General features: G+C 32.7%; 14 protein-coding genes across 16 annotated transcripts; 8 read left to right on the top strand and 6 right to left on the bottom strand.

Annotated features, from left to right (window-relative positions):
• Positions 1-32,118: 32,118 nt before the first annotated feature.
• On the bottom strand, positions 32,119-35,956 carry LOC106717793 (toll-like receptor 3). Its single transcript, XM_045678987.1, has 2 exons — positions 33,003-35,956; positions 32,119-32,222 (listed from the first exon to the last, which is right to left on the bottom strand). Exon 1 carries the CDS (start codon positions 35,551-35,553, stop codon positions 33,064-33,066), a length of 2,490 nt encoding a protein of 829 aa, XP_045534943.1. The 5' UTR covers positions 35,554-35,956; the 3' UTR covers positions 32,119-32,222; positions 33,003-33,063.
• A 16,789-nt stretch (positions 35,957-52,745) lies between these two features.
• On the top strand, positions 52,746-57,765 carry LOC106717906 (juvenile hormone esterase). The gene is made up of 4 exons (XM_014511869.2): positions 52,746-52,807; positions 53,152-53,320; positions 55,978-57,260; positions 57,495-57,765. Exons 2-4 carry the CDS (start codon positions 53,171-53,173, stop codon positions 57,706-57,708), a joined length of 1,647 nt encoding a protein of 548 aa, XP_014367355.2. The 5' UTR covers positions 52,746-52,807; positions 53,152-53,170; the 3' UTR covers positions 57,709-57,765.
• Positions 57,766-60,809: 3,044 nt separating this feature from the next.
• On the bottom strand, positions 60,810-65,502 carry LOC106717841 (importin subunit alpha-7). The gene is made up of 11 exons (XM_014511772.2): positions 65,369-65,502; positions 64,512-64,689; positions 64,202-64,414; positions 63,841-64,064; positions 63,398-63,507; positions 63,136-63,289; positions 62,765-62,969; positions 62,111-62,238; positions 61,769-61,932; positions 61,303-61,507; positions 60,810-61,057 (listed from the first exon to the last, which is right to left on the bottom strand). Exons 2-10 carry the CDS (start codon positions 64,683-64,685, stop codon positions 61,323-61,325), a joined length of 1,557 nt encoding a protein of 518 aa, XP_014367258.2. The 5' UTR covers positions 64,686-64,689; positions 65,369-65,502; the 3' UTR covers positions 60,810-61,057; positions 61,303-61,322.
• Positions 65,503-69,229: 3,727 nt separating this feature from the next.
• Positions 69,230-69,999, top strand: LOC106718105 (UPF0389 protein CG9231). The gene is made up of 2 exons (XM_014512112.2): positions 69,230-69,557; positions 69,665-69,999. The coding sequence occupies exons 1-2, from the start codon at positions 69,352-69,354 to the stop codon at positions 69,876-69,878; spliced, it is 420 nt and encodes a 139-aa protein (XP_014367598.2). The 5' UTR covers positions 69,230-69,351; the 3' UTR covers positions 69,879-69,999.
• A 242-nt stretch (positions 70,000-70,241) lies between these two features.
• LOC106718114 (protein MIX23) lies at positions 70,242-71,315 on the bottom strand. Its single transcript, XM_014512123.2, has 3 exons — positions 71,164-71,315; positions 70,769-71,041; positions 70,242-70,437 (listed from the first exon to the last, which is right to left on the bottom strand). Exons 1-3 carry the CDS (start codon positions 71,191-71,193, stop codon positions 70,330-70,332), a joined length of 411 nt encoding a protein of 136 aa, XP_014367609.2. The 5' UTR covers positions 71,194-71,315; the 3' UTR covers positions 70,242-70,329.
• Positions 71,316-71,878: 563 nt separating this feature from the next.
• On the top strand, positions 71,879-73,856 carry LOC106718173 (60S ribosomal protein L24). The gene is made up of 5 exons (XM_014512188.2): positions 71,879-71,957; positions 72,081-72,156; positions 72,633-72,718; positions 73,042-73,203; positions 73,682-73,856. Exons 1-5 carry the CDS (start codon positions 71,953-71,955, stop codon positions 73,818-73,820), a joined length of 468 nt encoding a protein of 155 aa, XP_014367674.1. The 5' UTR covers positions 71,879-71,952; the 3' UTR covers positions 73,821-73,856.
• Positions 73,857-74,976: 1,120 nt separating this feature from the next.
• On the bottom strand, positions 74,977-76,819 carry LOC106717804 (ATP synthase subunit beta, mitochondrial). Its single transcript, XM_014511726.2, has one exon. The coding sequence runs from the start codon at positions 76,686-76,688 to the stop codon at positions 75,144-75,146; it is 1,545 nt and encodes a 514-aa protein (XP_014367212.1). The 5' UTR covers positions 76,689-76,819; the 3' UTR covers positions 74,977-75,143.
• Positions 76,820-77,065: 246 nt separating this feature from the next.
• Positions 77,066-81,815, top strand: LOC106717921 (60S ribosomal export protein NMD3). The gene is made up of 9 exons (XM_014511889.2): positions 77,066-77,277; positions 77,379-77,513; positions 77,714-77,864; positions 78,184-78,427; positions 79,003-79,296; positions 79,392-79,501; positions 79,641-79,798; positions 80,164-80,346; positions 81,584-81,815. The coding sequence occupies exons 1-9, from the start codon at positions 77,228-77,230 to the stop codon at positions 81,768-81,770; spliced, it is 1,512 nt and encodes a 503-aa protein (XP_014367375.1). The 5' UTR covers positions 77,066-77,227; the 3' UTR covers positions 81,771-81,815.
• A 559-nt stretch (positions 81,816-82,374) lies between these two features.
• Positions 82,375-88,888, top strand: LOC106719026 (sphingomyelin phosphodiesterase 1). 2 transcript variants are annotated; one of them, XM_045679110.1, is made up of 11 exons: positions 82,375-82,691; positions 83,596-83,738; positions 84,028-84,130; positions 85,418-85,476; positions 86,067-86,225; positions 86,549-86,926; positions 87,098-87,270; positions 87,401-87,595; positions 87,717-87,887; positions 88,062-88,242; positions 88,509-88,888. In XM_045679110.1, the coding sequence occupies exons 1-11, from the start codon at positions 82,628-82,630 to the stop codon at positions 88,848-88,850; spliced, it is 1,968 nt and encodes a 655-aa protein (XP_045535066.1). In that variant the 5' UTR covers positions 82,375-82,627; the 3' UTR covers positions 88,851-88,888. The 2 variants fall into 2 exon arrangements, with proteins under 2 accessions (XP_045535066.1, XP_045535065.1); XM_045679109.1 differs by having other exon boundaries at positions 82,376-82,691; positions 84,028-84,126; positions 85,414-85,476; positions 88,509-88,887.
• LOC106719032 (ubiquinol-cytochrome-c reductase complex assembly factor 1) lies at positions 88,846-91,118 on the bottom strand. Its single transcript, XM_014513277.2, has 5 exons — positions 90,946-91,118; positions 90,706-90,867; positions 90,147-90,425; positions 89,305-89,499; positions 88,846-88,998 (listed from the first exon to the last, which is right to left on the bottom strand). Exons 1-5 carry the CDS (start codon positions 90,970-90,972, stop codon positions 88,918-88,920), a joined length of 744 nt encoding a protein of 247 aa, XP_014368763.2. The 5' UTR covers positions 90,973-91,118; the 3' UTR covers positions 88,846-88,917.
• A 347-nt stretch (positions 91,119-91,465) lies between these two features.
• Positions 91,466-93,177, top strand: LOC106717811 (ATP synthase subunit beta, mitochondrial). Its single transcript, XM_014511736.2, has one exon. The coding sequence runs from the start codon at positions 91,568-91,570 to the stop codon at positions 93,116-93,118; it is 1,551 nt and encodes a 516-aa protein (XP_014367222.1). The 5' UTR covers positions 91,466-91,567; the 3' UTR covers positions 93,119-93,177.
• A 1,143-nt stretch (positions 93,178-94,320) lies between these two features.
• LOC106719016 lies at positions 94,321-100,599 on the bottom strand. The gene is made up of 10 exons (XM_014513252.2): positions 100,449-100,599; positions 99,750-99,936; positions 99,518-99,679; positions 99,160-99,441; positions 98,091-98,265; positions 97,729-97,876; positions 97,216-97,381; positions 96,574-96,802; positions 95,746-96,444; positions 94,321-95,674 (listed from the first exon to the last, which is right to left on the bottom strand). Exons 2-10 carry the CDS (start codon positions 99,933-99,935, stop codon positions 94,473-94,475), a joined length of 3,249 nt encoding a protein of 1,082 aa, XP_014368738.2. The 5' UTR covers position 99,936; positions 100,449-100,599; the 3' UTR covers positions 94,321-94,472.
• A 712-nt stretch (positions 100,600-101,311) lies between these two features.
• Positions 101,312-108,635, top strand: LOC106718095 (NEDD8-activating enzyme E1 catalytic subunit). Of its 2 annotated transcripts, XM_014512101.2 has the most exons (7): positions 101,312-101,368; positions 101,498-101,926; positions 102,188-102,348; positions 102,499-102,667; positions 102,774-103,023; positions 107,762-107,981; positions 108,367-108,635. In XM_014512101.2, the coding sequence occupies exons 2-7, from the start codon at positions 101,592-101,594 to the stop codon at positions 108,579-108,581; spliced, it is 1,350 nt and encodes a 449-aa protein (XP_014367587.2). In that variant the 5' UTR covers positions 101,312-101,368; positions 101,498-101,591; the 3' UTR covers positions 108,582-108,635. The 2 variants fall into 2 exon arrangements, with proteins under 2 accessions (XP_014367587.2, XP_045534793.1); XM_045678837.1 differs by lacking the exon at positions 101,312-101,368 and having other exon boundaries at positions 101,408-101,926.
• A 446-nt stretch (positions 108,636-109,081) lies between these two features.
• Positions 109,082-110,494, top strand: LOC106718362 (signal peptidase complex catalytic subunit SEC11A). Its single transcript, XM_014512437.2, has 4 exons — positions 109,082-109,249; positions 109,323-109,582; positions 109,833-110,010; positions 110,347-110,494. Exons 1-4 carry the CDS (start codon positions 109,202-109,204, stop codon positions 110,395-110,397), a joined length of 537 nt encoding a protein of 178 aa, XP_014367923.1. The 5' UTR covers positions 109,082-109,201; the 3' UTR covers positions 110,398-110,494.
• Positions 110,495-144,179: the final 33,685 nt, after the last annotated feature.

The raw sequence follows: 144,179 nt of genomic DNA, 5'->3' as shown, positions 1-144,179 counted from the left end.
TTCTGAGGAGATAATTTTTTTTACAAACAACTTTCTTTCTTTTGAGAAAATTAATAAAATGTCATCACCAGATCGGTTAATTATTCACGATTCTTTTAAAACACGTCAACTCCCCTATTCATTTACGAATTTGGGATTAGAAAAATATGAAGCGATTTTAATTGAAATTTATTCAAAGAAGAGGGGGAAAATTTAATCAATCAATGTACCAAGCGATTTTGATACGTTGAATATTTATTTCATTAACAGAGAAAAAAATCAACATTAGAGCATTATTTCTGCAGTCAAAAGCACAAGTACCGTGGAATTTTTATTCGTTTTATAGAGCTATTGACAAACCTTTCAAAGGGCACGACCGGCAAAGCACTTAGCCGCTCAATAGTGCAATCATATTGGGCATGTCATTGGAGACATTTAGAAAAATATTAAATTGTTCTTACATATACATTTACAGGTTAAGTTTAATTTAATTTTTTTTTATTTAATAAAACGTTACTTTTAATATTAAAATGATGATGACAAATTCTATCTTTGATAACTTGTAAGATGGTTAAGGTAAAAACAATACGTAAAAATATATTCAGCCCAGCCGTTTTATAGACTTATACGTACATAGCCTATGTATACAAGCTTACATATGTACTTAGTTACACAAGTCTCTTGAGATCGCCGTGATTATTACGTGTTAATGTGCTCGATTGCATTTACTGATTTGTGGAGTCTTGTGGGTCACAGTGTAGCAAGATTAGGAACCCAAATAGCTCGGTCGTATGTACTGGCTGTCATCATTGCTATGTGCAGCGCACCGCACGTAAGCTTTCATGTACATAAGCCTTCTATGCTAGCTAATTACTATCCTTTATGTAACTAATTGAGTTACGGTTGTCTGGATGTCTCGAAAGCATTACTACGTGTTCTGACTACGTTTGCAGTAATGAATCTAGTTATGGTGGTATTTGCAGCAATAGTTAGTCGTACGTTGTGACATATATAGCACTGGTCTACAGTGGTTTTGTTACCCTAGATATGAAAATTATTTTGGGTCCATTTATGCACACATTTTGTGAAACTATCAATGATTTTTTTTTGATTTCTTCTGATTTTTTTTTTAAATCTTTATTATAATTAGAATAAGATTTTTAATAAGAATTATAATTACTTAAAATATAAGATATGTAAAAATCATGAATTTTCATGAATATAGTATTTTCGTAATCTGGGAATTTGAAAACGTAAAAATTTGCGATGATATTCAGGGCAACAATTTTTTTTTTGTAGAGCTGTGTAGTGAACTGTTATGAACAATTAACCGTATGGCATAACTGCCACATCTGAAACCCAAAAAACGTCATTGACGTCACTAAAGGTATAAATTGTCTGACTCGCGGCAATACAGCGCACAATCCATTCAGAACAGTCCATTTTTAGTAGTCAAATGTAATAGTGTTTCTCTAATTATATAAATAAATTAGCACTTAGTAAATTGGTATCATTTTTTTAAAAAAAAGGACCCTAGAACGCCATCCTAACAGTACGAAATAAAAGACGAGTGTTACCTCGGAAATGTATAATCTCACTAAAGATTACGAAGTTATTTTATGGTATTTAAATATGATGTCTATTAAAATTCGTGGGGGCCTTCAAGAGTAGAGTGAATAAGCAATTACTAAGGTAGCGCGTACCATCTTTCGATTAGAATGGCACGATGGCACAATATTTTGGGCTCGTCATAGATCACAAAATTCGTGTGTGAAGTATTGTTGTATCGCGACAAAAGTCTCGTGGTAAAAAAGGTATTATGTGATGAGGGAACGTGAGTAAACTCTGCACCATTGAATGTTCCCACACATTACTGAATTGGGAACTTAAAATTATTGGAAGGCACGTCTTCAGCTCATTAAAAACTTCAAAAATTTGGTTGAAAAAAGGCATGTTCAAAAGTAAAGATCCTTAGCTTAGATGCTTCCTTAGATAGAAGTCCACAACGACGACCGATTGATTAGAGTTATTTTATTACATTACTTACTTACTTACTTCCTGCTAATATTATAAATGGGAAAATTTGGATAGAATATAGTCTAGTTGAACACATAAGCTGTCATGTAATGCGTTAAGACAATATAAACTATATTGTAATAGTAAAATTCAATTTTTACTGTAACGTTTCTTTAAAATCAAATTCGAGGTTAAATTTGGTCGTACCAAATGTTTAATATATTAAGTGACTGAGGCAGGAAATAGAGTACGTCCAGGCCGGCGGGATATTTCCGTTCAGAAACATTTCCTTAGCCACTTTATCTTGACATTCAAAGGCAAGACAAAACAAATGATGGTAACAACATCCGCAATTTCTTTTACCAATTTTGTTTTTAGCAAAATCCAAAAAAATATATTGTTAAGTAAAAAAATAAAGATAATCATTTTACCATAATCAATTATTTACTTATTTTATTAACTCTGTTCAATATTAATTTAGGAATTAATGGTAGAGAGGTACAGCCAGTTTGACTGTAAAAATATCTGGAAGATGCTGTGTTGGTTTCATGTTGTTGTCATATAACGTTCATTTTAAAATCCTTATCCTGTACCCTGATACAGCTAAGCCCAGTTAGCGAGAGCCGATCCCAAGTGTAATCAGGTAGGATTATGTCGGCGACAGGTGACATTGTGAGGCTCGCTTGCCTGACAATTAACTGATTAGGGTATCTTCGTTCAAGTACCCTTCGTCCATTACCACTGAATAAATTATTTCTTATTACTATCTCTAGTCCATCGACTGCCGTCAAAACTGACTAGGCTATATCAGAGACGATTGGATGTTAAAAATGAAACAAATAAAAGTTTGTAAGTATTCAATTTCGCATATGATGTTAGGTCACATTTCCCTTGTGCATACTATACATGTTAAATTCTTAAACTACTACTAAAATATACAGTAATAAAAAAGTGATTTATAAAAACAACACAATAGGTACCCGCATTCTTTTTGTTAAAATACATTCATGAGTTTGTTATTTTAAAATTAGCAATGTTATAAAGCAGTCAACCCCAATGGTCCGTTATTTAAAATAAGCAAGATGGCGCGGGACGAGCGTTATAATGCTAGATTCACACAAGGACAGAACACTTAGACAGAGTAGTACTGATGTTTTTTAAACGCAGAAACTGGATACACAACAACCTAGACAAATGATAAACGTAAAAAAAATGTTCCGAAGTCTCAATAACTTCCATACTGGTACGATATCACTAATAGAATGTTGCTTAGTCTAAGGGTACTATTTTGACAATACGTTAGCGTTCAGTTCTTCGCCACTGTTCTGCCCTTGTGGGATACTAGCATAAGCGGCAAACGTTCCAGAGGTCGATACATAAAGCGCGCTCGACATAATGGATATTGCTATTCTTGTGAGTTTCTGAGCAGTCTTCTTTGAAACTTCGCATAATCCGATCACTATTCTCTCATACATCTTTTTGTAACTTGATTAAAAATCTGCTATGGAACGCTTCTACCGTGAAATAAATTTTGCATATTTTAAAAAGTAATTATGAAAAGCGATCATCTATCTCAGCTACAAAGACCAAAAGAATTTTATCCTTCTTTATAATAAATATTCATTCTTAATTAAAACTCAATAAACCGAATTAGTATTACTATGAACTTTATTATTACTTATGCTGTCTAAAGGCGAGAACAGCATTTTTAGGAAAACTTGCAAACTTGCAAAGTTGAAAAAAAAAAAATTTAGTCCGACATTAACACAGCTTCATCTTGTGATCCCTTTGGATATGTAAACCGTTACTTTTATCCTTCACTCATTTGCGGCGCACCGCACGTAATCTTGCATAAGGCGAGGCCTCCACACTTAGCCCTTTCATTAACTCCATTGAATCCCTTTTACTGACCATCCAGTTATAACTTTTGATTCTATCCCTTTGTTATTATATTTGATTTAAATTTCATACTAAGCAAAGTTAATTAAGTGTTTTCATTTATACTTTAAAGCGTAAAGTACTTTATTATAATGATACCAATTTTACTAGTTAACAAGGACCTATCAGCTATTCTGGTCTAGATAACACTATTCAAACCTACATTAATTACATCTACTAATTACACCTAATCTATATATATAAAAGAAAGTCGTGTTAGTTACACTATTTATAACTCAAGATCGTTCGAACTGATTTAGCTGAAAATTGATGGGGAGCTTAGAACTAGGAGACGGACATAGGAACTTTTTTTATCTTGTGTGCATTTTTTTTATTCCGCGCGGACGGAGTCGCGCGTAAAAGCTAGTAACACTATAAAACTTTAAATATTTTCACAGTTTTCATATTTGTAATCGATCGACTAATAAAATAAATAAATAATTCGATCATAAACTAGACTATATTGAATGTGATTTCAGTTAAAATTGGAAAGCTCATAAAAATATCGACGTACACTCTAACTCTAATATATGTCGGTCCCAAAGAGCGACTTGCTGTAAACTACGAGACATCTTGCAAGGGATAATATATCGTAGAATATATAGCCTAGCTCTGTCTAAACTCGTTTACAACTAAATACGTATTATTATAATAACTAAATCCATTTATTAGGTCCTTACATATGAAATTGGCGTTTTGTATGGGAGGAACAAAAAGTCGAATATTTTTTAATATTATATATTTAATTAATCAAAGTATGAACCATTACTTTCTATGCACTTTTGCCATCTCATAGGTAGTTCATTGATCCCTTTACTAAAAAAACCAGTCGGACGGGAATCAATAAAATCTTTGAAGGCGATTTGGACTGCCCCATCGGAGTTGAATTTTTTCCCTTGCAAGAAGTTATCCAAATTTCGAAAAAAATGGTAATCTGTTGGAGCAAGGTCCGGGGAGTACGGAGGATGTCTTAGACTTTCCAATTGAAGCTCTTCTAATTTAGTAGCCGTCTGTTGCGCAGTGTGTGGTCTAGCGTTGTCGTGAAGCAGCAGTGGCGTGGAGCGATTGACCAGCCTAGGTTGTTTAGCCGCTAGCTTTTCCATCATGGTTTGCAATTGCTGACAATAGACATCAGTCGTAATAGTCTGGCCAGATTTGAGAAAACTGTAATGAACAATACCGGCACTAGTCCACCAAACGCTTACAAGTAACTTTTTTGGGGTTAATTTTCGCTTGGGGCAGGATTTGGCTGGCTGGCCAGGATCCAACCATTGCGCTGAGCGCTTCCGATTATCGTAAAGAACGCATTTTTCATCACAGGTAATGATTCGGTTTAAAATACCTTCATTATTGTGCCGGTTTAGTAATGTAACGCAACAGTCGACGCGCGTTTGCCGGTTTGCTTCAGTCAATTCGTGAGGTACCCACCTTTCAAGCTTTTTAATCTTCCCAATTTGCTTCAAGTGAATTAAAACAGTTTTATCACTAACATCGCAGCCTGCAGCTAACTCGGACGTGGTTTGCGATGGATCCGCTTCCACAATAGCCTTCAACTCTTCATTATCAACTTGAGTCTCAGGCCGTCCACCGGGCTTGTTCTGCAGATCGAAATTTCCAGAACGAAATCGTTGGAACCAAAAACGAACTGTGTTTTCTTTTACAACACGACCGCCATACACATCATTCACCCTTCGAGTCGTTTCCGCAGCACTAGTGCCACGGCGGAACTCGTACTCGTAAATAATGTGATATTTTAAGTTTTCCATTTTGTAAAATGAGTGACGCAAACAGAAAAAAACAGAAGAAAAAAAAACAAATGAATGACGGTCATCGAACCACAAATACATGAGTCTATAGCTGTACAAATTTGAATTTGGAATTCCTTATCAAAGAGGAGAAATTCGTGATTAAAGTGGCCAGTACGAAAAACGCCAATTTCATATGTAAGGACCTAATATTACAAATGTATTAAACACACATTCCCAGGGAATTCTGCACATTGAATTATTCATAAAATAATGATGTACCTTTGAGTCTTAGAAGCCGGCATAAGCTAAGTCTATTCAAAGTTTTCATTCTCGTTATACTTAAAGATGTTCAGGAAACCTTAATCTGATGATGATCTAAATCTAACCTAACCTAACTTACAGGCCTATGTGATTTATATTTCAATTTATTGAATTAAAATTTAAATAACTTCTATTTTTTTTACTTATATTCAACAATTTCACTTCTACTACTGCTTTTGAAATTTACTAAAATTACTGCAATTGTTGTTAGCTTTCCGCCTAACTTAGTAGATCTTAATTTCGATGTCTGTCGTGGCTCTGGTTAAAGCTAAGAAACATTTACTGCGAATTTCAATGTTTCTTTTAATTCATTAGAAAAAGGAAAATTCATCAATTAAAAAAAAACAATAATAAATTAATGTAAGCTAAACGGGATTTCAGAAGAGCCCTCTCTCATTTGTCGCCATGTGAAGTCCCTCATTACCAACTCGTAATGAAGCCACTTCACTTCGCTGCGAGTCATTAACTTGCCGGCCGTAAATTGTCACCTGAAATCTCGATTGTTGTTTGAAACTTATAAACATAAGCTTTTACACCTTTAATTGGAATACACAGCAATGATTATTCAACAAACGCTACATAATTTTCGATGTAATGTATAGGTTATCAACTATCACAGAGCTGATTCTCTCAGCCTCGCAGTATGTCATTTCTACTGACATTATATGTCATGCTTGCTGGATAATATAATAAAACTCGCATATTACCTCAACTCGAACTTAAGATACTAATATTAGTTAGTAATATTTTAGTAGTCTTTGATGAAAGTAACACGAAACTGTAAGCAGCCTTTTTGCGTCTTTTTAGTTAATTAAGGATATCTGGTCCGGGAATCGGTGTATCGCGGTTAGTTTTGTCAGAAAATATGTAAAGCCTACAAGGGCATAGAAAAAAACATGACATGACAGTTAACACAAGACATAAACCAAACAATAACCCAAGACGACATAACAGTTACTGTACCGTACACGACGGGTTCGGGTCCCGCGTCACAACTTGCCTTAGACTACGCGTTGCAGTAGATGGCGTAATATTGTAATTAGATGTCGTGGCACTTACCAACTCGATGCCTCGTACTCCGCCTGCAGGTGCCTGGTCACTCTGTCTGTGTCACGAGTCAAATAAGTCACAGTTATATAGTCTAACGGTGCCACCGACGGTGCCTTCCTGACGCACCCGATGCACCGCCTGCCGTAAGCGTGGTATAGACGCGTATCAAACCGAACGCGAAACCAAATATTCTAGCGAAACCGACATGTGTTACTCTTTTCGTAAAACTTCTCTCGACTCCCGATGCTGACTCTCCGAACTCTACGGACTCACTGTCTTCCCCGCACAAACCCCGCAGGCCCCGCGCTCGACCGTAGTGGTGAGACATTTTTAACTACCCGCTTGTGCGAGGAATAAAAATTAGTCGAGGTACCCACATTAACCCAGTATAGGCGAACCACGAAATTCAAATATACAGTTCGTCATCTTCAATGACGCATTTAGTGCATCTGTACCGAGCAGTTTAAGTACAAAGATGATCTTGTGATATTTTTTGACTTGACAGGAGGGCTAGTGAGTGGGATATGATAATGTAAGCGATGACGTCACGACTATAATTTAGTTTGTTTTATGTCCACCGGGTCAATTTGTCGATCTATACAGTATGTTACATTAAATGATCCTTTTTAACCGACTTCAATAAAAGGTGGATTCACAAATCAATTGTTTCAATAATTAAGAAGGTGTAAAAAGAAACTGTTTTGTATGTTTTGCTATTTTTCCAAGTAGAATTTTAAAACTATTTGTTTTAAATCTTAAACTATTTATAAACACATTATTTACAAATATCGAAATGCAAATAAAACGCACAGCTAATAAACTGTTACAGCTTTTTATCATATTCAAAAGTTATATATTTATAAAAATTCAGGTTACATAAAGAAAAGTAGCAAGTGTAGATATAATTTACATAATGCTTGTTATTTTACAAAGAGTTAGTGACTACGCTAAAGCAACGGCAGCATAATATACTTTTCCTTTGCTATTAGTTTCGAGTTACATTGCCGGCCCCAATGGACGCTCATTGAATATTAATCCGAGGCACAATAAAATGAGGGAAAGAAGTCGCCCGGGTCCCAGGTGACGGGACAACTTTACTTCCATATTATTCTTTTATAAGGTACGACAACTCTATCGTTAATACGGTAAAAAAAACACCATTAAAACATACATAAGAATATTATAGTTTTTCCATGTTACTTGTTCCAGTCATCTTGCCATGCAATCATGGCTCACTTTAACTTCTATACGGGCATGCAGCAAGTAGTAACTTCGTTCCGGCCGAAGGACATTGATATAAGTTAGTATAATTAGTTTCCTAACAAAATATATGTCCTTAAATCTTCATATATACCTACATCACACTATTTGTACTCTCCACTTAGTAAGTTCTTGTAAGCGTTGTTTCACACTCTATAATTTTAATCTTAATATATATAAATCTCGTGTCACAATGTTTGTCCTCAATGGACTCCTAAACCACTTAACCGATTATAATAAAATTCGCACACCATGTGCAGTTCGATCCAACTTGAGAGATAGGATAGTTTAAATCTCAAATTATAGTCGCAATTTTAATTTATTGCTAATTATTTGTCTGTTATTATTTGACAGTCACAATTATCTGTTAACTCCAAATGATTCTAACAGATGTCGATACCTTTCGACTGGGTTGAGTAAGTAATCAATAGATGGCGCTGCTATGGTAAATCTACGAACGTGTCATATAAGCTTATTAACTGCGCGCGGACGGAGTCGCGGGCGACAGCTAGTTTCTTAATAAATAAGTACAATGGATGTCTGTTAATGGAAAATAAATCTTTTAGTTTTCAACTATAGTACTTATTTTCCATCAAGTTCATGAAAACACATTATCCCATTTATTTGCTCGAAACGTTTACTTTTAATAAGACTATTAAATGTAAATTTATATTTAACGGTCGCCAGAACTCGAGCCAAATAGCGCCGGTAAATTTTACGCTATCACGGGGGAAATGTGCCTTGATAAAATCGTTGTGTGCCTCAAAATTACAACCTAGTTGTATTTTGGTCCAGATAATAAGTTTGTTATAAAAACAATAAAGAAAATCTACCGCGTTTGAATTTTTTAAACTACATTATTTTTGTAATTTGTACCGGCAACTTTACTGGGAAAATATACCCTTGACTATTCTAGTTAGTGACCTCCGTCACTTTATGAACGAATCTTACTGATATTGTAAAATGAAAAAATTAAGATGAGTGAATGGATGAATGGATGTTTGTTAGAAGGTATCTTCAAAATGGCTTAAGGGATCTCGCTGAAATTTGACATATATGTAGAACATCGGCTGGAAGAACACATAATTTAACAATTTAGTTTATTTTTAATTTCCCGCATACGGAATTGCGGGCTACAGCTTGTCATTACTATTTACGATAATAATAATATAAAATAACTAGCCCTGAAACAAACATATTAAAAATAAATACTTTCAATTCATTTTTACCCAGCTTTATAGTGTAAAACATACGCGTCCTGATATCTGGGTCGTTTTATATCGTGCCAGTAAATTATACCGGGCTGTATTAACTATTTATGACTCATTTATCGGAGTGTTCGATAACCAGATGGGACCACATAGTTACAATTACTGCAGCCTGTCAGATATCAAATTCATTATTTGCTATTTATTTCGACAATGCGGCAACCGCGGATATTTACTGGATATATTTTAAAATCATTGCTAATGAAACGTACACAAATGTTATTGACTTGTTTGAAATAATAAATAATAAACTACGGGTTGTTTTATTTATCTATCGCAGTAATTATAAAAATAGTCACTTGGTATAATTAAGTACTGGTTGGGTATAAAGTTATAGTTTACAATTTAATACATATCATTAATACAGCTCTCAAAAATATTTTGTTTTCTCTCAATGCTGCGGTTAATATAAATGTATTTTAGTTTAATAACTTATTAACAATCCTCCCCACTTCATGGTTAGGGGGATGACGTTTACTGATTAAATCTAGTTTTATTACTTTCACTGAATTTATACCTGTCTAACAGACCGAGAATCTTCAAAAGAAAATCTAAGTTAAGTCTCCTTTTTATAAAAGTTATTAACCAACTTTTTCTTTTAGTTGGAGAGTCAATTCGTATCTTAAGTCGCAGACCTACCTCGTTACGATATTACTTTGTTATTTGCTTGATACTTATAGGATTGCTTTTTAAATAAAATATTGGAATCAATTTCATCAAACATTGAGTGGTTTTCGGTCTTATCGCGTGAAAATGAACTTCCTTGAACTAACTTGAAAGTTTTTTTCCTAATGTCTTGACACTTAGCAAATCTATTCGATCTTTCGTTCCTAATAACTCTTTCGTGCTGCTTAATATAATTACAGAAGTTTTCCGATATGAATATAAATAAATCAAAATGTTGTGCAATACTTATGTTGTAACTGATAGAGATCCGCGCCATCTTTCAGCCGTTTGATTTATGCTTCCTCCAAGTAAAAGGTTTGCCAACGATACTCGACTTCAATATATCATGAATCTTGCTTATTTTACATATTTAATATATGTTGCTACCGAAATTGCTGAGGATACATCACGAATAAAGTGAATACGATCTTTCTAGAAATAAATTATACCGGAAGGCTATATGATTCTAACACAAGTTTGAATTCATCCGATAAAAGTTTTATTTCTTGTGCCATTACATAGGTTAACAATTTTTTTTGGACTGGAAATTTTAAATAAAGATATCAAAATGGGAAACTGGGTCCTGGTAGTGAGAAGGAAATATTTGGCTATAAGGAAGCATACAGACCCCTTGCTGCCAAACACATTGTTCATAAAACTATGGTCTGTTACATAGATCTAGTGCTTGACAATAATTTAACAATGAATTACAATTATTACGGTACTCGATTATCTATTTAATATATATTTCACTTGGGATGGGCAAGTAAATAGTAGAACTTATTTTCAAATATGTTTTCTTTGCAAAGGTAACGTGTGTCCGTATTGGAAATACAGAACATTTATTACTTTCAAACTTCTTTATCCGAACAAAGTGCAAAAATTCTTATCGCTGTTGCAGAAATCGAAAAACTTTCGATCTTTTTAAGCCGATGGCTCGTCCTTTATCGTTTCTTTGTTAGACAGAAATGTGTGATTAAATCCTCCCTATAAGTTTAAGTGATTGACTCCAAGATACAAAGTTGTGAGCTCTTTTATTATGTTTCTTAGCAATACATTTTTAAAAGAGGATTATTTTATTTGGACTAAGTATTGAATTTCTTGTGTTTACTTAAACATTATTAATTTTTTCTATTCATGAAAATATTGGATTGTTAACCTTCGGATTAATACGAGTACTGTACTCGTACTCGCACTCGTACTGATCAAGGTATATGTCTTTCACACGTTTATCAATGTGATAATTTCTAGTGTTATCAGTTATAATATAAATATGTGCGATTCTTAATAATCCTTACTAATATTATAAATGGGAAAGTAAGTCTGTCTGTCTGTCTGTTTCGCTTTCGCGCCAAATCTACTGAACTCCTTTAGATGAAATTTGGTACACAGATAGTCTAGAGAAAGGGCATAAACTACCTAGAAATAAAAATGTCTGTAGAATTATCGTCATTTTTACTGTAAGAAGCTTGAATATAAGTTTCAAGCTCTTAATTTGGTATAAATAAATGTCACATTCAAAGTTTGTAAGGGTTTTACCCTCAAGGTAGCAAAGTAACAATAGGAAATAAGGGATGAAAGTTTGTATGGGAATATGTAAGGTTTATGTGAATGTTTTGTAAGTTTAATATGTTTCGTTGTTATATTTTATAATTCTAATTAAAATAATTGAACTATATCATTAAAAATGCTATCCGAAAACAGTAATTCAGGCGGATGAAGTCGCAGGTAGAGCTAGTAATAATAAAAAGCTTTTACTTAACATTGAAATACGTTACAATGTAAGAATCCCATATTTGTATCGAATCATTCATTACTCTTTTTGTGGGTCACGATCCTATAAATAATTCAGGACGTGAACAAGTTCCGAAACGAATGTACCTAATAGCATTTTATCCGTAAATGGCTTTTGTTTAGAATCAGGCATTAAGTAATATTTCATAAGGGGGAGTTGCTCGTGAATTTTCCGGATAACGAACGCAATCGGATCGCTACATTACATGATTCGTGTAGTTCTTGTTACGTTGCCAATTTATTGGCGAACGTTTCCATTGTTATATAGAGATCGTTAAGGATACTTGGGGCATTATCTTGTTACTTGTTAAATTTTATTCTTGAAAATTTTTATGCGCTGTTCGAGATACTTAGCTTGATTTAAAATCTATCTCTTTTGTTTTGTACTGCTCTTTTCTTTTACCAATGATATTATAAAAATTTAGTCCGTATTATTAAATAATGACCAATGATTCGGTTATCGTAGATTTAGTTTTTAACATTTCTTATATTAAATGATAAAGTGCATCGTATTTATTGTCTATTGTTCTATAAATCAAGCGACCTGTAGAAATAATATGTCTATAATAGATTGTTGACCTGTTTCATTGTAACGCAGAATATCAGCCTCACAATGGAAGTCCGCAGAGTGCAGTTTTCCCGATAATAAAATGTAATTTAATATATTTCAACAACACACAAATGTCCATTCCATTTTCTGATTGAAAACATAATGTACCTGTTTCCCAATAATCTGCAATAAGAAATGCAACAGTACTATTTAACAATTTATAAACTCCGCAAATATTTTTAAAATCTTAACCTGGCTCAAATAAATTTATAATTAATTTGTATGTAGCTTATTATTTGAAAAATATTAACATATTTAAAGAAGCAAAAAGATACTACCTGCTTAAAGACAAAAAACTTGAAAACATATGTAAATTCAATTCACTAAAATAAACGAACATTTCAAACAGACATTACTTTAAACAAGACAGATTCAATGCACGCTTTACTGAAGTTCCATTAACTTCCAAAAACCAAACAATTTACTCTGTAGTTGGTAACTTTAGCAGATGGCAAACGTAAGTCTGCGAACGTGAGATATAAGTTCTCGCTCACGGAGCGGAATCTCCGACACACTCCAACTAATAAGACTCCTTAGCACAAGTAAATGTGTATAACTCAAGTCAGCATGTTAATATGACGCATGAAAAGTACATATATGGAAATTTTATTTTCCTTAAATACTAAAAGAAATAACTTAAATGCTATAAATCTCGTTAAAATCGAAAATTAACGTATCGTGCAAAAAGGTTTGTTTTTAATTGTGTTTTTTTTTGTATTAAGTGATGTTCAATAGATTATTTAAGAATATTTTCGGTAAACGTACTGTCCTAATCTACTGTATACTTTATAAAAAGCATTTATTTTCTTAGTACTTTGTGCAATAAGAATAAAAATGCGAAAGTTTCTTTAATAAAAAGTTATTCAAAATGCACTTTTTTAAATTCTTCTTAAGTTTCCAAGTCATTAAAATAAAATGTAATCTTAAAAATTTACTACAATACAGAGTTCCGTTAACAGGAGTCTAGTTTATTTAAAACAAAAAACTTTTCTGATTTATTAGCGCGAGTAAACTTGAGATGCCGGCGGAATAAACAAAGGATGTTGGCCGGCACTGAAGGGGAGGGGACAAGTTAGTTGTTTTCCCTTTCGCCTTAAATGCATTACTCCGACGTTTTATAAAAAAATGCCCGCGACTTTGACTTGACTTTGGCATGAAATTAAAAAAAAGTAGTAATAAATATAGCCCATAGTGTACCTTCCCAACAGTGAAAAAATTTATGTAATCAGTTCAGTAGTTTCGGAGACTTTTTATTAAAACGTGGCATACGATCAAGCGGCCACAAGAATTCGCCGAAATGGCGATGCGACCGCTGCCCATAGACATTCGCAATTGCAGATGAGCGGTCTGCGTTTATTCGACGGAGAAGGGGAAACGCACAGAAAGTAAATATTTCCCCTTCTTATGCATCCCCTTCAAATGCCCTTGTCTGAGGAGCCAACCAATTCGTGCATCACATGTTGCTGTTGCTGACGTCTATCACTGTTATAAAACTAAAAGCAAACAAACAAACTGACAATCAAATCTGTCTACTTCATAACATTAGTATACATGTACTCGCATCTGTCTTCGCACTGACGTGAAAATTTCTTGCAAGATCTTCTAGTGGTGTATTCTTTATACCTGTCGATTGATCAGAAACATAATAAATAATCTAAAATAGAGCATTTAACAGATAGAAAAATTACCAAATCTCATATTTTTTATTGTTTGATGAAAATATTAAATATTTTTATTATTAAAATTATAAAAAATTGTTATTAAAAAATACGAGATTTTTTATTTTAAGAAATGCTATTTTCGAATGCGAAATATACATAAAACTTTTAGCAAACGTACCTCTCTGTTCAGTCGTTATTTCCGAACGAAATGTTTTAATGTTTGACGTTAATTATGCTGAAGGCTTTTAATTTTTACTTACTTTTAATGTATTCTATTTAAGACTCGGTTTATTTTGTTACTTTTCACGATTATTAAAATATTTGGACACCGTTTTTATATTTTTGTTAACAATAGCATTATTGAAGAACACATCCAATATATCGGGGACATACTTTATCTGCTTTCAATATATTAGGTCCTTACATATGAAATTGGCGTTTTGTATGGGAGGAACGAAAAGTCGAATATTTTTTAATATAATATATTTAATTAATCAAAGTATGAACCATTATTTTCTATGCACTTTTGCCATCTCATAGGTAGCTCATTGATCCCTTTACTAAAAAAACCAGTCGGACGGGAATCAATAAAATCTTTGAAGGCGATTTGGACTGCCCCATCGGAGTTGAATTTTTTCCCTTGCAAGAAGTTATCCAAATTTCGAAAAAAATGGTAATCTGTTGGAGCAAGGTCCGGGGAGTACGGAGGATGTCTTAGACTTTCCAATTGAAGCTCTTCTAATTTAGTAGCCGTCTGTTGCGCAGTGTGTGGTCTAGCGTTGTCGTGAAGCAGCAGTGGCGTGGAGCGATTGACCAGCCTAGGTTGTTTAGCCGCTAGCTTTTCCATCATGGTTTGCAATTGCTGACAATAGACATCAGCCGTAATAGTCTGCCCAGATTTGAGAAAACTGTAATGAACAATACCGGCACTAGTCCACCAAACGCTTACAAGTAACTTTTTTGGGGTTAATTTTCGCTTGGGGCAGGATTTGGCTGGCTGGCCAGGATCCAACCATTGCGCTGAGCGCTTCCGATTATCGTAAAGAACCCATTTTTCATCACAGGTAATGATTCGGTTTAAAATACCTTCATTATTGTGCCGGTTTAGTAATGTAACGCAACAGTCGACGCGCGTTTGCCGGTTTGCTTCAGTCAATTCGTGAGGTACCCACCTTTCAAGCTTTTTAATCTTCCCAATTTGCTTCAAGTGAATTAAAACAGTTTTATCACTAAGATCGCAGCCTGCAGCTAACTCGGACGTGGTTTGCGATGGATCCGCTTCCACAATAGCCTTCAACTCTTCATTATCAACTTGAGTCTCAGGCCGTCCACGGGGCTTGTTCTGCAGATCGAAATTTCCAGAACGAAAACGTTGGAACCAAAAACGAACTGTGTTTTCTTTTGCAACACGACCGCCATACACATCATTCACCCTTCGAGTCGTTTCCGCAGCACTAGTGCCACGGCGGAACTCGTACTCGTAAATAATGCGATATTTAAAGTTTTCCATTTTGTAAAATGAGTGACGCAAACAGAAAAATCAGAAGAAAAAAAACAAATGAATGACGGTCATCGAACCACAAATACATGAGTCTATAGCTGTACAAATATGAATTTGGAATTCCTTACCAAAGAGGAGAAATTCGTGATTAAAGTGGCCAGTACGAAAAACGCCAATTTCATATGTAAGGACCTAATAGATTACATCACATGTTGGAAAACTGTCGTATTCTAAACGACCAATAATATTCATGAAATAAATAACTTCACCAAAAAATTGAAGTTTGACAGCATAAGAAACGGACGGTTGATATCCAAGTGAAATAGATATTGTTATGTTTATTGGGACACATTGTTACCACAAACTACTAAGCCATATGAACGTCTTACTTATAATGTAAATACGTGTCTAGATGGATGGATGGATGTTTGTTAGAAGGTATCTCCAGAATGGCTCAACGGATCTCGATGAAATTTAGCGTGATATAAAACATAATTTGGAAGAACACATAGGCTACTTATCAAGTTCATTTTTAAATTTCGCTCAGACGGAATTGCGGGCGACAGCTAGTTAATCATAAAATAACTTTAACAGTCGTGAAAGGTATTGCAAAATGTTACTTGCATCATTTTGTAGATGATCATCCAAACAATTTTCAATCATTATGACACAATAATTTTTATTAATAATAGTAAAATCTTTATATTAGAAACTTGTAATGAAATAATCTTATAAAGCAAGGCAATTGCTATTTGAAGCAAATCGATTATACAAATTTTTCAATAACCTTTATTTGAACTTCATATATTTACCTAATACTTTCTTTTTATGAAATATTTCTGCCACAAAGAAATTCATCTCGCTACATTTTTACCAACATAACTGAGTTATTAAGCTTTCAAACTAACCAGAAAATTTAGTTCATCTCACAAAACCCTTTTAAAATCACCGACGTAGCTATGACTTTGAAGTTGACAAAGGCAAAACAAATAATATCAATATTAACTCAATATCAACCCAATATTAAATTGGTTAAATTATTAATTGTATAAGGTTAAAGAATATATCTTAAAATGGCGTTGTTTATGTTAGAGTTATATATTGTTCTTGACTGCTAACTGAACCAACAAGCTTTTATTTTATTTTGATTTAAAATATTACCTTCGAAACTGACCCAAAATAACTAAACTAAATATAGATAAGTCAAAAATACCTAACTTGAGATTGAGTTTTGTACAAATGTAAGATAACAAGCAAAATCTTCTCGTTATTTTTACTTTGTTCATTGTAATACGGTTCTCGTCAGATCGTCAATTTTTACGTTTATCTATTTCCTGGATGGATCTTGGCCGTAACAAAAGTAAACAATTATTTCGAAGATTTTTTGTTCTGAAAAATTAAATAGTAGATTTTATATATTTTGCACAAAACTTATTGACAGATACATGCTTTTTATTTTTCATAATTTATTAACATTTATAACATAATTTTAGCATGTACTTTATTTTATATGGTCCCGCTATTATGTTTTCGAAATTTATACACACTTAAAATTGATTATTTGACCGTCGTTCATTCGGATTTATTACAAAGATAAAGTAGTCTAGGCCCTCATTAAAAATAAGTTTGAGTCTGCGTCAAACTTTATGCTTAATAAAAAAAAAATCTGCCACGAAATTCCAATTTAATCAATCTTATACATAGACACTCTAATGTATGATATTTGTGGCCGTTGGGGTGGTTATATAACCGAATATCGCTTAGAAATATTTGCAAATTGGTACTTGTAATGAGGCAGTCAGTTTCAGTTACAAAGTCAATATTGAGGTTGAGTTTCTACTTTAATTCTGCTAATGATGGCTTTCATTAAAAAGTCGGGATATCACCTTTCACTTTAAGATCGATCAAATTATAAACGGTTCTGTTCCTTTTTATGTCAGCTTTTAATTGATGGTTCGATTATTTTTGCCTTTTACGCAACGTGTTACAAATTTTTACTATTTCTTTTATGGTCAAAAATGAAAGCTTTAGTCAATTAAATAGAATTTCTTAAAATAACTTAGGCTCCTTTATCCTAATATTATGTGGTAATCGAAAAATGACTAAGTTACCATAAGCCTATGTATACATGAATCGTTATTATAATTGGATCAAAAGTGACGCTGTTAATTGTCTAGAGTCTAGACCGTATAAAAAATATTACTGTTGTAACTAAAAGATGGATCATGCAAAGGTATTAAAAATATATTAAATCGACGATAGAGTGCAAAGTGGGAAGTAAATTGTGTGTTGAACGAAGCCTTCAAAGAAACACTAGCCACTTTGCTTTGTGCTTCTTTAGCTGTCAAGGTGAACTAGTATCTTTGTTATTGATTAGCGGTAGTTTTTTATTGAGACTTGCCACATTTTTTATTCATTGAGCTTACAAGTTTTCCTCATAACCAAGTTTTTATTGGTGTACATTTTTCATTTATTACATTTTTCATCTTTGAGACAAGAAATAAGTAACCGCAATATTGATTAATTCAAGGGCAAAAGACATTCCAGTTGGGTCTCCATTACGTGCGGACCCTACAAATACGACCTCAGCAAAAGTTGAAAAGAAAATCGCATAAAAGCTCAGGTTGCCGAACTCGCCCTTAGAATAGATGAAAATATTATAGCTTTACTTATGTTATACTCTATCAAGTTTAAAGTAAAATATTTTCTTGAAAAAATATAGTAAAGTAACTTTTACAAAATAATAGAAACGAATGAGATGTCTTATTATCAATATTAGCTTTTTATTCAAAGTAAAAAGACTTATTAGAAGCAATTAGACCCAGTAGGACTTTTTTTTTATCAACTAATTTACCAAATGACAAAACTAAAAGATACTCGCCTTTAAGACTTGTTATTTTTCAATACTACTACTATTACTTTGATACTAAACCAATATTAATTTATTTCTGAGACATCATGTATACAAGATAATACCTATATCTTGTACAACGTGTGTTTAAAATCTTTAATATACTACATTGCCATTTCATGATTTAGTAGTTCAATAGGCGGCTACAGCTTGTGAAATTAGCTTCCGTAATTACTGTGAAATCTGGTATTATAATTACGCAACGTGACTTAATAGAACAATTTAAAAAGTTATTGCGTTACAACAATTCAGGCAATAACAAACATCCGTTGACTTGTATTTTCGTCCGTCATTTTCTTTATTAGCTTACTGGGGTTAAGATATTACGGCTGTGTTGTAGATTTAATTATGGAAGTTTCCGACATTTCAAGTATAATTCGTTGCTTCTGTAAAAGTTTTGTTGTTTACAAATACTCTCTTTTCCTTTTCTGTTTCTTGTTGTTTTCGGAGTGAAGTTGTTTTTATTCACTTTTAACCTTAAAATGTAGTTATTTATAGGAAAAATAAATGTAGCTTAGTTACATTTATAAACTTAATTTTCTATAATCATTGACAAATAAATACGAAACTATTAAAAAGCTTACTTTCCTGGTCAATGGAACATTTTGAATGAATTATATATATTGCATTTCTGATATTTATTTAGGAAATGTATGGATTTCCTAGGAAATATGTCTAATATTACACACAAAACCCGGTAATTTTAGAATTAACATATGTTTCCTAGGAATTGTAAACAATGACGGATTACATACATTTCAGTTAACATATTTAAAAGAAATCAAATATTCGTCACACGAAGCTAAAAGCAATCAGCGATAATAAAAATATTTATATACTATAAATGTAAAAATATAATAGCATAAAAATATTTTATATAAATCTAAATGTAAAATATACAACAAAGCTAGGACATATATTACTTAAGCTAGAAACGCAATATCAGCTCAGTAAAGTGAGTGCTTAGTAACTGTAATGAATTATTCAGGACCAAAGTAGTATATATTAACTTAATGCAAGAGACCGCCGCGACCACGCTTTTATAAGCTCTTCACTTTTATTTTATACAAAATTATTCATGTTCAACTTTTGCTTTTGAAATGTTTAGATATATTTATCTTATTCTGATTTACTGTTGCGACAGAAACAATTGCAAAAAGTTTAATTAAATTACTTATGTTTAAAAATGTGAAAGGTATAAACATATTTTTGAATTACAATATGTTGTTATTTTTGTATGATACGTGACTGTGCATTTGAAAGTTTTTACGTTGGTATTGTACAGTCAAGTAATTAAATTCACTGCAACCCAGGATCGAGCATCATACAGCAAACTATGAAAAGTTTCGAAGGAATTATATTGTGAATGTAAGGCCATTCGTAAACAAGATAAAGTAAATCTTCGAAAACCCGTCGATTTTTCTCGCATGCTTCACTGACATGTTATTCTTTAGTCGTCAAGACCAGTCGTATACAACCTGTTTGTCGATATTATCATGAGAAATGTCACTGCAATTTTCAACTCTATATACAACATTTTAAAAATTATATTTCACCATTAATCACATTAATTCCATATACCAATAAACTTTTAATGTTAATAATACCATTATTAATAAGGGAACATTTTCGAGAACGTAATGCTTTAATTTCAACAACGGACAACAACGTTCCGCGAAATTACACAAACAATGAAGTAAATATAGTTCGATAAAAGCTGTTTGATTACTAAATTAAAAATAAACAATTCAATCAAACGTATGAATTGCAGCTGTTTATTAAATAAACTATAATTATTTATTGAAATTAGAAATAAATTTAAACAGAAATATTACCATACATGAGAAATACTATTTACATAGAGCTAGTGGTTTACATATTAAAATACCCATCGCAAATATGTTAAAAAGTATTTCTTTATTTTATAAATTTTATACATACTTTTTCTATTCTCCTTAATTTTATTTAAAAGAGTAAATTAGCGCAGTCGTCAAAGAAAACTCTCTTCTCGTCTCGTTCACCACAATTTTGCCTAAGTTTCAAAGTTCTTGAGAAATAAAAAAAGCTAACCTTTTCTTTATTATTTGCCGAAGAAACGGAAGTTAATTATCTTAATTAAATTATTCATTAGACTTGAAATATAACTAAAATTTATGAATCTTTTGGCGATATTTATTGATAGTAGAACAAAAATGTAGATCATTAGTAATATTTAAAATAATATTAAATAATAAATCATATTCAACCTAATTTGACAAGAAAATGTTACTGTTAAGCTAACCACAAAAGTGCGTTAAGAAATGAAATTATCACTTGAAATATTATCAGTCTATTTCAGTGGTTGAATTCAGTGAAATCAGCAAAAGGATTAGGGGTGCGTGAGAACTGGGACCGAAAGGAATTATTCAGGGTAGTTGGCTGCAGACATTGTCCTTATGTGCCGGAACCACGCGTCCCTCGCTCGAGCCTCTATCGTTCAGCGCCCACTACATTTATACCCAAGCTCTTGCACGTTTATTTACTAATGGTATCAGACGTAACAAAACCACTTACCCTGTCCCAATTTAAAGCTATTGTGTGAATAAGTTCTTGCTTTCTTTGATTTATAGAAATAAATATGTGTATTTTGACATTTTGGGATTTAATAACCCGGAAACTTGTGGAAAAGAACGTTATAGATTTACTTTCGGACTCTGGCACCCTTCAATGATTATTCAGTCGTCACATTTAGCATACAGTCGAACCTGGATAAGCGAAAGTCTAAGGGACAGCGATATTTTTCTCGCTTACAGAGGGTTCTCTTTAACCCGAGTTTCTCGCTTATAGAGTTTGTTCGACTGTATAAGTATGTAGCCTATAAACATCTATGAAGTCTATTCATTCAAATCAACCATGGATATTTCTTATTAAAATTAAACTCAATCTTTTAGAGGCCATATAAATGTGCATTATATAGCAGAGATATAAAAAGACCTCGACCTCGCTTACGTGCTTCCACTTCAATGCACCCCCGTGTGAAAATTACACGCCCCAAATCCTTGTCTTTAAGAAACGACGCGCAAGACACACTGCTTCAGATCCCTTGCATCGTGACCTAGTTATAAAGGGAAAGGTTGATTTTTAAACTTACAAGCCTGCAACTTTATTCGGACCCATAATTGATAACTTATTGTGATTCTAAGGGCTAGCTTCAAATAAGGTAGATATTATTGATGCAAATACATAGCTGAATTTTTAAGTTAGTTTTTGTGTAATGAATAATTTAGACAGAAACATATTCGACTTTACTACTCTTAATATTTCTAATCCATTCTTTTTTCCAGTACACATATACGTAAATAAAAAACCATTATTCAGCGCACTAAGAGAGACTTTCATTAAATGCAATTACTTTAGATGGTAAAAGGACTCGCTCGATTAAACGTTCATTTACTTCCATGGCTTTGTGAAAACTTTTCGTTTGATTTTATTATGCCAACCAAATGTACTTTGAAATGCAGTTATAGAATTTATTTAGGTCTCAAAATATCGTTTAAGCGATTACTAAATGTGTACTTATGTGATCATAGAACTAACTTTTAGTTTACTAACACAATTATCTATTAGTGAAAAAATTATGAGACCCGACCGCAAATAAAAAACAATCCATCATATCTATTTATTGGTTCAGCCTTGTTAAAAGCATGGAAGAAAAAAGACTCCAAACAAATGGTCCCAAAACAATTTAAAATTAATAGTATGTAAAAAGAGTAAGGCAAGCAATAAGAATAATAGTAACAGACAAGCTGTACTCTTAAATAAGTATGTTTGTTATGGCATTATTAGAGATTAATATGTGTCTACCCCACTGAAGTACGGGTGTGAACACGTTTATGTTCCTAATGAAAATTGTCACATAACTCTGAGAAACCTGTTGCATTTAAAAAGAAACCCGAAAATACTCTAACATCTCGCAATAATAAAAATTATTAAGGAAATATTTTACAATAAGAAATTTTTATCAAGAAACTTTTATTGGTATACGTAGTTCAATAAGAATTCATATATTAACTTTAACGATATGTTTTCCGGTTTGCTTATTAGGAAAGGACTATCAACATCATCGATACGAATGAAAGTGCGTTACTGCGGGAAAATATATGAATTATTCAAACGATTGACCATATATATCTAGTTTATAAGCAACCCGCCCCATATTATCAACCTCATAAAACCCAACCCAATTATTGCATTACAGTTTTCTACTACTTTTTTTTTTTTTTACATAGGTATATAAATATGTATAAAACATGATAATAAAATAATGGGTCTGTACTTTTTTATATCAAATGGTGGCAAACGAGCAAGCGATCACCTGAATCCATCTAAATAGCGAAGCTACCACTGTCAATAGACATCCGCAATTGCAGATGCGTTGCCTACCTTTAACCGACAGAGGAGGGGATGCACAGCAAGAGGATATATCCTATTTCTATGCGTCCCGTCCCCCGTCAAATCCGCTTCCCCTTTCCATCCTTTCCTTATCAGAAAAGGGTGGGAAGGGAACGTGGAGTAATTTTCAGTTATACCACGACTAACATTTCTATTAATAATTGGGATGATGTTTAATTTATACTTCAAACAATTGTATTCGACTAAAGTTACGCTTCGGTGCTTATTAATTATATCGATCAAATTTACGAAATGGAAACTAATTTAATAACAAAAGATAGACTATTTCATCGCTGTTTCTTAAAAGCTGTGCGTAGATTTTCGACGTGAAATCTTACGTCCATTAATACGCCTGGAGAAAAAAGATAGCCATCACCGACATGTAGTAAAGAATGTGACTTAATGATAACATTATAAAGTTTAAAAATACTTTCTTTGCAATAATGGAATAAAGAATACAAGCCAAAACAATGTGCTTGCAGTAATAAATTTACCACACTCCCCACGTTGTAATGTTTGTAATATGTAAATTTGACGTTATGAAAAAAGTTCAAATTATTTAAAACATTCAACTTTAAACTGAATAGCAACCTTATTCCTATCCGTAAATTCCTTGCACTGTATTTTCTATACGAAGACTATAATGACGGTCATCATATTTCGTATATAGTTATCATTTATGAGGAAAAACGGAACAATAAAGAGTATAATGGTAAGATCAAAAATGAATTATTTACAACTATTGTCCGTATTATATAAATTGTATCAAAACTAATCTAACCACATTTCAAATCTATTCAGAATTATTCTATTCAATTGAATTGAAATGGTTTTGTTGATTAGGTTAAAACAGAAACAATAAGCAGATCAAGTTATGAATAATCGTATATCTCATCGTTTTGTTATTTTACCATGATTTAATCGTAAGTGTCAATATTTCTGATTCTTGTCTAATATGTATCATGTACCTTCAGCAACTTCCATATAAAATACGAAATGGTAAAATATCTAAAAGTAAAATTGAGTTCATTGTGTTTTTTTTTAAATGTTTTAATAACAAAGAGGTGACTTTTTGTTGGCTTTTCGTGTAATTAAGCTAATTTCTTCCTCGTCTTATTTCTTTTGGTTCAAATTACAACAGCCATTGTTTTATGAAGACGAGTAAAGAAAGGACTTAACACTTTTTATGTTCTTAATCTTTTTAATTCTTTGTTGTACAATCGTTAATAGCAACTCCTCTGTAATTATACCGCTCCTACTTGACCTATTTGTAGATTTTTAATTAAGCAAAGTCATTTCAAATATTAATTAGAGTAACGAATATTTTAGGTGTTATCAGTTGTTGATATTAATCGTATCAATTTTTATTTTAGCGACAATTTACAAACCTTAATATGTGGTTAATAAATTTGACTTCGAGAACGTCTCAATATAAAAATAACTAAATCTTTAGTCAACTCTTCACAAACTCTATTTTTACTAACTCCTACGCTTGTAGCCTACGTAATGTCTAATAATAAACAATTATTGTATGCGTCACGAATAGAAGAGCATTTTATTGTAAAAGTATTTTAGTAATTGGACGTTAAAGTTTTTATAGTTATAAATAACAAGCTGCTAATTCCGTTATTGTTTCTCGATTGTGACCTGTAAGCAAGCTACGAAACATAGCCCATGTGCTACGAAGCCACCGCTACGTTCCTGTACTACGGTGACTCTACAGAACGTTAATACAAAAGAAGATCCCGCACCGAAACGAAATACCTCACGCTCATTTCAAAGCCCGCAAGCTTTGCTGAGCGCTTTTCAAGCTCTGCTACAAGCTCTTTCATCATTCGATATGTTATTCAATCTTTAACTAATTTATTACTATGCGGTCTACACATTCCACATACATAAGTTATATGATACATAAAGTTGAGACCCTCTGCACCTCATTAAAATATTTAACTGAAGTTAAAACAGTTTATAAGACGTTAAACCTTTGTAAATTTGTTATATTACGTCGAATATGTTTCTAAAAACACTGGCTTTATATATGCTACAATAGCATAAGAAATCTCTAGTGCATAAAAGATATTTCATTATTCCAGACAATCTTCCAACTCCAAAATAAAATGTAAGAGGGTATTTATAAGAAAGCTTTTCATTAGTCACACGAAAAGGAGATATCGCTGCGCAATGTTTACGTATCGGAGGACATTAAGTTGTTTAATGTGTCTGTGGGGACATTCGACAAAGATAGCATCGCAGTGCGTTTCCAAATTACATTCTCTTTGTGCCCGTGTTCTGTGTCGAACACGTACGACCATGTTCAGAGTTTAACCGCCTCTATGTATATTGATTCAACCCGTATTGATTCACATTCATAGCTATAATATATTTAAACATTCAAAATATACTTATGTTCATACAACTAAAAGTTTTATTCATAAAACGAATATATGTTTATAAAGAACAGAACTTAAAGAATACAAATACGTAACTTCACTTAATTCTATGATTAGTGTCATTACCATTTAAAATACATAATATGTTCTTCATCTTAAAAAAAACTTCGTTGAAGTAATCTGTGCGAACGATATGATTCGGTGAACAATAAATCTACAATAGCAATTGTAGTAATTATCTATAATAACATTAATTACTTTAAGTAATTGTACATAATTTCTTAGAAGGTGTATCTTACTTTCCATAGAAAAGTGTGAGCGAGTCGTAATTATGTGTTATTTAGTGAAAGTACACTCGGCTGTTTGCTGTGAACATTTCAAAGCTGACGCGAACGTAAGAGCACTCTCCTACGACGAAAGCTCTTTAAACTTACGTACTAATTAATTAAAATACTATTTAAAATAAATCTTATTACAACGGTTAAGTTAATTATTATTTGAAAAACCTTATCGTTATTCCTAAATGCTTTATAAAAATTTTCTTTATACGAAATTACATTTAAGCGTAACAATGCTTTAAATAATTCCTTATTGTCTAAGATAGAATCGATTTTTATTTCATTTTACTTATTTTATTTTTAAGCTTACTGACAATTTCGAACGTTTCTGTTATTTTTATTCGACTGAATGTGCAAAGGTTAACACACTACATACAAAAGCCACAAAACTACAAAGCACGCGCGATTTTAAAACATAATAGCGTGTAGTATTCATTGTTCTATTCCAGGAATAGTATTTTGCAGTTGTACTATCTATTTGAAATAATACTCATTGAACATTGTTTTGTTTTTTATTATTCAATTTTTTTTCATCAAAATACAATCGTAAATTTCTACTTTCAATTCTCATACACGAATATAATTTTTTCCCTTTCCTTCTTTTTGAAAACAACCAAGATAGCAGAAACATAATATGTTTATACTGGTTTTTTTCAATGGTCGGCTTTGTTCTAGGCGGTGTACTTATTATTAACAAATAATATTTGATACATTTATTTTTCAACTAAATTTCATATTTCCTCGTATTGTACTGTAGTAAAATATATTAAATATGTAGTAAGAATTGAAATTATAAACGAAATGAGACAACAAAAGACGAGGAGATCCTTTATTTCCTTCTCCAACAAAAGCTTTGCTGATGTGACAAAGGATTTAAAAGAGGAAAATTCCCTGATTACTTAATAAGCTTATGAAAATGAAAATTACATTTCTATTACAAAAATTTCCTTTACTAGCACCCTAACTGTTATTATTTGTTCACGTACTTCACTTAATTCATACGGTTTCATATTTTTTATAATGAACTAGCTGATTAAATCGGTGTTACATTCGCATTTATAATATTAGTAAGAATTAGAACTTTAATTTTTTTCAACTATAGATAAAATTAGATAGGCTGAACAGATAGATAGATTAAATTGGATCATAACAATAGATAGTACAATATTTGCGGATGTCTATGGGCAACGGTCGCCTCGCTATTGCGGCGAATCCAGGTGGCCGTTTGCTCATTTGCCACCTTATGATATAAATATATATATATATATAAATTAGTTTTATATATAAAACAACGTGCATTCAGTATACTAAGCGGATCTTATAGTTTATTTAAGGATATGAAGAATACGGTATCAAAGGCTAAAATGGATTAGTGTTTAATGCATAACCTATCAGCCACCGGCGATACAGGACTATGCAAATAAGGGAGATAAACTGATTAAAATATACACCTAACTGTATACCAATAAATTCATTTAGCAATACACCAAATTAATGAATATCGAATCGATTCGTTCAAATACCAACAAGCTTATTTTATTAAACGCTATTTCGAATTTCAGAAATTAAATGGCATGAACATTTTGATATATTATTCTCTTTAAATCTTTTCTTTGATGTTAACAAAAGCTTACGGGAATTTTAACACGACAATATAAATCTTATTCCACTTAAAATAGAGACTATAGGTGACAGAGTGAATGAGTGAATGACTAAGTAAACATGTGATAGTAATTGTACCATTATCGAAACTTTATGTACTAGACATCGAATAAAATGCAGTGATATTAATACAAGCAACTTCTTCACAGCTTAAACAAGATCTGCCTTCAGGCATTCCTGATTGCAATTAAGCTCCTAATTAAAATAAAAAAAATATTTAATCCTCAGAGATAGTAAAATAACTTTCCTTTTCCAGGTATTTTTAATTAAAAACCGTTTTACATTTAGATTCCATAAAAAGAAACGTTACGGCGAAGTTTGACTTTTTGATCTTTTTATTCCAAGAATTTATTTCTCTTTTGATTTAGAAACGACAATCAACAATTTTACGTTACCAAAAATACGATAATTCCACAAACATAGTCAAGCGCTAGCTTTTTAAAAAAAACATGAACATCGCTCTAGTTAAAAGACATGTAACAAGCCATAGAATGTTGTCATAGTTCATATATTTTCCGAAAAGGAATCATTGATATAGTACTTTGTAGTTTTAAAAAAACGTCATGAATTTGTAAAAATGATATAAATAAAATGACTCCTAACATTGTATTAATACGAAAAGCGAAAGATTTGCACCCCAGTCCTATTTAAAGAAATTGCGCGAAACGTGATTAAAAAAAAACTTTAAATATGAATTATGGAATAACGACCAATGGTCGGCCACTAGTTTAAAGAACTGTTCCAAACAATAATCTAATATATTTATAAACATTGCCAGAAACAAATTTAATTACACGGTTTTATTAATGGACAGGATTAAAAAGGGGGTTGATAAATTAAAGCCTGCCAGGATTAACGACCTTTGTCTCTTGCAATTATGATCTATTACGCGAACACTCAATCAACCTTTCATCAAAATCTTGTGTATAAACAATGTTTGGATATAAAATATTACCTAATAATTACTCTATATTTATTATTAACTAATAAATATAAAATATACATATAGTGGATTTATAAAATGCTATCCTAATTTGACCACTTAACATTGAAACTAAACAACAATTATTTTAAGCACTTATAACGTTAGGGTCTTTATACATTTAAATTAAACTATATATAGTAAGTACGTTTTGTTCTATTATAAAAACTGACGGTAATTGAACACTCGCTTTTCTATCTAAATATGCAATTAAATCAATAAGAAATTCTTTAAATATTTTCATTAAAACGAGAACGCTATTAGGATGCATCGTTGCACTTACGAGAGAATAGTTTGGAAGCCACAGTGGTCTAGATGGACCTAACCGATTCCTTAATCAAATAATTAAAGACGACGGTACGATAACGATAAAGATATTAAGCAATTACCCATGTGTCATAAAAGAGTTTTGATTTCATAGATAGACAAACATGAGTCGAATTATTACAATATTATTTGTGACTTTTACACACGATATCAGCGTATGCAAATATAACATGTATGTTTTAAAATACTGGTACTTTTCAATTTAAAAAAATCGTAGATCGTCATGTGTGTTACCACACTTTGTGCTTGGAATAAGCTAAAAAACTTATAGCGACTTTCTTAATAAGAACTGGTATAAAAAGATCTTAACTATCACGTATTAAATTATGAGCAGCTTGAATGTGATGATCGAATAACACATACATTTTATTACACTCGTGGGCTGTGGGATAAAGAAAAACGCCTTGACATTTGATGTCAGAAATGGGATAGATAATAAATATGCCACTGATGGAACGCGGCGACAGAAGAAACAGTGGTAGATCCCGCAACAACGATATTTCTTGGGTGCACGAATGGGCCGGGTCGACCGGTGAAATACCATGACCACACAGAAGACATTGCATTGGAAGCAATTCCGCGTTTTGTCTGATGAGTGTGGTACCTGAGGTGTAATTTTAGTCCTCTTTCATTTCCCACCCTTTTCTTATTAGGAAAGGATGGAATGGGAAAGTGAATTTGTCGAAAGAGGGGACGCATAGGAAGGGGAAATATCCTCTTTCTGTGCATTCCCTTCTCCGTTGGTTAAACATAGGCAACGCATCTGCATTTGTGGATGTCACGTTGTTTTTGTCTATTTCAAATCCAACGCGCGTGACAATATTATAAGGATCATTGATCACTTAAATAAGAATATTTCTTCATCCTGAAGAATGATTAACTTCTATTAATGTACATTCGTATATGAGCGTCGGTGGCACTGAAGCACTTGACTTGCAATCTGCAGGTCCTGGGTTCGAATCCCGCCATGTACCAATGTGTTTTTCGATTATCGATTTACATATGTACATTTTATCCGACGTTCTTACGGTGAAGGAAAACATCGTGATGCGACCTGCACATATCTGAGAAGAAATTCAATGATATGTGTGAAGTCGACCAACCCGCTCTTGGCCAGCGTGGCTGACTATGGCCTAGTCACCCCTAACTTGGGGTAGGCTCCGAGCCCCTCGGTGGGGACGTATAGTGAGCTGATGATGATGATGATTAATGTACATTACTACAGAATTTTCTGGATAACCATAGTTGCTTTGCGGTTATCGAAAACCTTAAATTTTTTTTGATTTGAATCCATTCAATGTCATATTTGTAGTTTAACTGAAAGAAAACATCCTTCATCTGTACAACCTTTCCTGTACAACCTCCCCTCTGTACTTTTAATGTAGGCAACACATTGACAAATTGGTTTTGGTCACTTGGTTATTAGAGCTTTAGACTATTTGGTCGTTTGCCATATTTTACTATAAAAGAATCTAGAGAATACCTATAGATTTATAGAATAAGCTTAACAGCGTATCAGATTAATATTTTTCGTTATAATTATCCGATATAAAGAAATTAAAACTTAAAAGAATTAAAACTTGAGTCGAGTAAGACTAAAACTCAGCAACATTCTATTGAAATTAAAAATTCTTAGATATCACGTAAGTACACGTATCGCCTGCGGATATACTTTCGGTCAATATTTGGGGCAGACATAGGCGCCGAGACTGTTTGTCTTGTGTACCACGACTCATAATGGCTGAGGGCTGTTTACATTTTACTATACAACTTCACATAACCTTGTTAACGATCTCATGTTTCAGCGAAGGGCTGCCTTGTTCAAATAGCGTAAAACAATTAGCCCCCGTCTACATACTTATTTAATTAATTCATTTATGTTATGAAATACATATTGAATGGGCGATAGCCAGTGAGTGAAGCAATCGACTTCATTATGAATACATCCAATTAGCTCGCACAAATGATTTCCATAACTCGTTATTCTGAAGTTTTCTTTTCGTTTGAAAAAAATAACTGTTATAACGAATTCGAATTGATAATTGATAATAAAGAAAAGTAAAGCATATCATAATTAAATGAATATACGAGAAAACTTATATATCTATAGTTATTATCTATAGTTTTGCATAAGGTTTTTATTGAAAGAAATAAACATTTTAATTCTATTCATTTATTTCCCTCGGCTACCTGTTTGTACATCGTAAACTACAAATTACGTAAAAACATATACATATATAACTACACATAATCTTCTTTACAATAATAAATATATCAAGTTACAACCATAGGTTCACAGTGATGTCTGGAATGTATTGAAATTACGTAGTAAGTGAAACGTTGAATACATAACAGTGATATTCTAACTTTAATGATGTTGCATGTTTTACTATGAGTTCGCATAATGGAAACATGTTTCACAACATTTTTTACTGTCAGAGAGGGAAAGACAACAGGATTCATTCGTTAAAACAACTAAAATATTTGTTCAACTGAACACTTAAAAAAAACAGGTTTTAACTATATATAATACAAAAAAGCTTGAGAATAATTTCTATATTATGTTTATGATATTAATTTTACAAATCTACAAGCAATATTAAAAAAATTATAGACGATATAATTAAAAAATAAAGAAAAACAAATGGTATAATAGAGTATTGTCATGGAATACATATTGGCACTTTGTTATAAATTTATATCTACCGATGATAATGATTAGATGTGACCTATACAGTTACACTAAGAGGGTTAAGAAGGAAGACGTGATCTGCTTAGTCAAATACATTGCGCAAGAGTATTATTACATAGACTTACATCAGTTTACGTCACATTTTCATTATTAGGTACCAAAAGGTTTCGAATAAAAAATTATCATATTGTGAACAATGATCCCTATTAATCTATCCTCAAGAATAATAAGACTATTATCTATTTATTAAAAAAATATGATATGAGAAAATATAAAGTAACAAGAAATGTTCGCTAATTGCTGATAGAATAACTACATCGTTACAAAAATAGAGATCAATGGTTATCCGACTAGCTTTCTTTCCGCAGTGAATTGGATAATTTTATAATGTGACGTATTCCGAGAGCATTTTTATACCTTTCTACATTATTATTGCTATATTTACATTACATATAGACACTGATCTTAATTTAATTGATTCAGATAAAAAATAAATCTCAGTTTGTATATTTTTGATGGATAAGTAAACTAATGAATTATTTACACTTTATACACCAATCATTTACAGTCCCGAATGCGTTGTTAATTTGTCTATTTGTACTTATTTCATAAAAAAATATTAACGTCCAAATACATCACAAAACACTATTACTCTTATTGCAGCCGACCACAATCATCTGAAACAAAGAAACACAAATATTTAACCATGCCATTACTACCAATAAAAAATTATATCTTTTCCACGTAAGTACTTATTTTGGAAGAAAAAACCTTAGCCTTTGAAGGCCTGTAGAATAAATATCTGTGAAAAGCTAAATTATGTTTTTGCTAATTGTTGTTAAGTATGGTTGGTTTCTGTGTTGCGTCAAACTATTGCCACAAATTGGTACCAAATAAACTTTACAAAGCTGCTAACGAAATTCACGATCGATTCCACTCTATCAAGCGGATATTCATCCCTACCTCCGTCTACCAAAATAAATTAAAAAATGTAAAACCTTGTTATTTCTACGAGAATTTAATGTTACTTATTTATTTATTAATACACATTGTTAATTTTAGTATTAGAACAATATAAAGAACCGCAATACTATATAAATAAAAATTATATACTAAAATAATTGAATGAAAATCTTTATTTACCAATATAAACCAATTGATATCGGAAATATATGTAATTTAAAATAAATATATTCGCCACACTAAAGGTCAAGACTTCTAAACAACACAATTTAAACACAGAGAAATGAGTTAATAAAATTAAATAAAAATTTTGCTTAATCAAATAAGTTTTCATATTGAATTTTCCAAAATTGGTACAAATTAAATGAAGTTAGAAAAAATTCTCATAATGAAAATTCTATCAGAAAGACATGGGGAGAATGTTAGTAGTTCTACAAAAATATACATATGCAATAAACGAATCCAGTTTCAATATAAATAACGAAAAAACTTACATTTGTGCTACGTTAAAAGGGAATCATATTCAAATGGCGTTGAGTCGGCTGCTCTCAAATGTCACCAGAGCACTCCGCCGGATATGTTTGACACCTCTATTTGATTATCCGTGTCCACTGGTAGAGAACGTCGTCTTCTAAATCTTAGGCGAAAACTAAGCCAAAGAATCAATGACATCACAATCAAGCCCGTCACTGCGGCTGCACCAATGTATTGGGCGTAGTTAGGACCTTTGGCTTGATAAGGCGAATATTCTAGCTTGTCATTAGGATTCGCCGTATACGCTTCATTTGATGTGATCTGAGTATTCAGTTTTGTGGTGGTAAATATATAAGGAGCCGGTGGTATCTTAGATAAAATCGGCGTATTCAATCTTTTTCCAGAAAACGACTTACGTTTAACATCTGTTGTATCGCTATAGTCGACAGATTTAGATGTTCTACTCGGTGTAGATACTGCCACTTCGATATCCAAAAATCTTCTATCTATTTTGAGTTGATCATTTTGATATTTACTGCCATCGAAAATTTTCACCAACAGGCTATTTTTAGTGATCGAAGATCCGTTTAAGTTTTCATTGACCAATGTTTGATTTTGTTTACTGGGGTCATTTAATTTATCATTCATTAATTTACCATCATATTTTTCATAATAACTAAGTGATAACCTTGTACTCTTTTGAGAAGGTTTATTAGTATTATTGATTTTATTCTGATTTGTAAAATCATCGTGTTTAGAAAACATTCTATCTGTTTTATTATTAAGATATCCGTAGTACCTCAACAATTTATTTATCATTTCAGTGCTGTACAAACTAACGGGAGGTAAGCTTTCATTAATGGTAAAAGTTTCTTGGAACGTACAGTTGTATTTTGTTATATCAGCTTTGTGTTCAGAAGTTGAAAAATAACATGTCTCTCCGTCAGACAAACTTTTATTCCAATTCATCCAGTCGGTCAACCAAAGTTCATTGCTACAATTTATATTGTTGCCGTGTAATCTCAAAGTTTTTAGTTGTACCAGATAGAAAAGCAAATCGTTTCTTACATCTGTAAGATTATTCATTCTTAAATCTAAATACTGCAAATGTGAAAATGCTGCTAAAGCTGCTGAATCAGCTAATAACTGTCTCGCCAAGCCCGGGCTCGATTGTAAGTGAAGCATTTGAACGCTTTCAGGCGAAGACATTGGAAATGAACCAACTTCTTGAGGCACGGAAACATTTAAATAACAAAGTCTTAAGTCTCTCAGAGACAATGGCCCGTCGAATGTACTTGGTGAGAGCATTTTTATAGGATTATAAGATAGATCCAACATTTCTAAAGATAATAAATCATCAAATACGTGGTCTTGTATAAATTGAATTTCATTATATTGCAATAATAACATGCGTAAATTCGGCAAATTCTTAAAATCCGGTATGGAAATGTTTTTGATGGAGTTATTGCTGAGCGATAAATATTTAAGTTCATCGGGCAAGGACTTTGGTACAGCGGTGAGTAAGTTTTTGTTGATATTTAAAAATAATAGCATTTCCAGTCTACCTAATGAGTCGTCTTCTACTGATGCGATTTGATTTTCTGCGAAATCTAAGGACTGCAGTAGAGGATAGCTGTCTAGGTCGCCGCACCTGATAGCTGTTATTTTGTTGCCGATGAGTGACAAAAACCGCACCGAGTGCGTAAAGGCTTCAGGTACTTGATATAAACCTATCCTCGAGGCATCAATTTGTTGCAGTCTACGACCAGTTCCGACTAACAACTGGGTATCCACCTGAGTAATTCCTAAATGCGGATTGTCCGTTAATAATAGACGAGCGAGATTCGGTAACAACTGAAGCGCCCCCGGGGCCAGTTTTCTCAAATTATTATGAGACACATCTAAATGTTGTAAAAGCCAATTATTAAAGTAATTCTCGTGAATGAATTCGATATTATTTCGGCTCAAATTAAGATGTTGCAAGTTTTTAAGAGGCGTGAAAACATTTGTCAGCGTAGTTAAATTATTGTATGATAAATCTAAGTACTCTAATTTCGTTAAGCCTATAAAACTATCGTCTAAGATCGTGGAGATGCAGTTATTTGTAAGAATTAATTTTCTTAGATTTGAATATTTGTTGAAAGCTCCTCTGGTTATAAGCGATATTTTATTATGCGATAGATCTAAATCTCGAAGAGTTTTATGTTTTAACATTATTTGAAACTTAACGATGTTATTATTGCGTAATGAAATTGAATATGTCTCCAGTAAAGGGATATTTAAAATGAATTCACTACAGTTGCAATCCTTTGCATAATCAACTGCTACTTCCAAATAAGTCTTATTCAATAGCTTACTCATCTTATTTTGGTTTTCCCCATCTAGATTGCAGGACATCAACATCTGATCAATGTTTTCATTGTCTTTTAAAGTGATATTGGAGGAACAATTCGAGCATGGCAGTGAATTATTATCGCAACCACAGATTCCGGGACACGAAGATGCGAATTTAGTTATCTGCCATAATATTACGAAAATCAAAATCGTACATTCCTTCCACGAAGAAGCCATATCGGTGGTCACAAATTCAATTTACGATGGATTACTTAACCAGCACTTAAGTTGATCTAATTGATAGTTTTTGTTTATTATCACTGTTGTGTTGTTAATTGTACGCAATAGACACATAGTTAAAATTGCAACTTTACACCATCACAAAACACTTTAAACGTCAATGTTATGTCCGTCCTTCCGTGACATACATTTGGTACATTTATCGGTTGAATGGAAATTGTTGGAATTCATGTATGAAAGTTTCGGTGACTTTACGATAGGCCTAGTACACGTTGTGAGGAGATGTTGTAGAGATATTGTTCACGAGTGACAGTGTTTGGTTATGGTATCGTGAGGAGAGCGGGCGCGAGCGTATACGAGCGAGCACAGGCGCGGCGCCGACCGGTCTGGCGGTGAGGCGCGTGTCGCGGGCGCGAGTGCCGCGGCGCCGGCGCTCTACCGCCCCCCTTTCTCCCCCAGCATCCCTCGCAGCCTCATTTTTATATACTAAACTGACTTCCACACCGCCACTGTTAATGTATGTCATACAGGTCCTCCCTAATACGTTATTTTGACAACGTAAGTATTTGTAAATGTACGATACATTTCTAACTCTATGTTTTTTCTCGAACAAATTCTCAAATCTTTTTCGTTCCAGTTAAACGATTAGGATCATCATACCGGTATCCCGCCTCGTTCTAAATCTATAAACATTTGAACTACGTATATGCCCTTATTGGGTAATTATTGGCTCTTGATTAGATTAATCTCCTCATTAACTCCAATTCTACTTTTCAACGTTTCTGTTCCTAGAATTAAGTAATAGATAAAAAGGTAAAATATTTTTAAGTAATAAACGTAATTTATTTTAATGTTAGTTTGCTTTGACCAGTTAAGAGGCAGCTTGAAACTCAGTGAGCATTCTAGAGAGCGTAGTAAAGGGGCACGCGAATAACGGCTACAAATTGAAAAAAGTAAAATATCACTCTATACAAGCCGGCAGTTTGAAAAACGTGCAAAGAATTAAAACTCATTTTCCAGTGAACTTCATTGCAACCGGCTACTCTTGCACAAATAATGTTTCGGGACTTTTGAAACTAACTAGCAATATTAACTTCAAATTGACTAGTTAAATTTCATAACATAATTATAAAAAAATAACTAAGTAGTACCGTAGTATTAATTTATTAATTTAAAGCTAAAATAAGGCATACAAAAACAACACATATACTTCAAAACATTGAAATAAAAAATAGATATCTTGCATTCAAAATGTATATAAAATTGTCTTACTTTCTTATTTAACCCTTTATACTTCAGGCATCTTTACTGGCATTTACATGAATTGCTCCCATGAAAGCCTTTATTGCGAAGGGTCCTTTTATTGCGCTCCTTAATTTGGGTTATTTGAACTTTTCTTGTCTCCAAGTTTCTTTAGTATGATAACACTATAAATCACAAATGTCATATAAATGTAACTTTTTTTTTGCTCCATCTCGCTAATAAATTTTGTAATACTTCTTTAAATTACATTACACCTGAAGGTGAACATGTTTTTAGTTTTAGATGAATAGAACAATACGTAATTAAACATAGCGATTTTAACATAAAAATATTGAAAAATAACACTTTTAGTCTAAAGAAAACAATATTTTTAAAACTAATGACAATGTTGTTTGTAAATATATGTTCAAAAAAAGAAAAATGTGTGTCTTATTTATACAGAAAGAAATCTAGGATTTCTTTATGCTTGTTAATGCAACAAAAAGATGTTTTTTTTTTTTAGTTAATACATGTCACTTTTTATACAAACATACAAAGTATCTTAATAAAACTCTTTCATACACATAGAGTTCCTTATTAAAGTAAGCGTGAGCATACGGTATATGAGAAATGAGAAATGATTGCATTTGTTGAACGTTTCCATCCATTTTATGGAGCGCCTTTCCCGAATATATTTATTAAAGTGACCCTCAGACCGCGGACCGCAAGATAAATCATAACCAGGAATAGCTAGATTTTCGCGGCAAACCAAATATATAGAGGGAAATCACATATTCACTAGGTTTCGAATGTCGCTTTTTTGTACCTAATTATTAACAGATTTGAGATTTTCATTCGTATACATCATTTAAAAACAGTTATTTGTTATAAAAATAGTTATTGTAAACCAGAATTTTAACCAAAAACAAGTGATGATATTTCATTTGTTTTTAAGTTTATCAGATCGGTATTGTTCTACGTAAAACTGTTGTTTTTTCTTACATTCATTTGTTTAACTTAAATATTATAACCGCATAGTAAATTACGAAAAACGTTATAAATAAATTACTTTATAAAAAATATATAAAAATAGCGAATCGAATATAGGAAAATATATGTAGCGAAAGTAACAGATTCTATATATATGTAAATAACGCCCGAGGCAAACTCAAGTCAACCAGATTGGCAATAAGTGTAGGCTATATTTGATGTATTTGGCATATTAAAAAAGTTACAGTAAACTTTCGTATCAAATTTTAAACCTAATTTGTATAATATTGTAATACAGTACTAGTAAATACTAATTAATAATGAACAATGTAACTAACTGACCTGAACCTGGTTATTTTACCTTTATAATGTGCCATTTAACAAGTTGAGTAAAATGTTGTAACTTTAGTAACATTATATACTAGCTTTTACCCGCGACTCCGTCCACGCGGAATAAAAAATAGAAAACGGGGTAAAAATTATCCTATGTCTGTTTCCTGGTTCTAAGCTACCTGCCCACCAATTTTCAGTCAAATCGATTCAGTTGTTCTTGAGTTATAAATAGTGTAACTAACACGACTATCTTTTATATAGATAGATGTGTCAATAACAGATATACTCGTAGGTATTAATTACATTTGACAAAGTAAATCTAGGAGATTAAATCAATACTTGTTAATGAAGCAAACTTAGCAGTTGGCTTTATACAAAGGAATCCAGAAGACATGCTTCTTGTACAGATGTGACCGACTCTGAAGCAAGTATCAATCAATCGAAATTAGTTAAGATATTTGCTTTGTCTTAAATTAGATTACATTAAATGGATAATAATCAATCCGATTGATTAATGGATTATTGGATGTTGGCTATCTAATGATAATCAAACCTATATTAATATTATAATGATAGAAGATATCCTATTCATCACATATAGAACAAAATGTAATGATTACATTGGATTAATTTCAGTCAATATTTCATTGTGATCAGTAAAACATTTGAGTTAATTAATTTAATTATTGGTAAACATAATTAAATTAATTATATCTCATAATTAATCTACATTTAAAGAAAATAAATCTATTCAGTTTCATACGGGTTTAAATACAACATAAAGTGCAAAAGAACAAACTCGTAGACGTTCAAAATACAATCGTGTACAAATTAAACCGTTCGCACTGGACGACGGAGAATTAAACCAACACTTAATTACATTGTACGTTGGAAAAATGGCCAACCGAATAAACGGCAGACAGACCAAAGCTTTATAGGCCATTAGTGAGGTCTAACAGTAAACTGTTCCGTGCAACTAAAATTGCGCCTTTGGGGCGAAATCGCTATCATTAGCGTAACGAGGGACCGTTGCTGATGCCGGCCGCCGCCCGACGCCGGCCGCTTCGAACCAACTCTTTAGCTCGCGCCACCTAATGAACCGGCAGCCGTGCCCTTGGCAGTTAGCCTGCAACGAACGAAACACTGACTGCATATTACCTTTGTTGCCTTTTAATGTTTAACTTGAACTTTTTAATTATTTGCACTTCGATTTTTTTTTTAATTAATTTACTGAATCTTACCTTAACCTACTACTCCTCGCGTTTTACCACCTTTCAACAATCCATCTCCTATAACTATTCCCCACCTTTTACTATCCATCATCTTTTACTACCCTACACCTTTACCCACAACCCTTTACCTTTTACTATTCCTAATCTTTGATGCCCCTATCCATTTGCTACGTCTTTCTTCTTCCTACCTCTCACATTTTATTACCTATTACTCAACTATTATTGCAACTTTCGATATTATTATCCCTAACTACCTCAACGCCCAACAAATCTGGATATGGTTATAAATATATCAAGCTACGTAGTTGCTTATATCTGAACCTAAATTTAAATCCAATGCGTCAAAGCTATAGGATGCCATTAGCGCGCATAGTATCGTGTTTATCTACCACTCCAAGCCATCTGTTCCTGGAACATGAAACCCTCCTCACCTGTGTCCTCGGTACAATACAAATAGCGTAATTATTCAAGCAAACCTACCAATTTAATTCAGGAAACGGGAGCCATAGAACAGGGCTACGGTAGCGAACTAAATCAGTTTACGCATTGTTAATCGTTCTGTCCGTTGGGCCGGCTGAATCAGGCCATAATACGGCTCGCGGCGTAAAACTTTATTACGTCCCACCTCGGCCCAGCCATAGCCGGGTTGTGGGATGCGGGATACGGAATGACGCCTATTCTCATTAAGCCCGCCACCACCGCCCCGCATTGTATCAACAATGATTACGCTTTTTATCTTGTTGCTCTTCCCTGTCGTAATGAAGATACGTGCACAATTTATACATTGCGCCAAATTATTAAAAATTACTGCTTTGATATTTGTGTAAAGGTTTAATTAAGAGTATTAAAATGTTCTCTGTACGTGAGGTGAAAGGAAGTATATCAGTAAGATAATCTTCTAAAATAGTCTGTACTAAAGCAAAGAGTGACAAAGACATAATAAAACTATATCGCATGATATAACAAAATTATTCAATAGAACGTCTTATTGAAGTAAAAACACAGACTAGGCTTAAATCTGGAAATACAACAAAGGTACGTCTCAACAATACTCGAGCAAACGTCTTTGCCAAGTAGAATTTCATTTGTAAAACTATGTGGGAGACGGTCAAAGCAAACTGTTGTAACCACGTCCCGATTTAACGTCAGTTGTGAGTTATGACTTTGAATCGAGACTAAAATTTGAAGCCCTCGTAGCGGTCAACGAAAGGACTTCTCCAAAGTGGACGTTTTAATCAATCATACCAACTTACGAATGCACGCAAAGTCACGTGCGAAAATGTACAAGCTGTAGAAACATCTGTGCCTTACTGCATTGTAATAGGGTTCTATATTGTATGAAGTAAATGGGTTTTGATTGCTGCGAATGTAAACGCCTTGAAATATGAGAGGCGGCCCCTGGGAACTAATGTTTTATATTCTGTCGTTGTGTATTGACAGTAGTGAATTATTGGCCGGCAGATTGAGTGGCCCGCGTGCTATATTGCTGATATTATTTTCAACCGGCTTCAAACTGACGAGGGATCTCTTTTCGGGAGCTCGGTTTAATTAAATTGCGTCATTTATCTACGTTCATTTATTAGACGTATTCTTGGGGTGAAGTATTTTTCGATATTACTTTTTATTTATTTGTATGTTTATTATAAACTAGCACTAGCATTGTACTATTCCTTTAACCATCCTTTATCATAATAAGTAGGTGAATAAAGTTTTTACATATGTTTCATATTAATAATTAGATGCACTTCAAGCATTCAAGTTCAATTGAACTTGTTAACAAATATCTCTTTGAATCTTTCAAAGAAATTTTCGAAACTAATTGCATTTTAAAAATTCAAGTAGAATGTGAAAGTACCCAGAAGTCAGAAGCAACGATCTATGATCGATTCATAAGAATAATACTTGAATTAAGTAACAGGACTAGGTGTACCGGAGATGCGACTTTATGCTTTCATCTTTATCATATTTGTCAAAAAGAGTTTCGTTGCAAAAGTAAAAAGCGCACGCTCTTATAAAAAGCCAACGAAGCAAGGCGAGGCAACACTATTAAAACCGTCGTAAAAACGCCGCTGCGCGCTTCTTATTATCCTTATATTTTTTCACGGAGCACTAGATGCCACCTACATCGTAAAAATGATATATTGTGTCTCAAGGATGTCTTCTTCTTTTATGAGATTAGATTGAACTGATATCCGATAGAAAAACGAACGTTACGTATTACTCGACGCACCTACGAGCACCTCTTGATATCGTTGCCGGAAAATTTCCTAATAGAAAAAGACCTTTTTTATGCGGCAGTTACCGTAAGAAGCTCCTGGAAAATGTATTAATACCCCTACAATGTGATACCATTATCTGAGGGAATAAAAAGGAATTGTTAACTAATAATATAAATTCGTTACGCTCTTGGCGTTTTGGAGTACTTGACGTATTTGTAAGGCTATTATTAGTAAGGATTTTCATTGACATTGAAGAGTATTGCCGTTTGTTTTCAGTATTTGTAACATTACGTAAGATTATACACTAGCAATTACCAATACGTTAAAAATATTGACGACATTTAGTTTTATTTAACTTTACTTAGTAGCAGTTTCTCTATACCGACTATTCATCAGTATCAATAGGAAATTAATTTTTGTCGGTAAAGATTCGAATCCCAGAAAGCGTAATGGCAACGCATTCTAACCACTAGGATATCAGGACACCTAACACTAAATATAAACAATATACCATTTGTAAACATTATAGAGCAAACAGTGTCGTGTGATAGAGTAGCGCCGACGAAGTTCCCAAGTCGAGTGCGTGCGATGAATCAGATTACGTAGGTAGCTAGCCTGTCCCGGAGCTTTTAGTTGGACAAACACAATGAAATTATACCGTTAGTTTAGGTGACGACAGCTGATTTAGCAAATGTTTTCTCATGGGTCAAATAATTTGCGTTTCATTATTTAAATAAACTACTTCTTTGTTAAACGGAAAACCTTATTACACATAAATAAATAGAAACGCTCTTTAAAATTTCTAAGTTTCTCAACTCAAGTAAAATTACTATGTTTGCTTTCCCAACTTATTTACATAATTTAACTAATGTCTTTTATAAATCAAACGAGTTTATGTATGCGAATGTACGCCAAGAACGCTCAACCTAGACATGAAGTTCTGAATATCGGTGTGTTTCCCCATGTCGATCCCTGACATTGCGATGTTCCAATCCCCTTATCCTACAGAAGCCACAAATCTATTATCTTATACTTTGTCTTTTCCAAAACAGTAAAACTTGTTTTAAAAACAAGTAGCACCAGATACCGAAAAACTAGCCTAACTTACAAAATAAGAGAACAATAGAATCTAACAACATCGAACAAGCAAAACGCCTTCTTATATCACAATTAAAGCGCGCCGACGTAATAAAATTATCATAACATCGTTCTTCGTATTTTATGACGCTATAAAAGACACCATTAAACAACTAAAATGAAAACCATTAAATACTGAACTCAATAAGAATTCAGTCCGATGTAAGAACGACCAAAAACTTTGATAACAACTCCTTACATTTTACAAGAGTCGTCTGAAAAAAAACGTTATGAATAAATTGAAAACATAAACAATATCAACAGAGAAAGTTTGAATTCGACCACGGGCTACGTGTATATAACTTTAATAATGCAACAGCCGCTGTCGAGACAGAGCCATCGATAAAAAATACAAGCTTTACTTTAAGTGCCTTCGCCATAAAAAAAACCCACAAGCCGTCGATAAAAGCCTAGTTTTAAGAATTTAAAAATATTCTTTAAATAGCTTAAAGTATAAAACAAAAAATTAAAATTTTTGTAAAATATTAATTTAAGGAATAAAATTAATTTTACGTGATGTGGCTTTTAACGAAAAGGGTCAATTTGAACTTGAAGTCTTGCTTATATTATAAATACAAAGGGTCATATGCATGGATGAAGAGATGGGTCTATGTTTGTTATTATCTCCAGAACAGCTAAATGGATTTCGCTGAAATTTGATATAGACGAAGAGCTAAGTCTGGAAGAACACATAAGCTACTAATTTTTTTTTTTATTTCGCGCGGTCGTAGTCACGGACAACAGCTAGGGAACAATAAAACTTTTTACCCTAACATCTTGATATTTAAATCCATCCCCTAAGTTACATTGTCATGTAAAACACTTTTTTTAATCCACCCAAAAACATTCTCTTGTCACAAAAAAAGCGTTTTGTAGTAGGTGAAATTACAGATGTGCCTTGAAAAACTGTTGAATCTCTATTTATTGTAATGAAGGCAATCGCATTGTTTTACAAAAGACCTGTATTGATAACATTTACATCGAGACTTCGTGACATTTCATCATCATCTCCTTGACCTTGCCCAAACTACGTAGGGTCGGTACACCAGGTTTTCGTCCTCCAAATGAATCTGTCTGCCGTCATCTCTATTGTCACCCCCTTCTTGATCACATGCCTCGTGCCTTTTCAACTGTAAAAATAATAAAGCCCTATCAGTTAATTTATATACTTTTCATTATACTCAATTTGTTTTAAAATTATTGCCAATCGTCGTGAAGGGGGATTTAAACGCGTCACATCTGCAAAGTTGCCTATTCATTTAAAGCTAGAACGACTACGAAATGGTGTATTTTGTTAGAGCGCAGCTGTTGTAAGAATTTGTAATTGGCATAACCCCCTGAATATCTCCTTTTAATGTAGACTTACCTTTAAATGTAGATTGATATTCATTTTGATTTTCCTGTAACTATAATATTATATAGGTAATTCTTATTAAGATATTGTTGGAAAACTTTTCTTAGAAATTTACTATGTCACGTTAATATTTAGAGACAATTATTTTCTGAGAAAAATTTAACTTAAATTACGTATTGTTTTTAACAAAAACATCTGCCAATTCCAAATACTAACATACATTATAATTACTTAAGGTGTTAAGTTAATATCAAAATTAAAGATCCCATCAGCGCATGCAACATTAAAGAGCAAGTAAAATGTACATTCGCTCATTTCGTTGCGAGTGTTCAGAATGGCAGTGTGCTCGGCAGTTACCATTAATTAATTCTCTTAAATCAAAACAACGACACTCGAGTCTCTGCCTATTATCTTTATATTTAATTGTAGAGGAACGAGAAGTGGAAACAAATTGCCCAAGGAAATTTAAATAAAGCGAATATTCTCGCGCCTCGTTCTGTTGGGTAAATATAACTAAATTATTTTGTTAATATTTAACAATATAAAGGCAATGTCGTCATGGTTTACTGTAATATTGCTCTAATTAAGACGCCCGATTTCTTGCCGTAGATTTATATCATAACTATCTCAATGGAAAAAAATCAGTTCAAGAAATCAAAGTAGTTAATATCATTTAGGACCCCAATTATAAAAGTTGCCAATGAGCGTTACAGAGATTAACGCTCATTGGCAACTTTTATATATTTCTTATGTTAAATAATTACATATTGTGACTTTACGTGTTTCATCTTATTTGTTTCGATTGTTTATGTTTTACTGCAACAAGATATTTGGCACTGAACAACATTATTACGTGGGTAATCTAGATTTTCGATTTCCGGCGCCGCAGAATACTGAGTTGTCAACCTCGTTTGCCGGAAATCAGAGCTTCCAACTTATATGTATGAACTTCTTTTGTGTATTTTTGCCATGTTAGTGACTATTGATTTATATATTAACTAGCTGTCGCCGTCTCCATCAAAACTGGATTAAAGAAAACTTAATAAGTAGCCTATGTGTTCTTCCAGACTATGTTCTATATCTGTGCCAAATTTCATCAAGATCCATTGAACCGTTCCGGAGATTTCTCCAAACAAACATCCATCCATCTAAATTTTCGCATTTATAATTTTTCATAAGATGTAGGTTAACTATTTTAAAATAAATTATCGCTGGTTTTATTTCTATATCCCGCAATCTTCTTTTCTTTCTTCGTATTATATTTTTTCAAACAAAATTATGAAGTTGTCTGATAAAAGGTACAATATATGATCATACCAATAATCCTCACATCTTTGTGTTCTCTATTCTCGTTATGATAATAAAATACACTTATAGGTTTTGCGTAAATTGACACGAGCGGTTCGCGAAACTTTCTATATCTTATTAACTCCAATATTTTTTCTTCGCAAAGACGCACGTACAACACGTTGTGGTCTTGCAGACAATAATAATGTTAGGGAACAAATTCTGAATTTCAATTTATTTCTTTATGGAAATGAATTTATTTATTTTCTCTAACAGTTAACCTTGAACAATGTACATATTTTTTACAAACACCGACAGACTAAAAACATTCATTAAGCAGAAAAACAGAAGAATAAAACCTTGACTAAGAAAAATGCTTATGTGAATACGAAGTACTATTGAGCATTCAGTCCTTCGACTCAACTTCTGTATACTTCACTAACTTGCTTATAATTATTTCAAAAGTGTTTTTTTTTTGTGATTCTGTTGTTATATTTAGAAAATGATTGTTGTATATAACATTAAACAAGTATACGGAGCTAATGCGTTTCTTTGAAGCGAAATCGAATCACGATGAACAAATTTTTCTTCTTAACAATAGTCAAAGCATACAATGACAACGCACTTTATTTCACATTTAGATAAGGTGACTTCCTATTCGCGACATTTCTCCCGATTTCCGCTCAATATGTTCGAAGCATCGAAGCGTGCAGTTTCTTATTTTATCACCAACAATCTCTGCGACCCCGACATTTTACCTCCCTTCTTCCCACCGTAGCTATTAAGTCATGCAACTTTCTATGCCCCTATCCTCGGAATTGAGAAATTTGAAACAAATTTTAAACACGCATAAAAAAATCAACCAATATGTACTAAAAAGAGATTAAAGGTAACTTAATTGTATTCAGCTAAACTATGCGGTGCTCATTATAAAACTCTTTTGTCGTTTTAATATTTACCAAATATTCACACCTGGAACAAATAATAATACTATTTTACTTGACCGAAAGAAGTATTTAATATAGTTATTTCGTCAACCCTTTAGCATACCAGACCCAAGCTAAAATAAGGTCTGAATTGGATCTGAAATACCAGACATACCTCTTTGAATACTCGGTTACGTATCATTAAATTTATATTCGGAATAAACAAATCGAGAACTGCCTTTCAACTTCAACCCTACTTCTTGTGAATATTTACCTGAACGAAAATGAAATTAATTTATAATTCAAAATCACACAATCCCTTAGAAATTAAATTAAACATTAAGCCGTCGGTGCCTTTTACTAAATTAAATTACAATTTGCTATATATTTATAAATATCATATTTTTTTTCTAAATTAATCCATTTAAGATTTCAATTACCATTGAAATTACAGAGAATTGAGATGGAAGACATTTCTTTATCGTTCTAAACAGAATCCTCTATGGTTTTCCTCAGTTAAAAAAACATATGCAATAAAAACAAATTAATATTGTATATCTCCATGCTTCCAATAATTAGAAATAAGGTTTATTAAACATGATATATTTTGTTAATAATAAAAATAAAATGGTACGCAATAATATCTAACGCAGGAAAACTACGCCACAAATGAGTTTCTTATCATGCACAAAGCAATAACAGATAGCATCTTTATTGCTAACGACCCCATCTATACAATAGAATATTTATATAAGTATCAGCGGTATTAACTCGCATGTACTGCAAAACTTAATTGGATCTGAGCATAAAGGGAGAAAAGGTCTACTTTCCCTGTCATAAAATAATACTCAATGTTCAATTCAATATTAAAATTATGAATCTTACTAATATTATAATATTATAAATGCTAATGTTTGGATGGATGGATGAAGGTATCTCCAGAACGACTCAACGATGATAAAACATACATACAGTATACAAAGAAATAACGGACGAGAAATTTTCTGCAAATAAACATAAGAAAATGTCATAAACATTGAAGTCGTGATTCAATAAAGATGCGGATGCGGGGAGAATATTCTTCACCGAGATTTCGGGAAACTTGACGAATTTATTACCAGACGGCTAATATAGCCATAGATATGATTTTTTTAGATAGGACCAGCAAAAAAAAAATAATGCAAAACTTTAATTGCTTTCTTAGTTCATACTTTTAGTTGTGAAACATACATCTTAATGACTATAGACGTTACTAAGCCCTGAAAATGGTGTATGTACTGACATTCAGCATTATACTAATTTACATATCGATCTACTGCTCCACGATAGGTGCTAAAGTCAACGTTATCCTACAATGTTCGGCGTTGCGGTTGGACACTTCAAACTCCTGGTTTTAAGTAGTTAGATACGGTGGGATAGGTAGAGAAAACAATAATTAGGTAGAGATATAACATAAAATTTTGTTTAAAAGAGAAATAATAGAGACTATAAGAGTAGGCTGACGGATATGGTTATAGAATAGTATACACAAAAATTACATTACTCCACAAATTAAGCACAGGGAATATCAGATTTGATATATCTAACAGTAATCAATCCGTGAATCCTAATTGTGTGAACAGTGTCAGATAAGGGACGTCCAGTAAGCAACTTAAAGTAATTGCCGGCCCAACAGAGCGGCACGGCGGCACTGAGTGCGATTGACACGTCGCGTGTGGTCCAGACACATCAAGGTTCGGCTAATTAATAACGTTTGTCCGAATGCCTACGCTCACACCCCCCCCCCCCCAACCTTTTCTTTCAACCCAAATAGCCAGCCTCAATGCCGTGATATCCCACTGATGATAATACTTTTTATTAAAAAAAGGTCGTTATCTGTTTTTTTTAAATTAAAGTAATGCAGATGATTTTTTGACAGCGAAAACTCAAAGTTTTATTCCCTTAATTAGATCTTAGCTATTAATTAACGGTCGTTTTCCATCATTATTCTTATGATAAATATGATTTTGATTTATGATTTTTCTTTAGTCATGTTTATACATGAAAATGAAAGGCCCAGTAACGGACGAATAAAGGCTGATGATGATGATGAAACATCATATTGCTTTACTACCATTCATTAATTAAATTATTTACAGTTTAAACAACAATGAGTCACAAAAGCTGACAAACTTATGAATTATTCATAGAGAAACAACACTTCATACAATTCAATAGCCTAAATCGCGAGTTCCAATCATCGAAAGCGCGCCGCTGTTCGCCGCCCGCCGCACTGTTTCAAGAGGTGCTCCCCGGATGCGGTTTAACGGAATTAATTATGATCGGGCCAATGTTCCAATCGAACGCCCCATCGCCGGAGACGGCGGAAATTTATTTCAAACGTCATTTCAAAATGCAAACTCCCTCACCGCCCGTGGTAAGGGAAAAATAATAACTTCCTCATCGGGGACCCGCTCGCCCCCGATTTCACTTACATTATGTGGAGACGATATTTGTTTACCATTCAATCGGGTGCGCGATCTAATATTTGCTTCAACTTCAACAATATTTAAATTTATTCATTCATGTATTGAAAGCGTAGCTAGTAGCCTTATAATATTTATTGTACAGATTTGAATTATTATAGTCGCTACACTAGTTTTTCGTGAAACATTTTTTTAAGATTCTTTCTCTTTCTGTGTCAAGGTAGTTATTGAGTTCTTTCCTTTTTTTTGTATAAAGTATAGCTTTAGTGATAAATACAAACAAATAATATACAATTTCAAGATAGAGTGAGTTATTATATTTGTTGACAGTAAAATTCGCAAATTTAATTACGACTCCGTAAAGTTTGGTGACGCGCGCTCACAATACATGCCTGTTAATTATTCAGTCCTCATTGTTTATTACATTTTGTGCTCACTTCGTTGTTCAAATGTAAGTAAACAAATTATTTACCGTCAAAATTTATCAACCATTTTGTCAAGAGTTTTCTTTTCTTTTTTTTACCGGTTCGGCAAAAGGATTATATTTTTCACAATTATTTATGTAATGAGTTACATTGTGACCCCCCTAAACGGGTTGACTAAAGAGTAAATATACTACATAAAATCAAATGTACTATATAAAATAATATTAAAATAAAATTTTCTACATAAAATTATTTATATATACGTCGATTATATTTGCCGCATCTACGCCACGAATCGAGTGTGAGCGATATGGAATTCAATTTATTGTAGCTCGTGAAATGTCAAAAGTAAATTTTATTCACTTATAAAACTGAATTCAAATATTGGGAATAGTGTAGTCCCCCAACTGACCCAAATTATATACTTTCTTCTTAAAAAAAGATAAAATCGGGCCTTGATTGTTCAAACAACCTATTCTCTAAATTAATATTTGTATATACAATATCAAAATACATATTAAATAGTGTACCATTCTGACTGACTTACATGTTTATATTACGACTACAGTCAGCTGCATAAATAATAAGTATATATACAAAACTATAGAAACTTCTATTTGAATTCGGTTTCAAATATACGATATTTATCAATAAAATATACCAGTATATATGGTCGAAAGTATACGTACGGATATGGCATACACATCTTAGAAACAGAAGGCGTATACAAGTTTCTGTAGCTTTGTAGACATATTTATGCAGCTGACTGTACAAGTTAAGTCGAAATAACGGTGCAATTGTCACGATTAAATAGGGATACCAATGCAACTTACTTGTGGATGTGGACGTATTTTTTTCTAATAACGACGATAAGTTTCATTACAAGAAAATATTTTATTTAGACCAGTTCTAACTTGAAATATAAGCATTTTATTTTCCCAAAAATCATTACAATAATTTTGATGATATGCTAAAAATTGTATATCTGAAATAATTTACAAGATATTAATCGCGTTTTGTACAAATGGTGTTTATGTTTTCACCGTGTCACCTGCTTCTAGGATTTATGTATAACAATGACTGTTAATATACACTACAGATAAAAAATACCTAAAAAGTCTAAAATTTCTCGATTGAAAAATAATTCCTTATCTTTTTTACTTCAGTGTATGTTTACAACACTAACGGAGTGAGATATATATATATATATACAACAAGCAGTACAACAAACGGTAATATGGCACGAATAAAATTATTTGTAATTTTTACAAGCTTCGAATTATTTCATTTAACATCAACGACGCTTATAAAACCAATAGATGAAAGGTGCGCTTATTTATATTATTACATATTCATTTATTTTCTTATTATCTTTATAATACATTTTAAAAAAATTAACACAATATACTATAAAAAAAATAGTATACCACCGGCTGCGGACCATGACTCAGCAACCAGTGGTCAGGGCTACAGAGACAGGAACCTCTTCACTATGCGCTAGCTTCTTAAGATGTTGGTCGAAGCTCTTCGTTATCAATCTATTCACCAATACGACTATCGGAATAATGGTAGTCGACCATTTAGATTAATCATTAATTTAATTTAATGTAAATATATAATCATTTGCAATTGCAGAGTTTTGACCGCTTTTACGATAGCGTTCGGTACTGCTAATGATTTTTATGCGATGTTTCAACAATGCGTGGAAACTTTTATGCCTAACGAACAGTGAGTAATACTAATAATGCGATCGCAGACAGACAGAAATCATCAACTATAACGACCCAAGAGCTATGGAAACTTATCGCCTGCTATATATGAGTATTTTATATACAGTATTTATAACAGTATCGTTAATGAGAACATAATTCGTTGCTCGCAATTCTGTTCAGCGTAAAAAAATAAATGAAAAAAAAAATAGTTTAAAAATATAGTACATCAATTTAGTTTTTAAATATGTTTATTACTTTTACAGCTTTATAATGGACAATTTATTTGGCTACGTGAATTATCCAATGAAAACAACTGTAGGTTCAAGCCCCGATTTCACAAGTAATCGAAAATTCTTCGCAAATCTGATCAGTACGCCAGCTTTCAAAGAAATGTTGGCAAAGGATAATCGTGAAATACGAATGTCTTATTACCTGAAGATGAAATATTGCGACGTAGCTGTGCTAGATCAACAAATACTCAGAGACTTTTACGATCATGAAGTAGACCAAACAAAAGTAAGGAAATAAAGGCGAAAATATTGTATTAAATGAATTATAGTATTGTTGTCGTTATTTTGAAAAATAAAACAATAGTAAATGCATAAATTGTTAAATTAAATAATATGATTAATCCATACAGTTAATTAAATTGGAGTGCGTGTATGTAAGATTAAAAAAAACATAATTCTTGAACGTGACGTATTTGCGTTGCTTATACCAAAAACTCATTTTTATTTTTGTCCACAAGTCTGCGTTTGCTTCGGGTAATCTCCAAAATGGCTGGACCAGGCTGGACCGATTTTGACGTGACTTAGTTTTACTAGTAATTTTTTTTTAAATTTTAGGTTAACGAAGTCATCAGTAACAGCCAGTATTGAATTATCTAATCTTACTCTTTTTAGAAATTATAACACTTTTTAATCATTTCTTTGCAATTTATCTAAGGCTCGCATGGTGCAAGTTGCTTGCATTAACCATGCGGTTCGGGGAAAGTATTCTTTCGCTGTTTTTGAACTCCGCTCAGTGAAAACTAAACAACATCTACCTATATATATATAAAAGAAAGTTGTGTTAGTTACACCATTTATAACTCAAGAACAGCTGAATCGATTTGACTGAAAATTGGTGGGCAGATAGCTTAGAACCAGGAAACGGACATAGGATAATTTTTACCCCGTTTTCTATTTTTTTTTATTCCGCGCGGACGGAGTCGCGGGTAAAAGCTAGTAATATATAAAAAGTAACATAAAACAAAAAACAATCTTAAACAAAATGCACTAAAAAGTAACAAAGTAATGTCATGAAAACCTTATAAACTCTAAAGAAAGTTCTCTTCTTTCTTGTAACATGTCTATATTATATAATTATTGTTATTTCGCAGTCGGTGTCGGCTGAAGCAAATATGTGGCATTTTATATTTGAGATGTATTAGACATAGTTACGTTTATGTCCCTACTGCTCACAAAATTAATGCCAGATGATCCTAAATTTTACACTTGGTTCTCCAAGGCGTCGGATAGCTTAACATTAAACTGCCCACTGCACTGCCCCCTCCGTCTATAAACATGAAAAAAGGAAAAAAAAACGTATATAGTATTATTTATAATCTGTTCTGGAATTTTACATTCTGTATTCCTCTTAATTGGTACTCTTTGACCAAAATTGACATTTTAATTGTAATGACATTGACGCGACCCTGACACACGGCCGAACCGAATCGAACCACGAATCGTACCGACGAGATACGAGAGCCATTAAATACGATGATTATTTAAAAATGTTTAAAAGTTGAAAGTGATAAAGTGACATTAATGTACACAATATAGAAATAATAATTAAAAGTATCAAAATGTACTGTACAAGTATTAAGTAAGATTAAGTGACTTAAAAGTGATGTTCTAACGATCAAACATTTCAATCAAAACTAAGGTAGGAGATTTTGAATTTGTTACACAATTGTTGGGAAATGTAAACAAGATAGATAAGTAGATAAAAGATTAAATACATTTTAGTAATTTTAATATGTTGTATAATACATAACTTCAAATTTTCTTTAAGCTTTTGAAAAAAAAACTATTTCTCTTCCTTAAATTGCTGCTAACTAAAAAATAATTTATGTAAAACGTTATTATTTATAAAATGAAATATGTATCTTGAAAAGTTTGTAGAATCTTGATATTTTTTTTTAATTAGTGTACTGTAAACGATTGCATTGTCTTCTGTGGTACTTAAAATTCTAGGGAAATAACAATAATAATTTTTGGTCTTCATAGTTAATGATAGTTTGTAGTCATGTCGGAAACACAGGAAGAAATTATACATAAAGTACAGACAAAAGACGGACCAATATGTGGATTAATTGAGAAAATAGATAACAAAACATACTATAAATTTAAGAAAATACCATATGCACTGCCACCAGTTGGGCCCCTAAGATTCATGGTAAGTAGTTTTCTGTAACACTCTTTATTTTAAAACAAGATCACAATGACTTATTAGCTCTAAAGCAGAGATTAGACATAATTTTTATCGATAGAGGCAAATAGAATCACCAACACTATTGTATTTGATCATAAGTACAATAAAAAAATGATTTAATTTGTAAATTGATTGATTTTCATTATTCTTATATATTTCATTGTCTAATCTAAAGTTGATTATATTTTTTTATTGGACTTTGCATCAATTTTTATTAAATTGTGGGTATAATTTAGTATATACTGATATTTAGAATATTTTGTAATATTTTTAATATATGTTTGCTTTTTTACATAAATCATGCCAATTGCCATTTTTAAGCATTAAAATATAAATTGTGATTGTCTTACTAATATTATAAATGTGAATGTTTGGATGGATGGATGTTTGTTTAAATTTGTCTCCGAAAAGGCTGAACAGATCTTCATGACAAATTCACACATATGGAACATAGTCTGGAAGAATACATAGGCTACTTATTCCTTTTTTTTTTATTCGGCGCGGACAAAGTCGGGGGCTATGGCTAGTATGTTCTAATTGAAGCCCTTTAACTGATAACTTATCAGAATATATAGTAATAAAGCAAAGTGAAGAGGGCCATGTAACATGTAGTACATAAATGAATTGTTTGTCTGTATTAAAATTGATGTATGTCTCATCGTTGTAACCAATGTCAAGTTGGAGAGTCTGGTCATTATGTATCTGAAACATGCTAGTTTATTGTGATACTAGCTGTCGCCCGCAACTCCGTCTGCGCAAAATTAAGATAAACTTAAATAGTAATCTATGTATTCTTCCAGACTCTGTTTCACATCTACATCAAATTTCATTGATATCCATGCAGCCATTTTGGAGATACCTTGTAAGAAACATCCATTCATCTATCTTAACATTCACATTTATAATATTAGTAAGTAATTTATTACACATATTTTATGTAGTGAATATGTTGGACTAATTAGTCAACTTAAAATATAAAGTTGAAATTTTAACTTTGTTTTAAAATTTATGAATTTTATTAAGTACAATTATAATTTTACTGATAAAGAACTTCAATTGTCACAGGGCCTTGAGCATCACAAGGTAACTCTGGGTTATTATTGCTCAAACATAAGTACGTTTCTGTTTCATTTTATCTGAAAAAAACTTAAAACCATAAAACAATATTTATTGTTGTAGTGGCAGTGAAAACTGAATTAATCGTTTTTTATTAGAAGGAGAAATAATTAAATTAATTTGAACTATTATTGCTACAATTACCTTAATTTTTATTGCATTACGAAAAACGACAATGTTCTATATTTTTTGCAAGTGGTATTTATTACATACTAGCTGTCTTGTACGACTCCATATGAGTGAATTAAAAAAAAACAATTAGTAACCTATGTGTTCTTCCACACTATGATCGACATCTATGCAAAATATAATCAACTCTGTTGAGCCATTCTGGAGATATATTATGTATATCATATATTACAAACATACATCCATCTATCTATCTAACCATTGGCATTTATGATATAAGTAAGATTGACAAATAATAAATTAAAACATTAATATATCCAATAAAGGATCATTTCGGACAAATGAAGTTTATCAACATTTCTAGAATAGTTACTAAGATGAAGTTTGTAATATCATGTACAAACATTTTATAACCTAGAGCAAAGTTCAAGTTTGTTAGTTTTTATAACATGTTATTAAGAAACCAATCATTCTACAAAACTACTGATAACCTTTGTTTTATGACACACCTTTTGCTTTAATATTTAAAATAACAAAGTTTATCAGAACATTACATATTTTGCAATCAGCAATATATGGGTGGGCAATTGAGGCTTTAGCCAATTTTTTTTTTCAATGTTTTCTCTAATTTTTCTTGTTTCTCTCCGCTAATATTTGTTGTATGAAAAAAAAAATTGTGGCTTAATTAATTAAATACTCCATAAAAGTAGCAACATATATTTAAACTAAGCTTACACTTTTTACAACCCTCATTAAATAAAACTGATAGTGCTTAAGCCATATTTTACACCTGTGTCATTATGCAATATCAAGGTTATATTTAATGTTAGAATTTTTTCCATGTTGAAATCTTTGGGCTATTATAACAACAAAAAAAATAATGAGCCAATTTGATATTAACCAAACTCCTGTACTTTAAAAACCGCGAACAATACCTTAATAATAAGGTTACATACACAGTGTAAATATTATATGTTGGCTTAATTTAATTCAATTTTGAAATTCTTTGTTTGGTTAATTTGGTTTAAAATGATAATAGAGTAATTTTAATTAAAATTATATACCATTAACAAAAGAGTTTTTATTACATGTTGTTGGAATTTGGTCAGCGCAGCGAATAACACAATTTAAACTAGTTAAATAATGTTAATTATAAAACTAATACATATTAATGTTACAACAGCTTACAAAAATACTGGAATAAAATTCTATCTCAAGAAAATATTTTGTCTCCTCTTGTTTTCATATTCGTATATAAGAATGAATACAAACATGTCAAATTTAAAAATATCTTCCTTACATAGTCAGTCTTACAATGTAACAATCTTTTTGGATCTCCAAGAAGATCCTATTCACAACACATGTTAATGTTTCAGCCTCCCGTACCTGTTAAACCTTGGAAAGAAGAATTAGATTGCACCGTAGAACCTTCACCTCCAGCATCTTTCTTATTTGAGGAAGTAATTGGTTCAGAGGACTGTCTTTATATAGAAGTATGCGCACCAAAAAATACTACAGGAAAATTACTGCCTGTTATGTTCTGGATAGGATCGTTTAACTTCGTTTTTAATATTGATCCTTTGCTGGATCCACGTGTTTTAGTTGATAAAGGTGTTGTATTTGTAAGAAATGGGTTTCGAATGGGGCCTTTTGGATTTCTCTCCACCAATGACTTTGTAGCACCAGGTAATAATGGATTGAAAGACATAATTATCGCTTTGCAATGGGTTCAAAGGAATATAGAATGTTTCGGTGGAGATCCAAACAATGTTACATTATTTGGCACCAGCTCTGGTGGATCCATAGTGCATTACATGATGTTATCTCCCATGGCTACCGGTCTATTCCACAAAGCCATTATTCAAAGTGCATGTGCTATGAACAATTGGGCTTTAGATAAGAATCCAAAACAAGCCGTTTTAAGATTAGCAAAGCAATTAAATATATCAAGCTCAGATAGCTCAGAAGTTGTAAGTATTTTGAAAACTTTACCCCATGAAGAAATTATGAGCGCTTGTTATGAATTACAAAGTCATGTAGAATTTGAAGAACTTATGTTATATGGTCTGTTTAAACCATGTATTGAAGATGAATTGGAAGGCATACCGGTATTCCTTCCGAAGAGTCCAACGTTAATTTTGAAATCTGGCATGGTTAATAAAGTGCCGTTTATAATAGGTGCTTATAACTCTGAAGCCTGTGTCTTGGAATACCTCAAAAAAAATCTATATATTAAAACGGACATAAAAAGCGGAATGTCAGTACTGAAAGCGATGGGAGAAAATGTATTCTTAAATAAAATGGGCCAAAAAATATTAAACTTTTATTATGATAATCAGGACAGCAAAGCAGAGGAGAATAAACAAGAAAATATACAAATCATGAGTGATTATTATTTTTTGTATAACATGATAAACACGATAAAGAAACACAAAGAAATCGCACCTGAGAGTCCTATATACTTTTATATTAATAACTTCGCTGGTGGGTGGGCAGTTCCAAAATATTTGAACTTTTTCAACCAGCTGGGGCATTCAGCCGATATTCCTTTTATTTTTAATGTGAGATCAAAAGAAGGCGACGTTTGCAAAGGTAATCGTGACTCAATGCTGATGAGATCTAAAATAAGTCAAATGTGGACAAATTTCGCCAAATTTAGGTAAAAATTTGTTTTGTGTTTAAAACTGAACTAAAACTAAATTAAACTTTACTAAACTTACCTCATTCAAATCGTAGATATTAAAAAAAAAACATATTACACGAGGAATAATGTGTTTTTTATTACTAAATTATGGTCTAAACTAGGAATTGAAAAAATTAAAATCATGAACTTGTAAAAAGTAAATCGAAATAATTTATTAATAAAATACACAATTATACTATATAATTACAGCAACCCAACGCCCGATGAAGATGATCCATTAATTAATATAACTTGGGACCCGGTGACAAGTAAAGATGAGCTGAATTATCTCAGCATAAGCCCGAACTTCACGAAAGGAGTGAATCCATTCCAAGACCGGATGGCATTCTGGGACGAAATTCACAAGGAGCACCAGTTTCTTCAAGTCCTTACACACTTCAATGACAGTGGAATTGTATGGTAATATTTTATATTTTCATTATAATAACTTTTGTTTTCATTATAATATAAAAAAATAGTAAAACAGATAAATAAAGCTTAACATCTTCTGGGTCTAGTAAGTTTTTAATACAAACATATTTGTCTTATTTCTTTTTTTAGAATGAATTATGATATTAACACCCAATTAATATTCACCACATATAATACTTGTGGGTTTCCCATTGGGCCGATCGATCATTCGGCATTTTCTTTCCCGTTTGACCGACACTCTCCTTTTATTTTATGTACTATCAAGTTATTTATTCATTTTAATCATTTAAATTCTGTCTCGGAAACCCACGGTTAAGCTTTATATATATCGAAGCGTTAATAATTAGTAAAATGTATTGTGTAGTTGTGGAAAAGTTTGATCAGCTGTCAATTAAGTGTTTTCATATAATTTAATGTAACTGCTTACTTTATATTTGTATCTTATCAGATAAATCAATGTGATTAGTTGAGATTAGATAATATATTTTGTGACTAATTATTACGTCTTTATTTTTGTTATAACTAGATATGAATAAATTACTGTAACACAAATAGTTCTCTGTACTTTAAGAGAGAGTGAGAAGGATACTTCGACAGTAACTTTGATGTACTAACGATAGTTATAAGTTTCAAATTTAAATTATAAATTTAGGGTTTTTTTACTTTTTTTTTTTATTTACTTTTGAACAGCATAAAATCGTCTATTTTAATCTGTAAAATTGGTAATAGGACTTTAAAATTTAATTGTTATTTCTTAATTGTTATATTCTAAATTGTAGCAGTATCACAAAAGAAAGTTCTTTGATGGAAACATTAACGATTTAAAAAAAAATATGTTGCCTTTAAATGTGTCATATGTTAATAGTTAAATGTTAGGTAGTTTAGCTCATTATTTTAGTTTTAAGTCCTTCAATATCTTATTTTTATAAGTAGAATAAATATAAAATATTGATTTAAAAAAAATGATGTAATTAAAACATGATTAGATTTAATCTTAATTTAAAAGATTGACACTTATTTTTGTTATGAAAAAAGTATGTAAGTTAAAACAATGTTATCAGGTTTTTAAAACAAATATGTGTATTGATGACGTGCATAGTTCGGGTTTACTCGTATCATTTATCTGTGCAGTTTTTTGGTTGTGTTTTATATTAAAATATATAACCGTTTGTTTCCACAGTTGAACTCTGATATAATAGTATGGTTTCAACAGTGGAAATTGAGGCTAATAAACTTTTGTATATTGTACATATTTGTTGTGCCATCAGATTTTGCCATTTATAATTTTTTATTAGCTCTATTATTAGAATTGTGCCTTATTTAACACTTTCTATGCCGCTACGTTATTTTTAAATAAAATGTAATTAGTTGGCACTGAATGTGTTAAATTACAAAGTGATATGTGACATTTTATACCTCGTATCTTATTATTGTTTGTAAAAATAAATGTACTGATAAAAAAAATTCTTATACAGGGACATAACTTTATATTTTATTACTGTTTACAATTTTTTACATGTATATAATGTCAACACCGAATACATATCAATAAGTATTAACTTAATATGTTAAAATATATTAGTATATATTTTAATGAAAACCATTCTGAGCATCTGTGTAGTTTTAAAATGTATTTCAGTATCAAATATTGTCATATATTTCTTTTAAAAACGTCACAATGTTTAAATAAATTGATATTTTGGAAATTGAGTTTTGTTGCAACTATCGTCGTTTATGTCTTCCTGCAGCGTATTTAAAGAAAAGGAAGAAGAAGAAACGGATTTAATAATGCACAAATAAATCATTTCTTTTTTTTTTATAACTCTTATTTTCCATTCCATTCTTTTTTTTTAATTTCCTATTCTTGTGGCTACTTAATAATCTCTTTTAATTAAACTACTAGCCACATATGATTGCCATTTCCACTAATACGGTCTCGTGTCCTATACAAAATGACGGTCGCATGCGACTATCGCCTTAGAGGAAAAAAGAACTTAATCTTGTCTGGTCTATCTCTATTGTATATGTAGTGAGTGATTCGATATGCTGTTGAAGTGATCCACTTTAATTCAAAGGCATTCTACAAGTTATAAAAAAAATGAAAGAATTTGAGTTTGAGAGTATATCTAATACTTAAATATACTTTATTTAAGTATTAGATATACATTTATTGCATAGGACACAACAACTGTTTTTAACCAACTCTCGCATTATAATCACAACTAAAAACACAAAAAAAAATTACGTCAAAATGGATGTTAACAATAAATAAAAATATACATTTCTCATTTTTATTATATTTTATAAATAACAAAGAAATTAATGTTATACATCTTACACTTACGTCAGTGAGTGTCAATGAAAAATATTTTATTGCATTTTGTATATAAATAAAAATAAAATTGGTGTTACATTTTGTATATTATAAGTAATTCAGCTATTTGGGATCTCGATAACATTTAAAGTGAGCGAAATAAAAAAAAAATTACATATCTTGTATATTTATATTACTAAAAAGTCAAGCAACCGAATTTCAAACAAAGCGTATCTTTATATCCAGTTTAATATAACGCATAACAAATAAAAATGTTTTTTTTTGTCAAATATCATAAACATTGCATGTTTAGTAACGATCATATTCACAGATGCAAACAAAATACATGCTATATACAATAATAAAATAAAATTAATTAAACTATATTTTGTTTGCTACACCATGAGATTTTATGTCAAAGAACGATACAAAACAGTTCACAAACATGTGTTTAAACATTTCTAAGATTATTATTTGTGACATAACATTGAGACTTGTCACTACAATGTACCAAATAACAACGCCTTGGAAAAGGAAAAAAAAGTTCAAATAAATAAAAATAAATAAATATAAAATTTATTATATTCAAAACAGATTCACAAATGTGATCAAATTCATGTAATTTATACCAATTTAAATGTGATATGTCTATTTAATATGTTTTTTTCATAAAGTATTATGAAAAAAACATATTAAATAGACAAACAATTGACAAATTAATTGGACAGTAGTCCAATTAATTTTTCTATTTGTTGTAGCATCAATTTTGTGTAATACATAAAATCTCATGGTTTAGTTATAGTTATAGCTTTTATCTACAAGCAAAAGTAAAGGTAACGAGGCGAGGTTATTAGCGATAAATAAAATCTAGACTGACAGCGGTGTCCGGACCGAGCCTGGCTTGTCCGAGACTAAGTCCTCGCCCCGTCCCGCTGTCTATACTGCGGTACTACATACAAACACACTCCCGCATTTATTACATCGCCGGAGCCAATAGGGACATCTATCCATTCCTAATTATACGCATCTGTATAAACAAGGACAATATCATTATTAAATCTAGGATCTTAGACGCATTTTCCACTATGTATCATATCAAATAAATCTTAGATTGAATAACTTCGATCATAGACTTTTGGTCTCAATGAGAGATTTTTTAGTGTTTAAAAATAACTAAAAAAATGATAATTTTTGCTAGAATGTTTAGGATAAAGCTTTTCTTGTTTATGTAAGGTATATTAACATATTTAGTTGATATTTAAATATACTCACTGGTCATATATATGTATGAGTTAGAAGTGGAAGCCGCCCATGGGCACGGCCTGGTCCCCTGCGAAGTGGTACTGCCCGGAGGAGGAGACTGGCGCCACTCTCCCGTCCTCTCCCTCCGACCCGAAGTAGTTCTCGATTATCTCAAACGACTTCTGGTAGATGTCGAGATTCTCGTGCGATTGCAAAAATTCAATTTTATCTAAACCTGAAAGTTTATTTTACATTTACACAGCTGAAACACATTGAATATGTTGAATTGATTTTGATAAAATAACAAGTCACCATTATTATGTAAAATAAATTAACACAAACTCTGGCAATTTGATATTAATGGAATAATATTTAGTTTAATAGGTTTTAGTTTTTTTTTTCTATAAAAGGAGGAAAACTAGCAGTGGGATCACCGATATGATCAACAACACCCATGGAGATCCGCAACAGAGGAGAATAAACAAACATAACATACCAAAACATTCTTCGATAAGAGCAGCGTAAGGGTTCAACTGATCTGCCTGTTGTCCCGCTTTCAGTATATTGTCAAGTCCATTGAGCGCCACTTGAACAGTCTTAGAGTCCGTTAAAGTCAACAAATCACATAAAGGCGGTATACAACCTTGTTCCACTAAATACCTACAACAAAATAACATACATTACATATATTTAAACTAAAAATTTTCAAGATACAAAATAATTCTATGAGAATTATGTAATCTAAACATGGACAAACTTATTGATCAGTAGCCGTTTCCTTGAGACATTAAAGTTATCAAAGAAATTGCACCTTTACTATATTTAGTCTTGAAGTTACCTAATTTGATCCCTGGTGCCTCCACTGGTAGCATTTGTAATCGCCCACGCGGCCTCTTTCCTCGTTTTAAACTCCGCCTGTCTCAAGATCTCGATAAGTGTCGGTACAATATTCGCATCGATTACTGCCTGTAAAGAATAAAAATGCAAACAAATCATAAAATATTTGATTGAATTTCAAATATGAGACAAGTGCTATTTAAAATAATTCTTCCTCTTTCTGTCCTATTCAATATGGTGGACACGGCAAATGTTACAAAGTTATAATTATAATCAATATTTTTGGCGGTCAGAGCGATTTCAATTACACCCTGGCTCACTTAAAATTATTTTTTGAGCAGTAAACTTTTTAATGTCCCCTGCAATACTTTTGTTTATCAATCGTGACATCTGAATTCACTCTTACGCATAACGTTTTGAACACATCTTCAATTTATTCAGCCTTCTTGTACCCTTGCATTACCGTTTTTAGATTTCTCGCAGGCTATTACCTTCGAGCGAGTCGCTGCGCAAAACACAATGTTAGATGTGTTAGGACACTGCGAAATACAAAGGAAGGCCCCAGCGCTACACACATGATATTAGGCCACCGAGACACTTGAAAAGTAATTCCTATCAAAACATTATTCCTCAAATTCAACAAGTTCCAAATGACCTGTATTTGCACAGCATTGCCAGCAGTGATGTTAGAGAGGGTCCAGCAAGCCTCCTTGCGCAGCGCCTCTGTGTTGGAGCGCAGCAGCGCGTGCAGACTGGGCAGTGGGTTGCAGTTCAGCACCGCCTGTGTCTGCGCATCATGCCCAGTCACTATATTTCCCACCGCACGCAACGCCGCCGACACTACAGTCGACTTGTTATGCCTGGAATTAAAATCATTTATAGTATGATTGCCTGTTGCATAGACAAACAGCTGTTTACACTTCCATAGTCAAACAGACATGACTTGACGTTCCTTTTATTGGTCCATCTACCTGAAATAGCAAAGTTGAGAAATTTTGCCAATTATACAATAGAATCAATAGTTACATGAGTAGTTCGACAAGTCGCCTGCAGACGCCGGCGTCGATGACAGCTTGTATCTTCTCATTGGGTCCGTCGGAGAGGTAGGAGAGCGCCCAGCACGCGTCACTCAATACATCCGCGTCCGTGTGGTGCAGCAGCCGCGCCAGTACTGGAATACCTTTACACAAACATTTATTTTATAAATATATATTGTTTGGATGTAATTCCGTTGGGTAATAACAATAATTGGCACAACTTGTAGCTTTTTTATTGTTACAACACTCACCTGGAGCTACAGCTTCAAAGTTTGTAGGAGGATTTTTACCTCTACAAAGATTTGAGAGTGTCCACACGGCATTCCTTGTCATGGATAATCTTGTATATTTATTTAAAATCCTACAAAGATAAATTAATACTTGCATATTCATTAAAATCAATATATATCAAAATAAAAAAATAGGTATTAAAACATCTCTATGATTAATACATTTGTTTTGTTGGAAGGAAATATGACATTATGGTCACATTGACCATAATGTCATATTTCAAGTGAAATTGTGCACTTTTCTTCAAAAACCCCTATTTTCCTTTGGTTTGTTATAGTCTATAAACAGATTTTTTTATACTTTAGCACATTAAATTGCTGTACAGCCAGCTAAACCAACAGCTTTGATAATCGCAGAGGCACTTCAAAAAGCTATCTGGAACTAGATATGTGCTGTTACTGACTCTATAAGCGGTGGCAGGATGCCGGCGGCGAGCACTGCGTCCCGGCAGCGCGGAGAGTCGCCGGCGACATTGCCTAGCGCCCACACGGCTTGCTCGCGCACGTCGTCACCCGCACCCCCGCCCACCAGCGCCACCAGCGCGCCTACCGCACCACTTTCCACAACCACGCGCGTCTGCTCCGACGTTCCAGACGCTATGTTCGTCAACGCCCATGCTGCCTCAAACTATGGATACAACATAAATAAAGATTAAAATAGCTAAAGTTGGCTTCAAAAATGAAATTTGAATATTGTGAATTATTTGACTGTTCATTATAGTGTTTTATTAAATTTACTTGGAAGAAATTTTCATAAATTCTCACCTGTAATGTTGGATTAGAACTATTAGTTAAAAATTCAACAAATTTAGGAACTATTCCAGTCTGTATCACTTCGTCTATAGGTGGATTAGGTTCGCGACTTAAAAGCTTCCTAAATTTCTGGGTGGCCACAATCTGTTCCTGTTGGTTATCACTATACAGTGCAGCCACCATTTGTGGTGTGATGTCATCAGAAGTTGAAATGTTGATATCATCCTGAAATATATTACATTGGTTTTATTGGAAAACTTGTAATGAAACATTCTTGATTTATCCAGCCAAAAAATGAGATAATTCTAAAAATTTGTATTGCCTGCAAAGCAATATCAGGAGCATTAGGTGCTGGTAGATTAACATTTCTTCTTTTAAATAGTTGTTGCTCTCTTTTCTGCTTGCGCAACTGAACACCTTCCTCTTCTCGACGACGGCGCAACTCGTCAGCACTTAAGCCCGCATTCTTGTAACGATGTTTATGACCTCCAGACATCTTTCTGTAAGAGCATTTAAAATGTGATTGATAACTCTTGAAATATGAAACCAAACCATAAAGATCAAATCAATTATTATTTTTTTAAGTTGTAGATAAATCTGTAACTGCATCAATTTAACAAGCAGAAATTATGACAAATCCATCAATAAGAATCCCATAAGGTTCTAAATGAAGAAATAAAAATGTCAGCTAATATGAAAAATATGTAATCCAATATATACCAAAAATTACAGAACCACACAATTGTGTGCAAAAAAAAATAGTTAACAATGTCTAACAATCTAATGTTATTTAATTTATAAAAAATAAGTATAAATCACAACATTTAAGTAAATTGATATTAAATATGGGTAAAGTCTGATGTACCAAAAATATAATAACAATGAAAATAATAAACAATATATAATTTTACATTAAATTAAAATTTCTTATTTAACCTAGTCTTACAGTTATTATACTGTTTACAGCTTATATGTTTGCAGCACCACAAAAAGATATACGTTTGATACATTAAGGTGAAAAATTAAAGATAAAACGCAAATTTTAAAAGAAATAAAAGTGTAAAGGTAAAATACAATGAAAAATTCGAGTTTTTGGTTGACATGTCTGTCGCATTAACTTAGGTATTGGTAATGTAATTTAAAGTTCTACAATCCCAATATAATTTCTTCCGTACTTACGAAATGAAAAACAAGTCTCTTGTAAAAATATGTTAGTTAATCCAACATCTATTTTCTGAAAACAAAAATTATTTTCTATAATTCAGTTCCAAGGCAATCACGTCATGAATATTGAATATGATGATACAAAGAGTATGTAAGGAATGGAAGCAAAGAGCATATAAAGACATTATGCCTGGTTTACATTATGCTAGCTCAGTAAGCCAGTAGCGCCGGCCTGGCATGGACTGTTTTACGTTGTTGTCTACAATATGCCAGTCTAGTCTACGTTGTCGATTCGTAAATACCATTGGGACAATGATGTCTAGGAAATAGTGGAAAACACTTTATAAACATACACTACAAGTAGTACTACAAGATTGATGAATTTAATATTGAGGTTTTAAAAAATCATTAAAGACGTTAGTGAATATTTTTTTATAAGATAAAGGGTCAGACGTGCACCGAGGTGTTCAACGACGACTATGGACATCTACAATACTGGAGGAACCGCAGATGTGTTGCCGGTGAACCGAAGATACTGTTAAAGAGATGGAATCTCTTGAGTGCTAACCTTTTTTATGGTATGACATAAGTTTGAATACCTATTAGAGAAATAATGTTTAGACAGAGAATGTCACTTATCTTTAAATAATTTTCGTGTCATGTGTGTAACTAATTTATGTTATTTAATATTATGTTTGTTCCTATTATATATACAATTCCTTAACTTCCACTGTGTATTTTTATCTTTGCTTAGTGTGCCACTAACTGACACACCATTAGATACGCTTGCTTCATAAGACTCTAATAAAAGGACCAAAAAACTAAAAATTGCTTAAGGATATTAAACCATTTTTAGTTACCATTTCATCAATATAACCTTTTCCAGCTGTAGACTCATTCCAACTTCCGGGCTCTATTTTTAATTCTGCCACAGTTTATGCAGAATGCATATTTATTAAAAAATCGCAAAAATTGTAAATGAAAACTTTGATACATTAAAAATCACTGTATAATATTTATAATTTTAAGCAATACAGAGTTACAACAACAACATAAAAGAACGGAGGTCGCACCACCTTATTCTACCGATTCACAATCCAGATAAAATTTCCCTAAAATAAGCAACGCGTGGTGCCTATACAATTATTCTGTAAGCACTAGACTGGCATAGGTCAGGCCGTCTAGATTATGCCAGTTGCGGCGGAATGATCAAACTGGCCTGAAAAGTAAAACGCCATCCCAGTCATCGGACTGACTGACTTACTGACTTCGGTGAGTGTCTACATTATACCAGCACTGATTTCGAGCGCTACTGGCTTACTGAATTGGCCTAATGTAAGCCAGGCATAAAGAAGACTGGAAGTTGAAAAAGGAGAGTTTAAATCAAAGAATATAAAATGTTCAAGTTCAAATTGTGAATTTTAAAATACAATTTTTGTTTTCGCCACTAATGTGATTATCTATGTTCGCCACTTAATAATAATTTTTACTATGTTCCATTAAAGTTGTATTTTTGAATCGACTAAAGGAAAGGAATGAACGGTTTAAATTAAGATGAAATTAACTTTTTTATCATCGTTCCTCTCAGAAATATCAAAAAAAGGAAATTGTTTTTTTTATCGAAATAATAGGTTACTAGAATTGACAAAAATCCATTAAATGAGAATTTTATAACGTTCAGTATACCTCCGTGAAGTTGGCCCCCTCACTTTAATTTTTTTAACTTTTTTTTACGCAAATCGTTTGAGAATCGTTTGAGAGGGTTTGAGAGAAAAGAAATATCGTTTGAGAGTTCCTACTTTCTCCGTAAAAACAATTTCAAATTCTAGTGTGAAGTTGGCCCCCTCACTTTACTTTTTTTTATTTTTTTCAATGCGAATCGTTAGAGAGTCGTTTGAGAGACATTAAGAGAAAAGAAATATCGTTTGAGAGTTTTTACTTTTTCTGTAATAAATATTTTAATTCTGGGCATCGAAAGTTACAAATCGATTTTCCTTTTTTTCCGAATTAAATATGGCAATCATGCACTTGGACGTTTCAAATTTATTGTGTAGGTAGAGAATGGTAAGAGAGTGATTGAGAGAAAAGAGAATTCGTTTGAGAGTTAATACTTTTTCTGAAATATATATTTCAATGTCGGAATCGAAAGTAACAAATCGATTTTTCTTTTATTACGAATTAAATATGGCAATCATGCACTTGGACGTTTCAAATTTATTGTGTAGGTAGAGAATGGTAAGAGAGTGATTGAGAGAAAAGAGAATTCGTTTGAGAGTTAATACTTTTTCTGAAATATATATTTCAATGTCGGAATCGAAAGTTACAAATCGATTTTTCCTTTATTACGAATTAAATATGGCAATCATGCACTAAGACGTTTCAAATTTATTGTGTAGGTAGAGAATGGTAAGAGAGCGATTCAGAGAAAAGAGAAATCGTTTGAGAGTTAATACTTTTTCTGAAATATATATTTCAATGTCGGAATCGAAAGTAACAAATCGATTTTCCTTTTTTCCGAATTAAATATAGCAATCATGCACTTGGACGATTCAAATTTTTTGTATAGGTAGAGAATGATTAGGCAGTGATTGAGAGAAAAGAGAAATCGTTTGAGAGTTAATACTTTTTCTGAAATATATATTTCAATGTCGGAATCGAAAGTTACAAATCGATTTTTCTTTTATTACGAATTAAATATGGCAATCATGCACTAAGACGTTTCAAATTTATTGTGTAGGTAGAGAATGGTAAGAGAGTGATTGAGAGAAAAGAGAAATCGTTTGAGAGTTAATACTTTTTCTGAAATATATATTTCAATGTCGGAATCGAAAATTACTAATCGATTTTCAAAAACTTACAAATCTCAAAAATTGAAATGTTTATTTCAGAAAAAGTATTAACTCTCAAACAATTTCTCTTTTCTTTAAATCAATCTATAACCATTCTCTACCTAAACAATAAATTTGAAACGTCTTAGTGCATGATTGCCATATTTAATTCGTAATAAAATAAAAATCGATTTGTAACTTTCGATTCCGACATTGAAATATATATTTCAGAAAAAGTATTAACTCTCAAACGATTTCTCTTTTCTCTCAATCACTCTCTAAGCATTCTCTTCCTACACAATAAATTTGAAACGTCTTAGTGCATGATTGCTATATTTAATTCGGAAAAAAGGAAAATCGATTTGTTACTTTCGATTCCGACAATGAAATATATATTTCAGAAAAAGTATTAACTCTCAAACGATTTCTCTTTTCTCTCAATCACTCTCTTACCATTCTCTACCTACACAATAAATTTGAAACGTCCAAGTGCATGATTGCCATATTTAATTCGTAATAAAAGAAAAATCGATTTGTTACTTTCGATTCCGACATTGAAATATATATTTCAGAAAAAGTATTAACTCTCAAACGAATTCTCTTTTCTCTCAATCACTCTCTTACCATTCTCTACCTACACAATAAATTTGAAACGTCCAAGTGCATGATTGCCATATTTAATTCGGAAAAAAAGGAAAATCGATTTGTAACTTTCGATGCCCAGAATTAAAATATTTATTACAGAAAAAGTAAAAACTCTCAAACGATATTTCTTTTCTCTTAATGTCTCTCAAACGACTCTCTAACGATTCGCATTGAAAAAAATAAAAAAAGTAAAGTGAGGGGGCCAACTTCACACTAGAATTTGAAATTGTTTTTACGGAGAAAGTAGGAACTCTCAAACGATATTTCTTTTCTCTCAAACCCTCTCAAACGATTCTCAAACGATTTGCGTAAAAAAAAGTTAAAAAAATTAAAGTGAGGGGGCTAACTTCACGGAGGTGTTCAGTATTCACTTCAAGTCGCTACATTGCCTGACGTAAAAATTACGTAATTTAAATTATGTAAATCTATGACTGTGATCTTTGGTTTTCTAAAATTCCTATCTGTCAAATCATTTTTTCCCAATTTAATGTTTTGATCGATTCCGTAGTGGTACTTTTTTCGACAATGAATAAACTTCTAATAAATAGAGCTCAAATGCTTATACTGACTAGAGGCATGTGTGTGCCTGCTGGTGCCGCTGGAACAACTCCAACACCTAAAAATGAAGACCGTATGATGTCAAGAAAATTTAGACCTTCTAATTTTCAGAAAACTATTCTTGTTTGGACCAAAAAATTTAAAAGCAAGGAAGAAATACCTACATTTGTATCGTACGTTAATCCTTTTTCTTTTTTATTAATACTATGCAATATTTTTTTTACATTGGGTTTTCTTGTTAGATGTCATTTCTCATTTCTTGTAATACCTTACATTTCAGTGCGGAAGTAATTGATAGAGCAAGAAGTGAAGCAAGGATAAAGATATCAAACGTTTTAATGCTCCTTACTGCTCTCGCAAGTTTAGGTGCAGTATTAGCTGGTAAATCAGCTGCCAAAAGAGGTGAATCTGTACACCAAATGAATTTGGATTGGCACAAGAAGTACAACGAAGAGCAATCAGCAAAAATGGAAGTAGAAAAGCCTACAAATTAATAATGCTTTATTAGACAAGCAGTTGCAATGCTGCAATTGGTTTCGGTACAAGTTCTATTATATTTTGTAAAGTTATAGTTAAGTGCAGAGCTTAATAATATCTATTTATGTTATCTTTTGTTTTCTTTCATTATAATGACTCCATCTGTAACTGTTTGACCATCTTCTATAGAAAATAATACTGGTCCGATTTAGACGGAACTTTGTTAGGATGTGCTAGTATGCCAAAGGGACCAGAAAAATAGGAACATCATATAAATGTAAAAAATATTGTAAAATTGTTTTCCATTTCTAAACATTTTGCATGCGATGCAACATTTGCTGTGCTATTAATAAAATGTTTTCCTGGAACTGATGAAATATAAAAAAAGACTTATAAAGCTATACTTCACTATTTATATAACTATATACAATATATTCCAAGTGTACCCTGTATTTCAAATGTCAGTCTTCATGAATCATTAGGCTTGTAATATGATCTACATTTCTCAGTGAACAGTTTAGATGTCTTTTCTTTAATCACTTCTTCCACGCTTAGCTCAGTTTGTAAGAGACGTAACTAAAAAAATATATTTTCCTATTAAAAAAATTAATTAACATTATGATTTATTGACATAGACAATGAATGACTAGATATGTGAATTATTTAAACTAAAATGATGGTTCTATATGGCAGAAAATGAGTAAATATTAAGTGTATTTGCTTGATTGAGAAGTGATTACTGTTTCTCTTGGGTTCATATGTTAACATCCATTCCAATGTGACTGCCCGTAACCTGCGAGGCTTGACCAAATTTAAAGAGTGAGGTATCATTCTTTCCCATACACATAGTAATGTGGCTTATTATTAAATGCCAAAATGGTCACTCAAATTCAATGTTTTTCAATACCTTTCTTTGTTCAGCTTTCAAATTCTTCAAAGTTTCGAAATCATCAGGATTTGTCTCTTTAGCGGATAATAACTTTTTAACACTGTCAGCTGTTGTGACGATACATTTTTTTATAACACTTTCTCGTTCTTCATGGCCCTTTTGTATTTGATGGTATAACTCTTGGCAAGCTTCTGTAGCATTTACTTTTGTTTTAAAAGACTCCGTAGGAATAGAGGTATTCAGGGTATAAACAATTTTATCATCCAACACTCGCATTTTTTTAAGGATATCCTAAAAAGAAATTGTCATAAAAAAAATTAAAATAAAATTTTATGTTTATAACGGGGTGAATAACCTCAAACGTTAAGGTTATAAAAAGCTTTATGTGATATTAAAAATTAATAAGATCATACCTGAAATTCTAGAAAATCCGGGCAAATCATTACTTTGTTTATTTGAAATAAGGAGCAAACACACGAAAATTTCTTATAAGGAGGAAAAGTCCTACTCTGTTCACTATTCTTTATCTGTAAACCCGGTCGGTTTCAGTTTGTCTTTTTCCAAAGAGAACGAAGTACGCTACGTACGCTACGCAATTAAGAGAAAATGATCACAGATAAAAACTTTTGTTGTGGCTTGACAAAATGTGCAGAAGCCAGAAGGAAAATAAAGTTAAGTTTTTACAGGATTGTAGTAGTACAGGAAGCTACTACAAGTACCCAAAAAGAAAGATGTTGAAAGTGATGGATGCCCACCAAGTCCTAGACGAAGACGTCCAGAACAAAGCAAAGTGGGGAAGATTAATAAGGAAATTCTAGATTTAATCTAAATAGGTACTGCAGACCTGATTTATGATGTTTCCGAGTGATGGTTTAAAAATTAAATCAAGAATTATTCTTCCTAATTTCGACATACGATAGAACTTGCAGCTCAAAATTAATAACATTGCAAAAGGCAAGCCAATAGAAATTCTATTTCTCAGTATCAAGACCAATCCAGTGGACTACAAGGAATGCAAAATTATTGCAATATAGGTCGTAATTGACATCTTCATCGTTTGTATTCTAATGTTATTTTGTCTAACCAGGCATTTATTATCTGTTGCTGTTATTTGACGTTTACAAATTGTCAAACAAAACATTTGTCTATGGTATTGTTATGTTATCTGTTTTCTTGCTCTTTCTTTCTTGACACAAGTCAAAATGAAGTAGGTTTTGGCAATAATTTTTATATTTTCCTAAATCAAATTAATCTAATACAGTTTCTTTGTGTGAATATATATAATTAAAAGTGGAGTGCATTCTTTTCATGATGTTTGTTATATTTTCAGGATCGGACTTTGCGCCTACAGTGGTTACAAGATCTACCCTGGCCATGGAAAAACCATGGTTAAGGTAGATGGCAAGGTAATTTAATAAATTTTATGTTACTGTTCTTTATAATTTTATACAGTTATGTAGTTTTAAAGCAATTTACCAAAATCTCGTATTCAGAAAGTAAATTTATTGTGTTTCCAGGTTATTTAAACTTACACTTGTAATGAGTATCATTTTCGTATTAAAAGTCCTTATAATAAATAAACGACTTAACCTAGCACCCAAAGTTACAAGAATCACACGGTCTCTAAGTTATTAACATACTTAACTTGCACGCCAAACTTAATAAGATGTAAAAAATAGTTAATTCAAATACACCTGAATTAAATATTGATGTAAAATAATCATTCATGTCACTGTCTGTGAACATTCGAAGGTTCAATTTTGAAAATGAAAAAAAAAAATTTTTGTTTTTAAAAAAATATAAAAAAGATTTTTATCGTATTTTCTCTAGATATTAAACAAATTTTTTGAATGAAATTAAACGTATTTGAATATTGTTTTAGACCTTCACATTCTTGAATTCAAAATGTGAAGCTGCCCATCTAATGAGAAGAAATCCCAGGAAAGTGACATGGACAGTCCTTTACAGGTACAGTATTATATTTTAAATACTTTTAAATGTTGTAATTATTTATATGAATATTTATATTATAAAATGTTTCATTTAATTTCCAATGACATTATTCTTAACACAATAAAGAATGCCCACTTCCAATGCCAAGCAAAGGCAACTCCAGAAGTTTGTAAAACTTAATTGATTTCGTTTGTAATCCTACTTTTTACTTATTTCAATAAACAAAAAACACCTATTATATATGAGTAATCTATTATTTAGAATTAATCCATATCTGCTAAAGTCTACTGGCAGATTTATATATTATTTTTAAATATGTATATTTTTAATATTTATAGGCGTAAATTTAAGAAAGGGCAAGAGGAAGAGCTGGCAAAGAAGCGCACCAGGAGGACGCAAAAGTACCAGCGTGCAATTGTAGGTGCATCCCTCAGTGATATCATGGCCAAGAGGAACATGAAGCCTGAAGTGAGGAAAGCCCAGAGGGAACAGGCTATCAAGTAAGATATCTATGTGATAAAAAGAAAATTGATATAACCATTCATTCTATGGGTTGAAAAATATACTGGATCAATTCTTTTACCAATTTAAAGCTCAAAGGTGACATGATTTGTAAAAAAGCTAAATTGATAGTTATAAGAAATTCTTATTACATTTTATATAGAATTCTATTCCAAAAAAGTTTCTATAATTATTATTAAATTATTGTTAGGTCAATTGTAAAAGTTGCCTTTAGTTTTAACTAGCTGTCGCCCGCGACTGCGTCCGCACGGAGTTAAAAAAAAAATTAATAAGTTACCTATGTCTTCCTCCACACTATGTTCTACGTCTATGTTAAATTTCATCAAGATCAGTTGAGCCATTCCGGAGATACCTTCAAACAAACATCCATCCATCCATCTAAACATTCACATTTATAATATTAGTAAGATAGAGATTAGAGTTTATAATATAACATTTTAAAATTCTTTTTAATAGAGCTGCGAAGGAACAGAAAAAGTCCACTAAAGCAGCCAAGAAAACCACTGCACCCCCCACAAAGGCTAAGGCGGCACCCAAAGCTAAAGCCGCTAAAGTAAGTCAGAAGTCTGCCCCCCGTGTTGGAGGCAAGCGATAAGAACTTTGATAACAAATAAAAAAAAATAAGAAAATATTTGATTTTTTTCTTGTCTACCCTTTTTACTTATACATACTTCATTTAATATCCATAGAGAGCATCAGCAGCAAAGTTAGCGCTTTATTGGACCGGATTGAATCCTAAAATGTTCAGGGACAATCCCTGCAATGTACCAGTGTTTTTCGAATTATATAATACTACCTGTCTCTCGCGATTCCATCAGCATGAAATTTAAAAAAAAACTTAAAAGTAGACTATGTGTTCTTCCAGACTATGTTTTACATATTTGCAAAATTTCATCAAGATCCATTGAACTATTCTGGAGATACCTTAAAAAATCCATCCATCCAGCTAAACATTCGCATTTATAAAGTTCTTATGGGGGAGGAATACATTGTGGTGCAAAGTCAAGCAACTGGGCCCCACTGGGCCAACATGCTTGACTATGGGGTTCAACTTTCAACAACGCTTTCTAAAAATATTGTATTATGAAAGTGAATGAGAGGAATGATTTCAACTATAAATGTCTTGGTAGTGGGAACAAAACCAAAATGTGCGACTAACATTGCATTAACTTTGTACATATCAAAGATTACAGATGAGTTAATATCCAACAGTATCAGCCAGTACAAAAATCTATACATCTTTCACTTCGATATTTTGGCGAAGTTAGGTGGCCTCTTTTGCTACTTCATATTATAAAACAAAATAAAAGAATAAGAAAACAGTGGACTTGCATCCATACTTGCTTGTATCATAGGTCGAAGGCGTAATTTAAGTATCATTGGGAGATTATTAGTTATTTTCTATTTCTATACTACTAGCATTATGTATTCTAGAGTTACATAACATTTCAAGGATATGGTGCTTACTAATTTGTTAAAAAAGTATAGGTTTTCTAAAAATAAACTTTGAACAGAAGTTGAATCCTCTTATTTCAATTCCAATCAGAATAATTTAATAATTAAGTTAAATAGTTGTAAATCTTTTTTTCCCTATTTTATGTATTATGTAATTTGTGACAAAAGATTGTTATGCAAGTAAATTTTGACTGAATGTTAAAATTCTAAGCAGCAATTTATAAACACTATTCAAGTTCAAATGCATTTTATTGGTTGATGCTAGGTGTATCAATGAAGTAAATAAAAGTCTTGTGTTTATTGGCAGTTTTATTTAATATATAGATCACATGTACATAGCATATCTGTCAGCTGATTATTTAACAATAACCTTTTTGAGGTATGCAAGTTACATTGCAATAAGTTACTGGTTTGTCACTAAAAATAGATAATGATAATTCTAATATCATTGAAGACAGCTTAATTATGCGTTTTTGGCCAGTGTTTCTGCCTTTGCTACAACCTCTTCAATGGGTCCCACCATGTAAAATGCTACTTCAGGTAAGTGGTCATACTCTCCCTGCAGGATCTTGGAGAATCCCTTAATGGTCTCCTCAAGAGGTACAAGTTTACCGGCATGTCCAGTGAATACTTCAGCCACCTGGAAAGGCTGGGACAGGAATCTCTGGATCTTGCGAGCACGGGCTACAGTCAGTTTGTCCTCTTCAGATAATTCATCCATACCCAAGATAGCAATGATGTCCTGGAGTGACTTGTAGTCTTGAAGGATCTTCTGAACACCTCGGGCTACGTTGTAGTGCTCAGCACCAATGATGTTAGGGTCCATGATACGAGAAGTGGAATCGAGGGGATCCACAGCCGGGTAGATACCAAGCTCAGCAATAGCTCGGGACAACACAGTAGTGGCGTCCAAGTGAGCAAAAGTAGTGGCAGGGGCAGGGTCAGTCAAGTCATCAGCAGGCACATAGATAGCTTGCACAGAGGTGATGGAACCCTTCTTTGTGGTGGTAATACGTTCCTGCATAGTACCCATGTCAGTAGCCAAGGTTGGTTGGTAACCCACAGCAGATGGAATACGACCCAGCAGAGCAGACACCTCAGAACCGGCTTGAGTGAAACGGAAAATGTTGTCAATGAAGAGCAGCACATCCTGACCCTCCTGGTCACGGAAATATTCAGCAACGGTAAGTCCAGTCAGGGCGACACGGGCACGAGCGCCAGGGGGCTCGTTCATCTGACCATATACAAGAGCTACCTTGGAAGTCTTGTCTTTCAAAGAGATGACACCAGACTCAATCATTTCATGGTACAAGTCATTACCTTCACGTGTACGTTCACCTACACCAGCGAATACAGAGTAACCACCATGGGCCTTAGCAACATTGTTGATCAGTTCCATGATGAGTACAGTCTTGCCGACACCAGCTCCACCGAATAAACCAATTTTTCCTCCCTTGGCGTACGGAGCAAGTAGATCTACAACCTTAATACCTGTTACCAGGATTTCTTGTTGCACAGACATGTCCACAAACTCAGGAGCTTCAGCGTGGATCGCAGCAGTTTTATCAGTAGGAATAGGGCCACGCTCATCAATGGGCTCACCAATTACATTGATGATGCGGCCGAGGGTCTCAGCTCCGACAGGAATACGAATGGGCGAACCAGAGTCGAGAACTGGTTGTCCACGAACAAGACCTTCAGTACCGTCCATGGCGATGGTGCGGACAGTGTTCTCACCCAAGTGCTGCGCAACTTCCAGCACGAGTCTGGGAGACCGGTTTTGTACTTCGAGGGCATTTAGGATAGGTGGAAGGTTATCCTCAAATTGAACATCCACTACGGCACCGATTACGGCAACCACCTTACCTTGACCCTTTCCTGCGGCTTTAGCAGCATAGTCTCGCTTGTTCACTAGGGCTCCGGCAACCAAAGGTGTTTTTTCAGCCAGGGAATTGTTAACTACCGTCCTTGCAGCCAAAAGGCCAGCTCTTCCGGCGGTAGAAAACATGTTCGTTTTATAAATTTGATCGAAGTAATGCACAGTAGCCCTAAAATTCGAGTTCTTCTTTTGAAAAAGTTTACGTAAGAGCCGAGCTGAGAGGTGGACCACAGAGAATGTTGGATTTTTATTGTTGCAGTATTTCCGTTCATAGACAACATGTTACTGTTTTCCAAATCTGGCGTTCTTTGTCAATTTTATAAAGGAAAAAGTTTTTTTTTTCAGTAAAGAAGTCCCTAGGATTCCATATGTGAAAATCGAAAAAAAAATGGAGCAAGGACAGGGCTATTTCGCTCGTCGTCAATAGAGTTCCAAAATTCTTATCAGAAAAATATCTCTCACAGTGCGTACCATAGTGCATTTCGAATGTCACTGTCACTGTCCCTGTCCAAAAGTCAAAGTTGAGTTTGAGTGAGTTGCTTCAAAAAATTAAAGTGTCAGGTTTAGTATAACTTATAACTTGAATTATTGTTTTTTATTTGTTAAAGTTAATACTATAAGACATCTAGGGTAATATTATTTAGAACTACGCAAACTATTCTCGCGAAATGGAGTATATTTCACCAGAAGATATACCAGCTCCAAACAGCACTCGCATGTAAGTAACATTTTGAGGTTAAAATTGATCATCACGTGTATTTTTGTAAATTATTTTTAAAGCAAATTTATCTAATTTGTTAAACTTATAATTTTTCTTAGATTATGCTGTCAGTGCGCGGCTCCTATAGAACCAAATCCATCTAATATGTGTGTTGCATGCTTACGTGCCCATGTTGACATCACAGATGGCATCCCCAAGCAGGCTACATTATTCTTTTGCAGAGGATGCGAAAGGTAATGAAAGACGTATACAATCTATAAATTTCGTTTAATTTGTTACACTGGAGCTTGGACCGTGAAGTTTAATGTTATAATATGAGTCCAATAAAATGTTTGCTAAGCTAGTATATTACTCATAATTATTGATCAGTCAGCTACGTAATGATGACTTCGTTATATTTTTATTTTTTAATTCTCATTCATTGTGTTTTCAGATATCTCCAACCACCAGCAGAATGGCTTGTCTGTGCTCTGGAATCAAGAGAATTACTAGCTTTATGCTTGAAGAGATTGAAGGGCTTAAACAGAGTGAAATTGATAGATGCAGGCTTCGCTTGGACTGAGCCACACTCAAAGAGAATAAAAGTAAGACAATAATTTTATTTTTGTTACATGACAAAATTTCTGTATTTTTTGGATTCAAATTTAAAATATTTTAAAATAAATTCAATTAAAATTTTTGCATTAAGAAAAAAAATACATATTGCACAATTTAATTATGTAATTGTTAAGGTTTGTATTTATAAACATACTTTTTTTTAGACACAAATAAAACAAAACTTTGTCCCATAACCCAAAGCTGTAGGCACAGATTTTGGCAATATTTTTCCTAGACACTGCATATTAAAATAGAACAAAAAAATTTTTTTTAAACATAATTGTAATAAGCAATTTTTATTTCCAGGTCAAGTTAACAGTGCAAGGTGAAGTAATGGGTGGTGCAGTGCTACAGCAAACATTTATAGTAGAGTTTGTCATTCAACATCAGATGTGTGATGCATGTCATCGTTCAGAAGCCCAAGATTATTGGCGTGCATTAGTACAAGTGAGACAACGTGCTAATAACAGGAAGACATTTTACTATCTTGAACAGTTGATACTGAAACACAAAGCACATGAAAACACTTTGGGTATAAAACCTAAACATGGTAAGTTTCGCAATAGAAGGGTAAAGAATAGCCTCAATTTATTACACTATAATATAGATTATTCAAACTTTCGTTAGACATTATCATTGCCAAATCCTGACAAATTTACAAGACATATATTATATAAGACCTTTCATCTATATATATAAAAGAAAGTTGTGTTAGTTACACCATTTATAACTCAAGAACGGCTGAATCGATTTGACTGAAAATTGGTGGGCAGGTAGCTTAGAACCAGGAATAGGACATAGGATAATTTTTACCCAGTTTTCTTTTCTTTTTTTTTTTATTCCGCGCGGACGGAGTCGCGGGTAAAAGCTATAAGTATATAAATAGAAGAATAATTTCATCATAAAGGCAAGATATTTTATATCTTTTAATGAACAACTGAAACTTTAAATGAACAACAACTGAGTTTTAAATCAGTTGTTGTTCATTTAAATTTTCAGTACAGTACAGTTCAGTAGTTTAAGACAATTATATTGTTATGGAGTAAAACAATATAATTGTCTTAAAATTTGTTTTCTGAATATGGTGTCTGTTTTAATTTAATAATTTCTAATATTTTATTTCAGATGGGTTGGATTTCTTCTATGCAACAGAAAACACGGCTCGCAAAATGGTTGATTTTGTACAATCAGTGTTACCAATTAAATGTCAACATTCTAAAAAATTAATATCACATGATATTCACAGTAACATTTATAATTACAAGTTTACATACAGCATTGAAATTGTCCCCGTCTCTAAAGACAGCGTTGTCTGTCTTCCTAAAAAATTGACTCACCAATTGGGATCAATATCTCCTATTTGTCTAGTTTCAAGGGTTACCAGTACCATACATTTAATTGATCCTAATACTGGTCAAGGTATTTATCTAGTCTTAAATAGCAAACTGACTTAGCTTTTGTAGATATATCGAAAAAAAAAATTACTAGATTGTTATAGATATGCTTTATTTCAGTATGTGACCTTTCATCAACCGTGTATTGGAGACATCCGTTCACTCCGATATGTAATCCTAAACAGTTAGTTGAATATACTGTTATGGACATAGACATATTAAAGGAACATGTAAGTGTAATTTTTTACTGTAATATAATTGCTTTAATAATGTTTTCTTAAACATTTTACGGTTAGGAATTTGTTTTATGTTTTTGGTCTTGTTAATTTTATAAAAAAGAAAAAAAATTAAACATAACCTTTTTCGTAGGAAAAGAAAACGTTCCCCGGACAAGGTGTTGTGTCAAACAAACATGTGATAGCAGATGTATGGGTGGTGAAATCCAGTGAGCTTGGGCATGATGTTAGTCCTATACACACAAAGACACATCTGGGGCATATTTTAAAACCTGGAGACACAGTTTTGGGGTAAATATTTTATTTTGCTCATGAAACTAAGCAACATAATAATTGAGTTTAGTTAATTTTAAATAAAAAAGTGCTTTGTAGTAAAATTAGCTGTTATACTCCTAAAAAATATGGAAGCGGTCTATGTATCTTTCAAAGTATATAAATTTGTAAATAAAAAAAAACTTTGACTTCATGCAATATTTCTCAATTTCCCATAAAGAAATGCGATATGAAGTGACCAAGATACTTAAAAGGATACAAAGTATTTAAGAATAATCTGATTTTTTTTTAGGCCTATTTTTGCTTTCTATATTAATATTATATTTTTATGTATTAGATAAATTTATACTATGTTGAAATTTACATGTATTTTCATCGTATAGATACAATCTATGCGATACAAACGTGAACGATGCGAACTTTGATAAGCTGGACAAAGATAGTATACCGGATGTGTTCCTTGTCAAGAAATACTACGGAGAGAAGTCTGCGCGACGACGTGCACGCAATTGGAAGCTCAAGCACATGGCGGACGATTTGCACGAAGGCCTCGGCTCTAGTAATGAGTAAGTTAACATAATAATATAACTTCTCACTCATACCGACATAAACCTTCATATCAGCCCAACACAGACACCCTAGCTTAGGAACATTTTGGAACTTACGAGTTTTAGTGTAAATTGTAGCTTGTCTACGGTTTAGGGTTTTGATTGAATCCGGTATAGATGTATGTCCATTTAGTGGCGCTGTTGCGGTACGACTGCATTGTTAGACACCGATAATTATTACTTACGCGTACTTATAGATTAATTAGAATAGATAAGATTGCGGGGACTAACAATGTTGACGTCAGAAATAATTAGAATCTAAGGATTATCTTACATTAAATGGTAGAATTTTGAGAAGTATAAAATATATTTTAATTTAATTAAAAGTATTCATTAATGAAAGGAATATTACATACATATATGAATAAAAAAAAACGTTTCAAAGAAATGGCAATTAATTATCATGCCAGATGTAAATCTTTAACTGCAGTCGACTCATTCAGAAGATATATGTTATTTATGTAAATAAACTAGTTGTGCCCGCGATTTTGTCCTCGTGAAATATTGTCTTACTTTCATCCTCTATTTGTATTGTTTCTTTGCAACCATGAGGTTAAAACCTTTACAAACTTTTAATGTCATAATTAACAGCCTTAAAAATAAGTTATAAATTTCCACCCCCACTTTCCACCCCTTTTTGCATTAAAAACTAGCCTATATCCTTTCTCAGGCTCTAGACTATCTGTGTACCACATTTCATTTAAATTGGTTCAGTAGTTTTGGTTTGAAAGCGAGACAGAGTTAATTTCACATTTATAATATTAAGTAAAGATATTAATAAAGATTAGTAAAAGACAGATATAAAGTCTATGTTATAGTTGTTTTCATTATCTTTTTAATTATTATAAATTATCATATTAACAATCTTATTAACAGGATTTTACCAATATGAACGTTGTACTCAAATAATAGGTTTTGTAACGTGAAGCTGATTTGTGCATGATATTGATATAAATCTTTAAGTCGATGCCAGTTATTTAAATATCACGTTTTGGTCATACTTCTTGATCTATCAATCACGCATAGATATAATATGAAATACAATTAATTTCCAAATGCAGGTAGAATTGTCCTTAACTCTGAAAAAAAAAAAATCATAAACAAAATTTTGCGCAAGAATTCGTAATTGTAGAAATATTTTTGGTTTTTAACATGCGTTTGGAATGAGATGTTCTTATTAAAATTTTTGCTTCAGGGATTACAACGAGTTCTTGGACGATTTGGAAGAGGATCCAGCGTTTAGACAGAACATCAACATTTTCAAAGACGAGAGTCGAGTGCCCATAGACACGGATGAGATCGATCCGTCACTCCCGCGCATCACGCTCGCTGAGATGTTGGACGATATGAATATAGAAGACGTTGACATGACAGAAGTATGAATTGTGACTTCATAGAAGATCATTTTAAATACGAACGTTTATTGTTAAAATACTTAATTATTTTAATAAAGTCTTGTAACCTAAAGTAAGTTTTTTTTTTGTTGCACCAAATCTTAGAATTTTGAGGTTATATTGTAGGTAATGTTTTTTTATTTCATTGTTTAAGAAAGATTAACGCTGTGACTTATCTCTTAATCTTAAAATTTTTATGTTAAATTTATCCCAGAATATGCACATAAAAGGTGTCATTAGTTACAATTGTCTCAGGACATAAATTATGAAGATGAAAGCAGTGACAATTAGTCTCAATATTTTAATAAAGACTGTCTTCACTAGACAGTATACTATATCCTGAATGAATTTAACGTTTCATACGTTAAATTTAGTTTTATGTTCAATACGTTTATTTGCAGTCCGTTTTTGCTGTAGGTGTGTGAAATTTTGCCTGTCATTAACCATATGTAACTTATCGTATAGCATGCGCGAAGCCGTTGGTTTCCACTGCTGGCACACTTGTACAAAATATAATGTCATCCCACTCATAGTTGTTGTAAAAAGAGAGATAACAATATTTCACAATATTTATAGGAGTGAGGAATTTGTTTCACGTGTTCACCATTGTGTTTTCTCTCTTGAGCGTAGTTTAATCATTAGTATTAAGATAAACTGATAAATCGATAGCGGGTTACTCAAGTACATTTCAATGTAACATTAGCTGTTGACAACAGATATAGATTAAATGCGGGCAATATATATTAGGAATGTTTAACAAATCCCAAGTACATTTTAATACTTGAACACCAACATACTATAAAGTAATTTGATTCAAGTCGGTTATATGCCGACGTATTGCAAAGATGAAAGTGTTTTTTATATTCTTTCTAATATTCAACACATGTTTCGCTGATTTTATAACGCCAGGTAAGAATATTTGAATTATTTAACTATTGTTTAAAATAGCAATAGAGACGTAATAGAATTAAATAAGCCCAGATTGTAGTGCTTCTAAAATACCTTCTTATCTTAAATACCAGTAAATGGATAATTATACAAAAATTTACTACCTTTTATATAGTTGCCAACTGTAGGCTACTAAGGTTTCAAGTACACATTTAAGTGATCTGTCTTCCTCTACATAACTAATATTTGTATTGTTTTGCTCTCCCGCGTGCTGACATCCTCTTCGGTTAATTTTTTTTCATACTACTCGTTTCCTAAAGTTCATAGCACTATGTCTAATAGCTTAGGTATAACTTTCCGTAATTTTTGCTTGACCACGAGGGATCTCCTGATGATAGTGATCTCGTCGAAAGGTGGTACTCACTGGTTTAGTAAATGACTAAGTTGTTCCTTAACCTTAGGTTACTGATTCCAAAATCTCCGTTTATAACATATCGTCATCACTGCAATTGTCTTTGAAAACATAGAAATGTTATAAACAGAGATTTTGGAATCAGAAATCCACGATGATTCCTGAGATTAGCTGGATCAAACTACTCAGCATTCGCATCCGCCTTTTTCTTTCTGCTTACCTTTTAATGGCCGAAACCTGATATAGAAGAAGTTTTGTTTTATTATATTATCTGTAAGATTAAAGTTATAGGGGTATATTATAGTTATTTTAATTTCAAGGTTATGGGCAATTTTGATATGACTAAAATTATAAGTTATAACATTTTAATTCCGATATTTTCTTTCGTATCTAGAAAATTAACTATCTTAATCGCAAGTCACAATTTTGACTCTTAAAAATTATACAAATAATAAGATTTTTATAAATCACCTATCAGACAAATATCATTAAATAAAATATTTTTCTATTTAGACGTAGTTGAAACTGTGATCGGGAAATATATGAAAAATGAATTATTATCGAGCGCCGAACAAAAATTGCAGGAAGATGTTTTTGAAATTCTGAAAAGAACTCAACATGTGACTACACATGAGTATCGCTCAGATGTGCGAATGGTAAGCATTAATTTGTATAACTATCAATTAATCTGTTGAAAAGCACTTTGTTAAATATATGGTAAGATTAATTTTCATGCTATAATCATGTTTCACTAATGAACTTATTTTATATTACCATGGCTTTGTACCCTCGAAACAACCAAATATTATTACCTGTTTTTTAGCCGACTTCATTTGAATTAAATCATAGAGGGTTAACTTTCTTTTTAGCTCTGATACCGTGGTTAGTAAATAAAATATGTATTGTTAAACATAGTGCTTTTCTAATAATTTAATTTTTCAACAGAGTCTGGACTGCTTGGTATGCCGCAGTGCATTCTCAGCTCTGTTCGAACTGATACGAGCGGGCGCATCAGATGACGATTTAATCCGTCCCCTCTCTAATATATTAGGTCCTTACATATGAAATTGGCGTTTTTCGTACTGGCCAGTTTAATCACGAATTTCTCCTCTTTGGTAAGGAATTCCAAATTCAAATTTGTACAGCTATAGACTCATGTATTTGTGGTTCGATGACCGTCATTTATTTGTTTTTTTCTTCTGTTTTTTTCTGTTTGGGTCACTCATTTTACAAAACGGAAAACTTAAAATATCGCATTATTTACGAGTACGAGTTCCGCCGTGGCACTAGTGCTGCGGAAACGACTCGAAGGGTGAATGATGTGTATGGCGGTCGTGGTGCAAAAGAAAACACAGTTCGTTTTTGGTTCCAACGTTTACGTTCTGGAAATTTCAATCTGCAGAACAAGCCCCGTGGACGGCCTGAGACTCAAGTTGATAATGAAGAGTTGAAGGCTATTGTGGAAGCGGATCCATCGCAAACCACGTCCGAGTTAGCTGCAGGCTGCGATGTTAGTGATAAAACTGTTTTAATTCACTTGAAGCAAATTGGGAAGATTAAAAAGCTTGAAGGGTGGGTACCTCACGAATTGACTGAAGCAAACCGGCAAACGCGCGTCGACTGTTGCGTTACATTACTAAACCGGCACAATAATGAAGGTATTTTAAACCGAATCATTACCTGTGATGAAAAATGGGTTCTTTACGATAATCGGAAGCGCTCAGCGCAATGGTTGGATCCTGGCCAGCCAGCCAAATCCGTCCCAAGCGAAAATTAACCCCAAAAAAGTTACTTGTAAGCGTTTGGTGGACTAGTGCCGGTATTGTTCATTACAGTTTTCTCAAATCTGGCCAGACTATTACGGCTGATGTCTATTGTCAGCAATTGCAAACCATGATGGAAAAGCTAGCGGCTAAACAACCTAGGCTGGTCAATCGCTCCACGCCACTGCTGCTTCACGACAACGCTAGACCACACACTGCGCAACAGACGGCTACTAAATTAGAAGAGCTTCAATTGGAAAGTCTAAGACATCCTCCGTACTCCCCGGACCTTGCTCCAACAGATTACCATTTTTTTTCGGAATTTTGATAACTTCTTGCAAGGGAAAAAATTCAACTCCGATGGGGCAGTCCAATTCGCCTTCAAAGATTTTATTAATTCCCGTCCGACTGGTTTTTTTAGTAAAGGGATCAATGAACTACCTATGAGATGGCAAAAGTGCATAGAAAATAATGGTTTATACTTTGATTAATTAAATATATTATATTAAAAAATATTCGACTTTTTGTTCCTCCCATACAAAACACCAATTTCATATGTAAGGACCTAATATGTGTCCTCCTCGGCATAGAGAGCTACAATGTCTGCAGCGGAGCCATTTCTTTGAATCTGGTAAATGAAATTACACCTAGTGCATATATCGTGTAAAACAATTATAAGCGTGTAAAAACTACAATAACAAAGGGAAACGAAGAGATATAATAGATAAAACACCGTCTACCTTCATAAACCTCTCTCTCTCTCTGCCTAGCTCGTATCCCACATGGTGGTGGGTGGGGTCAGCTTTCCCAATCAGTTACCTCCACCTCGCCCTGTCCTCGACATCTTCATCTGAGACTTGGCACTCACTCGTCTTTTAGCACTACATCTTTCCATCTAGTTTTGGGTCTGCCTCTGGATCTGCGGCCGGGAAGGGAAACCTACCTACCTTCATAAACCTATTATGTTTTTTTCTACCTTCATCATGAAAGATCTATCAACCAAACAGTCTTCTACTCGACATTTTTACACCAAAGTTTATATTCAATTGACTCCTATAATACTGTTATATCTATTTGGTATAAATTATATCTAAGCTTGTTCTTAGTTTTTAACACATTCCATGCTACTACATTTTTTTCCTTGGCCAAGTCCTTGGCAGTAAACGTGTTAAGGTGATTACTAATAAAATTATCAAATAAATTTATATTTTTGTTTCACAGAACATCATTACCTACATCATCAGAAATACTCCAGAGGCGACGCCGCGTAACTTCTGCGGCCTTGTCTTGCAAAGGTCCGATAACCCCAACTTTTGTTCGTACAACGACTCGCGCTTCGAGTGGCAAGTCGAACTGCCTCAGAGAATACAGTCAGCTAACGTAAGTGATCAACTAATATTTGTTTCGATAACATGTCCAATGTGGTTAATAAATAGACTACTTATATATACTTTGTACTAATATACCAATAAAAATTTAATAAATAAGAATGTGTATACCAAATTCAAAATTTGTGCAAGATACTACATTGTAGAAATTAGTTGTTTTATATGAAAACAATATAGATATTGGTGATATTACATATTTGTAGATAGATTAAATTACAGTATTACTAATTTCTATAGCGTTGGAAAGAGGCTCAAAATCGTTATGAATATGATGCGAATTAACCCCTCTCTTTACTTCATATTTTCACATTTCAGATACCTACCCCAGTTATTGATCAGAGTCCTCTAACGGTGGCAATCTTAACAGACGCACACATAGACCCATTGTACGAGGCCTTCGGTGTCGCGCAGTGCGATGAACCGACATGTTGTAGGAAAGGACAAAACCTTAGACCATCTTCAGAAATTGTTACAGATGGTTCCGAAGTAGAAAACAGTGTGATTAGACACGGTGATAATGTTCTACTTAATTTGGGAGATGTACCGAAGATAAAAGAAATTCGTATGAGAAATTCAATGAAAGCTCAGACGAGATATGTTGAACCGGCCGGCTACTGGGGTGATTATAGAAACTGTGATACTCCGAGATGGGCGTTCGATGATCTTATAGAAAGGATGGCCTCTACCCATAAAGTTAGTATTGTTAAAACTGGCATCAGAAAAATCGTGAGCTCCACCTGTTTATAGGCAAATTATAGATTCGGCAAATTGCATATCGAACGAATTCATTCACTGTTATTTCATATAGGTAAATTACAAACGGGCAGTACACGATTTGAACATTACTTGTATTTCTATTTTCAGTTCGATGTAGTGTATTACATAGGAGACACAATCGACCACGGTATTTGGGAAACGTCCTATGAATTGATCGATGAAATCCATCAATATCTTATAAGTAAAATGCGAACAACTTTCGGTGAAGATGTATTAATAATACCAGCTATTGGCAACCACGAATCGCAGCCAACGAATCAGTGAGTATTGTGTCTTTCCGTAGGTATACATCGACGAAATATTCACACAAAAATATTTTATTACGATCTCAGATTTTTCATTGACTTGTTTTTTTTATGGTTTCTTATTTATCAAGTTTTTTGTTTACAGGTTCGCTCCGATGTCAGTAACCGAACCAAAACTGAACACAACTTGGTTATACGAAGGATTAATAAAAAAGTGGGATCCTTATCTAACAGAGGAGGCGAAGGCATCGCTGAGAGTCCGCGGAGGTTTCTCAAGATTGGTGCGGCCGGGGCTCAGAGCTATCTCAATTAATACCAACGTCGCTTACAAATATAACTGGTAAGATAAAACTTAAACGTGATATCCGTTGAAAAGAAACAGAATTTAGACTAGTCTTTTTAAGTTAAAAATTCTTTCATTGCGGAAAAGTTACACCAGCATTAAATATTTGTAATTTCAGGTGGTTAGTGTACGACCCGTTGGAGATGAAGCGTCACTTAGAGTGGCTGGTCCAGGAGCTGCACAGAGCGGAGCTGGCGGGAGAGAAGGTGCACATCTTGAGTCACATCCCGCCCGGAGTACATGATTTAGCTCATGTTTGGACTAGAGAATACAACAGAATCGTTAATAGGTAAGATATACATTTTACTTAAGGTTTGTATTTCAAAAAGCTGAATTATACAAAATTTTATCGAAATCTAGATCCATTTTCGAGATAATTAAGCTCAGTTTGATACAAACCAGTCATATTATTTATTCATTTTGTAAATTTGAGTTTTTAATGTAATGATTATCCTTCCTGCAGATTTTCATCCACGATTGCTGCGGAGTTCAATGGACATATACACTCTGATGAGTTCAAGATATTCTACAGCTCGGTGGAGCCCAAGTTGCCGATCAACGTGGCGTGGGGAGTTGGCGGCGCCACCGCTTACACTAACTACAATTTGAATTATAAAATAGCCACATTCAACCCGCCAACATACGTATGTATTTATTTTTTTTAACTTTATTCTTTTCTATACATAAGGCATTCTTGAAAAAATCCGACTTACAAAGGACCATCAATATGAACTTACAGTATTTCATTTTTTTGTAGATTTTCTAGGTTATTAATCGTTATAATTCAATTTCGTCTCATTTAAAAACTAATTGTATTCTATAAAGGATTTATGAAATCGTCGTAAATGTCTTGAGTTATATTTTTTATACAAATGCGTTGTATGAAATGTAATTTCTGTTTTCGTTTCAGGCACCACAAAGTATCAAAACTTTCATATATAACCTAACAGAAGCGAACTTAACGCCGAATCGTCGCCCGCATTGGTTCCAACTATATGATATGAAGAATAGCTTTGGTGTTAAGGACTTAAGTGCTCAGTCTATGGACGATTTGCTCCAACGTATGGTGACCACGGAGAGGAATCTGTTAGATTTATACGTAGCTTATGTACCAAAATTAAGCGATACAAGATGGCCTTATTGCAATAATAATTGCAAGTTAGACAATGTATGTAGGATCGTCACGACTGTTCTATGGCAAAGGGAGAAATGCGATGAACTACAGTTTTTGTATTCAAACACAAACACATGATTAATTTGTTTTATTTAGAAACAATAAATAACAATTAACTGATCTATTTATTTGTACATCTCCATAATTAATGATCGTTTATACTTAACCAAGTAAAGACAGGTTTCCATTTTAAGTCTTTACCGGGAATCTTATCAAGTTCTGATACCTGAAAAAGAATATATTAATAGTGAAGTTTATATATGCTAGAGTATGCAAGTTTGACCCAAAAGTGTGACCAATCTTAAATACCTTTAACACATTAAATAACATTAAGATTTTTTAAGTTGATTCTTAAAACTTCACTTAAACAAGTGAACTTTGTGGCACAAAATATTTTACACACTAAATACCCAATATATATAAAGGTTATAACTTAATTTCTAGACACTATAAAATGTACATAAAAGTGAGGGAATTACATAAATTCAAAATTTTTCTATAAAACCTCTTTCATCTCTAGTAAATTTATTACCTGATGTCTGATGAAATGAACAATCTTCTCAATATCTGCAGCATTAGCATCTTCAGATAGTGAGTAAAACCTGCGCCATACGGCTGATGCCATTGCCTTATCATCACTCAAGCCTTCGTCATAAGCGACCAGAGCAGCTTGAAATTGTTCCGACAGTTCCGTTACTTGTTTCCTAGCTATAGCAGGATTTGCACCCTGGGTATAACATTCAATTCTAATTGAACAACTAAATTATTATACGTTAAGAATTGAAAGTACATTTTAGTGCCGATGGTAGCAGTTTGTAGCGGTAGGGTGGATTTAGATGAAAAATATAGATTAAAACAATTGTCAAGTAACATCAACAAGCGCGTTGAAATTGGAATGAAGAAAAAGCTGTCATTTTCAATTAATCGCCTATCCATTTAATTTTTTTAATGTAATACCAAAATTAAGTAAACAGGCGAATGTCAAATTCCAAATATGTTGGATATTACAATATTTTACTTTTTCAATTATTTTAGGAAAATTGTGAGGTAAACTGATTGTGAGGTAGTGAAGAACAAAACAATGTTTTACTAGTAAAATTATGAAATTAAAGTTTTAGTGAAAAATGTCTATGGTGAAAAGATTTTGAAATTAAATTCCACTTAATATTATATTATTAGTTTATACGGATGGATGTTTGTTGTTACATATCACTAGAATGGCTAAACGGATCTCACTAAAATTTGTCATAGAAGAGAAACATAGTCTGGAAGAACACATAGACTACTAATTAATTTTTTGACGGAGTTGCAGGTGCTAGCAAGTAAAATACATTAAAGTTTTGGAAGTATTAAATGTAAAAAAAATCTGCTCACCTCTAATAACTTTACCCTCATAGCAACATCAGCCCATAGTGCTTCTATAACACAATTCCTTACAAAATGACCGTCCCCTTTTACATATTTCTTTTTATCATTAGTAATAGAAGTGACATCTTCAGCCATATATCTCACTAATATTAACCAAACATGCAGTTCTGTGACAATAAACCATGAGGCAAATGTATCAGGTAAGTGTAATTTTTCAAACCATTCCTGATATGCAACTTTTTCTGGCACCGATTCATATAGGAAATATCCAGTTAATTTGAGACGCTGAAAAACCAAGCATATATAGGTTATGAACTCATACAGATATATTAAAAGCAGATTCATACTTTAAAAAACTTTTTTTTTGTGAATATAAATGGAATCATGTTACACAAAAATTACAGCTTTAATTAATTACAATAAATTATGTTGGAATTAATTAAAGCTGATTAGAACAATTAATTAATAAGGAATGATACTTGCTATTGTAACTGTCACAGCACCCTGGGTGAATACTTCAATGCAGAATATAAAAGCTTCATTTATTATCAGCTGATAATCTTACCGTTCTTGATTGATCCATCCAACCAACAGCATTCATGAATTTCTTAATATAACTATCTTCTACTGCTATAGAACTATAATCTCGTATTCTTAAAACTTTATCACTTAAAATCATGGGTCTTGCATAATTAACAAAAGTTGAAAACCGCCGATATTGTAGAGCCTGAAAAATCAAATGAAAACATTTTATAATAAGTAGTGAAAGAAAAATGATTTGTCTTTTTATTTTACAGTTACATACCCTTGTTAATAAACGAATTCCATACATTTTTAAGATTTCGTATATCGTTTAATTTCAAAAGTAGTGAATCCTTTATCAGACCTGACACATTATTCATTAAAGCTTCTGGTTCTGTTTTAAAAAGATGATATTTGATAATTCAAATAGAAATATACTTTTACATATATAATGAATCTATACTTCCAGTAGGAAAATAAAAGAAATGGAAATGTATTATGTTATGAAATTTTTTTATGTCAATTTGACAAGAAAAATGACATTGACAGTTAGTGAAGCCAAAGTAATAATTACACATATCGATATTTAAGAAAAGCAACAAAACCTTTATATTTTTATTTTATTACTCCTCTTATAACGTCTACAAAAGTATTTATTAAGTTAAAACTATTTATATTGTTTCAAAATGGTTTTTTATTTTAGATTGAACTAAAATAAAATTAAATTAAAAGAGAAATTAAATCGGGGTCAATAGGCATGCGCAAAGCCAAAGGTAAAAACGTCGATATCATGTGGATACTGCTGGACATTCCATTTGTTATCTACGCACGGTAATCATTTTAGGTTATTACATAATTTACTGTGTGATCCTTTTTCCATCGCCCAAGTGCTACGATTAATAAAAATGTTAGGGGCTGTAAGCAGGGTTGGAAACGGCTTGTTAGCCGTTAAAACGGTAGCCGAAAAAACCCTGACAGAATGCAGTAAAATTGCCGCAGTATCAATTGGAAACAAGAGAGATTACGCGGCGAAAGCATCCGCTAAAGGACAAGGTAAGGTGGTTGCCGTAATCGGTGCCGTAGTGGATGTTCAATTCGAGGATAACCTTCCACCAATCCTTAATGCCCTCGAAGTGCAAAACCGGTCCCCCAGACTGGTGTTGGAAGTTGCGCAGCACTTGGGTGAGAACACCGTCCGCACCATCGCCATGGACGGTACTGAAGGTCTTGTTCGTGGACAACCAGTTCTTGACTCTGGTTCGCCCATTCGTATTCCTGTTGGAGCTGAGACCCTCGGCCGCATCATCAATGTAATTGGTGAGCCCATTGATGAGCGTGGCCCTATTCCTACTGATAAAACTGCTGCGATCCATGCTGAAGCTCCTGAGTTTGTGGACATGTCTGTGCAACAAGAAATCCTGGTAACCGGTATTAAGGTTGTAGATCTTCTTGCTCCGTACGCCAAGGGAGGAAAAATTGGTTTATTCGGTGGAGCTGGTGTCGGCAAGACTGTACTCATCATGGAACTGATCAACAATGTTGCTAAGGCCCATGGTGGTTACTCTGTGTTCGCTGGTGTAGGTGAACGTACACGTGAAGGTAATGACTTGTACCATGAAATGATTGAGTCTGGTGTCATCTCTTTGAAAGACAAGACTTCGAAGGTAGCTCTTGTATATGGTCAGATGAATGAGCCCCCTGGCGCTCGTGCCCGTGTCGCCCTGACTGGACTTACCGTTGCTGAATACTTCCGTGACCAGGAGGGTCAAGATGTGCTGCTCTTCATTGACAACATTTTCCGTTTCACTCAAGCCGGTTCTGAAGTGTCTGCTCTGCTGGGTCGTATTCCATCTGCTGTGGGTTACCAACCAACCTTGGCTACTGACATGGGTACTATGCAGGAACGTATTACCACCACAAAGAAGGGTTCCATCACCTCTGTGCAAGCTATCTATGTGCCTGCTGATGACTTGACTGACCCTGCCCCTGCCACTACTTTTGCTCACTTGGACGCCACCACTGTGTTGTCCCGAGCTATTGCTGAGCTTGGTATCTACCCGGCTGTGGATCCCCTTGACTCCACCTCTCGTATCATGGACCCCAACATCATTGGTGCTGAGCACTACAACGTAGCCCGAGGTGTTCAGAAGATCCTTCAAGACTACAAGTCACTCCAGGACATCATTGCTATCTTGGGTATGGATGAATTATCTGAAGAGGACAAGCTGACTGTAGCCCGTGCTCGCAAGATCCAGAGATTCCTGTCCCAGCCTTTCCAGGTGGCTGAAGTATTCACTGGACATGCCGGTAAACTTGTACCTCTTGAGGAGACCATTAAGGGATTCTCTAAGATCCTGCAGGGAGAGTATGACCACTTACCTGAAGTAGCATTCTACATGGTGGGACCCATTGAAGAAGTGGTTGCTAAAGCTGAAACTTTGGCAAAGAATGCTTAAACATTGCAGATGTAAATGAATGAGAATGTAACCTTATTTCTTAATAAATTTAGTAATATGTAAAGTTATATTTTATTATTTTGCAATAAAAAATATAGACCCATCCAATGAAAAGAGTAACATCTCTCATGAGATCATTTAAGAAATGTAATTCTTTTCATTTGATGGGATTTATTTAAAACTAGCTGTCGCCCGCGACTCCGTCCGCGCCGTATTAAATAAAAACTTGCCTATGTTCTACGTCTGTTCCGAATTTCATTGAGATCCATGTAGCCATTCTTGAGATACCTTCAAACAAACATTTATCCATCCATGCGAACATTCGTATTTATAATATTAGTAAGAAGTAAAATATATTGCAACCATAACATAGAATAAACATAATAATTTGATGAAAAACTACTAGTTAAACGATACTAGGAATATATAAAAATAAGTTTTCTATGCATAAAAATAGTAGATTTTTATTTTCAAATCTTTGCACTTTATAATTCAATTTTGTTGTAGGTAAGCAATGTGCTATAAACCACTCAGAAAAAATATTTTCATTTAAAATACGATATTTAAATCTCTGCGATCTTAATCTTATGCAATACATCTGCCCAGAATAATGCTATACCACTTTAGTAATCCTAGTAAAGCTATGGCCAAGGCCATTTGATATTTATTATGATACATCCTAGCTTTGATAATCGAAGGTTTATAAAATCTATCTCGTTGCTAGTGTCTGCGACCCTAACACTTTTTAGATTTTTCGAGATGAACTCTGATTGATATTGATGAAGATTCGTCACTGTCTTCTTAGGGCGCAATTTCATCAGACGATATGTCGCTCGGTCGTTATACAGCATCCCGGGAGTCCCCCAACTACCAATAAAAATGATCGGTCGATGAACAGCAAGCGTTGTGCGGGCTCATATAATGCGCGGTGTAGGAAAAAGTAGGACTGTCACCCAACACATGCGGGCCTTAATGACTAATGAAACTGCGCCCTTATAGTGAAAACTAATTTAAAGTGTCCAATATCAGTTAACCAATATCAGTTATTTGAATGGGAAGAAGGTAAACAAAATGAATATAAGTGCATCGTGCACTAACTCATTTCTATCTCCTGATATTACCTCGGTTTTTAAATGACACTAATGTGATAAACATAAGATAGAATTCTCTTAAAAGGCAACAATAAAAGACAGTAATGCTTTATAATTTTATTACTTTTTCCTACCTACCTATGTAGAAAGCTGTACAATATAACGAAAAACTTAAAACAACAAAGGAAAATTACTGTGTTGCATAGAAAAGATACATAATGCAACAGCATTTTAGATACTTTACAGAAAGAGAGAACTCTTTCTCATTCGACCATCTCCTGGTCAGCATCTTTTTCATTCTTTTTGTCGTCAACAATTTCTTCTACCTTTATATTTGTGTTGTCCATAATATTAGTATTGGGAGTGTTAGGCAATACTATGGAAGGCAGTGTCACAGCACAATCAACTTTAGGCACCTGCACTACAACAACTTGGTCTTTGGATTTCTCTTCATTTGACGAATTACCTTTGTTTGGATCTTTCAATTTAATAGTTTGAAATTTCAATGGAGCTTTTATTGTCTGTGTTCCATCTTTATTTCTATTTATTGGTTTAATAACAAGAATTTTCGTTTTCATTCCGACTTTCGAAAAGTCAGTATAGTTTTTACTTAAAATTGGATTTTTTATTATGTCTACACTTTGACGGCGCAATTTTAAAGGAACAACTGGTATATTTGAATTTGTTTTTACAGTTTCATTTCCAATAGCAGGCACTTCTTTGCAGCTCTCATTATCTTTAATATTTTTATCATCATTTGAAATCACAGTTGCTTCATCTGAGGTTGGTTCAGGTGAAGTTATTACAATTGTTTCAAGTTTCTCATTGGTTTCTTTTTTTTCTTGCACTTCTTTAACTGGAGTCGCAGTAGTGCTAGTTTTTATCTCTGGTGTTATTTTGTTCACAATAATCACTTCTTTAGTAGATTCGAGAGAATCTTTTTTAGGTGATGTTTTATCAGCCTTCGCAACTTTTGGTATCATGGGTCGAACAAAAACATTCGAGGGGCGCTGCTCTTTTTGAATATTGTTCATAGTAAAACTTAGCACTTTCATGTGTGCCGCTGCATTTTCTATGGATTTTTTCGATAAAGCAAGTAGAGCCCCACAACAATCTCTATTTACCGTTTCGTAATTATTTTGAATATCAATTTGACTTTTCCTTTTATTTTGTGGAGGTTTGGTAGCTATAATTTGAGAATCCCTGTATCCTTGCGCTTCCAACTTGAGCAAATTCGATAGATCGTATTCAAAATCTTCATTTTTTGGTCTCGTGCGTTTCCGAATCGGCCTCCTCGATGCCATGGACGACTTTTCCCCGATAATTTTCTTCTTAGGAATTTTTTCGTCAATTTCATCTATATCTGAAGAGTTCTCTTCAAATATTTTGGTATTTACGTATTCTATTTCAGGAACAGTCTCTTTTTCGGAAAGTGCACTATTTGAACGTTTATCCATACTTTCATCTGAAACAAAGTTATAGTTATTATTTCATAGGTACACGATGGAATTAAAATCACCAAAAAATTGTACATACCATTTATTTCTTTCTTTTTCTTAGGAATACTTCTTCCAGAGTTCATTTTCCGTTTCTTAGCTCCTTCAATGCGAACACTACTTGAAGAGCTCTCGTCGGACAAGCGGCTGGAGTCACTGGAGCATCGGCTGGTCCGCCTAGAATCTGGACTAGCTTCATTTGTATCAACTATTTGTTCTACAGGTTCAGCCAATTCTATTGCTTGGTTCGCGTCTATCGCTTTTACGGTACTATAGTAAAAATCTGAATCACCCTTTAATTTGTGAACTATTTTCACATGTTCTAGTAAATTGCCGAAGCCGTAATTTTTAAAATTACACAATTTACATGCATATCTCATCCATTTGTAGTGACCGGCCATGTGTTCATATAGTTCTAGTATTTGACTATGTCTGGTATCGCACTTTTTACAGAGTAGTTTTTCCAAATCCGTATCGGGCTGGAGTCTAAGCCTTAGAGCCGCTAAATTATTTTTTTCGATTTGTTGCGCGTGTGGCAACTTCGGTCTGAAGTTATGAGAATTATTTATTGTTATATTAATTCTTCTTTCCGTAAATAGTTTTGCATCCGGCGGGACGGGGGTCTCCGTAGGTTCATTCCTCATAATCGTTGCAGATTCATGCGTTACTTCCTCTAGTTTTAATGATTCCGAACTCGGTTTCGGTGTGGTCTTAATTTCTTCTTTATTAAGCTTGTTATCTGAAAGTAAATACAACTTAATAAGAAGAAAAGAAAAATGAACATAAATTGTATAGTTCCCCTTACAATAATGTAGAATCCTAAGTAGAAATTCCTAATTCCTAACTTCGTATAAAAGCTTTTTGTTACCATTATTATCCGTAGTCTTGACGGGCAGAGCGATGCCGGAGGGGCCCTTGTTGTAGTCCTTGCGGATCTGTATCTCGATCTTCTTGGTGTCGGCGCGGCGCGCGAGGGCCCTGCAGCGCGGCTGACACGTGTGCGTGTGCGCAGCGAGTGCGGCGCGCCGCTCGAACGTCCGCCCGCACCCGCCGCAGCGCGGGATCTCACCGTCGCCCTCCATGTTGTCCATCCATGCCTGATACATATGATGACTTTGAGCTACGTGTTGTGTTGTGTTCTGTTACACGTGCAACAGATAGACGTGCAAATACCACGACCGCACAGACATGTCGGAGGGCTAATTTTGTCCCCTTCTCACCCTTTTCTTATAAGGAAGGGATGGGAAGGCGAAGTCGATTTGACGGAGAAGGGGACGCAAAGGAAGGGAATATTCTCTTTCTGCGTGTCCCCTCTACAGTCGATTAGGTTAGGTAACTGCGGAATTCAAGTGGCCGCATTCTCGTTTGCCATCTTATGATGTAAATAAACTACATACAAAATTTGTTTTGACCAATATTTGAATTGATCGTTATCATACAAAAATGTGTAAATTGCCGTTTGTGTATCAATTAACACGTTTGCTACGTAAATCTTGTAAAGCTTTATTACCTGATTTTCTTGTTCCAATCTCTCTTCTTCGGTAATCTTAGGCGGTGTAGACGGCTTGTTCTTGTTTTCTCTCTTCTTCTTCTCATAGAAGGCGGGCGGGTTGTTCATTCTGAACGCCTTTGCTTGTATCGATTCTCGCAGTCTCCTTATTTGTGCTGCTGTTTTTCTGAATTTAAATATTTATCTTTACTTTATTATAATAGAAAAGCGGTCGTATGTAATCTGAACGCCATTTATTGCAAAAGTTAAAGCGAAGAACGTCATATAAAAATGTACAACCAATATATGTTAAATCTGACAAAAAAAAGTTCATTAAAAAAGTAGTACTTCTATACTGGTTACAGTGGTCAATCAAAAAGTGAGCCTCTTTGTTATCTGTCGCCTTATATTAATACTAAAATTAATAAATATACGTTTTTAAATAACTATAGCACAGTATTGACTTAAGCTTCAAATTCTAAGACTTATCAAGAAGCTGCTTATATTCGAAATTATAGTAATATTGAACCATACCTATGAACTTTAAATAAATGCCTGTAAACACTCCATGAGGTAGAAAATATCTCCAAGCAGTCAGGACAGGGGTAGACCAGTCGGCTCTCCAAGTGTTTATACTTCATATGGAACTTCAGCGTCTTTAGTGTCGAAAATTGAAGGTCGCCTGAAAAATTACAATAAGATATGAATTCTTAATTCGACTGATACGACGAAAAGAGTTATATCTCTTACGTGTTACGGCGATATCTTAAAATAACTAAATTAGGATTTTTAAACTAAAACTGGAATTTTCTAAACTTTTGAAAAATTTTTGGAAGTTTACTATTAAATTATAAAAGCAAGGTTAGGTACCTACAATATTTTCAATATCTACTTACATATTCTACACTTAAGGCTATTGGTCTCTTCGTTCTCATCGTCATCACTAATTTGAATAATATTCTCATGTTCTCCATTAGTAGTGTTTGTTTCAATACAGTTTTGTATAATAACTTTACCATCATGTTGTAAAACAGCTTTATTTTGAGATAGAATATTATCAAGCTCATTAACCTGGAAATAGAAATAAAAATAAATAAACAAAGAGAACGAAATCGGCGTATTCGATGAAAACAGTAGCATCTTTTACAAGTTGTAACCGTTTTCATCGTCGGTCGAAATGCGTAAAAGATCATACGTATAACATATTAATCGTGTCAAATATAAAGTCAAGAAGAAGGAATACGAACAACGTAAATTCATCGGTAAGAGGTAGCTAAAATTCGAAGGTCGACCGTGCGATCGTGATTCGGATTCAATCCACAGAGTTACCGTGTTTTATTTTATACATATTATTATGTAATTCGCTTATGTTACGTAACATTTAAATATGTTAAGTATGTTTCTAATTAAAAGGACAAGTTGATATCTAATTTAAAACAAATTTCTACTTAAATATACGTCGCAATTACGCTTAAATTTTAAATTAAATTAATAAATGGGTTCAAATCAAAATTTATTATCTTACCTATCAATGTAATTTAATATTTAACATTTTCGTTTAAATTTCTACCTATGAGCTAAACTAGATAAATAAATTAAGCTATTTGTAAAATACTGTGGAAGTGACAACCCCACTGTAATCAAAAAAAATTATGCATTTTTGTATGTTATATCAATTTATAAATTAATTTTTACTATAACTTTTTCATTATAACCATAAAAACACCTTTGTGGGTTCCATTAAAACATGTCAAAAAATAAAGGCAAAAATTAATGTATTTAACCCAACTTATATATACAGTAGGAACAATCACTACCCACATTACAAAAATCTTATTGGATTTGTATTTGAATGGGGGTAATATTAAATTTAAAAGATATGGCATGAACCTCCGTTTAATACTGGTACAGCTGTTAAACTCTGAATATAAAATAATAGTAGTATAATATTAAATATAAACATACCTGGGTACGAATATCACAATTAGTTTCATTATTAACATTAAAATTTTGATATACAGCAACAGAAGTCTTCGGAATGCTTTGTAGGAACAACTCTTGGTCTTCATTTGGATTTTCTTTAACTCCTTTGCTTATACCTATTTTTTCTACTATTGCAGTTAAATCTTTTGTAAGTGGTATACGGTCATCAGTTTCATCTGTCTCAACTGATTCTAGATTACTTGTAACCTTCAAAGATTCTTGATATTCATCTTCCAGCTGTTTTATTTTATTAATTTCATTATTCTAAAAAGGTAAAGGTAATGAATACATTATCATATTTAGGTAATATAAAATTCTTAATTTATTTAATTTAACTTACCATACAAGTTGGGTTCACAAAATGACTATGCATTGAAGAGTTAAACTTGTCTTTACAATACATACGCTTATGAGATATGAAATTAACTAAGCTTCTAAATAAATTTCGACATACTTTACACTCATATATTAAATCACATTCAGTGGATAGTAAACTTTTTAGCTGAAAAGATAAAATGGTTCATTTATCATTGCAAAAAAAGTCAACAATTGTATTAGTTATATGTACTTACTTCTTCTGTAGCAAAATCAAATATTTTTATGGCTTGAGCCAAGCCTGTCACACTTGTAAGAATAGGTTTTCTGAGTAATGTGTAATCCAAGTCATCTGCTTCTTCAGATGTTTGAATGGTACCTTTAGCCACTTTAGACTTGTCTTCTTTCCCTTTATATTTAGTGTTAATTTTATTACCAGCCATCCTGTCATTTATCAAATAAAAAAAATACCATGAGGTTGTACTGCATCAACTTCCTATATTTAGTATACAGTGATGTAACACATTCGATTTTTTATGATGATATCTAAATTACTATATTACAGCTTAAAACTTGTATTTGAAACATGACAAATAATGCAATGCCTTTTCATAACACGACTAATATGATCGGTTATCATGACTAAATATGAAGAAAGGCCAATGACTTTTTTAAATCATCGCATTCTTTCGAAAATAGTATTAAAAACTGAAACAAATATTTGCTTACATTACATAAATTTAAACATTGATAACATTGAAACAAAAATACTTAATATATAATGTTCAAATCAAGCATGGTATAAGGCAGAGTATTGCCTACCCAGGAACTATTAGACTAAGAGTCTCTCCCTCAAATATTTAAGATAATGTAAGCTCTAGCTATGCATAACTATATGGATTTTATGTCTTATGAGATACAGAAAACTATGCACTAATTTAAATGAAAATACGTACTCGAAAATCTTGGAAACCGCTAACTCGAAAAACACAATATTTCGACAATCGCACCTCCATCACACCTCCATATTTAACAAATGAATGTACTCTGACCAGCCAAGTACAATGTTAGCACTTAATTATTATCTGTTAAATTTAGATTTTATAAATAATTTAGTGACAATAAAATATTGCTAATTACAAGCAACATATTATTATTATTATATTTGTTTAAATGGAAAGAAACATTTTTTCGTTGTAATGCATAGTTAATTTTTAAAAAAATAGCAACACAATTGAGTTAGACAGTTCCTTGCACATAGGGAAGGTGTATGTAAATATCTAAAACCATGATAAAATTAAAGAAATATAAAATGTTACATAAAAAAGAATTAATTTGTCTATGAAATAACATATTTAGTTTATGGTTCTCTGAATCTCAATTTTCCCACATTCCACATAATTTCAAAAAAGATCATTCGAGTTTCTACTGCTATGACATATCTACAAAAAAGTGTTCTCTCTGTCGTCGTCTTCTTTTCACATTATTCCAAGAGAATGAAAGAGAGACAATATGTCTTTGGTACAGGTGTTTCGGTAGTGGAAACTCGCGGTTATTTACACCTGTCTCAGTATTTCATGTGTCGTAGGCTCAGATTAAGAATTAGAATAGAATAGGAGTCCGTTCCTGAAACAAATCTGCTGGCTGCTGATTCTGCTTGCTCTATTCCTTATGAAACACATAAATAATTCGGTAAAGTTGGAAATGCCAAATTATTTTTGGTAGATCGGACTTTCAATATCGGATCGAATTTTCAGTAATACTTTTTGATGCGACTTTTCATGTTTGTATAGATACAGAGTATATAACTCCAATAAAACTCTGTAATCTGTTGTTTGCTGAAATGTCAATGTCAAAGGATGGGTAATAATCTGAGGTAATTTTTTTGGTAATTTGACTCGTAAAATTGTAAATTTGCCAATACTTAAACTTTATCTCATCTGTTTCGCTAACTTAAAGATTTTCAACGACAAATAGTTTGTGATTAAAGATTTTTCGTTAACAGTTTGTAGATTTGCAAGAATATAATAGACTATATAAAAGTGGTTGTTTTACCGGCTTCTGGATTTTATCCTATCAAGAGATTTACTTGATTAAAAATGGCTACAACAGAAACTCACGTCCCCGAACAACAAAGGCGATGGCATAATATACGAAAATTACTGGAACGATCCGGCCCATTTTGTCATCCAGATTTCGAGCCATCGCCAGACATATTAGACTTTCTCATGGAATCATGTAAGATTTTGGTAGTTGGAGCTGGAGGACTTGGTTGTGAATTGCTTAAAGATTTAGCATTAATGGGGTTTAAAAAAATTCACATAGTGGATATGGACACCATTGAATTATCAAATTTAAACAGACAATTTCTTTTTAGAAAGTCTGACATAGGTTCATCGAAAGCAAAATGTGCAGTTGACTTTGTGAATAAAAGGTAAAGTAAAAATCTATATCTACCATAAAAAATATTCCTTTAAAGTTATGGGTTTATAATTTACTAGCTTTTACCCGCGACTCCGTCCGCGCGGAATAAAGAATAGAAAACGGAGTAAAAATTATCCTATGTCCGTTTCCTGGTTCTAAGCTACCTGCACACCAATTTTCAGACAAATCGATTCAGCCGTTCTCAAGTTATAAATGGTGTAACTAACACAACTTTCTTTTATATATATAGATTTCATGTTGATATTTTCAGAGTTCCAGGTTGTGAGGCAGTGGCACATCATTGTGCTATTCAAGATCTGGATGAGGGCTTCTATCGCCAATTTCATATAATTGTCTGTGGACTGGATTCAATTGTTGCAAGAAGATGGCTTAATGGAATGCTCATGAATCTGTTGCAATATAATGATGATAGTAAAACATTTTCATATACTTTTTCAAAAAAAAATTCTGTTTAAATAAATAGATTAACTATTTACATGTAATAATTATATTTGCAATATGATTAGCATTAAGAAATGTTAAATATCAATGCTTGGAGCCTGTTTTTCTCATCTGTTTCAGGGAGTCTTGATCAAAGCAGTGTCATTCCCTTAGTTGATGGTGGTACCGAAGGATTCAAAGGCAATGCAAGAGTTATTTTGCCAGGGTTAAGTGCTTGCATAGAATGCACTCTAGATCTATATCCTCCACAAAAGACCTTTCCTTTATGTACAATAGCTAATACACCAAGGTTTGGTTCAAATTCTTGATGACAAACAGTTTTCATAAACAGATAGTAGCAATATCCTTATGGTAGTATTTTTTTTTTCATTTATTTAAACTATATTTCATTTTAGGTTGCCTGAACACTGCATTGAGTATGTCAAAGTAATTCAGTGGCCTAAAGAAAATCCGTGGGGTTCCTCAACTCTATTAGATGGGGATGACCCCCAACATGTTGGGTGGGTATTTGAAAAGGCTCAAGAGAGAGCCATGAAGCATGGAATCACCTCGGTTACGTATAGACTTACTCAGGGTGTTCTGAAGAATATTATACCAGCAGTGGCCAGTACTAATGCTGCCATAGCTGCTACATGTGCAACTGAGGTATGCCCTACATAATTCATTTCAATTTAAGATCTAAACCAGGGATCCCCAAACTATTTTGGACAAGTGACCCCTTTTCCAAAATGAACCTCAGACCACCCATGGCCAAATTACCTACTTTTAAGATCAATTATTATTATTATTTTTCATTCTGACTTATGTCAATAGAAGAAGACAAAGTGAGAATTAGCAATACTTCAAGTTTGATATTGACCACTTTGGGAATCCCTGGTCTAAACTATGTAAACAAATAAATGTGACTTACTTTTTTTTTTTTTTTTTTTTTTTTTTTATTACCAAAATACAATTTTACAATAAAAATATTACAGTTAATTAACGCTATATAAACCGCAGTGGTTTGTCACTAGCGCTAAAGTGACCATCTTGCGTACATAAATAATGTTTTAGCTTACGCTTAATGTTTTTTGGTGTTATGCATTTTACCAAACCTGGGGGTAGTTCATTAATTAATTTAGGAACGATGTAACTTGCCGTGCGCTCGCCGTACACATTTTTTGCTCCGATAGTACAAAACTGGTTAAGAGTTGTCGACCGTGTACATACAGGATGTTCAATTTTAGTTAAAATTTTTTCATTAAAAAAATATTCTTTTAGCATTAAATATTTTATTTTTGTATGGATTGGTAAGACATTACAGTGGTTGAAAATTTTGTTTTCATCGTTATGGAATTGTTCTTTAAACTTAGGTGATATAATCTTTTTAAGTATTTTAACTTGTAGTCTGTAAATTTTATCTAGGTAAGATTTATATGTGCGGCCGTAACTACCTAATCCATATTGAATATAGGATTCAGCCAATGCGTGGTATAGCATTAGTTTTACTTTGAATGGTATACGGTCTTTTAGAACAGTTATATTTGCTAGAAAACACCTTAATTTGTTGCATACATAATCAATATGGTTAATCCAGTTAAATTTGCTATCAATAATTAAGCCTAAGTACCGTTGATTTTCTACAATTTCGACGTTGGGGCAGTTGCAAAAATCTCGACTTGCGGTATGCAGACAGTTGTGTTTATGTGCCACTAATCTAGAAGAATAATCTTGTTTGATATATGGTGATTTTATAACTAGTAGTTTTGTTTTATTGCTGTTTATAACAACACGAGCGTCATGACACCATCTCATTAATGCATCTAAATCAGATTGTAAAAGTTTGAAAGCTGTATTCGGGTCTTTATTTGCTATTACAAGGCAAGTGTCATCTGCGAATTGGTAACATGTGGAAAATTTAATAGAACTACTCATATCATTTACGTATGATGTAAAAAATAGGGGAGCGAGCACAGAGCCTTGAGGTGTGCCTTCCGTTACATCAAATTGTTCGCTAAACGTCTGGTCTACCTTCACGGAAAGTTTCCGATTTTGTAAGTAATTCGTGCACCATCTGAGTAACGGGCCGCGAACGCCACAGAATTCCAACTTAGTGATAATCTGCTTATGGTCTAAGGTATCAAACGCACGCGAAAAATCCACAAACAAAGCTAATACAACGTGTTTGTTGTTGAGATGTCCATTAACTTCATCCGTAAATTTTATCAGTAAGTCATTCGTTCCTTTCCCTTTTTGGAAGCCAAATTGATTCGGATAGATAACCTTATGTTCCTGATAAAACTCTTGTATTTGTTCGCAAACATATTTTTCTACTATTTTATCTATCGATGAGAGCAGGGTAATGGGACGATAGTTGTAATAATTATCGCGTTTACCCTTCTTGTGGATTGGCCTAACACAGCCTAGTTTTAGCCCATTAGGATACACTCCTGATTTAATGCTACAATTAATTAGGTTAGCAATAGCCATTGATGCATCTTGTCCTACGATTTTAATATCGGATACCTTAATATTATCAGGTCCTGGGGCCTTATTGGAGTTTAATTTTTTCAATATTGTATAAATTTTCTCCCTGGAGGCTTTTTGAAAGTACAAGCTTGAGTTAATGGGTTGTTGACAAAGTTGATCCTGTAGTTTTACGTCGCATCTAGGAATAATTTCTTTTACCGCAGTATTAAAACCGATCGCGAAATCGTCAGCAATTTTTTTAGTGCTAAACCCTTGAGCTTCGAACGCATTAAGAATAGCAGCATCGATAGATTGTGTCACTCGTCCTAACATTTGGTTGACTATCTGATATACTTTTTTTGTATTTTTGAAATTATTGTTTATTTGATTAATGTAATAAGTGTTTCTTCGAGCCTCTAAAATTTTGTGTATTTTATTACGTATTTTATTATATTCTAGTCTAACTTCTGGGTTATATGAACTTTTTTTCCATACTTTAAATAGCCTATCTCTTTTCTTACATAAGCGGGAGATATTTTCATTCATCCAGGGAATTCTAATGGGACGGTTGCTAATTTTTTTACTAAAGGTTTTACAAGACGTAGCTATTGATGTGGCATGCTGAAAAGATTTGCGGATAAAATTACAAATATCGTCAGGTGAGCTCATGTCATTTGTTGATAACCAATCAACTTTGTTTAATTCTTGTTTCAATATTTCATAGTTAATTTTTATTTTAGTAACATCCTGTATGCACTTGGGTTTTGCGTCGGCGACTGAAGTGAATACAATTGTGCGATGATCGGCCAGCACGACATCTAGTGCCGCAGAGCATGTATCTAATGTAGGGAACCGAGCAAAGATATGGTCTATACATGACTTTGTTGTGACATTTAATTTTTTTTCAATTCTAGTGTAGTCTGAAATGCCACACATCAGTCCATGTTCGTTAAGAGTATTTAGGTAATGGTTCTTGTAAGAGGAATTAGATTTTAGGTCTATATTAATGTCTCCTATTAAAATAAGATTTTGTTTTAAGTCAATCATAGAAATATCTTTGCCCAGTTCGTTAACAAACATAGTTTTATTTGTAGATGGTGGTCTGTATATTGCATATAACACTACACACAGATTATTATGTAATTTAAGAATGCCGGTTACACTTTCATAAGATACAGTTTGATGTTGAGTTACTGTAAACTTAATATGGTTTTTTACATAAATTATGATGCCACCGCCACGGTTATTTACACGCAATTTGTGATACATATTGTAGCCGGATATATTATATAAATTTACAAGTGATTCTGAGATACCTACTTCGGTTATAATAATAACATCAATTGGAAATAAGCAGCTATGGATCATTTGAAGTAACTTATCAAAGTTTTTTATTATGGACCTAATGTTTACATGTACACATGAAACGTTTAAATGACTTTTAGGTGGTAATTTTTTAAGGTAATCGTTTAATGATACACAATTAAAATATTCTTGATTTTTTAAATTCATAAAACAAGATATACTTACTTTGTTAAATAATAATAGTCTTTTTGTACTTAAGCTAGGCTTGTACTATTAGTTTTGTTTTGTAATTTATTGATATGCTGAATAGAATAAATATAATGGATTTTACTGGTACTATTTTCTCTAACACAAATTTTGCCATCCTTACACCATACAAACTGATAAGTATTACCTAGGCGGGTTTTGGCTTCATACAGAAGGGTCTTTAGATGTTTGGTTAGGGCTTCTCTAATGAAGACTCGGCTGTCAGCTTTTTCCTTCTCAGTGTCCGGCAGTATGAGTCCTACTGTGAGGCTTGTCTTCTTACCAGCCTCGACCCATTTCTTCTGTGCAGCCTTGGTCTTCAGCTCCACTAGGATTGGCCCTGGCTTGAATTTCGACCCCGGGGAACGTTGGGACGATTGGATATCATTAACATTCATGTTTAACTTAGAAGCTACTGTGTTCAATACCTTGTTAATATCCATGGTCGAGTTTTCAGGTAGACCAGCAACTTCCAAGGTTTTTGAGAGGGCTTGTTGTTCAAAATTCTTCACTTTTTGCTCTAATACTGATACTCTTAGCTCAAAATTCTTATTTTTATTTTGTAGATCCTGGTTTTTGTGTTCTAGATCTTGGATTTTGGTGTCTTGTTTCTTGATGGTAAGTTCAACGTCTCTCATTTGGTTGAAAATTAATTGCAGCGAAGATTCAAGGTTCCTGATTTCTTCTCTGAATGTTTTTTTCAAATCTCTGCTTATATCATGTAAAAGTTTTCGGGTGTCCAGGGAGTGTATGTGTGTTGAATTTTCTGCACCACACTCTTCTTCATCATCATCATCTTCTGGGATTAGGAACGACGACCTTGTAGTATGATTTGTAATACAGTCTTCACAGCTCCATTCAATACCAGGGGAGTTTCGTAGTGTGTTGAGTTGCTTGTTGGATAATTTGGCACACGCTGGGTCAGCATGTACTATTTTATCACATCTGCTACACTCTAATCCAGGTATTTTCTTAGTAATGTTTTTTTTGCACATTACGCATTTTTTATTCACCATACTTGCGGGTAGGTTAAGCGCGTACAATATTACGTATTGACGCCTCGACGCATCGACGACCTAAAAAGGCAGTAAATATTAACATGTTGATTTGTATATATATATAGATAATTTTTGTAGGAAGTTATAAAAAGTTGGTTGCTGCAAAAATACAGTTGTACCTGGATATGCAAAATTCCAAGGGATTGCAATATTTTCTAGCATATCCAGGTATGACTGTATATAGATGAATTGGTATAAACTAGACTTCAGAGACTTATTTAATTCTATCTATTGGTGTTGTTTATTTTTTCTGATTTTGTCTGGTCATTTATTTTATAATTAAAATAGGTTAATTAAAAAAAATTATATATTTATTTTTTCTCTAGGTGTTTAAACTAGCATCTTCATGTTGTACCAACATGAATAATTATATGGTATTGAACATGGCGGATGGAGTTTACACTTACACATTTAATGCTGAGAGAAAACCTGACTGTGTTGCCTGCAGTAACACAACGAGAGTATTAGATGTTGAGCCTGGTGCCATTCTCATGGACATTTATGAGAAGCTTAAAGAAGATACAGGGTTTTTAATGAAAAATCCAGGTTTGTCATTTATATCATACATTAATCTATATATATAAAAGAAAGTTGTGTTAGTTACACCATTTATAACTCAAGAACGGCTGAATCGATTTGACTGAAAATTGGTGAGCAGGTAGCTTAGAACCAGGAATAGGACATAGGATAATTTTTACCCCGTTTTCTTTTCTTTTTTTTTTTTTATTCCGCGCGGACGGAGTCGCGGGCGACAGCTAGTTTATTATAAAATCCCAGATATGTGAGCTTTGTAATGATATCGAAATTGTTCAGGTTATCAATTATTTTTTCAGAGGATTATAATAAGTGAGAGAAATTAAATCTTAAATTATTTTTAACATAAAATAATGCTCTTCATCATTAATATTTTCATATTATCCATTTTTTTCAGGTATTACAACAGTTATTAATGGGCGAAATAAGACTTTATATATGCCTTCGATCAAAAGCATTGAAGAAAGAACTAGAGACAATTTAAAGAAAAAAATAACTGACTTGGGTCTTTATAATGGAGGAGAAATATTAGTTGCTGATATCACAACTCCAAACACTATTTCGATAAAATTGAAATTTATTGAAAATACAGATGTTGAAATGTCAAGATAAATAACACATTATTTATTGAAACTTTATTTATCATTAAAACATTATTAAACAATTTACTCATTATTAAAATGGAGTTTACCTATTTGTTTTATTATTTTTTACGGTTTTCCAAAACGGTTTACCAAGGTATAATTGTTTTTTTACCTTCGATAGCTTAAACTGAATATCAATGGAAAGCTCGTACTTTGCAGGTATCTCTGCTTTAATAAGAATCTATTTTCCTACTTCGTCTGTTAAAAGCTCCAATACGACCTCTTTGGTATCTTTAGGTGGAGTAAGCGCCAAAAAAAATGCATAAGTTGGAGTGCCAAAAAATTTAACTAAACTATTTTTTTTCTAAATGAAAATACTAAACATTTTTTTAATTAACAAATTAGGTACGAGTTAATTTAAAATTATAGCAGACTTCGATTTTCTTTCTGGCTGATTGGCAAGTGGCAACACAATTCGTCGTCGTCACAAAATACAGATTCAAAACACCATGGTCTTTTTGACGTTAGGATCTGACGTGGTGCAAAACTCAACTATCGTTGTCACAAAATTGGTATTGAATACTTAATGTAGTATTAATAAATATTTTATATTACTTTATTTATACGTCCATACAGATATCATCCAAAATGCTGGACAGTTTATTTGATGATGTAAAGCGCATGAACAAGCGTCAGGTATTATTTTAATCACCATTCAGATGACGTGACCATTGTACCGGGTGTTTAACGCTTTTATTTTATTTTTCAGTTCATTTACCAAGTACTTAGTTTTGGTATGATAGTATCTTCTGCCCTTATGATATGGAAGGGCTTAATGGTAGTTACTGGCAGTGAAAGTCCTATCGTAGTTGTGTTGTCTGGAAGCATGGAGCCAGCTTTTCACAGAGGCGATCTTTTGTTTTTAACAAATTACCCAGAGGAGCCCGTACGTGTTGGAGAAATCGTTGTCTTTAAGGTTGAAGGACGTGATATTCCAATTGTTCACAGAGTTCTGAAGCTTCATGAAAAGTAAGATGTTTGTTATTTATTATTATTAGTATTATGTACCTTATTTTAATTTCAAGAAGTTATTTCATTTATATGGTTTTATAAACAACAATATGAAGTTGCTAATATTTTGAAACAATTTCAATTATTATGTACACACACTAATTCATGCAACTTAGCTAAATTAAACAACAAAATTTTGATTGAAGTAGTGCTATTTGACCTCAGTCCATGGAAGCTAAAATTTATTAATCATTCTTTACAATTTCAGAAATAATGGTACTGTAAAGTTCCTTACTAAAGGGGACAACAATAGTGTAGACGACAGAGGATTGTATGCCCAGGGACAACTGTGGTTAACCAAAAAGGATGTAGTGGGTCGCGCAAGAGGCTTCTTGCCATATGTTGGAATGGTCACAATTTATATGAATGAATATCCCAAGTTTAAGGTAATAAATTAATTGTAATCCTAGTTTTTTTTAAATATTTGATCATAAAGTATGGCTTCAAACTCTCTTTAAATACTGAATATGACAGCATGAGAAAAATTGAAAACTATAAGTGAGATAAATATCACAGTGCCTTGGACTCGCACTTATCCAGATTCAACCTTATTACTATTGTTGAAAGTATTAAGGTTACATTAAGAAAAGGATGGATTTTTATTGCATGGATGAATAGTGATGAAATCTACTTTGTATTATTTTCAATTGAAATTTTCTATTACTTTTAAATATAGTCCCACTGGAAGACTTAAAATATTTTAATAATGTTTTTTTTTTCAGTTTGCTGTATTGGGATGCTTAGCTATATATGTGCTGGTGCATAGAGAGTGACAATTTTCATTTGATCTGAAGTTTGCAGTAAAGAGAAAAGTGAATTGGTTCTGCAGATGTATTTAATTTTATGAATAAATGGAGTTCTCTCTAGTGTTATGAAATGTTATTTATTTTTATAACTCAAGATATTCTTTTTGATTTTTACTTTTTTTAAAAATAAATATTGATGTAGTGTTCTAAAATAAATAACCATTCTTTTCTTTAAATTAATAATATATGTGTAGAGTTTTTTGGGATGCGGATATGATAGAGAAATGTAAAAACTATCACAAGATTTTATACACATTTCGAAAAAGTTTACATGTTTTTAACCTTTTTGATGAAGAAATCTGATATTTTTGGTTTACAATTTGCCCATACATTAGAACAGTAGCATAGGTCCAGCATGGACTATATCATCGATGATTGCTTAGATAATGTATTGTTCTGAGATTGGGTTCTGAGACCAAAATCGCCATTTAAAACATACCGTTATCTCTGTTTTGTCAAAGATAATGAGAGGGATGATGATATGTTTTATACGGGGATTTTGGTTGCAAAGTTCAGAGAAGGACATCTATCATTTCGCAACTTAATAAGGATTTTAATGATTTAATAAACTTTACCCAATACGAAAATTATTAAATGGGTTGTCGAGCATTACAACATATTGGTTATTGCTTAACTTTTAAATGGGGTAAGTATTACTATACAAACTTTTTTTACTAACTATTTAATTCTACTCGATTATTTAAAAAAAATTGAAGTGAAATTAAGTGTATAAATTAAGTGTACACCGGTTTTTATTATTTAAAACTAGGCTCATATTGCGTAATGTGAGTAGCGAAGCTCAGCAAAGGAAGTAAATTCGGACGCAATATTTAAAACGGATTTCAAGCTTTGAAGCAAGTGAATCTTTTCACAATACTGAAGGAAATAAGAGCTTTTCATTTGTTACTCGCATTTTGTAAATTATGTTGATGTATCGTACTATTGTTAACAATTTAAATTTGTACTTTTAATGTTGGGTAACTTCTAAATATTCGTTACAGGTTACAGTTTTTTTTTACATGAAAATGGGTTTGTGGCATTATTTTGCGAATGAAAACGTTTCGTAAATGCGCTGGTAAAAAAAACTGCTGAAAAAGATACTTTATATAATATTATGGTTATGAATGTATTTTTCTAGTGGAATCTAGTAGGAAAATCTTATTACTATAATTTTTGGCACCGAACCTACGATTGTCAGATTACCTAGTGGGGCGTTACGACTTACCTACTATCGCGTTTTATACTTTTTAGTGACAACACTTGGCGCAAAATAAAAAAAAGAGTTTTAATTAACTTTTGTTATATTAAATTTTAGGCGTATTAGGGACGATTAAAGCGCAGAGCTTTGCAGGTCAATCCAGAAGCCAGGTGATATATAATCTGCTCGGTAAGTCGTTAATTAATAATGACCTGCTATAAAGGGATCGTTGGAAAAATTGTAGAATAATTCACGAGCTCGCCGAAAGAGTCGTTTTCAACGTAACATGTCTATTTCGGAGAAGATAGATCAAGCACATAACAAAAAATATATATGTAAAATCACATGAAATCAAACAAAGATGTTTTCGTTACACGAGAAAAACGTCCGCTAACTTATCTAGTTTCAGAGTCCTTTGTAAATTTTCAAGTTGCCTCAACTCGAGCATCTTGAGTCAACTACTAGGAAGCATCTTTAAAACATGACAAAGTCGAACTTCGCCGGGGAATGAGAAACGAAATTCAACATTGAATGAACGAGCGCTACTTATCAGTTCTCGTTCTTACTCATAGAGATAAGTGAACCACAATTATTTTACGTTTTAGTTAATTACGACATACTAGCTCTTGCCGGAGACTTTGTCTTATTAAGACTTAGCACGATATTCCTAATCAAGAGTAGTTTTTGTCATCTTTTCAGTTTATATACACATACACGTTTATATACAATTTTCGGTGAAACGGTGGTTTGGTAAATTTAGTACATATTTAACTTGTAAAGCCCTATTATTTTGCGCCATAATACACCCAAATACACAACGAAAACGTGTAAGTAGTTTAAGAGACTGAACACTCGTAAGAAGTTTTAAAATATGTAATAGACTTTAGGCTAGGAACACTGCATAGAGTTTTGTTACACAAGGAAAATTGTTTCCGGATAATCTTTAAAAATTTTACATGATTGAAAATAAGTTATATTTATTACATAATTTCTGTTATGTGTTTCTATAATTAGCATAAAGTTTTCTTGATCATGGAACTACGAACAAGAAATGATTGTCAATATTTATTGTCGGACTAACTGTGGGTTGCTACTACTGAAAATATGAATGAAAATATGAACACACTAAACCGATCGCAGTTTTGCCAAAGGGGAGTAAAAAAATGAATATATATCTTTTGGTATGAGTTTTCTGCATTGACAACCTTTGGAAATAGGAGTACCAATGTAATAAATTGTACCTGTTGGTTAACGCTATGATTGATTTTGAAGACTTTGAATGACCAGGAGTCGTCATTTGGTTCTCATTCTCTAGCATGTGACTGAACATAAATGTGTAAATGAATTTCTTTGCTAATATTCTAATAATACTCTTTGCTGATATTTTTAAGTGTAAATTATAGTACAGACTAGATTGTTTCCTATAGAAATTAGTTATTAATCTAGAATAACCGAATTTACAGAGGCTTTGATTGCTTTCAATCAGCTATTAGCGAAGATCTATCGGGTCTCGCTCCAGATTTACTTTGTCTTAAGGGAACATGTAACCTAAAAATATAAACCTGTATATTAATGTAATAAGTAAAGTTTTTTGTGGAGATTCTATTTTGATATACTTTTGACGAGATGACGTCTATCAATCGATGAACACCGGCTGCACGCACGAAAACGCATAATTTATTGTTTCGTTCTAGCAAGCAATAGAGAGGCATGAACGTTCTAATTTAAACGTTCAGCTTGTGGCGCATCTATCTCTTCGAATTCAATCAATTCATCTCTTACCCTGATCAAGGGCCCCCGATGGGCGCGAAACTAGTCGGTGACGACACCGGACATACATATGTACGATGAAGTTAAATGTTAAATGTCTTGAAGAGTTTTTAAAGACATTATAATAAAAAAAATTACTGTAATTAACGTTTTATTTATTTTTTCTATTTTATTGCATACTTAATAGCTCGTGAATGTTAGTAATCATAAGGAGTGGCATATATGTTAAATACATTTTTTTATTTTCGTTTTGATGTCGTTGTGTAATGTATGTATAACGAGGGTTGGGGAAGTAAATCCGGACGCAATATTTAAAATGGCTTTTATGCCTACAGCAAAGGCGGCCTTACAGAGCTGAAGGAAATAAAGAGCTTCGCATTTATTATTCCTATACAAACCTTCATACATTACCTACACTTGTATACATTAAATCTACGTAAATTTAAAGCGAGGCCTTTGTAAGGCCTATACTGTACTTCTTATACGATACCGTATAACCTAAGCAAAACTTTAGTGCTACATTGTACGTCACAACTTACCAATTAAGTCAACAAATGAGTTCTAAGTTCAAAAAAGCTGATAATTAAAAAAAGCTATGTTGGCTTTAAATTAAATACTTATTGCATGAATTTGTCGTCTACGACAGTGTGAGTGCTTTAGTTGAAAATAAAAAAGAGGCACACGGACGAGAGGTCTCGTGTGAAGTATCCCATAAGCATTCTTTTGATCTACTACTCCGACTGTTGACTAGTGGTTTGTGCGTCTTATATTTATGTGCAACAAATTTAATTTTTACTTAAATATACTATTAGCAAATAGCCGTTGCACACGATTCCATACAAGAGTACTAAAATAATAGATATTCTGCTTACGCGGTAATTATTTGTAGGAACATTAACCAAACACAAAATAACGTGACCTTTCTTGAATATTAATGATATTATATTGTTCTCGATCTATTTTTCTTTATTTTGAGGATATTTAACGCGAAAATTTTTATTTCAATTTCCAATCAATTCAATCTTAGTTCGTAATAGAAACATGACTGCATATTAAATACATCGCTACTATTTGAACGTGTATTTCAGAACTTTGACTATAGAGAAAGGGACTGACCAAAGAGCCGCCCACTAAATAAATTCTACACTTTTCTTGGGGTGTGAGGCACTGATGACAATCAAACATGCGCAAAAGATGCTGACACATAAATAAAATTGAGACGACTCAGAAATGTACACATTTACACAAAATGAGCATACAAGCAAGCAAGTTTAGAACTTATTGTTCGATTTAATTTGATTCGACAAAGGAGAATGTGCGTGTTTGACAGGTCCTGTCTCTTAAAAGTCAAAGTATGAGATTGATCGCTGATCAAACAACTATCAAGAGTTCCACCTTCTGAGATTAAAATCTACAATTTGCATAGTTTGTCTTTGAACATCGCCTCGGCAGTTGTTAGCTAAGCTCTATCGCTTAAGAACCACTTTGTTTGTCTTATCAATTCCTATTCGATGAAGTTATAATATTCATTGAAATAATTATATCAGTTTCAACATCTTTAGAAGTATAATAAAGACCGTCGGAGTAGAGATATTTGTATTTGTTATGTATTAAGCAGCTAATTTTAAAATTAGCTTAACCTTGAGATGAATTTGACAGCTATTGCATACTACGATATTATTTTTTTAAGCAAGATGTTTTAGTGTAAAAAAGTTAAAATATTGAAAACCGTGTCTAACATAAATTTAAAGTTGGAAATTGAAGGCAGAAATAAAACTAAAAGAGAACTTAACTTGTATAACAACTTGTTTTTCTCTCAATGGATCGACTGTGTGAACGCACGAATACATTTATGAAATAGCTACAGCTATTGCTTCGCTCAACTATTATTTTTGTGTGTAGCAAGAATTTGCGTTGAATAATGCGGTTTGTATAAAGCATGTATAAATAAAGTTTATAAAGAAATTTAAAGTGTGTACTTCAAATTATTAATAGAAAGCTACGTGAGTTTTGTGAATGCGAAAAATCTTTCATTGCGTTTCATTCACGGGAACTTTGAAGTGTACTACTTACGACTGCTTACTGCTTTATCTTTTCATCTACCCCCATATTATTTACCCTTTAACTTAAATCACTTTCAAAAGGAAAATATACTGGGCCTAAGCATGGCAGACGATTTTTTATTTCTGTAATTTTTTTTTCACATATAGACATTGTAGAGATTTAAAGACATTTAGGTGTAGAAGTGCGTAGCGGGATTAAGGGGAGGGCACTGTACGGCGCTCCGATGACCTTGGGTCGCTAAGATATTTAATAAAAACTATAATTCAGCGTTATTCTTTACATTTAATATTGGTTTATTGTGACAACAATCCCACCTGCTTGACTATGGCCTAGTCACCCCTAACTTGGGATAGGCTCCGAGTCCCTTAGTGGGGACGTATAGTGAGCTGATGATGATTAAGTGGTGATGTCGAAATATGGTACGCGCTACTTTAGTAAATTGCTAATCACCCTACTCTTAAGGCTCCTTCGTAATTAATTATAGGAAAATAAGACAGGTAAATAAAAACATTGTATAGTAAAATATCAGATAATATTACTATGTTGTATTAGATACAAACTTTAATAATTATTAAAGCAGACTGCAGTAAAAGCAGTTCATGAACACAATTTTAAAATGTCGTTTGAACTTTTGTGTTGCTAATGTGTGCTGTCGTTATGATGGTACGTTTTTACACATTAAAACTCCGTTTAGGACCTCCTCGAGTTCATTTGTAATGTTTATGAGATTAAAACAGAATAAAAAGTTTTTTCGAAATGTTTCCTAAAATTTTTCATGAGTATTCTATTTCAACATGTTTTAAATTATTTTTACAACAGACTTCTTATAATTATATTTCTCTCGAATGCGATTTTTTGTTACACGGAATTATTTATCAACATTTCAGAAAAATCAAGCATAATACATTAGTTTGACAAATGGTTTCTTGGAACTCTTGGGAAAGTGAAGTGCGGTATATTGAAATGTTTTATTACTGTTGAATATCCAATTGAAGGCTTGATAAATAGATAAATTACCTCAAACCTCTAAAAACTTCCCACGAACAGAAAACGAGTAATAAGATCTTAAATCCACCATGGTATGCCTTCATTCGGTGAATCGCCTTGCCTTCTTTAGTGGTTCTGGTCTATTTAAAAAAATACTGTAAAGTTTTTTTAAGTGAAAAATATTTATAAGAGATAATAAAAAGTACTAAACTTCTGCTTACAGTAAAGAAACAATTTAAAACAAGGGAGTATATTTCCCTAGAGAATTCTTATAAAATTAACAAGATGTAACCTGATCATAAATAAAAAAAGTGCTAGTTCTTTATTAAAAACAGAATAATGGCTATAAATAGATATATTTGCTTAAATTATTTATATTTAGCGATTTAATACAGCATTTATATAACTATTTCATTATTTACAATTAATATAAAATTAGCAAAGGGCAATTAATAAGCTATCATTTTATTTATAACATGTTGTTTAACAATTTACACTTGAAACAAATAATTTTACATTATTTTTTTTTAAATTCTGCCAAAGGGTGCGCTCGAAAGGTTGCCCGTTGACTCAAAACAAATTAATTGGAGTGAGAACGTACTGATGTAATTGCTTTACTTTTTGCGGCTCGATTGACTTAGTTTAAATGTTAATTGATATTCTTAATGAATCCTTCATTCGAAGCCGTTATCGAGACGTTTACTCTTTTTCTTTCTTAAAATTACGTCGCAATCTACCAACATCGAAATAATGAAATCTACATTTTTTTAAGTCATTTCTTAATTGCCATTTTGATTGTTGAAGAATTATTATTTAGAGATGTATATTTTATTTTTTCTTCTGACATTGTACCTTTACTCAGGTGTGAAAATTTTCTTGAAATATACTCGTACGTTTGAAGAAGTTGCACTTGAGGAATAGTTTATTTTCTAACAGTTTAAATGTGTGAAAAATTAAAGTAACATATTTATATTATAACGTTATATCTATAATTTATTGAAGAACATTTCTATGTATAACATATAAGTACAAATTTCCTATTGATACAGGGTAATAGCAAATGAATTCTTACAAGCTCTTAACATTGAAAAGGATCGTTGTTGCCTCATCGGTATTTCCCTTGACGTGTGATCGTAACATTTTTATGACTATATCGAATAGTCTACCCTCAACTGAAATAGGTTATAAACTTTGGAGATTCCGCTTTATGATACTACAACTTCATTTTTATAAATTACGTTCATAAACAAAATTGTAACAGAAACGACTAACCTAAAAGATAAGAAAATACATAATACTAGCTATCGCCCGCGACTCCGTCCGCGCGCAGTTAAAAAATGGGGGCGAGGGTATGAAAAATAGATGTTGGCCGATTCTCAGACCTACTGAATATGCTCACAAAATTTCATGAGAATCGGTCAAGCCTTTTCGGAGGAGTACGGGAACGAAAACTGTGACACGAGAATTTTATATACATATTAGATATAACAGACATATTAGTAATTACAGACTTCTGGATAACTAGAACTGGTGTGAAATATAGACACAATAGAATGATTTTAGCGTTGTTTATTCAGGATCAAGTATATGATAACTACTGTAGGCATGGAAGCTACGTTCTCTTAGATATTCAAAACAATTATTTGCCTACTTAATAATGAAATCTCGCGGGTATAGGCCCCTTTGTTTACTCGTGTTAAATAAATAATAACAAACTTTACAAGACACATAGATCTTACAAATATTTACAAGTTTAGATATTTTTTTTATTATCTTGTAACTTTATCATCTTTCAGATATGACGGCTGTTAAAGATGTACATATGGAAGTATACATATATTGAACTTACCCTCCAATTATAAAATATACCAAATAGTATAAACTAGCTTTTACCCGCGACTCCGTCCGCGCGGAATAAAATAAAATAGAAAACGGGGTAAAAATTATCCTATGTCCGTTTTCTGGTTCTAAGTTACCTGCCCACCAATTTTCAGTCAAATCGATTCAGCCGTTCTTGAGTTATAAATAGTGTAACTAACACAACTTTCTTTTATTTATATAGATGATGTTTGGAAAACCAAATAACGGAATCAAAGACTAGTCTGGTTTAAAGTCCGCTTTTTAGGACAATTATGGAGTGGAATTAATAAGGCATACTGGGAAAGTCAATGATCTGATTGAATTGGAGTTCTCCGTAGGATAATGGAATCAAAGATTGTGAATAGGTTAATTTGAATTTTACCTATTAGTTTAACATTGGTTCGCTTCTTTTACAAATGACATTCTGCTGACTACATATGTGTCGTGGCCATTTATTTAAATAATATTTCACTAATTACATCAAAAACAAGATTTTGTAATGTTTTACGTAACTTAAAGTGGCTAGTGATGTTACTATAAGCGTAATTTTTTAGTGTTAAGACAAAACAGACATAGTTCTGTGATCAATTGTGACACAATTTTAATTAAATAAAATTAATTATTTAATTCACATAATTTATACACATATTTTATAATAGACAAATTTTTCTCTTCGTAAGATTCGTAGAACACAATAAATTTCCTTTCTAACGTGTAGTATTTTTAACACATATAGTTCCAGACAGAGCTTTGTTTGTGTAGGATAACAATAGATAAGAATTGTAGACTGCGTTCCCTCACGTCGAGTGTTTCATAAACATTGTTTTAATGTCCTGCGTACTGCTGAGTAATCGTCTTCTGCAAGCTCTCTTTACAAAATACTACCTACTTAAGTAACGTCTAATATTGTATAAATATTACCTTAACTAAATTAATACATGTAGTAATAAAATATATGTTAGTGTTTGTTTCTCGAAAATTATTAGATCTTTTCCAGCTACCGCACTAGACAGCAGTCCCTTTAGTTAAATTTGTCCTACTTATTCTATACTAAGATAGACCAAAAGTAGAACTCTCTTAACGATCAAATAACGATTTTGTGTAAATTTTATTTAATAAAAGAAGACTATTTATAATTTGAAATTTGCTTTGTTAAAAAAATAAAATACACACAATGTACCTTTTCATATAAGACTAAGGCGCACAACTTCAACGTAAGAAAGTTTATAAAAGGTAACGAGTATAGTAATTGAGGACGTAGTTATATCTTTATAATTTTAATACAATAAGTTTCTGAATAATAGACTAGATATGAGTTTCTTATGTAATGAGAAAAGATACAAGTTTTCCGAAGATCTTTCACTTATTTACAGCCTCAGAGACGTTTAATCAACATTAAGGACCTACTACTAATACTACTTACGTTTTACTATAAGAAATCTGCACTAAGGGACTGCTTGTGCAGCAATAATGATATTAATCGTCTACTGTTTGTATTTATTTTGTATCTAATGTACTGAATGAAGAATGTATCTTACGTCTTAAGTTTATTTTTAAACATTTGTAAAATACTGTCTCTGAGAGTGAATAGACATGATATGTCACAGAACATCTATGTCTAGGAAACTTGTTACGAAGTCTTAATGTTAAGGTAGTTAGTTTAACAATTAACTTGTGTAATTTAACTAAGTGGATGCAGTTGGGATGGTGCTTACAAACATCTGCCGTTTGAATTACGATATAAGAATTCGTTGTTAATAAATGACCTGAAAATTAATACGTATTTACCATTTAGTTGTACTACTTCTATTATATATCCTCACGTCAAGGTTCAATCCTTACCATGTACCAATGTGTTTATCGATTTTTGGATTTAATATGTACATTTATCTGATGTTCTTACTGGGAAGGAAAACATCGTGATACAATCTGCACATATCTGCGAAGAAATAAAAATATGTGTGAAATCAACATACCCGAACTGGGCCACCGTGGTTGACTATGGACCCAATTTTAGTTAGTAATTCATAGTAATATTGTTTTGTTTATATGATTACATGTAAAAAACCAAAGTACATACATTAAAGACATGAAAGGTTCCTACTTAATTTATTATTTATATCAGAAATGGGTACGCTTGTTCTAAATCGGATAGACGATGTGAAATTACCATGTTAGACGAATGTTTTCACTATATTATTAAAAGTAAGCATTTTGCTTTTGTTTTAAGCGATTTAAGAATATTTATAAACCCGAAAAATATTATCATACACTACAAATATTACTTCAACGTTTTAACTATAATTTGTATTGTTATTTAATAAAGACTAATTAAAGGTTAATATCCTTTTTTTGTAATAAAATTCGGTATTAAGGAAAATTATTGATAATTATCATTTCCATGTCCTTTTCCTACTAAATTTGGGGACGACGTACCAAATTTTCGTCCTCAGATCTATCTTATGTTATTTTATTTGTTACATCCTTCTTAATAATGTCACCGATGTTAACTTCTACATTAACCTATTCACATACAAATTAAACGAAAATATAACGGAAAATTTATCATTATATTCGTTTTATAAAGATTTGGGTAATGTCTGATTGAAAATGATAAGTGTAGTATTAAAAAGGTTCTTACTTATTGAGGCTTCTCTCTCGTGTATCCGCGATATTTATATTTCTTGATGGAAGCACTTTCTTGGAAAATACCATCAATGCTTTAACGTATGAATTTCTATGAAAATACGTTGAGAATACTTCGTACAATTTTAAGTAACTTTGATCTTGTAACGATCTTTAATGTTTACCTTAATAAGAATATGAAATATTTCCAAGTAATACACACGTGTGTTTAAAAATAATACAACGGTGAGTTTCCATTGTTCCAACACCTGTATATAGCAACAATATTGCTATCCCCATCATTGCATTTGAAAGAAACTGTGGAACAAGTATATTTACTCCGCTGGCATATCAGTCAAAGTGGGTCTTGGCCCTCGACACAAGAGATCGCCAGCGATGCCGATGACTTCCTGGAGATTTTTCAGGTCCAGCTCCACTCTAGTTTTGGTGTACTGTGGCTACTTATAGTGTAGAAAAAATTAATTATATTAAATTAGTGCTAATAAAAAGTTGTTAAATGAGTTGCTTTACACATAGCTTTAACATTTCGATATTTATTAAGTTGATAAGGCACTTTGAACTGTTGCTCAGTGGCGCAGTTTAAAATTAATTGTCATCAATAAAGTACAATTGTAATTGATTTGTTCTGCGCCGTGCAATGGACCAAGTTCCAGTGTTAATTAAAATTGTCTTTATCATTTTGTATTTTCATGCGATACGCTTTTTCAGGCAATAACATTTTTATATTTTGTACTGTAAACAAAAATCGAAAATAAAATGTATTTGTTGCTTTGTTCCCAGAAAAGTAAAATATTTGAGTGACTGAATTTTATCTTTTATCAATATCAACTCATTAAAAAATAAATTATTTGCACTTTTTCCTTGATGACGTTTCTTGAAATAAATTCCGTTATTTTGTCATAAAAATCGATTTAGATGAAATTTGCTCAGTGTCAGAGATTAGATCTATTATTTTATTCTTAAAAATATTTGCGAAATAAACACAAATAAATACAATAAAGGGAAGGAATCAAAGAATTGCAAGGAGCTATTTATTACGATACTGCGAGTGCTGAGATTTGGGATACAGATTTTTAGTAACAAGCTATTCTAGTCTATCAAAGTGATGCAACTGCTGATAGCTAAGGAAAAGCATTCCGTATATGTGTAAAGAATTATTTACGTATAGAATTTAAATAGAAGGCTTTGATAAATAAAATTAAAGAGAAAGACAAATATTAAGTTCTAATTTTATGTTCGTCTAAAAATTTATGTTAATTATAAATAAAGGTCTCAAGACAGAAAACACATTTAAATCATTAAAACTGTTCGTTTTAAAATAGCCAATGATTCTAATAGAATAATTAAATCGGTTGCCTCTATTATTAGTAAGGCATGGAATGTTTCATAATTTCAAATCACAGCCAAAATAACTTTTAAGACAAAGTAAACAAAATTAAGAATTCCCTGGGTTTTAAATAATGCAGGTTTACACATACTTTAAAAATAGCATGAGTAATACTTTATTCGCTTCATGTACCGGAAGTAGGGCCTGCATATAGATGAAACGTATTCAAGATGCAAGCGAGTAGAAATTTCAATAAGATTTCTGGTAAAATTGACCTGAACCAAACTAGTTCAATATGAGTATTTGTAAACTCAATTTAACTTGGCAAAATTTTTCTAATTCATAAGAATTTTTTTCTAGGATTTATAATTTTTTTTTGTTTACTTTCGTTAAGCTTAATTTGAGTCTAAAAAATTAAAAGAAAAAAGGTTGGGAACGAAATGGGAAATCAAAAATCTTATAGCTTTTTTATTATATTTTTATGTTCACTTTAAAAGTTTCAAACTATTTTTTCTCTTATAATATATCAACAAATGTACATGATTATGTAACGAATGAGGTAATTGGACTTTTACAAGTCTGTTAAATAGAAAAGAAACCTTTACTACCTCATTGGAATTTCCCTCGACCTGTGATCGTATCTTTTTTACGTCTCTATTGAATGGTGTGCACTAAAATACAACATAAAATTTCAAGATTTCATGATACAGCTTATTCATTTTTATATAACTATCACGTTTATTACAATACATTGTGCTTATATCATTAAACGCTTTTGATTTTGATTGAAAATATGATAATCAAATGACAATTGATTAAAAAAAAACTTGAGAGGTGTCAAGGGATTAATAAATGAAGGAACCTATGAATAAAGGAGGAATGTTCTATGAATAAAAAACTTAAGTCTTCACAAGAAGTACATTTTTTTTTACAATTACAAATTACAATTGAATTTTCATTATATATTGTCACGTCGTTGCCATGGTGAAGTAGCGCTCATTCGTCGTTAACATACTACTATAGCAAAAAGCGTCGTGACAACTTTTCGTAAGAATTTTTTCCGTCTAGCCCACTTTCACAATGCGCGATAAGGAACTTCGTTCCAATCGTTCCAAAACTAATTTAAAAAACAGGTGTGTTAGACGGTTTTTCCTCTTTGCTATGTGGAATGTATCTCGTTTTGCCGAACAAGAGAATACATATAAATTTAGCGTTTGTTTCGTTTGCCAAGTGTCATATTGATAGAGCGCGCGTAGGTCGCTTCCCGCGCGCCTCATAAATACTGTCGATGCAAAAACGATCGCTGCCAAACTATAACTGCCTTTGTTTATGAATATGACTTCTGTCCTGGAAAAATTTCCTGTTAATAACCATTTTTGAAAAAAAATGTAAAAGCTTTATTGCCACAAAACATTATTTATTGAATTTGAATAGAGTAATGCAATAAGTCAATAGCGTAAAACTAATTTGGTTTTAATTTAATAACTTCAATTGATGTTAAGGTGTTTTTAGATGTGGTATTTTTAAGTGATCAATTAATTTTACAAATTATCGTTTTAAAATATTAATTCCTTGTAAATTCTGTTCTGCATAACAATATTACCTACTTATGTAATCTATTTAGCTTATCGTCACAATAAAATTAATCTATTTCGCCTACTTTCCAAAATAATCAACGGTTTCGTTGGTAACATTGGAAGGAAAAAAGCGATGTAGCGTGACTAAATATACCGTGGCAATCTAATATTATGCGAAATCACAAATTATAAATGACTCCCCTAATACTGGCATGTTATTTCTGGGAAATAGGAGTATTAAATAGAATTCTTACTTCATACAGCAAAAAAAAGAATAATGGGAAAACGAAATACGTGGTTAAGGTTTTTGCAATAGCTGCAATATGTTTCACTTGTTTTGAAGTAATATAAGTCCAGTACATTTCGATGCAAAGTAGCGCGTAGAAGCAAAAACAGTTACCAGTAATACATATTTTATGCCAATATATTATACAGAGTATGTTTTGTTCGATGTTTCCTTTAAAATCATGATCAATATAATTTTGGAAACCCAAAATTATATTGTCTCATGATTTTTTTAACATCATGTGTGTTTGTTGTTCTTAAAATGCCGTAAAAATTAGTGTACTGGATTATAAAATAATGTATTAAAAAGCGACTTAAATATACTCATCTCATTCTTGCAAGGCTGAACTGAACTAATGTTCATTGTAAAGAGTGGTGTACACTAACATTTTTCGTGTCCATCTTTAATAACTAGTGCTATTCAGAAGACAAATGTACATCGTTAGTGAAACAGGCCTCACTAAGCATTCTCTACATAAATATAGAAAGCTTGTTTTTTTATTATTTTGTTATCTTGTATATTTTGCAGATGTTTTCCGGTATCTCTTAATTAGATACGGATGTCTTGTACGAGTCAGATATTCGGGAAACAAAAAGGTACCGCGGAAAAAATATCTTTTTACCATTTTTTTTGAAGAAATACTTTTGGTTCATTTCAATCAAACTCTTTAACAAATAGCCCAAAGGTAGTTATTACGATTTTTTTTTTGTAATTTTTAGATTATAATTTCAATTACATACCTTTTCATACGTATTTTTTTTGGAATCGTTATAGGAATCTTAGGTTTCGTGAAATATCAGATATTCCATCTTTATGTACAAACTAGCTTTTACCCGCTACTTCGTCCACGCGGAATAAAAAAAATGTACACAAGATAAAAAAGTTCCTATGTCCGTCTCCTAGTTCTAAGCTACCTCCCCATCAATTTTCAGCTAAATCAGTTCGACCGATCTTGAGTTATAAATAGTGTAACTAACACGACATTCTTTTATATATATAGACTAGCTTTTACCCGCGACTCCGTCCGCGCGGAATAAAAAATAGAAAACGGGGTAAAAATTATCCTATGTCCGTTTCCTGGTTCTAAGCTACCTGCCCACCAATTTTCAGTCAAATCGATTCAGTCGTTCTTGAGTTATAAATAGTGTAACTAACACGACTTTCTTTTATATATATAGATTAATAAAATTGTAGTGTATGTATGTTATATCGAAAATAAATCATATTTCGTACACATCATGTATTTGCGTTGCTGATAACGAAAAACCATTTTTTAAATTATTGTCTATCTGCCCGCAAAGCCGCGGTTGTTCTGGGTAATGTCCGGAACGACTGGATCGATTTTGACTAAAATTTGACGGGAAGGTACGTGATGCACGCGGGAATATTATACGTTACTTTATTTTTAATTCTGCGCTGACGAAGTCGAGGGCGATCGCTAGTATTAACTACATTCCACATTTTGAATTGGATGGAAAATAATAAATAAAAAGTGCATTTTAAACATGTTACTCGTACAACATCAACCACTATATTTTACGTTCAAATTGACAGTATAATATGAATTTTATATTATTTTACTATATTAGTAGGGAGCGCGGGTTGGCAGAACTCTGTTATAAATACACAAAAACTTTCCTGTTCAAGTTCCGTTACTCTTATTTATGAATATGACATCCGCCTTGGGGCTGTCCGCGTGTCGGCTATAGGCATATGGGGAAAGATTTTATTACAATTTACAAGGTTGTATGGGAATTATATTCTTAATTTATTGTTTCTTGTAAAAAATAAAAGTTAAATATATGCTGTTGTATTTATTCAATATAAAAAAAGTTTTTTTAATTTGCCATCGTTAATATAAATAAAGGTAGATATTGAAATTAAACTTATATTTGTAGGTTCGTTCTCATTTGAAATTAGGCAGCTGTGCCTAAGTAAATGGTATTTTTTTTTATATTATAAATATATCTGAAGTATGACTAAAAAAAATTATAAAATTTTAAAATCTTTTCTAAGTCCAAGTAATAGTTATATAAATATATAAATTTGATACAATAAATTACATTCCAGATGTTTCAGGTGTTCGTGAAACAAAACGTGGCCGTATATTAGCGTTGGCTGAAACTTAGTTAATTTTGTAAAATTCTAGCGCTCAGCTCTGTTGACATACATACTACTAAATTAAAAAAGATTAGCTAGACTAAATTATGTTTAGTTTTGTGATCTGGTTACAAATCTAAATAAAGTAAAGAATGATTTTTAAAATAACTATCAAGGCAAATTTTGTATTTTAATATTTTGTACTAACTTAGAAAAATTATAATAGTGTTATTAAAAAAATAAAAAAGACCGCCTTTACTCCGGCACACCCCGTACTGGTCTACTTTTGAATTGCATGATTAAGATTAAAATAAACTAGAATAATCGTTTATTGCCACATTGAAATATTAAAAAAAAAATATAAACTAGGTACTATAGTACAGGCCATCTCTTTACCAGTTTTCAGCTGACCCCTTTGTTCTCATAACATTGAGGTTTAGGAGGAAACTTAATTTAAAAAATGATGAAGAAAAATAGTAGAACTTTTGACTATTTTATAAAATCAATCGAATAAATTTAATTATTCAAATATTAATACTGAGTAATTTTTTTGTAATAAGAGTATTTGAACTATAATAGAGAGAGATATTGAGAGTTGTTGAACTATAATAACCTATCTAAAACAAATTAGACTACAGTATAAATAATAAAAAAAGCCTTTTATTCCCTGCATTAGAAAATAATATAATTACAATAATCAAATATCATTAGAACAACTTTTTTTAAGATTTTTTTATTTAACTTATTTATAATATTTAGTGAAGGCCTCCTCCAAAGATTTCCATTTGTCTCAGTCTCTGACGGTATAAACCCAATGCGGTCCAGCGAATTTTAATGTCGTCCTCCCAGCGCGTGTATGGTCTACCGACAAGTCAAGGCAAGACTACAGTATAATCGACATCAAATAGTAGTTCTCAGAGCCTTCAAGTAGTCGTAGTTAGTGTAGTTGTCAAGCAAGTTTCTGCATCTATTTCAAAGTTTATTGGAACCGCATTGTTCTAAGTAGGTACAAGTTGTCTTGACAAATTGTGCGGAAATAGAATTTAGAAATGTTTACACGAATATTATAATCTTGGAAAAGTATGTAAGGATTATAATGGGCAATAGGTTTGTTGGTTGTCAAAAATGCAGTTTAAGGAGATTACAAGTTGTGCTCCACAGATTTATGCTACAGTACTTAATTACGTTAATTTTATTAATAGTAGATTTTCGTAGTCTTTTAAAAATATAAGACGTGTGTCGAAATTACGAAAGTCCGATAATTTCAAACAAGAGGGGGCTCTTCTTCCGTCTTTCCATTCACATTCGTACCGTTTCATACTATTGTCTTACTTTCCATTCCTATATATTTAATTTAAATTTAGTTAATTAGAATGTATGTTTATTTATACAGTAACTCATTTTATAAATCTTTTCATTCTATAAATCTTACAGTAAATCTTTAAGATTAATTTCAGATAAACTCGTAAGTATACTAAAAAAAGTTTAATTATACAATAAATTTGATTGTTTAAAACTTTCTTATCTTACAAAAGAAAGTTAAAATAGAAATAAAAAGTTTCTTTTATCATTAATTGTAAGTCGTTGGGTAGCAAGTGCGTTAAACTTATAAAAACTTTAAATTGGTCGAAACTTTTATGTGTGAAAATTGTTCACTTATGTACAGCGATACTGCCTCGTAAATGCCTTATAGTTAAAAAATAAATTTTGCTCAATTAGTCTTTACTAACATTGTAAAAAGGATACACAGGGTAAATTTAATTTTCTGTTTGTTTGCATTGAATAAGCTCCAAAACTACTGAGCCGATTTGAAAAAAAAAACACTGTTGGGAAGTTATACTATACACGAGTGATATGTGCTATGTTAATTACTAGATGTTTTTTAATTCTATGCGGACGAACTCGCGGGCAACTGTTTGTATTTAGTAAAACTGAAACTGAACAGAATTTCATTTCATTTATATCAGTTTCTTTGTCCAATGTATTAATTCAACGAAAGGTAGAAATTATTTTTTCACAGAAACATATTTGTACATTTTTAGGAAATAAAATATATTGCTTTTCGTTTTAAAAACATTAATATTTTATGCGAAATTTAATTTGAACCTCCATTACTATATAATGTATCAGTATTAATATTAACATAAAAAATGAATCAACAATACTAGTTATTGTAAAACATTTATAATAATTACATTTTTCTCTAAATGTAAAGATTTCGCGCTTTAATTTTATGCCAACATAAGATTGCTTTGGAGTCAAGTTTCCAATTAATCATACCTTATTCGAGATTTTAATTAATTAGTGAAACGTAACTCCCTTTCGTTAAAGTTAAATCATTCTTGGTGAATTTGTTTACCATATAGACTGATCGAATAAACATACATTGTGAATATTACATGACATCAGTACTATTTAATATTTAAAATAATAATAAATAAATAATTGTTTTAAATCAAGGGGATGGGAAGGTATACAAAAGTTAACATTATTCATATTGGAATTATCGGATGATGTGATACGCGAAAATTCATTGTTATTTTTAAAATTTTTACTATTATTTCAAACTTTTATATACCTATATATTGTCTTTTGCAATCGTCCACAAAACAAATATGTGAAAGTTGTGGATGACAATTTAAGTTAATACATAATTTTAATAATTTTTCCATCTAACAAACTTTGTTTAAAAATAGTAGAACGAAACAAAAAGCGCATATTAAATGTGTTAAATATTTCATGTGACCGCTGACCCAAGCTAAAGGTTCAGGTATAATCTGTTCTTAATACTTTATATCCTCGATTATACTTTGTGAAACACGTTATTTATTCGAGCAACGTTATGTTTGGACCATTAAAAAAACACATAGAATTTCACAACGTTTTTTTACCATTTAATATATACCTATATTTTCATTCCTGCAGTCTTAAACGCTTCAGTTTCATGTTATTGCATTTATTTTAGTTTATTCTCATATATAATTTGTAATTTACTTTGATTATTCCTTTTTTGTTTTTGGATTTGCTAGAATCATTTGTCTTAACAACACGTGTTGAAAAGAAACCTAACAAATGGTGAAGCTTATATGACCTGTTAAGTTGAAGATTTTTTCATAAAGACGAGTGCAAACGACATTGGTAATTGCTCATGAACTTTTACATGTACTTCGCTTGAGAGAGGGAACTTTATTGGGTCATTGGTGTTCTCTTGACGCGAAATGACGAATTTACGTCACTAATAAATGTTCCACTCTAAACAAGAGTGGGATATAAAATTTAGAGCTTCACTTTATGTCCCATTTTTACTATTGGTTTTTTTATTTTGTAAATTATTTATGTGTGAAACAATCTGCCAGTTACGAATCAAAAAACTTCTTACCACGCACGTAGTCTTTCTGTTAAAATAGATTGTAGTGTTTTATAAGTCTGTTTGGGCAGACTTATGGTTCGACTTTTTAATTTCACTTTCTTTCGACCATATGATCTTTCATGCAATCGAATGAACTATTATTTTATTACGACCACCTCAACTGAAATATTGTTTATGTTTAAAGCTCTCCAAACGATATTGATTCATCCTCTGATTTCTAGCTAGCTTTCAGGCTCCCCAAATATACTCCTTTCATACCTTACCTATTCTTTTCTTAAATATTTTTTAACATTCTGTCCGATCCAATTGCGCACATAACCGTGTGCGGACCGGGTCACGAAAAGTTACGATAAGAAACAGCTCATAAACATGAGACGTGATATTTTACTTACTTTATTTTCTAGTTCGGACAGAAAAACACCAATACGTGAATACATAAATTTTAACATTAATTCAACAACATTTCTGATTAGAGTAGCAGGGATAGCAGACTTTGATTTAATACGATCCTAACACAATTCTTTTACTTTGTTTTGTATATTTTTAATTTAGGTATTACTTTTTTGTTAGAATTTCTTCATTCGCCTCCTTATTATTTTTAGTGGTTGCTGTTAGTAAAAATACACAATCTGGTGACGTCATCGGCTTAATTTTTTTTTTGTTATTGTCAACGAGTAAACTTAATTTACGACTCACATTATGGGAGAAAATGATTAATGATAGTTTTTATTTGTCTCCTTAGAAATATAATAGGCCATCCAGTTTATTTTCTTCATGTAATAAAAATGAGAAAGAACTATATCCATCTAATTGTCATTTTGATTGGCACAAATGGCACTTGGATCCACTTATCTTGATATTTTTTAGTTAAGGTATAAGAAAGCAACAGAAATGTCACAAGTATCAGAGTAACACTTGGCCGTGAACTGAACTGGGAATATTTCATAAAAGTTGATTATGCTACATTGTCGCATTTGAAAAGAAAATTCCTTTTATATAAACACTATAAAAGTTGAATGTAGTGTGTTGTTTTTAACTAAAAAAGATATTTTTTTTAAGTTCTTCCATTCAAGAAGAACTTCAATACATGTTATTTTAGATCTACAGTTAGTTTATAATCACTTTGTATTCTTTTACAACGCAATAAGTTTTTCTTTGGAAGTGTCTTCACCGATATTGTCTTTACTGTTTTCACTTCTTATTTAATAGTATTGTTCACTCTTTCAATAAGAAGTGAAAACACACACTGCAAATTTTATTAAATAAATTAAATTGAAATATCCATGCTCTTCCCTCAATGGATGAATTCAAAGTAATATTATACTTCGCCCAAACACCATCAATGTAATTAATTTCCCCCTAATTAATTCTAATTAAAATGTTCCTGCCTGATTAAACTTTGATATTAATATATCATGTCAATAAACAGGCGTATCAAGATGATAGACATAAAATTACAGTAAATTGGTGAAATTTAATATACATAGACCCGGTATCCTAACAGTCAGAGTGTGTAGCTAATATGAAGTTCGAATTCAATTTGGTATCCTCCTACATTATTGCACTTAAACGAGATAATATTTATAACAAATTAGCTGTCGCCCGCGACTCTGTCTGCGCGGAATTTAAAAAAACATAATAAGTAAATAGCTTATGTGTTCTTCCAGACTATGTTCTACAAACTTCCATCCATCTAAACATTCGCATTTATATTATTAGTAAGATTAGACAATTAAAAATTTTACTTTACTTTTTAATTTTTTTTTAATTGCGCGCGGACGGTGTCGCGGCCGACAGCTAGTAAAGTATTACATATTTATGTAAACTACATCTCCAGTGGATTATTATGGTACACAGTACTACTTCAACTTTTGTAGAACCTACTCATTGCCTGATAGAATGCAGTGTAATTAGATGATCAAAGTATACAGTTATTGAGAAAAAATTAAAGCGCTTTCTTTTAAGTTATTATTTAATTATGTACTTTTCTTTCAAGTCAAGACCTAATAAAAGTTACTTAGATATAATAACTGGAATAATTAAAAAACAAAAACTATCACAGATATTGCTATCCAGCGTATAAAATGAATTTTACACATATTTTCAGTAATTTTTTATGCATTTCGAATGCGATATTATTCGTGCATTTATTGAAACGTAAAAATAATAAGTGCAGCGTACGGTTAGGGGCACTTATTGCATGTCAGTTTGTCGTTTCGGACCGGGCAGCATAGTATAGAGGCAGACGTGAATTAACCTGGATAAAACTGAAATAGTTTTTTGTACCAAAAACTCGTTTGAAAGCGGATATTGCATCCGAAAGCGTTCCAGTTAGATTGATACAACTTCAACTATTTGTTTTGTGCGTATTAAATCGCACACGTGCGGTATATTGGTGATAAAGATTTTATATCTCATTAAATATACGAATTACGAAGAACAAAAAAAATATTTCTCACGTTTAATATAAAACATTTTTATCCCTATTTTACTTTTCACCTTACTTTTTTATCTTTTACAACATATTATCTTAACTTTTATCCTTTTCTTTTTTAATCTACTCTTTTAAAACCTCAGTGACCGGTGTGAGCTGAAACATATCTTAGAAATCGATTTGAAATTATTCAATCGTATATATGCTTTAGATATTATACTCTACAAACAGCATTTCGAATATCAAATTAAAGCGAAGGTTTTTATTGATGGTTCCCGCCAACGCGCTACGCCACTGCTACGTCGTAGTTGAAGCTACGCAGTTATCAATGTGCCAATGCAACAAGGAACGAAACACGACTTAAAAATGTTTTTCAGATGAAATTATTTTCTTGAAGTAAACTGTGTCTTTATTGCGATCATAGAAATTATGGTATTATTTTTTGACTTTGGATCAGAACATAAAAGTAGAAGTTTAAGGAACATAATAATAATGAGTTAAAAATAATCCTATCAACGTACAACTATAGGCGCCAAACCTCTGGTACATAAATTCTATTATGTACATAAGCAATTGCTTACATACGCAAATCAGTCGTTGAATATGCAACATCTAGTTTGGGGGCTCAGTAAGCATGTGCTTAGACTATTAATTTCCTCATACCGTGAAACCTTTATTTCATCCCTCTTTAATCTATCAATATAGGAACTTAACATGTTTGTGTGCATAATTATCAATCTAATACTAGTTCCATTTTCTTAGATTACGCGCTTATTGTATTCTAGTATGTAGTCATGCTTCGCGGTTTTGTCCGTTCCTTTGTTTAAAGAATTTACATTTTCTTCTTCGAAATTTGTCTCTTAGGGGTTGTGTGAGGTCAAATGAGTCTATATTCTTCCGCGTCGACTGGAATGTCATGACAAATAAAAAAATAATTTTGGTCGATAGTCTGTCACACTGTTAAAAATTAAGCCATAACTTTAAGGTTTATAAAACCTTGTGCTTCGACCCCACGTGTGTGGGATAAGGACAGGAAAATGATGATGAGTTTGTGACATTAGGTACATTTAAAATAACATCTTTCCTTCTTTATGTTAGTAAATAATTTATGTAGCAAAAAACTAAATTAATACATAGACAAGTGGACAAACATTGCTATTTGGTCATAGTAATGAAGTGAGGATTAATTTGTTTTCTCCATATTGAAATTGGTTACAATTTAAATTGAATCGGGAAATTATATTAATACCAGACTGCGAACCGAAGCTCAAACTCCTTACGTATGTAACTACACGTACTATTATAGTGTAGTCGAAATGCAGTTTAACGGAGGAAGTCGGTTGTTTGCGCCCGCCGGGGGAGGGGACGGGAAGAGGAAGGGTGTTAGTGTAAAGGAAAATCCATTTAGCTGTTAAACATTGTATTAATCTCACTTCGAGGAATTGCGTCATTCAGAAATTTTAGCTGTGTTGAAAAATACACTCTAATAAATTAAATTCGCGCAATTTACTGCTGACTAATTTATTCTGTTCAAGTCAATGATTTCCTTGATTGGTCGCCATAAAATATGTAAAATAAGTATAAATGCAAAGTGAAATATTTTCGTAAAAGAATGAAGTAAGGAAACTGATAAGTGGTTTTTTTTTATATCGAAGCAACCGCTGCATGTAAAATTGCAGATGCGTTGCCTAACTTTAATGAACGGAGGAGAGGATGCACAGAAAACCAATATTTCCCTTTCCTAAAATTAGGCGTCCGGTTAAAAATTTCAAAACCACCTTTTTAAGTCATGTGGTAAATTTTAATAAAAATAATTTATTGATGCCAAATGAAGAGTTCGATGTAAATCAACGTTCATATCATTGCCAAGCTTTTCATGACAACGAGAATGTTGTCTTGGAGGAAATCTTCAGCCATCGTACTCGTGCATCCGGTAAAGTCGTATTATTCTTGGCTGTAGAGCCGCCCGCATGGTGTTAGACCCTCGTCAGGTTATACCGAGATGTAATTCAATCCAGGCCGCCCCATCAATCTGTGAGTTCTCACGCATATATTTCTGTTGATTTGACAAATGAGAAGGGTGTAGCGTCTATGCGATTTAAAGTGGCTGTGAAAATAGAGTGATATATCATAGTAATTTGCACGAAATAAACTATTACATATGAGGTTCTGTCTCAATATTTGTCTTGTCTTATCTTGTCTTGTCTTATGTCTTATGGTTACAATATTTATGCAGGTGATGGTTATGCAGAAGATATTTTATTTCGAAAATACACAATTTACAATGAGTAAATTTCAAAAGTGAAGCCCGATATTTGTTACACTTTACTGTTAAAAATTTGTTTTTCTCGTATTATACTTACTATTTTATTGTTCATTCTTAACTTTTATATGTTTCGAAGACCTCTTATGAAAGGATTGTAGTCTTGACGTATGGAATCAGCGGCAATAAATTTGAAGTATATTCATATACGAGTTGTCGTGTAGCAGGTGCGAGCGAAGAAAACATTATCTATTATATGGGGGAGTGAATAATGCACTGTAAGTAACCCACTTGTATATTCTGTTCCGGCCGCTGCATTACCATTTTATATTTTATATTTTGTATATTTATAACGTTTTGATAATGAAATTAGCTTGTAATTAATTTGTTCTGAGGTTGCATGATTAAAAAAATGAATGTCTAATTCAAATCCAACAGTACAGTAATAAACGCAATCCAGTTGGTGAAATAAGATATTAATTTATTTTAATTAATTACTCTATGTAATGCTCCATGAGTATAGTGTTAATACATGTATGTTTCTCGTTTTTTATGTAATTTTAACTAAATAGAAAAACAAAATCTTTACTCACAGTTTTGAATGACGGCTATTTGTTATTCAATGTTTTATTTGCTAAGGTGAATAAAATCTCCGCGGAAATAGAGTAGGTGGTTTTAAAATACTCTGCAGGGTAATGTAGTATTTTTAGTTATATTCCACAAGAAGTTAGGTTGCAACGTAGGTCGCTCTTTATTTTATTTATGATTGAAAATCATTTAAATTTTCCAAAAATTTAATATTATTGATTTCATTGTCTTTCTTGTTTCTCTTTGAAAAATAGATTTTTTGTCAGTTTTTAACTATAATTTCTGCTTGCTCAATTTTTTTATGTCCGCAGATTAAACGCACACATGTTTTGTTTATAATTTTTTTAGTCCAGTAGGTTCTTTTTTCAACCAGGTAATCTATCTATATGCAGAGTAAGCTGTATCTAGTTATTCTTGTTATTACTTGGCTTATAAAAATAGTAATAAAAGGGAGCACTTTAAAAGTACATGCATATATTTTAACCGTTAAAGCGAAGCGTATGAGGTTTCCCCTAACATTTACGACTACACAGGGGAAGGGGGTATGTTATTGGCATAACTAGTTACGCATAAACATTTTTCTAGGCAGACTCAAACTAAACACGCATAAAAACTTCAAACAGTTGCACCCTGGGTTGGTAGCTACCCTCGTCCGTAAATTACTCAACTCTCCCTCATTACTGCAGCCGACCATCCGTGGACGAGGGCTAAGGGCGCCCTCACTGTCTGCCCACACCGCACTTTGTGCTTTGCTTGCAATGAGCGAACAATGTTACGTCCCTTTGGTCCTTTGTGGATGCCACACCAGTCGTATTCGACATTAATTGCTACAGGAATAAAACAATATATGTATGTATAAGTGTAACTGCATTAGATACTACTTATTTTTTACCTACGGGTCTTCACCTCAAAGTTAAATATTCTAACCTCAATGGGCAATTTAAGCATGACTTTTTAACACTACTTTGTTATTAAATTTTGATATTGCTGAGACCAATACTTCATAGCACGTTGACCACTATAAAAGTTAATAATTGTGAATCATCTCTATTCAAAGACTTGTACTGGATTCCGTGACATTGCATATTATATGTTGAAAGACCAGCATTGGCTTTAGAGTTTAATGTATTTTATTTACATTTAGCTTAAATGGGGTTTTATTTACTCGGGTAACGAAAATACGAGGCGTGCGGCCGCGTGCCCCCAGGCAGCGCCTAATGTGTTATTATGTGAAATAAAACGCGCCCGCCCATACTAACCTCCGTTCGTTATACTTTTGCCTTTTGAATTACCTTATCGATGTCCCCGTGAGCACGGACCTTTGCCTAATTAAAATATATGAGCACCACTTAAAAAAAATGTTTATTTTCTTTATAGGGTCCGCTACTTTTTCGTTATACGAGGCAATTTGAACTAAATAGAAATTGAAATCGGATTAAGATTGCCTTAATATGTGAATTTATAACCTTAATCGTTTTCGTGATAAGAATAAAGGTATGTTGGGACATTCAATCGAAGCATAGAAATTTAGGGTGGATATTAGATTTATAAACTCTTGTTTTGTAGAAAGACTAGGAACGCATCCATAGTTTTTTTATTGTTGGAGAAAGCTTTTTGGGATAGAAAAGAAATTAAAAATATTTTGTAGAAATATAGTGTATGTTGAAAGAGTAATAAACCTAAGCCTAATTAAATCAAATTTATTTAAAGTGGCGTTCTATTATTCGGTCAGACGCCACTTGATTATTTGATTATCTCTTCTACAGTTTAATTTAATCGCAGTATTATAAAGATAAAGTGCGAATGTTGTTTCAATACAATCCTACCATTATTTAATTATGTAAAGCCATCTGTCTATTTTTATAAAATGGTCAATATCGAAACCTAAAGGTTTTAGGTTAGGCTAATGTTATGAATGCGGAAGTATGTTTGTTACCGCGTAACTTCAGAACAGCTTAACGAATCTGCATGAAATTTGAAACTGAGATTATACTCGTAGTCTGTAATAACGAATAGCCCCGAACTCGACTACTTTCATAAGTTTCCTGTACTAAATGTCTTGATATTATTAGTAGAATAATTATACTACTGGAGTATAGGATTTAATTGCTGCTGACTGAGATGATTTGACTAACATAACATTGTTATCACATTAGATATAATATCGGTTATTGATTTAGTTTGAATTGAGTCATCAATATTAACATAATTTCAGCTTATTTTAGTCAATTGTTGAAAACGGGCAGCTCAATTAACATATTCACATGGGATAATAGATGTAGTTACAGCAGGCAAGCTTGTTAGTGGATGGTGATGTTTTTTTAGTATGAATTTACCTTATACTACAATTTGTTTTATGTAAATTATATGATGGCTTATAAGTAGCATTTTCGTAAGATTTTTACGTAAAATATTCGTGTTTCGCTAACGGACGTAATTTTTTTATGAAGTAGTTTGATGACCGCATGGCTACCCGCTTGGCTCGCATTGCGGGTCTTTCTCTAAATTTAAAACGATTTCTAAATTGAAAATATTTGTAAATTTTGTATTTTTTATGTTGATATGTGTTTAAAGTTATCTTTGTATCTTGGGTTGCTAACTACAAATCAAGTACCTAATAATTTATATCGTAATCATACTAATATTATAAATGCGAATGTTTGGATGTTTGTTTGAAGTTTTTTCTCCGAAATGGCTCAACAGATCTTAATGAAGTTTGGCATAGATGTAGATGTAGAGCAAAGTCTGGAAGAACACATAGGCTACTACTTATTACGTGTTTTTTTTTAATTCCGCGGGGACAGATACGCGGGCGACAGCTAGTATAACGATATTTTGAAAAATTTTAGAATCGTATCTGAACTTTAACATAATTTTAAAATCTTGACTACTTTATGAATTTGTTTAAGATTTGAAATAAGAACAGCTGTAAGATGTTATTATTTTTTTAAGTGCTATTTTCACTTGATGTGTAATATGTATTACTGTAATATTACTAAAGATTTTGTAAGTTTGCTGCATCTAAAAAGAGTATTAAAAATATAAAAATGCTCATAGTTGGAGGATGTTTTAATAAATTCTAGGCTACATGAGTCTGCTGTTTTAATAAAGTCCGAGAGTATTTTTTAAAGTAATTACACCATCTGAGATTTATGTTCGGTATTACGTTGAAATAAATTCAAGTTTTATACAAGTAAGTGGCAACTATTTTTTTTTTATCTATTCATATTAAGTAATGGACTTTCGTTCAATTTCTATGGATATGACAATAATACAAGTTTTCCATATGTTAATTTGCATGCATTCTAAATCATCTTGAATATTTTAATATCTTAGTTTTATATTTCGAAAGTAATATTTTTAAAAAGGCCTAAAGGAGAGCTAAAATTTTTACTGGTGGTAACAATATAATAACATAAGCATGTTATTTAGCTGTGAAAAACAACGGTTGTATAAGTTTCAAATTACTCAGTAAATCGTTCATCTATTGTAAGATTTAAATGAAGATCCCAATGGCACGTCTATTTGAATAACGATTCCGACCGACAGACCCTATTTTAACGTTTGACAATCCTTTGATTCCATTATTTGATTCCAGTAATTGAATAATGAATATTTTAGTAAAACGTTACAACTATCCGACTACCTTTATCAATCTCATTTATATTTTATATCAATACCCTTTCAAGAGTTTTGAATAAGACAAAGATGAAGAACTGTTTACAAATGTTATTTAAACATAATATTGTACTCGTGTTGACTCTCCCTACACTGGAACTTCTATCTCGACTTACAGAAAAATTAGAGGTAACAGTTAACCTATCAGCCTTCTGATGTGGGCTTAAGGTCGTAGCACACTTACACGACTCTGCTCCCACCCGGCAAAAAGAGTATAATTTAAATATGGGCTTTAAATATTGCTCTTTAGATATATTTTACATTAGCATCATAAATTAGCAGACAGCTCGCTGTCAGCGAGCTTACCGCCGTCAGACTGCTCGGTAGTTGACGCCTCGCTGGCCGCACGTCGTAGATGAGCGGCCGGTGCGGTGTCCGCGCGCTCACAGAAAGCAGTTGCCGCGCCGTCGCCGCTCAGTCGGTCAGTATGTAAGGGCCGAAACACATAACGCAAACTGCTTATTTTTGCGGCGCCGCAACGCCAAAATCGGCAGTTGCGTTGCCGCGTTGCGGCGTCGCGAAACAGGGCATTATGGTAGGGCAACCATTTTCTCGTGATTTTTGAGTGTGGATAGACGTCTCTCTGCGATGGATCGTAATAAACTTATTGCTTATTTGTTATTAAGAAGACATTATTCTATCTTAAAAATACGGCAAAGAAGATACTGGATACATCCATTAAGTAAGGGTATGAATCCAAATGGCGAGTTCTTTTCTAAAAAATACGAAGCATTAAAGATAGACGCAAAAAAATTTGTTGCCTACTTTAGAATGAGTATATCATCATTTGAAGAGCTATTAAGCGAGCAAGAGTTTTAGTTTGCAAGAGTGTTAGAAACAAACTGCATCCTTGTCAACAAGTATGACGTCATAACGCTGGAATTCACGTCGTGCGTTGCGGCGCCGCACCGCTATAGCGCACTGCCGATTTCAGCGGCGCGGCGCCGCAACGCGCTTATGTGTTTCGGCCCTAAAGTCCAAGCGAGAGCGGTCGGCGGGTGGATAGCTGGCCGTCTGCTAGCTGTCGCCGCGTGGACTGCTGGGTACCTGCTAGCTGTCACCGCGTGGACTGTGAGCAGTCGTCTTAGTTTAGGGCGGTGTTGGGTGGGAGCGGTGTTGGAGCAGAGTCGTTTAAGTGTGCTACGACCTTTATTCTCACACGAACCAAAAATGTGAAGAATGTTAGTGGCTATTTAAAAAAGCTTGCACAGTGTTTTACTAATTCTTTTATCTAGCGGTTTCTGTTTTTAGCTTTCATTACATATTAATAAGAATTTAGTTAAGTAATAAGTTAACAGGAATGTTTCAATTACATACATAAATTTAGTATTTGTACGACGCGTCTCCGTCGGTCCGTAGTTAGACGTGATTTAGAATATTCCGTGTGCATACACGCTCCGAATGTCAGCAGAGACGTTACAAATAAGGAATGTGTTCGACAGCGCTGTCACGTCCAGATGGCGTGCCCGGGTGCAATTTTCTCAGTCGCGCCGCCTACTGTAATAACGACTTCCGTACCCCGCCGTGGCGCCTCCTTAAATTGGTCGCTTATCACCAATCTATGGTGTGGAGTAGGGTATCAGTTGGGCTGCTCGCAATTTGTCAACATCGCTCGCGGTAACTTGTTTCCTTGTTAACCGAGTGAATGAATTATTGAAGTGAAATAACAAAGACTATATGGAATGCAGACGATATGTAAAATAAAATAAAAAAGTTAATATGTTACCTTACAATTCTTTCATACGTCTATGATTGAGAAGAAAATCTCTGTTAACTGCAAAAAAGTCAATTTGACACAGATGAACATAGACCTAGAAAAACTAAATCGGAACTACATTTTTTACTTAAATTTAATTTACTTTAATTTTACTTACAATCAACAATTACTTTAAATGGAAAACTACAAAGCGTGAAAAGGTTAAGATGAACATATTTTGTTTTCTAAGTTTACTTTTAAATAATAAATATTCATTGGTCCATAAATATTATGTTATATAATAAATTCTACGTTTGAAATAAATGCGCTTTAGAGCATAATTTGTGTCAGAGATCAACAAATTCTGTGTAACTATTACCGTAATTACTCGCAACACATGTTAGAAAACTCAAGCCTCTATTAAACTGCTGAAGTCAAATATATAAACTAGATGATAAGCTTTCATTCATGCAAAGTAATAACTTTCATAAGCTGTTACCTACTTAGTATGGACATAAATTATCATGCAAAATAAGTACGTTACGAGTGTGTTCGCTGAGTTACGATCAGAAGTAAAAACTTTGTTATATTTTACCTGAACATGTTTCACTTGGTTTATTGCTTTCTAACATATTATTTCAAAGAACTCTCGGAATTTATTCCCCACAAGCAGTCGGCAGGTAATCCCGAGGGCTCTTATTCGGCTACTTAGTTCGCATACCATGGATATATGGATAGGAAATTTCCTTAAACATGTCTAAACGGGATATGTGGGTAAAAACGTATTTCGTGTGAACGAAATCACTGATGACATGTCGCATGTTGTGTAACCATGGGCTTTCACTGTTGAAACCCAGTTAAAAACATATTATTATGTCTACTATTAAAGTGGATTTTGTTATCCATCTTTTCATTAATGTGTTTCGGATCTTCAAAAATTAAATGCGTACTGAAGTTGATGCTTCCCAAAATTAACCCCTGAAAAAAATATTTAAAAAACAATAATTTGTAGTGAAATGTACAAGTTCTTATGTCCAAGGTTATGTTATAAATATAAGATTGATGTAATGCGGGGCTAATGTGTACTCGCGTGTCTGTATTGCTTCATGAATAATACAAAAATTATTGCATTTTTAACGTACGAATGGAATGTTCTCAGATTGTGTAACGGTAAATTTTTACATTTTAAACCTGTGGCACAAAATGTACGAAACACAGCCTATCTCCCGTAGCACACTGAGACAAGAAAATAAAAGTGGTTTTGGTTCATATTTGATTAAGTCTTAGGTTAGACCACACAGAAGACTGGCTTGAAGGGGAAGCAATTCTGCTTTTCGCCTGATGAGTGTGATACGGGAGGCCTAATTTTAGTCTTCTTTCCCTTACCACACTTTTTATTAGGAATGGATTGGAGGAAGTGGATTTGACGGAGGAGGGGACTCATAGGAGTAGGATAGTTCTCTTTCTGTGCGTCTTCTCCTCCGTCAATTAAAGGTAGGCAAGGTATCTGCAATTGGGAATGTCTATGGGCAGCTGACGCTTTGCTATATCAGCGAATTTACATGGCCGCTTGATTGTTTGATTTTTTATGATATAAAAAGGGAGTTGGCATTTGCTTAGCTTATCTGCAAAAGGCCAAACCCAATATTCGACCCTAAGACCGATATGGGGATTGGGCACATTAATTTCTTCGGGTAACAAAATTAATAGATAGCTTCATCTATAGTTAAGCCCACTTAACGATAGATGAGATTTTTCGATTGTTGTTGCAACACTTTGATTGATGATTAAATTTAAATAAAATAATTTTAAAATGGTTATTGCTGTTAGTTGATTGTGATCCTACCTGTTTTATATCTTACTTCGATTTGCTTCTGTACGCTTTGGCGGCTGTGTGCTACAAGCATTATATTTCTGTCGTTTGAATCAGTATGAAAGACCGCGTCGAAATGTTAGCAATAGCAGTGTGGGTATTATTAAATCATGTTATATTTACGTGTCACGCACGTCCATACTTAAAGCACGATTTGATACACAATTTTCTCTAAACTTTTCTAATAAAAAGCTTCGACGAGATTTACGTTTACATAAAATGTAAATAATGCTCGTTAAAATTTCTAATATACATGACAATTGATATAAAATTAATTTAATAAGGTTAATTTAATCCTTATATTTAAAATAGGTTAATTTAATCCTTAGCTGCACTTGACTGCCACGTTCCCCCCCCCCTCCTTAGTGTTGACAGAAGCCCCTTAGTGGAGATTTATGGCCAATATACCAAACTGTCTTGACGAGACAATATCGATTGATAAATGTCGATATTGTTTACTTATTATTGATTAATTTCGATATTTCTTCTGCGATTTCTACGCATACAGTATCGGTAACAGGCACTTCTAATATTCTTTTTTTAGTACTTTACTAAAGTACTCACTTTGGTCGATAGATATGTAGGTTTTTCTGGGAGTTGTTTTTCGAATAATCGGCCCAATAGAAACTTTCCAATGGGGTTGATGGGAAAAAAATTGTATGGATTCAATTGGAACAATGTATTTTTTATTCTATGGACTCAATCGGCCCAATTGGGCCCATTGATCGTCGGGCCCATCGGCCCAACGGGAAACGATTTTTCTGAGTTCCCTACTAAGGCTGGTTTTACAGTCACGCCGCTAGACGCGCCGTTGGACAGCGCGCTGTTGGACAGCGCGCGTTTGAACAGCGGTGCACCAAAAACGACATTAGTACGGCGCGTTTCGCTGCTGTGAGACAGTCGTGTACAAACAGATACAAAATGAACGGCAATGCGGTTAGAGTACTGGCTATTTACTTTTTATGGAAAAAAAGGCAACAAAAACGTCGAAGATCGTCGAAAAGGTGTTGATCCTTATAACGCTACAAGGTTACTGAGAGGCGAACACGTAACATCTTTCTCTGATTTACGAGAAAATAGTTATAAATTTTATAAATATTTTGTACACAACAGTACCTAACGGCACGTCTCAACGGCGTGAGACTAAAACGCACAATGGCCGTAGAAGCGCACGAGCGGCGCGCGCTTCGACCGCGCCGCGCGAATAGGACGCGTTCAACGAACGGCGCTGCTCAAGCGCGCGAATTTGAAACGCTACTAATACCCCAATACATATCCGAGCGCGCGCGCTCCGACGGCGCTGCCGAAACGCGTGACTGTAAAACCAGCCTAACATTGTAACTTATTATTGACAATATTTGATGTTAAAAAGTCAACTGTAACTCTTTGGTTATTGTTTTTTGTGTGACAAGCTCTGTTTATAAGAATATAAACAATGCTACTAAATACTTCAATGAAACAGAATGTTAATACAGTAAATAGTGATGCGAACATTCATAATTACTAACAAGGGATGAGTTTATTCGTATACAAAGTCAATGAAAAGCGTATTCACAGAGTGGCTCGATGTAATTCGCAGTACAAAAAAATGAAGTGCCGTGCATAACGAACATACTTATGCCGCATTCAATATTGTATCCATTGTGTACAATTGTGTGTGTATTACTAGAGCTGAAAGTAATCTGTGCGCACTCTCTCTACTGTTTTAACTCGATGTGATTTTTTATCGCATCTCGACGTACTTCTATTGCAAGTAAAGATTCATTCAATCGTTTAAAATCGTGTTTCTTTTAATAAAAACTGTTATTTGTTATGGCAAATATTGTAAGTGAAATTTCAATCAATTAATGAGATAATTATTTGAACATTTGATTCCACTCAAGACTTAAGTTTGTAAACAATTACGACGTCTATAGTAAAATTTAGGTGTTCACTTTGATTGTAAAGTTAAGCTTTAAGTAGCAAATAATATTATAAAAGTCCTCTATAAAATCTTTGGTTTTTTTTTGCATGCATAAGAAATAAAAATTAC

Source organism: Papilio machaon, chromosome 8 (genome assembly GCF_912999745.1).
Source record: "Papilio machaon chromosome 8, ilPapMach1.1, whole genome shotgun sequence".
In the NCBI taxonomy this organism is placed as follows: domain Eukaryota; kingdom Metazoa; phylum Arthropoda; class Insecta; order Lepidoptera; family Papilionidae; genus Papilio; species Papilio machaon.
Note: the sequence above shows the minus strand (reverse complement) of the source record. Positions and strands in the feature narration are given on the sequence as shown.

What these genes read in the sequence shown, in the direction of transcription:
- LOC106717793 (XM_045678987.1), bottom strand. Translation starts at nt 35,553, where the DNA reads ATGGCTTCTTCGTGGAAGGAATGTACGATTTTGATTTTCGTAATATTA.
- LOC106717906 (XM_014511869.2), top strand. Translation starts at nt 53,171, where the DNA reads ATGTCGGAAACACAGGAAGAAATTATACATAAAGTACAGACAAAAGAC. An exon ending in TTGGGCCCCTAAGATTCATG is followed by an intron (nt 53,321 to 55,977) that starts GTAAGTAGTTTT and finishes TTAATGTTTCAG; the next exon opens with CCTCCCGTACCTGTTAAACC. An exon ending in ACAAATTTCGCCAAATTTAG is followed by an intron (nt 57,261 to 57,494) that starts GTAAAAATTTGT and finishes ATATAATTACAG; the next exon opens with CAACCCAACGCCCGATGAAG.
- LOC106717841 (XM_014511772.2), bottom strand. Translation starts at nt 64,685, where the DNA reads ATGTCTGGAGGTCATAAACATCGTTACAAGAATGCGGGCTTAAGTGCT. An exon ending in CGACTTGTCGAACTACTCAT is followed by an intron (nt 62,970 to 63,135) that starts GTAACTATTGAT and finishes TTTTAATTCCAG; the next exon opens with GCATAACAAGTCGACTGTAG. An exon ending in TCTTATCGAAGAATGTTTTG is followed by an intron (nt 61,508 to 61,768) that starts GTATGTTATGTT and finishes ATAAACTTTCAG; the next exon opens with GTTTAGATAAAATTGAATTT.
- LOC106718105 (XM_014512112.2), top strand. Translation starts at nt 69,352, where the DNA reads ATGAATAAACTTCTAATAAATAGAGCTCAAATGCTTATACTGACTAGA. An exon ending in GAAATACCTACATTTGTATC is followed by an intron (nt 69,558 to 69,664) that starts GTACGTTAATCC and finishes CTTACATTTCAG; the next exon opens with TGCGGAAGTAATTGATAGAG.
- LOC106718114 (XM_014512123.2), bottom strand. Translation starts at nt 71,193, where the DNA reads ATGATTTGCCCGGATTTTCTAGAATTTCAG. An exon ending in CGGATTTTCTAGAATTTCAG is followed by an intron (nt 71,042 to 71,163) that starts GTATGATCTTAT and finishes ATTTCTTTTTAG; the next exon opens with GATATCCTTAAAAAAATGCG. An exon ending in TGAAAGCTGAACAAAGAAAG is followed by an intron (nt 70,438 to 70,768) that starts GTATTGAAAAAC and finishes ATATTTTTTTAG; the next exon opens with TTACGTCTCTTACAAACTGA.
- LOC106718173 (XM_014512188.2), top strand. An exon ending in TGGTTAAGGTAGATGGCAAG is followed by an intron (nt 72,157 to 72,632) that starts GTAATTTAATAA and finishes ATATTGTTTTAG; the next exon opens with ACCTTCACATTCTTGAATTC. An exon ending in CAGAGGGAACAGGCTATCAA is followed by an intron (nt 73,204 to 73,681) that starts GTAAGATATCTA and finishes TCTTTTTAATAG; the next exon opens with AGCTGCGAAGGAACAGAAAA.
- LOC106717804 (XM_014511726.2), bottom strand. Translation starts at nt 76,688, where the DNA reads ATGTTTTCTACCGCCGGAAGAGCTGGCCTTTTGGCTGCAAGGACGGTA.
- LOC106717921 (XM_014511889.2), top strand. Translation starts at nt 77,228, where the DNA reads ATGGAGTATATTTCACCAGAAGATATACCAGCTCCAAACAGCACTCGC. An exon ending in GCTCCAAACAGCACTCGCAT is followed by an intron (nt 77,278 to 77,378) that starts GTAAGTAACATT and finishes AATTTTTCTTAG; the next exon opens with ATTATGCTGTCAGTGCGCGG. An exon ending in TAGACATATTAAAGGAACAT is followed by an intron (nt 79,502 to 79,640) that starts GTAAGTGTAATT and finishes CCTTTTTCGTAG; the next exon opens with GAAAAGAAAACGTTCCCCGG.
- LOC106719026 (XM_045679110.1), top strand. Translation starts at nt 82,628, where the DNA reads ATGAAAGTGTTTTTTATATTCTTTCTAATATTCAACACATGTTTCGCT. An exon ending in CGCTGATTTTATAACGCCAG is followed by an intron (nt 82,692 to 83,595) that starts GTAAGAATATTT and finishes TTTTCTATTTAG; the next exon opens with ACGTAGTTGAAACTGTGATC. An exon ending in GAATCGCAGCCAACGAATCA is followed by an intron (nt 87,271 to 87,400) that starts GTGAGTATTGTG and finishes TTTTGTTTACAG; the next exon opens with GTTCGCTCCGATGTCAGTAA.
- LOC106719032 (XM_014513277.2), bottom strand. Translation starts at nt 90,972, where the DNA reads ATGTATGGAATTCGTTTATTAACAAGG. An exon ending in GGATGGATCAATCAAGAACG is followed by an intron (nt 90,426 to 90,705) that starts GTAAGATTATCA and finishes TTGGTTTTTCAG; the next exon opens with CGTCTCAAATTAACTGGATA. An exon ending in TTCATTTCATCAGACATCAG is followed by an intron (nt 88,999 to 89,304) that starts GTAATAAATTTA and finishes ATTCTTTTTCAG; the next exon opens with GTATCAGAACTTGATAAGAT.
- LOC106717811 (XM_014511736.2), top strand. Translation starts at nt 91,568, where the DNA reads ATGTTAGGGGCTGTAAGCAGGGTTGGAAACGGCTTGTTAGCCGTTAAA.
- LOC106719016 (XM_014513252.2), bottom strand. Translation starts at nt 99,935, where the DNA reads ATGGCTGGTAATAAAATTAACACTAAATATAAAGGGAAAGAAGACAAG. An exon ending in TTGATTTTGCTACAGAAGAA is followed by an intron (nt 99,680 to 99,749) that starts GTAAGTACATAT and finishes TTATCTTTTCAG; the next exon opens with CTAAAAAGTTTACTATCCAC. An exon ending in ATTGTGATATTCGTACCCAG is followed by an intron (nt 98,266 to 99,159) that starts GTATGTTTATAT and finishes TTCTATTTCCAG; the next exon opens with GTTAATGAGCTTGATAATAT.
- LOC106718095 (XM_014512101.2), top strand. Translation starts at nt 101,592, where the DNA reads ATGGCTACAACAGAAACTCACGTCCCCGAACAACAAAGGCGATGGCAT. An exon ending in GTTGACTTTGTGAATAAAAG is followed by an intron (nt 101,927 to 102,187) that starts GTAAAGTAAAAA and finishes TGATATTTTCAG; the next exon opens with AGTTCCAGGTTGTGAGGCAG. An exon ending in CTGCTACATGTGCAACTGAG is followed by an intron (nt 103,024 to 107,761) that starts GTATGCCCTACA and finishes TTTTTTCTCTAG; the next exon opens with GTGTTTAAACTAGCATCTTC.
- LOC106718362 (XM_014512437.2), top strand. Translation starts at nt 109,202, where the DNA reads ATGCTGGACAGTTTATTTGATGATGTAAAGCGCATGAACAAGCGTCAG. An exon ending in AGCGCATGAACAAGCGTCAG is followed by an intron (nt 109,250 to 109,322) that starts GTATTATTTTAA and finishes TTTATTTTTCAG; the next exon opens with TTCATTTACCAAGTACTTAG. An exon ending in GTTCTGAAGCTTCATGAAAA is followed by an intron (nt 109,583 to 109,832) that starts GTAAGATGTTTG and finishes TTACAATTTCAG; the next exon opens with AAATAATGGTACTGTAAAGT.